At 35.0% G+C, this 127,891-nt stretch overlaps 4 protein-coding genes across 11 annotated transcripts; 2 read left to right on the top strand and 2 right to left on the bottom strand.

The window, feature by feature from the left end:
* Positions 1 to 4,319: 4,319 nt before the first annotated feature.
* On the bottom strand, positions 4,320 to 33,824 carry LOC106055294 (uncharacterized). 4 transcript variants are annotated; one of them, XM_056010039.1, is made up of 10 exons: positions 33,762 to 33,774; positions 24,644 to 24,770; positions 24,144 to 24,262; positions 22,425 to 22,603; positions 20,755 to 20,968; positions 16,818 to 17,111; positions 10,336 to 10,423; positions 9,578 to 9,620; positions 9,027 to 9,051; positions 4,320 to 6,433 (listed from the first exon to the last, which is right to left on the bottom strand). In XM_056010039.1, the coding sequence occupies exons 3-10, from the start codon at positions 24,256 to 24,258 to the stop codon at positions 6,372 to 6,374; spliced, it is 1,020 nt and encodes a 339-aa protein (XP_055866014.1). In that variant the 5' UTR covers positions 24,259 to 24,262; positions 24,644 to 24,770; positions 33,762 to 33,774; the 3' UTR covers positions 4,320 to 6,371. The 4 variants fall into 4 exon arrangements, with proteins under 4 accessions (XP_055866014.1, XP_055866016.1, XP_055866015.1 ...); XM_056010041.1 differs by lacking the exon at positions 24,144 to 24,262 and having other exon boundaries at positions 33,762 to 33,824; XM_056010040.1 differs by lacking the exon at positions 24,644 to 24,770 and having other exon boundaries at positions 33,762 to 33,816.
* Positions 33,825 to 48,861: 15,037 nt separating this feature from the next.
* Positions 48,862 to 74,616, top strand: LOC106058306 (uncharacterized). 3 transcript variants are annotated; one of them, XM_056010037.1, is made up of 13 exons: positions 48,862 to 49,580; positions 53,030 to 53,326; positions 57,229 to 57,350; positions 59,338 to 59,551; positions 60,091 to 60,276; positions 61,430 to 61,510; positions 64,468 to 64,548; positions 68,172 to 68,217; positions 68,418 to 68,446; positions 69,480 to 69,539; positions 69,643 to 69,747; positions 72,642 to 72,716; positions 73,836 to 74,616. In XM_056010037.1, exons 1-13 carry the CDS (start codon positions 49,511 to 49,513, stop codon positions 73,931 to 73,933), a joined length of 1,464 nt encoding a protein of 487 aa, XP_055866012.1. In that variant the 5' UTR covers positions 48,862 to 49,510; the 3' UTR covers positions 73,934 to 74,616. The 3 variants fall into 3 exon arrangements, with proteins under 3 accessions (XP_055866012.1, XP_055866011.1, XP_055866013.1); XM_056010036.1 differs by having other exon boundaries at positions 48,870 to 49,580; positions 72,594 to 72,716; XM_056010038.1 differs by lacking the exon at positions 48,862 to 49,580 and having other exon boundaries at positions 53,030 to 53,133; positions 72,594 to 72,716.
* Positions 74,617 to 91,253: 16,637 nt separating this feature from the next.
* Positions 91,254 to 95,652, top strand: LOC129922814 (uncharacterized). The gene is made up of 3 exons (XM_056010304.1): positions 91,254 to 91,458; positions 92,150 to 92,271; positions 95,416 to 95,652. Exons 1-3 carry the CDS (start codon positions 91,254 to 91,256, stop codon positions 95,650 to 95,652), a joined length of 564 nt encoding a protein of 187 aa, XP_055866279.1.
* A 7,520-nt stretch (positions 95,653 to 103,172) lies between these two features.
* On the bottom strand, positions 103,173 to 122,731 carry LOC106055295 (uncharacterized). Of its 3 annotated transcripts, none has more exons than XM_056010302.1 (11): positions 122,554 to 122,731; positions 120,943 to 120,994; positions 119,593 to 119,718; positions 117,239 to 117,417; positions 114,347 to 114,560; positions 113,935 to 114,228; positions 110,831 to 110,912; positions 110,642 to 110,662; positions 109,268 to 109,301; positions 106,377 to 106,410; positions 103,173 to 105,338 (listed from the first exon to the last, which is right to left on the bottom strand). In XM_056010302.1, exons 3-11 carry the CDS (start codon positions 119,693 to 119,695, stop codon positions 105,286 to 105,288), a joined length of 1,014 nt encoding a protein of 337 aa, XP_055866277.1. In that variant the 5' UTR covers positions 119,696 to 119,718; positions 120,943 to 120,994; positions 122,554 to 122,731; the 3' UTR covers positions 103,173 to 105,285. The 3 variants fall into 3 exon arrangements, with proteins under 3 accessions (XP_055866277.1, XP_055866275.1, XP_055866278.1); XM_056010300.1 differs by having other exon boundaries at positions 120,943 to 121,002; XM_056010303.1 differs by lacking the exon at positions 120,943 to 120,994.
* Positions 122,732 to 127,891: the final 5,160 nt, after the last annotated feature.

Here is a 127,891-nt window from a genome sequence, read left to right on the forward strand (position 1 = left end):
TGCTTTTGAAGAAACTGAGACAGACCATTCAATCCTCTTTCGCTCCAGATAAAATCCATTTTTGTCATCGTCGCTATGAGCACTATCGAGATAGATTTCCATCTGGAATGACGAAAACAATTCATATTTCCCTACCACATCATGATATTTTCTTCAACTATCCCATTCACGTAATAATAAACTTACATCCGTAACTCATTCTCGTGTGTTAATACATAATCTTCTTTTTTTTTCGCCAGGCATCTTTTCTTGTGGCCAATACGTCTTTGAGGTTCTGCACTAATCACCAGATCTGGCCACATTTAATAATGGCTTCAGCGATATCGTCCTGCATACACGTTAAGCGTATTTTTTATGTTTTTTTCTCTAAGTCCTCAGTCTCGAAATAATTTCTTTTATACAGTTAAGACTTGGGCCGAAAACTTTATGTAAGTGAGATAATGGAGACTGCATGGCAATTAACAAAAAATTGGCTACTTCAAATTTAGTAGAGGAGTTGAGGAGTTTTTATCTGTACTAGACAATGTCTCTAGAGTTTCTATAATTTGTGAAAATTATTCCTTTACCATCTTGAATGTTTCTCCTTGGCGATCCAATTGGTTGTTACCAATCGCTTTAAACCAGTTCCGGTTACGTTGGTGAGGACGTACTAGCAGTGTGCTGAAGTTGATAAAAAAAAGATGTGTAAAATTCGAAAAAAACGATACTGGGTTGATTTCAGCTTTAGCAGCTCGACTTCCTAACAAACAGAGAATGGTTTGAGCAGAAAATGAATTGAGATTATTTCAATTGAAAACTAACCATTTTTACCCGGACATTATTGTTTGTTTGTAAAATGTTTGACATGTTTCGGATGTTCCTTCAGAGTTGAAGATAGTTTACTTCCTAGTCCTAACCTCCCGATGGACGACAGGGGATGGGAGCGGGCAGGATTTGAACCCTCGACCGTCGATAAATCCGAACGACAGTCCAGCGCGCAAACCGCACGACCAGGCAGCATTCCAATGAATAATATCAATGGCAATGCAACCTTAACATTAGTGAAAATAAATCCAGTATTCAGATGTCAGGTGTACTGTCTAGATAATCAAACAAAATTACAATAAGCTTGTTTTCTATTGTTTTCTGGTTAGGTGCCCATGTTCTTTAAGGAGTGAATTGTGCTAGGAAAATAATTTCACAAACTCCTAGAAATTAGCTAGAATTTTGTCTTTGCAATTCTTCTTTAACTTGTTCGCGATGCCCACCGAGTGCCAATATACAATTTTTACTATTTGAATCCTTTGATCCCTACCGTAAAACATTTCTACGCTTTATGCGCGCAAACCGACATTTCAGACTTGAGCATTCCCAAAAATATTGTTTACATTACTGTATTACGGTAAACTAGATAGTGATGAAAAAAAAAGATGTAAAAAAAAAAGAGTTAAAAATAAAAATATTGATTTCACTCATTGCTTTTCAAAATGACAGAACTTTATAAGAATCATAGTAAAATAAAAATAATCTACGACATTTATCAATAGTTTCTAGAAAGGCCAATAGGCCTATTTAAAATCTCTAGATCTAGATGAAACCTGCTTACTGAGCAATATAGTAACAACATGTACCATGTGTACAAGAAGAAATCGGAAGTATAAATGTGAAGTACCTAGAGAGATTGAAACAAATGTAGTAAAAAAAAGATGCAAGCAGGTCTACAGCTTACATTGAAATAAAAAAATAACACACGAAATCAACAAAGTATATTCAGTGGTTAGCATTTCAAATGTAATATTTTGTGTTTGCTAATTTATGTGTTGTTTTTACTGAGAAGGTTTATCCTTAATTTGATGCCCCCTCATCATTCGGTGCGGCCCGGATCACCCGCATATGCCTAGCTACGCCTCTGACACGATCTTCTAATAAAAAAGTAATTCCCCTTTCAGATCTTGTGGTCTATAGGACAGACTGTGAAAAGGTCATCTTTAAAACTCAACCAACGCACCCCTTACGATCTTCTAACAACACAGAAAAATAAGTTAAAATTAATTACATAAGGATATACAAAATGAGATATTACAGTCACATGAAAAATCATTATATATATATATATTCAATACATAAAAATAAAAAAAATCTGTATAGAATGTATTTATATCACTGGTGTCACATTTTAAATCACATTGTAAATACAACGTTAACATGGCCAATTACAATGGACGTGATGCTATTGCAAATGAGAACACTTGTCAACTACAGTTCAGTTTTAAAATCAAGCAGCGCGATAACTTATTGTGTAAAAATAAATTTCCTCTTTCAGACCATGTGGCCTATAGGGCGTTTGATGTAGGCCTGTTTCTGTGGACTACGTCGAGGGTGTCATGTGGCCAGCAAAACGACCAACTGCCTTTACTTTCCCCGAACCATTGTCAAATATTAATTAGAGCTGGGTGGACTCAAGGGCGCTCTCGAGATATTAACGATTTTAAAAATACCAGTCTCTACGAAGATTCGAACTCGGGACCTCCCAGTTCTGAAGCTTCGCGCTTTACCACTCATCAAACGCGCCTTTTGTGTAAAATAACATTGATACTGAAAAAAAAAGCAATATAATATTTATATGGTAATGGAAACATTATATCACCCGGTAATATTATTTGGGGAGAAATAGTTTATTGACATATAAAACGTTATATATATATATATATATATATATATATATATATAATGTTTATATGTTCTTGTTAGTTGTTTTTACATCTTTAGGATGTGTTTAAAAAAAAATAAAAAGATTTTACACCCTAGCTAAAATTCCCGTTACAGCGACATGTATGATTCGAGCCCAAGATCATCGCAACGATTCTAGAGCGCATTTTAAGCAGCCCTCTGACCATGCTCCAATCCGTATTTTGGGGAAGGCTATATGCATATATGATATAACTATTACATCATGTTAAAATTGGAGGCAACATCAACGTTTAATACTTCATTCTTGTAGTAAAACATTGGACAGTATGTATGTAAAAAAAACAAATTCTATAACATATACGTATATATCCCAGATCATGTACAAAAGCCAAAGATCATTAATCTGCTATGTTAAAAAAAAAGGAAATATACATGTGACGTCACACAATAAAAATATCTAGTGTGAATTAAAAAAAAACAACAACAACAATAACTTTATTTTAAGTTAAATAAAAGAATGCGAGAAGCTAATCAGAAGAGATAAATAACTCCAGATACATATAATAACCTAAGAAAATACACAAAATAGTGTAATATACGATACTTGCTAAATGTAGGGGGCAAAAAAATATTCAAAATAAATAATCTTATGCTTATAAGTAGCTAAATAGGTTCATACATTAACGTTCTATTTTAAATCAGATTGTAAACATAGAGGGGGAAAAAAAGTACAAAAACGTCTACAGAAAAAATACCAGTGGAGAAAATGCTGAGAAGTGAACACCGTTTAGACATAAGATTCTGATTTCAGTTCTGTAAATATATCCTTACAACCATTTACTGAAATTTACATACTTAATTGTCAAACTAGCGTTACTAGACTTCATTAGACCATTAGCTTAATTAAGCTAACGCACATACACACAAAAACACATAATCTTAGCATATACTAACTCTCTTTTAATCTCTTTAACTGTCAACGACACACAAGCGAAATATAGTTGGCCATGTGTGTTTATAGTTTATACTAGTAATCTTATAATTACTTACAATGTTCAAACTAAATGAGATAAAGAGGAAAAAATGACGTGTTTACCTTTTCAAAATTGTATTTTTTTTATACTCTCAATGCTATATATATGGCAAATGTTTATATCACATAGATATTAAGGTTTGTCCAAAACATAATTAGGAATGTATTATTTCCCATGGCTACACATTTTGCCACCAAGAAAGTATCTAATGAAATGTTCTTTCATTTTTTCATAAGTGTTGTCAGACTACTTTCTTGAATATTGACTAGAATGTCGTGACTAGGATATATGCAAAACTGGAATATATATATATATATATATATATATATATATATATATATATATATATATATATATATATATATATATATATATATATATATATATATCATGGGCGTAGCCAGGATTTCTGTTCGGGGTGGGGGATTTGGGGGGGGGGGATTTTTTTTTTCTCCTTCCCCCTCCCCCCCTCCCCCCCCCCCCCCCCAGGAAAAAAATATATTTATTTCATCATTCTTTCGGAAGACGCTTATTGAATAGGTTCTTCCTGGAGTTAGTGGGAAAATTGTAGACTCCCCGCCATTGACAGCAAGGAGGTCAGGGGGAGCGCTAGGATCTCCTCCAGCGCAGGGCTGAGCCCCGCCGACAATCACTATTTCTGATATTGAAAGCCAACAAAATGAATATTCTGAGGTATACAGTGCATTTTCCTGCTGTAAAAAAGTTTTATTTAAAAAATCTAATATGCTCTTCTTACTAAAATCTGTCTTAGCCATCTTTGTTGAGCCACATTTAGTGTTTTTCAATTTCGCAAATGACTATACACTGCACTTTATTAATTGAGCCCCGCCACTGGTAGAAATGTGTAACCTCTCTTGAATACGCTCTTGGAATTAAGTGACTGTAGTTTCCTTTAGATTTTATATCGAAAAGTGAAGTTTTATCGTCAAAATCATCTGTTGGAGTTTTAAACTACAAAATCTCTAAAACTAATTTTTTTTTTAAATTCAAAACCCCGTTTTGCTACGGTCATAGAATTTAGTAACTGTAGTTTGCTTTAGAATAATATTGAAGCTAGAGGTTTTTTACCTCAAAACGCTCTGTAGGGGGATTTTAAACTCAAAACAATCTGGAGGAGTTCTAAACTTTAAAAAAAAGGCATCTGTAGAAGAGAGATTTAAACTCAAAACCCCCAATTGCCTTGGCTACGCTCAAATAATTTTAGTGTGTAATTTTTTATGTTGAAGAGGTAATTTTTAGCATCAAACCACTCTGAAGGGGGGTTTCAACTCAAAACTCATTTTTGCAATGCTCATAGTATTTTGAGTGCGTAATTTGCTTTTTTCTTACATTGAAGATGTATTTTTTATCTTCAAACCCCGCTTTCGGGGGGTTCAAACTCAAAACCCCTTTGGCTACGCTCATAGATCTCTGAGTGTGTAATTTTGTTTTTTAGATTGAAGAGGTATTTTTTATCTTTAAACTCCAATGGAGGGGAGTTTAAAATCAAAACCCCTTTGAATACACTCATAACATGTTGAGTGTATAATTTACTTTGTTTTTAATATTAAAGAGGGTTTTTTTTACCTTCAAACCCCGCTGAAGGGGGGTTTAAACTCAAAACTGAGTCAAAACCCATTTAGCTACGCTCATAACATTTTGAGTGCGTAATTAGCTTTTTTTTTATATTGAAGAGGGGGTTTATCCTAAATTTTGGAGAGGGTTTAAAAATCAAATCTTCATTAACTGTGCTCATGAAATTTGGGGGATTGTCGTTTGCATTTTTTGTTTTGTTTTGTGTTATAGAAGAGGGGAATTTAACTTCAAAAAAACCCTGGTAGGGGGTTTTAAACTCAAAACCTCTTTTGCTGTGCTAGGACAAGTGATAGTTTAGTATTAAAATATCACCTAAAGTAAAGAAAATCAAAGCAAAAAATCAGTCACTAAATTTCTATCACCCCCCCCCCCTTTCTTGCGGGGGGGGGGGATTTCATTTGTCGGGGGGTTTGAACCCCAAAAACCCTCTCCTGGCTACGTCCATGATATATATTTCGAAGAAGATCACATGTATACCATATATAGATCTAGAGTAACAAAAGTTCACATGTTTTTCACCATTTCACTTTCGTTACCTATTGCACATTTAGTACAATGTACATCAACAATACAGAATTATTTTGAGACATTTGCTGCACCCTAACATACAAGGGGTAGCAGTCATATTATGATTATGATATTAAGTTTAAAAAAAAAAAAGTAAAAACATTTAATTTAGGGAAGGTGATATTATTTAAAACACATGAAAATCAGATTACGCAATCCATTATAATTAAATTATTTTTTTCATTTTACACATTTAAACCTTAGTTATACGAACCTAACAACAATCACGGCCTAATGTTATTCTTTTCTTCTTTGGCTACGACTTAATTGTCGAAATACATGTGCGTAATTTTTTTCGACTTCTTGACACATAGGAATGATCAATGTTACCTTACTAAGTATTAAAGCACCATAAGACTTTTTAATGATTGCACTTGTCAACATACACATTAGAAAAAGCATTGGCTACGTCGTTGAGATAGAGCTTATATCAATGGGGTACACATGTTCTGTGTTCGCTGAAATATCTTTCTAAGACAGCAATGTTCCGTAGATTGTGTGACTTTATAAATTATCCGTTTGCGTAGCGGCAGTTTTTTTCAAATCTAGATCACTGAATTCTTGTCCTAAAAAACAGATTTAAAGAAAGCGATATATTGCTATATTAAAAAAAAGAAGAAAATTGTAAAGTAACCAGTTCTTAACCTTTTACTTGTTATCAGTGATGAGGAACCACCTCAGCATTATCGATTTTTCTGCATTCTGAACTGTTAAATGCATTTTCCCTTGTGTCAAATGCACACATTTTTTTTGACTGGGAAAGAGCTGCTGCCAAGGGTGGTTGCTGCATTGACATAAAGGTTTAGTCCAAATCTAAATGAAAGTGTGCGAGAGACAATTAAACAAATATAATAGCACGGACGTTTGTAAAGAACTCGACCTCTTAGGTGTATTTTCCTGTCATGTTAACTCTTGAAGTGGATCCACTTTCTCAAATTCAATCACGATATGACAGCAATTAAAAATAATCATTAGACTAACAAAGATTATATTAGGGAAAGAACCACACAATTACTGTCATATATCTCGATACTGGAAGATATATATATATATATATATATATATATATATATATATATATATATATATATATATATATATTCATTTCTTCTATAAAAAACAAAATTAACTAATTAACACTAATTACTTACCTAGTTAAGTAATTATTTTATTAATTAATATTGTTACGAATCTCACTATCCAGGCTCTCTGCAAACTGCACCATACACCACTAACTTAAAGAACTTGACAACTCAGGGCTCCAGAGTAACGTAACACTTTAATAGTTGAATAAATAACAGCCAATACTGTACAATTGGCAACACGTACACTGTACAAATATCTCTCCGATAACACCGTTCCGCCGTATCAACTCTTGCACTGGCCTCTCCGTCTCGTTCCGGGCTTGCACTGGGTTCAACAGTTCAGGACTGACTTCACACCCTAGGCTCGTTTTGTCGGACTCGATCGCAGACGAAGATCAAGACGCCAGTCGTCTCAACTGTACTTGACAGTACTCCGCACTGAACCGTCGTAATGCTCCGTACAGAACCACACCGCTGAAATGTGCTGTAGTCGAACGGACTGTAGTGAACCGGGCTTTGAACCCCTGCCGTGAACCCGCTTTCTGAACCGTCTTGACTGCGACACCTCCGCTCTTTATATAGGGTCCCTACTGGCCTTCTAGAACCGGACAGAACGTCGCTCGACCATTCTGGGACGCTCCTGAGCTCTGTTTACGACGCCGATCCTACTCGAACCTTCATGTTGTTAACTCGTCTCGGCCGATCGTCGTAACTCGTCACGGTTGACCGCTCGTCTAGCGCTGGCCTGGGCGATTTGCGTCGACTGACTACACTCACACCACTACCCCCATCTGTGCCACCACCAGGTTTATAACAATATATCTTCTAAGACAATAAATTGTACAAAGTTTCAACTTCATCCGAGAAAGGAAAGAGGGAGAAAAAACGTGTACAGGATTTGTACCTAACAGACAGACAGACAGACAGACAGACAGAGTGGATAAACAAACCCATCAACATATGTAGGAATGAAATCGAGGTTCATTTCAGCTAATGGATTTCTTGAATAAAATATTCTATACTGGCCAACAGCTCATTTAGAAAGTTTTGATCATGCGGTTATAGCTTATATTTCTAATTTGGACCTTTATTCTGAGATTATCTCTATATTTACGCCAGAAGATTACGTGTAACATTGTCTAGGCTACGAAGACCAAACCGTTATCACCATCTTCGCAATACCTGGTGCAGACTATTTAATTGTGTATGTAAAATGTTTACAGTAAAATGTTTATTGTTTTTGTAAATCGACTAAGATGCTGATAATCTGATTTTAAAAAAAGTAAAGTTCCCCTCTTAGACCTTTCATTCTTTGGAGCAGATGATGTAAAGGTTATCTTTTTCTGTGGCCTATGATTAACGAGGGTGTCATGTGGCAAGCACAACTTGTAACCGCCTTTACTTTCCCCTAACTAATGTCAGGTACCCCGTTAGAGCTGGGTGGACTCAAATGCACCCAATGATCCCGAAGTTAAAAGTCCTTTTCTTCACCGGGATCCGAACCCCGGGACCTAGGTTCGTAAGTCAATCGCTTTATCGCTCAGCCACCGCGCCTCCGATAATCTGATAACCATTGGATATATTGAAACGGTCTCAACTGTAAAACAGCCTCATGCATTACATAGAACCAGAGCATAAGCTTTGTGGAAGATATTTCGATCGTAAACTGAGGTGCCGAAATCTAAGGTCCGAAGCCACGTTTAATCTTTACAAAGGTGCTATCTGGCCCCTACAAACGTATGTCGAAAGTGTAAGAGACTCGATGGCATTGGATTTTTTGTGATGTGTCCCTTGGCACTCGTGTCCAAAATACACGTGGCCCTTGTCAAGCGTATGAAATGCATGCAGCTCAACCCAATGTCGAAAATGTAGCCTTCAGGGTCAAGACAGTTTGCACACCTGTTGAAATTACTCGAGTTCATTTAGACACATATTTGTGCAGATTAGACATTTACTATAAGGATTCAGTGTGTGTATCTTAACGTCTAGATACTGCCTCACTACCACAGCATTTAAAATAACTGAAAACATGTATAACATTCTCAACCCATTATGTTTTAATTGATTAGCCTACCTTCAGTAGTCTCTAACACCATACCCTAAGGGAAAAAAAAGAAAACAAGCTTTTAGAAATTGGGTTTCTATTCATATACATCTAAATAAAGAAAGCATATATTCTTAAAAGAATATATAAAAGCTTTTCTAGAATAGACACTTTTAACAAGCATATCATTATATCAATCTCCATTGTTATTGTGGATATTTCATTTTTACTTATTAAAGTTATATTTATAATTATTATCGTGTAATTTTCATTATTCAATATAAATAACCATCTAAAAGGTCTACCATTTAAAGGCATAAGTTATAACCTTCGGATACTGTAATAATAAATAACTGCATTCTAATATTCTAATATTACAAACTACTATAGCCTAGAAGAGATTACTGGTCATCTTCATAGATTTGTAGGCTATTTTGTACTCGTTTCTTCCTATGCTTATCATTCAATCTTAATAATCATCTAAAAGTTCTACAAATTTAAAGAAATAAGTTATAACAGGAATTACAATTCCACAAACATATTAAATGAAAAGTAGTCAAAAACAACAACAAGAAACTTACAGTTACTAAAATCTTTTCATGTTTGGACTTACAGTTTTGATATCTGCAATGTAAGAAATATTTTTTGAAATCATTAGTTTACTGTTTTCTATAAAATAAACATATACTTCTAGTAATTTTAAGTATTAAAATATTTATGTGATATTGGGTTTATTAGTTTTAAATACTATTTTATTCCTCCAAAAACTATTACTTTATTATAGTATTATTATAGTAATATAATAGTAAAACTATACAAAAATCTTAAATGTCATTTTAAAAAATCAGGATTTTTTTCAGCAGAATGTCCAATTAAGCTAAGATCAAAACAGTTTTAGAATAAAAAATGAACATTATGACTTTATAACATTATTGTTATAACTTTTCTAAAGCGCTACTTTCATGCTTATAGCATGCTCTCATTTGGGGACCGGTAGGGGGGAGGGGTATCTAGGAGTTGGTTTTCCGTGCTGCCCGTGTCGGGTGTCGAACCTCGAGCCCCCTTCTAGGTAGCCAAGCCAAGTTCAAGCGCACTTGGCCTTTCGACCACGCTTCCCACATTATAGGCTCGATTAGAGATTAAAATAAGAATAGTGAAAAGATAGTAATACTTCTATAGGTTATGACCAAAATAATTATGAATACTTTAGTATTATACTGCTCATAACTATATGCCAGTCACATATTTGCGCTTAATAAAACTCTTTTATTGACCAGTCTATTTTGTGTCTATGATTTCAATAGATAAATTAGTATAAAGAAAACATATACTTATTTACATAAAGACGATGGTGATTCCAATTAGTATTATAAGCGTGATGGTGAAAAGAACTAGAAAGGTTGTGGAGTTTGAATCCGACTCTTCACCTAAAATAAAAAAATAAAAATAATAATAATAATGGCTATTAATTTTTTTGATAAAAGTCACAAGGATAGATAAAAAACAATGCCATTCATAAGTCTTCGTCTCTAGAACTAAAAATAAAACGATAATAATTACATACTAAATGTAAAGCAAAACAAACAAAATAACAGTAAGAAAATATAACAGTAAATATAAGCGATTTCATAGCATCTGTTCTAAATCTTGCTTCAAACAAATTTGCATCATTTCCTGAAGCTCGAATAACATTCACGACGACTTTTTGATTGATGTTTATCAATTCATGGGAAATTACTTCTTCAATTTCGTTGAACGTTGAATAATTGTTATGGAGTGCAAAAATAAGATCTTTGATATAGCTCCAAAAGACTAACATCGTCAGGTCTTGGAATCTTGGCGCCATTCTTTTAGTCCCCAATGACAAGCAACGGCTGTAGAAAAGATCACGCCATTGTTGAGAAGGAATACCGAAATTTTGGGGGTACCGTCGTGTTGATACCAATATTGATTGTCATTTCTACTGAAGGACAGGAGCTTTTTGATTGAAAGCAGTGACATACTGCACTTTGTTCATGGCTGTACGGCTGATACTGAGTGTTTGTTCTTACATTTGTTTTATTTTAGTTATAGAGACTGAGGCCTATCAATCACTGATAATGAGCTAATCAGTCGTATGGCTTTAGTGACATTATGTTGTGTTTGCAAGTCTTTTTTTTTTTTGAGACCTTGCTGAAATGCGATCTGTAAAGCCGATTATGTATAGATCATCTATTTTTGTGGCCCACTTTTTACAAGGACAGCGTACCACCGCCTTAATATTTCTGCAAATAATGTCAGAGGCGTTTAGAGATCCCGAAATAAATAAAAACATTCCATTCTTAACCGGGATTGGAACCTATGACCCCCTTTTCGGAAGCTAAGCGCTTTACCACTCAGCCACAGCGCCTCCGTTTGCATGTTTCAAGCTATATTTTATTTATCATATTCGTTTTTCCATAACCCAAAATACACTTTGTTCTTTTAACGAATTCTTAACTATAAACAAAAAAAAGTGGGGGTAGAACCAGTGATTAGCTTCCGAGAAAGGGCCTCAGGCTCAAATCCCGGTAAAGACTAGAATTTTAAATTTCGAAATGTTTAGGACGTCCCTGAGCCTGCCCAAACTGTGATGAGTGCATACTATTACGACGTAGATTGAAAGATCTCAAAGTTTGTTTTTTTCAGTTTTCCTACTAACAGATCACTGTTTAAATAGAGATGTTAAAAAAGTATTATTAAAAGCGCGATTGCATTCTTCTTTTTCGTTGCCGTTTCATGTTGGAGTTGCTTCGAGTTGTTAGTCTTGCTAAAATATCTAAGCCTACGATTTCATCTGTAAACAACGGACCTCAATTAATTATTGATCGTAAAGGCAATGTAAATGTTGTAGTTATTTTTATACAAAAAATCAATGCTTTTCAATATTATATTTAAAGTAATATCTAAAAGTTAAGACAAATGTAGACTAAAAGTCATTAAATGTATGCTTCACAATTTTTATAATTTATTTAACTTTTTAGAAAATTAACAACCGCTCGTCTGGATAAGGCGTTTTGAATTAGAGCATTTTATAATAAATCTCTCCGACTACCAAATATATATATATATATATACCGGTATATAAACCAGTCACTTTTGTGTCTCTAGGACCTGGGTTCTCTATAAAAGGCATCTAAGGCGCATTAGATTTATAATGGACATACAATGAAAATCCTATTTAAAAACACCACTGTTGGATGCGGCTTAGCTTGGTCGGACACCGATCCATAAGGGGGATAACCGAATGCTCAAGGCGATCTTCTCTGGGATGATGTAACAAAGTTGCCCCAAGAAGAGCTGAAAACAATAATTAATAAGAAAGCCACTTGCAGCGGCTGACCTCTGAATGAGACAGATGGAAGAAAAGCCCTTGCCAAAATAAGGGGTAGATGCCAAAGAATATAAATTATATCTATCTATCTATCTTATCTATCTATCTATCTATCTATCTATCTATCTATCTATCTATCTATCTATCTATCTATCTATCTCTCTATATATATCTATCTAAATATCTCTATCTATCTATCTATCTATCTATCTATCTATCTATCTATCTATCCAACTATATATATCTATCCATATATCTATCTTTATATATATTTATCTATCTATACATCTATTTATTTATTTATCTATATATCTATCTGTACATAAATAAATACAAATATCTACATTTATATACAGATAGAAATTATTGCTTATTGCTATGCTGATATAAATATTGACATTTCATTTGGTTCACCGGTGCAGACGTTGCATAATTGTTTATGCGGTTTTTGCTAGACATTGTACAATGAACATAAGTTTTTTAACACAAGAAGTCTGTAAAAAAATATATTTGTTCTATCAATCGTGTTTACCTACTTTAAATACATAACAATAAGCTTTATCATGTTTAGCGAACTATTTTTCAGATCACCAGATTTCATTATGTTTAAAATCTGAAGTGTTTTTCCCTTAACATCTTGCTCTTTATCTATTTTTTGTAAAGGACAGAACAATAGCATTATACGTTCATATAATTATGATTTTTTTATTTATTAAAAAAATGTTTAAAATCAAATATTATTGAAATAAATTTAAAGACAGACTTGCATTTATTTTATTTTTTTTTGCAATTCCTTTTGCTACGACATCAATAACACACATTTGTAATGCTAATCACATGCAAAGATTAAATATCTGTTAGGTATAATGCAACAACACGCATATTTTATGAAATGTTTAAAGCAAAAATGCACGTCTAGTAAATAAAACAGTATAATACAAGATTATAAAGATCTAGAACTGGACGGACGGACTGTCAGAACACACAAAACTGATTGTGTCTTTTCCCCTATAGGGGGCCGTTAAAAAAAACAAATTTGATTAAACTATAAAATAAAAATGTCTTCAAATCAAAAGAAAATAAAGACGAATGATAAAGCGCCTGTCTTTTGTCATGGTGACATCAACTTCTGAAGCCTTAGTTCTTAGTTTTTGACCTAATTTAAGGAATAAAGAACTAAGAAAAAGCTGTCATAAGTTAAATAGTTATTACAGAAAAAAAAATGTATCTCCCAATCTTGTCGCCATCCACACCAGAAGTCCTTAATAACGTTACCACATTTTCAGTGTTTAAATAAGTCTTACATTTAAGTAAATATAGAAAGTGGTGCATAGATATAACAAGCTAGGCATATATTATCTATAAGCTATCATGCACACACGTATATATAAGTGTAGAACCTATAAAGTAAATGCTTCTAAAAAAATATTTCGATGTGTCAGAGCGATTAAACTATTAAGAAAGGAGTAAAAAAAATGTATGTAATATTGTTTCTTACAATGCCGTTGGATGCCCTTAGTTCTTGACTTCATCTAAAAAAATATAAAAAACTACAAAAAGGGTATCATAAAGTAAAGAACGTAGTAAAGAAAAAAAAAGAATATAGTATTTGTAACATATGTACATTTGCACACTAGCGCGTCAGTGAAACACCGTTTGTGTTTACGTAATAAATGGAGTTCCTAATATGTCTTCCTTAAGATATCATCGAAGCAATGAAGAGTATATTCGCATGCCATGGAATAATTAGAAGGTTAAGGTCAGATAGCGGGCCACAGTTCGCTTCAAGGGAGTTCCTGAACTTCTGTAAATCATACGGAATAGAGCATGAAATGTCGAGTCCTCATTTTCAGAGTTCTAATGGCGAGACTGAAAGAGCTATACAGACAGTGAAGAAACTTTGGAAGAAAAGCGAAGACAAATTTCTGTCGCTATTAGACTACAGAACTACTTCACTGACTAGACTATAGAACTACTCCACTGACTAGACTACAGAACTACTCCACTGAGTAATAATAATTTGTCGCCAGCACAATAACTCATAGGACGCGCAGAAATTAGTTACCTTTGATCGAGGAAATACGCGCACCTAAGACACCAGATCTCAAGGTGGTGAAGAAACACTTTAACTCCGAGAAACAGTCTCAGAAACATTATTATGATAAGAGAAAAGGAGTTAAGAGTCATAATTCACTACAAGACGGAACGGCAGTCAGAATGCAACTTAATTCTAAGTGGAAACCAGGAACAGTAGTTTCGAAACATTCTAAGCCTAGATCGTATAATGTCAAAAGTGGAAATAAGGTCTACAGAAGAAACAGAAAACACACCAGAAAGTCTTCTGAGAAAGTAAATAGATGTGATAATAATTATGACTTTCCAGATGACATCTCAGAACATCTAGAACCACAATATCTAGAGAGTCCAAGATTACAAACTACGCTAGATGTAGAGCCGCCACTACACACTGCTTCTTCTAACACCTCTAGACCACATGAACCTTACGTAACACGCTCAGGCAGAATAGTTAACAAACCCAAGAGACTTGATTTGTGATTAACAGAAATGACTTTTTAGTTAGTTATTCTGATAAATAGATTTTCTGAAGTAAAGAAGAGAGATGTAACATAATAGTATTATATGTACATTTGCACACTAGCGCGTCAGTGCAACACCGCTTGTGTTTACGTAATAAATGGAGTTTCTAATATGTCTTCCCTCTTAAACACTAGTTTGTTATTTGTGTAACACAAATATTATACAGTATTGCTTATATTCTTGGTAAAATTAAAGCTAAAAATACACTAATACATATTTTGCAGACCCAAACAAAGACGTCAATATTAAATTTAAATCAAATAGAAAATACACAGTGAACACATACACACAAATTAGATATAATTTTAATTAACAGAGAAATAAATAGAAGTACCAAAATCATGTAGCTTTCTAAATATATAACAAGAAATTCGATTATTTAAGTATAAATGACACATTCTCATATGCATGCAAGTATATACGTATGTATGCCCTCCATAGAAATAAAAAAAAACAACATTTACTAATCTTTACATAAATGTTCTTTAGATCATGGCTGAGACCGTATTGTATGTTTAATTCCCCTCACCCCCACAACCAGGGCCCAAAAGAATATACAAGAAAAAAATATATATATACATTTATCTCTATCAAAGAGTGAAACTGTATGACAAATCAGTTGTAATATCTTATCATTTAATTATGTGGGTTAAACTGGTAAACCTATATTCTTACTACACTTTTATTTTCGTGATAAAATAAAAATATGAAGGGAACATTCGGAAAGTTTGACATACATCTATATGCAATTTACTAGATCATTAATACCCAAACACAAAGGGTCGTATTCGGCTAGTTGCAAAAAATTAGTCAATACAGATCAATATAAAGACATTGGAATCAAGCTACTGTAAGTTTTTTTTGCTGGAGTGCGAATTTTTATTTTTTATTTTTGCTTTAACTTAATAACTATTGTTATATTATATCATTTGACAACTCAATAATAAAAAATATATATTGAATGTTGTCTAATGTTTCCGGGTTGCCATGGTAATGGCGGCCATCTTGAAAATAGCAAATCTAATTCTTTTCAGAATTGTAATTTTTTAACATTAGATAAAGAATGTTAAGCTAATTGAAAAATTATAGTAGGCCCCTAGTACAGCCTAAATGGTGGTACTTGAATATAGTCTTCAGCTTTGACATATGAATATCATAGCGGCGAAAGAACATTAGTATTATGGGATTGTTAACAATATTTAAAAAATGATTTAAGAGTTTATAAAATATAGAAATTCTATTCTATTTGCATTGAGTTCACATGGCCTGCAAACCTGGGCTAGGCAAGTCAATTCACCGTCCTTGCATGTTAGGACACGTTAGCTTATAGTACATAAATAAAAGGGTCCTTAAATTGAAACTATGCTGTCTAAATCTCATTATATACATGTAAATATAGATGAGCAAATATTTATATATTTATAACTTATTGAGGTGAATAGAGTTTAAATCCCTTTGTATTAATTTTGAGCATTGTTTTGCTAAACGCTTAGAGGTGCAGGAAGGGTAGTAAAATTTTCAAAATTATTTCACAAAAGATATCTTATTGCGCATGCTAATGAAGAGCCACATTATACAAAACCCAGGGGCGTAGCTAGGAATTTTACATCGTTTGGGGGCCCGGAGGGACTTGACCTCTTAGGGGGCGCCTGCTTTTGCTTAATATTTAATTTTCAATGTAAAAACACTAATTTGGGTGGATCTCCTTAAATGGGCACCCGGGCGGATTTTCTAATTATCCCCCTCCTTTCCCCACCTTAGCCACGCCACTGACAAAACCAATGATGAAATATATTTCTTGTATACATATTATTAGGTTTAAATAGCTGAATGTAATTTATGTAATCTAAATTAAAAAAAAAAAATCAAACCTTTTATAAAAGTACAATGGACATACTTTTCATTGAACCCGCATAAGCTAAAAGTGAAATCGACTTCTGAAGCAGATTCAAAACCAAGATTAGCAAGATTGAAAGTCCCTTCCTCATTGTCTGTCCATATAGTTGATGTGTTATTATTTGTGATTTTCAGTTGAGGACGAACCTTCTGGGTAGAAGCGATTTGATATGAAATTTTTATTTCAGAGTCATATACAATTTTAATGCAGAAATCTTTATTAACAGTTTTTTCGTTGATTTTGAGAACACTCGAAACGTTTGTAAGATCTGAAAGATACATATAAAATTTAAAATATTAATGAGAAATATTAAAATGTAGAATTTGTTTTTTAAGAATAGAAGAATATATATTGTATAGGGTAGAAGATGTAAGGTCATCTGTTTTTGTGGCCTACGGTTAATGACGATGTCATGTGGCCAGCTCAAAGACCAACCACCTTTACTTTTCCTAAAGTAATGTCAGGTAACTATTAGGGGTGGGTGACTCGAAGGTGCCCAAATATCCCAAAATTAAAAATCCTCAGGATTCGAACCACGACGTGAGACCTGAATTTTTATTTCGATAGACATTTGTAGTTTGATTAATTTTGATGGAAACATATTCTGTTTGTCAGCCATTTCAAACCTTGGCCACACGTATATCTGTTAATCCAGGTAGTCTTTTTAACTGAGATTGATCGACAATCTAATAGGTAATAGTTGTAAATCAAAAAACATTGGCTAAACGATTTTAATTAGGCAAAAGAAATATTGAAAATTTACCATCACTAACCCAAAAAGGCAGGAAAAAATATGACTAAGATCAAAAGAGGGAATTTAATATATGAACGTAAGTACATTAGACAAAAAGTTATACAATGCAAAAATATAATGGTATATTAACAAAAAAAATTGTTTTTTCATAAAATACATCATCAGTATCATCATCAATTTCCATTTGAGTGAGGGCTTGAGAGGCTTAAATTCTCTCTTGCAAAAGCCCTGGACAGAAACCCTGCTGTCTTGCGTAGTGCGTACACGTCACGATATAGGTCGAGCAAGTCTGGGGCAGTCAAACAGAATATGAGGCACGGTTTTCTCTTCTTCCCCGCAGCGGGGGCACCGTGAATCGGAATTTGACCATAGAAATATGAGCCAACAGGACAGTGGCCTGTCCTGCACTGTGCTATAATAGCTTGCTCAGGCCTGGACAGCCTCCACAACGAGGAAGTGCGGTCAGGGCGCCTCATGCGCTCCCAGACTCCACGGGCTTTTTGGGACTTGTCCCAGCACTGAAACCACTTTTCTATTTCTGTTTTTTGCATTATAGACAGAGCATGATGAAAACTTACAGCCTGCTCAGTACCCACTGCATTATTACAGGGGTGCCATAGCGTAGTTTTATGTTGTGTGAGGCCATGATGACAGTGTCAATATTGGGGGACCATGGTCAAGGGCTATGCAAAGCCTGTAGTACAGAATTTAAGTCAGTGACCACAACAATCTGTGTTGCCCTCAAATGTCCCTCGCCGAGTTGAGTCAATGACCTTTAAAGGCAGGTTAAACCTCCCAAATTGAAATATCAACAAATCTTTCACCATTAAAGTGTCTATATGTTTGGATGGATCATTTAATGATGAAAAAAATGTTTTAAAAAAACTTTAAAAAGTGAAATTTTTCACAAAATAGGATAAGAATATCAAAAAACTATTTAAAAAATACATGAACACACATGTATTTTGGTGGGAAGCGTGGTCGAGAGGCCAAGTGCGCTTGAACGTGGCTTGGCTACCTAGAAGGGGGCTCGAGGTTCGACACCCGACTCGGGCAGAGTTGTGTTTACTATATTTACTGAGCGCCTAAAGGGTGCACAGAAAACCAACTCCTAGATACCCCACAAATGAGATTGGACCAAAAGCTCTGAGCGTGCTTTAAGCATAAAAGTAGCGCTATATAAAAGCTATAATAATAATGTCAAGATATTTTAGTATATATGAAATATTTTCAAATGAAATTTGCACAGTGCATGTTAGCAGCATGTTATTACAATAACATTGAACAACAATTATTACAATCAGAGAAGAAAAAACTTTTATTTAAATGAATTATTTAGTGTGAGAACCATAAAACTGTGGGAACTGGTTGGGGATAGGGTAAGTATTGAGGCCATAACTTTAAAACTATTTCATAAATTGTAATTCTGGTAGAACGTTTTGATTCAAAATGTACATAGAACAAAACTGTTATATTTCTGCCTGAGTATTGGATTGTTTGTTGTTGTATTTTTTTGGGACCTTTTGGTGTGCCCTTTTCCGGGCCGTAACAAGTTTGTTGATTTCAGCTGTCCAAAAGTTCTTGATTTTTTATAAAGGTAAGTTCGAGGAATAAACTTTTAGCCATTTCCAGGATAGCTGACGGTATGCAAGGTCGACAGAGCTAGACTCTACATGAATTTTTTTAAGGGCATTGTCTACAGCTGTCTCATATCCTTTTCAATTAGCTTTAGTGTAGCACCACTTTCTTGGCTCTTTTGTGGTCTTGGTGTTGATTTTAGAAAATGCATAGATATTAATGAGCATTTTAACTAATATAATTTCAGTCAATTTCATATGATTATGATTGGACTTGTAAGGAGAATGCAATCATGCAGTGAAGCTCTTGAACTACCACAAGTAAATTTGCAGGTTAATCAAAAGAGTACTATAACCATCGATAATATAAAAGGATACTGTGAAACCACAATGTAACAAAAATGATTTTTATTTAAGTTTCTGTATTTCTTGTTTGTTTCCACGTTTTATTTTTATTATTATTATTTTTTTAATGTATTGTATTTTACAATATATTTATTTCAAAATTACGATAAAAAATTTTAATTTTTGATACTTTCAAATGGGCCTAGGATGTAATGTGGACTCAAATGCTACACGAAAAATTATTCTTCGAAACTTAATTTGAAGTCATAACAATGGCATGATAATTTGGATAATTATAACTACTACATCGATTATTTCAAATATTTTTAAAGTCAGTTAAATATAACTGTTAGATGGAAAATTGAAAACTGTTTGCTGCGGGTGACTAAAACTTCTATTACAAGTAAAATATAGAAAATATTTTTTTAACAGCAAAAGTTATAAGTGATTTTACATTATGTATTGTATATTAATGATGTACTTAATTTTAGTAGGTCAATAATATGTTGTTTTTTTTTTAGTCTAAATACTTTTATGGATCAATTTTATGGAGGGGGGTGATATCGGGGAGGTTTTCGTTTTGTCTTTCCTAAACCAATTTAAAATTAAAACACAATCTCTATCTGTCTTTATTTTCAACACATGCCGTTTTTAAATTTCAATTCTTAGATAATGCAGTGGGATTTAGCTGAGAAGCCAAAACTTCCCTCATACCCCCTCCTACCGACTGGTCCACAAAGGAGATTGGACCATAGCTTATTAAGCATGCTAAATATCTAATATATATATATATATATATATATATATATATATATATATATATATATATATATATATACAGAGAGAGAGAGAGAGAGGAAGCATTGCTCTCTAATATAACTAGTATTTTTTATTATTGTTAAAATGCATTTTAAAACTATATTTACTTTTCTTTTAAGTCTAAAAATAGCCGACATTTGAGATATAGTCAACAGCTGAACTATAGTGTTATACAGCAAAAAGCAAATTTCCTTTACTATCAATAATGTACTATCGAGTTATTATTTGATAGGTTTGCTTACAGAGGTAACACGCAGTACCGTGTGAGTTTCACTTTATTCCATGTTGTTACGTACTCTCCAATATAACTTTGAACCAATAAAAATAAAACCAGTGTCGCGTTATTTAATACAACGAGGTTTCACTATATTTCTCTCTTTATCTCTATCCCTCTGTTAAATAACCGAAAGTTTCACCTAATTTCGTAACAGGTGGCAGCATGGTTTCATTACTGTAAATCTCTTGGTGATTTGATAACAACATAACTGCTCTTACGGTCGCATTACTGTCTTGATGTTTTAATGTTATGTTGAAGATGACTTGGAAAATGTTAACTTCATCTGTGCCTACACAGTAGCAGGAATCCGTTTGGTCACTGTGACATTCATCCACAAAACGAATTACGCAATACTGAAATAAAAATACAGATATTACATTAGGTCTATTTTTGAATTGACTTACTTGACATAGCCCTTTTCACTCGTAGTGGAGCATAGGGTCGCAACAGTACTTTGCCATTGGTCTTTGTTCAGGGCAACTCCTTCCAGTTGGATTCTTGTCTCTATTGCAATTTTTTCCCTTCTTTAGTCACCAAGCCTTTCTCTTTTCCTGTGGGTTACAGTCCATGTACTCTTCGTTGTACTGTCAATGCAGTCGTAATTGCCTCTATTAGTGAATGCATCTGTCAGCATAGCGGAGAACATGATACTGAACAGTGTGGGTGCTGGGACACAACCTTGTTTTACCCCGTTTGATACTTCAAAAGGCTCTGATAGTTCTCTACTCCCCTGAACACGAGTCTTCATGCCATCATGAAATAGTGTTACCATGGTTATAATTTTTTGTGTAAATCAGTACATCAGTAAGATGGTGAAATATAGTATTTAAAATTTGATTTTTTCTTTTTGTTTGCAGATAAACTTAATTCTACCATCTGGTGAGGCATCAAAACGCCTTTTTCTGGATTTTTACTTTGACTTCGTTGCAACAAGATAAACAGAAATCTCAATTCTCACAAACATGTTGTAAGAGACAGAAGTAAAATAACATTAGCTTGTAGAAATAGTTAAGTTGTAAAATAACATTAGCTTGTAGAAATAGTTAAGTTGTAAAATAACATTAGCTAGTTGAAATAGTTAAGTTGTAAAATAACATTAGCTAGTTGAAATAGTTAAGTTGTAAAATAACATTAGCTAGTTGAAATAGTTAAGTTGTAAAATAACATTAGCTTGTAGAAATAGTTAAGTTGTAAAATAACATTTGCTTGTAGAAATAGTTATCTTCAGTCATACGCGACCAAAAATCATGTAATGGTAGATCTTTGTTTCTTTACAGTGAAGAGCAAATAAAATCCATTTCTTTACCGTATACTTAGACTAATTCATGTCTAGGTCTACTAGTAACTTGTTTCAATAGTTCATGGAACACCTATTCAAGCCTAGGCAAACATTAATGTTCCGCAGAACACAATTTGGAAAACACTGATGGAAACGTATGTTAAATTAAATACAATGCTAATCAAGTATGAAGGTTTACATAAGATTGTGTGTACAATATATTTACCTACACTTAATGATATTCTAAAATATTGACATATATATGATTTGTTATAATATAGTGATTTAGATACGATTCTGCTATTTCGACAAGAAGAAATAATAAACATAGTAATATAATCTACATTTTCTAAAATGTCGACTTACATATAATGATATAGCCTACTAAAATGTTGACCGACAAATGGGGCAGTTACACTGTTTACATGCTATTATTGTATTGATGTATAGATCTATACTTAATATAATAATAAAATGCTAACTAGTGAGTAGTCTTACAACATAAGATAATATTCTATTAATTGACTTACATATGAAGATGTTTCAGAATGTTCCTTTGTCACAAGCTCCAGTCCAACTGCTAAGACATTTTTATTGCTCATATTCACTCGGCCCGTCATCAAATAATTATCCAAACCATCAACATAACCAATCTCACATTTCGCTTTGTTTACTTCTGAATGATTTCCATACAGAAATATGTACTGCTCTAAAAGAAGAAATAGCACAGTTAGTGACACTATTGAATATAATGTAAGTATTTGTGTATGTATATATGTATCTATACGTCATTAGGATTACAGCAGTAGACTAAAACAATTTTCTCCGCAAACATTTACAAGTTTTAGAGAATCAATACTAATCATTAGGCCTAATAATACCTTTGCGCACCATCTTATTGCAGGCCCTAGTAGCTTTGTCACCTACACGGCTCTCCGCCATTAAAGTATAAAACAATTAATAAAACACACCAAAACATCAGCAAATTTAAAATTAAAACTCGAGCCTAGTTGATAAGTGGCCAAGCAACTCTTGTCACTCAGCCACACACCACACACTTTATGCCTTATGTCAAGAATGACAAATAAAATATTGCATTGTGACTTAGTAAACAATAGATGCCATCTATAAATCTGATAGGTTAGTTTTTCTTTTCAAAGCAAATAACTAACAAAACCCAGTTTAGATAGCTTGAAATAATTAATATAATCGTGCTGGGTAATATTTTATTTTCCTTATGAAGTATTACAGCGTGATCAATCTTCGAAGTCAACTGTCCCATACCAAAACAAAAGAAATGGTAAAAAAAAAAAAAAAAAAACATATGCTTTACGCCGTATTGAACATGATTTCCAGCTCGCGGTCAACATATTAGCGTACGCTGCCGCTTCTTTGGTTTTAAAATAAACCTTGGAAAAACGAAAGGCATGTTCAAGACGTCATCCAATAAAATCTACTCAGCCCAAAAGATCACCATTATTAGACACTCTCTGGGTACTAAACAGAAGCAACTAAGACTACTTCTTAAAGTCCAACAGCTAAGCTGGACAGTGCACGTATTCCGTACAAGGGACGATGGTATGCTCTTTTTTAGTGAACTGAAAAGTGGTTGGCGTGACAGTAATGTCCGAAGGAAACTCCTCTTTAGAATACTAACGCAACGTTTTTAAGTTTTTAAAAAAATGCGCCATTTTACTTTGTAACAAAGTGCATGCTTTACCATATAACTTAGAGATTTTGCATCATTTGATGTTTGTACTAAAGAAATATTAAATACACTAATTGCAATATTAAATGTCTGAACGTAACCATTTGAGAAGTTACGCTGTAAAACCAATAGTAGGCCAATAATTTTACGCTAAAGATGATATGTGAAACGTCATGATATGAGCTGCGGTTTTTCTATATTGTAGGGGCACCTAAGAGACTTTCTACTCTTATTGCCATTGTCATTTCGAATTATTATAACACAAAAGCAACTCTTTGGATTGATAGTCTTTACTCATTTTCGTTATTACACAAAATTTTTTTAATGAGTTCGGATAAATATCTTCTCCTCAACAAATCATTCAACCGAGCGATCTCGGTCACCTGGTGGTTTTATTTTAAAATAGCAATACAACATCAACTCCAGATCCCTGATATTTGGAGTTTAGGATTAACGCAATGTGGAAGTAATCTTGACATAGGGAACATGCTTTCATCAGCCTTATTATATTAAAACGTATAAAAAACAAATTACATCTTACCTCCGTCACATTTTTCACATGCACGGAATAATGTATAGATGACGAAATATATTGTTGGACATATTGAAAACCGCATTAACCCAGTTATATTCTTCTTCTTCATTGCTTGTTTCATAGTTCTAAAAAAAAATATATAAAAGTTTCTGTTTTCAAATAAACTCTTATGTCGGCCCATGTGGGTCGGTTTATTAGATATTAATTCAGATAAGCTGCGGAGCTTTAGCATTTTTAAGCATGGGTAATATTAGGATGTACTCAAAGTACAAAATAGCTATTTAGTTTTGATAGGGGAATAGTTGATGTCACAAGATAAGAAACATTTAGTCTAACAAAATTTTATAGGAAATCATCATGTCTGCATTTCAGAAGCTAGAAGCTATGAACGAAAAATAAAACTAACAACAAACCAATGAAAAAAATTCTTCCTGTTTTTAAATCAAAAGTTTTCATCAATGTATATATATATCAACAAACCAAAAAAATCGATTATTAATTTCTACCTAGCTGCCTGGTCGTCCGGTAAGCAGGTGAACTGTCGTTGGGACTAATCGACGGTGCTGGATTCATAGCCTTCCTGCTTGCCCGTCATATTGAGGGAGGTTTGGACTAGAAGGTTAAGTATCAACTCTGAAGGAACATGCAAAACATATAAAACATTGTACAAACTAACATTTTAAAGTTCAATGAATAATATCGTGTTTTAACTATAAGGCTTGTCTTCGAGTCCGAAGATTAGTGAGGAATACAGTATTTCCCGTGGCTGCGCAGCCCCAGCTGTGACCTACATATTTTGCCACTCCAGGGCAAGAATAACCATTGTCCGCAGGTGGTCGATTTAGATTTTCTTTTCGTCGTCTGCGTTTGTCCTCGGCAGCAGATTTTCTTTTGGTCTCAAATGTGCATCCCGCGGCCTTCGTGAGTGACCTCCAACTGTCTCGTTCTGAGAACGCATGCAGCCAGGTGCTCTCTTCTATGTCAGCCAAGGAAAGTTGACGCCTAAGCTGGTCTTTGAAGCGTTTCCGTGGGGCGCCTCTGTTGCGTCGACCACCCCTTTAGATAACCAAAATAAGACTGCCTTTGGCATACGTTCGTCTCCCATATGGGATACGTGCCCTGCCCAGCGTAGCTGTCGGACCATAAGACGTCATTATATACTGTCCATACCGGCTTTCGCAAGGACATCGCTGTTTTTAGTCCGGTCCATGATGTAGCGCAAGCATCTTTGGTGAAAGAGCTCGAGAAGTCTTAGTTGTTTTTTATACAGTGTCCATGTCTCAGAGTCATACAGAATGGTTGAGAAAACCACCGTATTGACTATAAGGAATTGATAACATACCAAATAAAAAGATTACCATCTTATATAAATTTTTGAAGAAGTTGCATGTGTCGATTTGGAAGATCATTGTCTGATAGCAATAGGAATACACAATGTGCATGTCATATTTGTTATACAATTGCATACATTTATCCTTTTTTTTAGCTTGATGATAAGAAGAATTATGATTTGTGACATGGACTAAACTATGAACATGCTAAAGGGTAAGCTCAATTATAAAAGAAGAATTACTTAGAACAGAAATCACTTCGACTATAAACACATTAAAACTAACTTTTTTTTTCTTCTTCTTCTTCTAGCCAGCTTTATTGCTGCTGAGCTGTGAGCTCTTTTGCAGACTGTGCCAAGGAAAAAAAGTGTGCTGTTTTCTTCAGTTGTTCAGCACTGCCTTACAGGGTGTTGGTTATGTTGGACTGTAGTGGAAGTAGGGTCTGCCTAAGGTGGATTAGGGAGGGGCATTCAAAGAGGATATGGTTTACGGTTTCAAAGGGGTGGGCGCAATATCTGCAAAGGGGTAGTTGTGTGGAGTTTATTTTGTTCAGGTGGTAATTTAATAGTGGTGTGTGTCCTGTTCTTAGTTGGAAGATTGTAGATTGTTCTTTGCGGGGGAGGAAGTTAATACTGTTCAGTTTGTTAGGCGTAGTCATTTCTCTGTACATGGCTATGCCTGTGTTTCCTGATGCCCATTGGTTGAGCCACTCCTCTTTGTGATTGTTGACTAACATTGACCTTAGGGTGAGGTAGTTAACAGGTCTATCTGGTTGTTCCATAGATGAACCTGCCTTTGATAGCTTATCTGCCTTTTCATTTCCCATGATGCCAATGTGTCCAGGGATCCACTGTAGTGTAATATTGATATTTAATTTTGATATCATCTGGTGGATTATCACAATGAGTGTTGTCAACTCTCTTGGGCTGTTTGAGGTGCTGCTTTTAAGTGATTGCAGAGTAGATTGGGAGTCTCTAAAGACAACAATATCTGATGGTGGTTGCACTCCTTCATATAATTTGTTTTCCACTGTCTGGAGTGCTATGGTAATTGCCTCAATTTCGGCTTGGAAGTTTGAGCAGTAATCACCACAGGGTGCGCTTATCTCAAAGTGTTTATTTTTAGGGAAGACCAGGAAGGCACCAAGACCAGCATTAATGGTAGCTTTGAAAGCCGATCCGTCTGTATAAATATGGATAGCTTTTTTTTTGATAGCTTTCGATTGTTACAAGCGTGCCTACTTTGAGCTCCAGTGGATTTGATTCTTTTGTTAAGGTGTTATTTAGTATATGTGTTTTGATGGTTGGTTGTTTGTACTTTAGTCTGGGTGTAATGTTTGAAAACCTGGTAATTTTTTCTCTGTTATTGGGTAGGTGGTGTTTTAGGGCTAGTTCGTCAGTAAGTTGGATCAGAGTCCTTTGCTTTTTTTGGTTGTTTTTCCTATTTCTCTGTGTTAGTAATTTATTAGGATGATCGTCCTCCAACCTTCTGTATCTCTCAATACCTTCTAATGCTGCTCTGTTGCGCCTTAACTTAAGAGGTTCAATATTGGAGTCTATTTCACAGGCTGCTGTGGGAGTAGTTCTCATACCTCCACTAATTAACCGCAAGGCTTGGTTTTGGATTATATCTAATGAGGATTGATATGTTTTGTTGGCAGCTACTTGTATGGAGAGACAGATATCCATTACAGATCTGACATATCCAGTGTATAACTGTCTTAAGGTTTTCTTTTCAGCTCTCCAGGATGTTCCTGCTAGGTGTTTTATTATGTTTAATCTTTGTGATGCCTTTTCTTTTAAATCTGCCATAAAGTGTTTTAGAGACAGTCTTTGGTCTAGTTTTACACCAAGATATGTTGGATTTTCTTCTTTATTTATTGGCTGAGAGTCTATTTTTAGGATGTAGTTTCTTTTTGCTGTTTTGTTGCTGTGGCTAAAGATTGAGTAAACTGACTTTTCTTTGTTTATTTCCATTTTCCATAATTTTGAATATGTGGAGATAGTTGTGAGGGCTCTATTTAGTTTGGATCTAGTCAGCACTGGATATTTCTCTGTAGTCCAAATTAAAAGGTCGTCTGCATAAAGTGCCTTATTGACCTAAATGAGGTCCGGGGGGGGTCATTCATGAAGATTAGAAAGAGAGTGCAGCTAAGGGCTGAACCACGTGGTAGTCCTTCTTCCAGACTTTTTTTTACTAGATATGGCACCTTCGAATCGGGTTTGGATGGTTCTGTTTTTTAAGAATGCCCTGATCCAGCTGTACATTTTTCCATGGATGCCCATTTTTTTCATCTTCAAAAATAGACCTTTTCTCCACACTCTATCATAGGCTTGCTGCAAATCTATAAAACTGCTGTAGTGTGCTTGTTTTCATGAAACCCTTCTACTGTGTCCTGGATAAAACGAAAGAGGTGGTCTTCTGTTCTACTTGCTTTCCTGAAGCCAGCTTGTGCATTGTGGATTGAGCAAGTACTTTCTAGCCACCAATAAAGTCAGTTGTTGATCATTTTTTCTGCCATTTTGCCAATGTTGGATGTTAGAGATATTGGTCTATAACTTTTTGGGTCTCCATGTGGTTTATTTTTCTTTAAAATGGGTATTATGTTTGTGGTTCTCCATTCCTGTGGTATGTCTCCAGTTTTCCATGTATGATTGATAAAGTTAAGTATACAGTTTTGAGCCTGTGGTCCTAGTCCCCGAATCATTTCATTTGTTATTTTATCGGGTCCAAGGGATTTTCTTGACTTGAGGCTTTTTAGGGCAGTATTAAGCTCATGTAGAGTGAAGGATGTGTCAAAGATCTGACAGTTGACTATTGGAGCTTTTTCTTCTTTCTTTAAGATATTACTGAAGGCCTGGTCCAGTTGTTTTCTTGGCTTTGACTTGTTAATGTTGGCAAAATATTTATTGAAGGTTTCAGCCTTTTTAAGGTTTTCTGTTATTATGTCGTCAGTGCCTTTTATAGGTTGGGGGTTTGTTATTTGTTTCTTTCCTGCTAGCCGGTGCAGAAGGGTCCAGGCCTTTCGACCATCCTTGTTTAGATCTAGTTGTTCGCATGTTGTGGTCCACTTTTTCTTTTTTTCTGTTTTAATTTTGTATCTTATAAGCCCTGTCAATTTGTTGTACGTTGTCTTGTTCTCTCTAGTAGGGTTTTTTTCTATAGTCTTCCTGGCCATGTTTCTTTCTTTTACTAATTTATCTAATTCAGGTGTCCAAAAAGGTTTGTATTTCTTAACTTGGCCTCGAGGGATGTATTATTTTGCTGCTTGTAAGATGTTGGAGACTATAGTTGTGTAGGTTGAATTGACGTCTGTCTCAATTATGCTTGATAGTCTTGTGTCTGTTTCTTGTGAAAAAGCTGCCCAGTTAGCTTTTTTATAGTTCCATCTAGTTGTTTTGTTGGATTGGTATCTACCTGGCATTCCAATATTGAGGAGTATAGGCCTGTGGTCACTACCTATGTCTTCAAGTACTGTTATTTTAGAAGAGTCGGTAATGTCTGTAGAGAAAAAGTTAGGCCAGGTCTGCTAGTTGTGTTGTGTGCTCTGTGGAGGAAAGTTGGAGGTGTAGTTTTGTTTTGCAGAAGTTGTAGGTTAGAGGCATTTGTTACATCCTCTACTTCTTTGCCACGCTTGTTGTAGTGTGGGTAGCCTAGGGAAGGTGTGTGTGCATTGAAGTCGCCAGCTATTATTGTCCTTGTGTAGTGTGGTAGTTGTATGTCTATTTCTGCTGTTGATGATGGTGGGCAATAGTAGTTTTTGATGGTGTACTTTGTTCCTCCTCTCCACAGAAGTATTTCCTGCGTGTCGATGTCTGTATTGTTCTGTATTTGTTTTACTGTGGCTTGTGTGTCGTTTCTTATGAGGGTCATAATTCCCTGGCATTTAGTGCAAAGGCATCTGTACTGTGTGTAGCCTGTGATGTTTTTTTTTTTTCTTGGGCAGTAGTGTTTCTTGTAATAGCGCTATGTGTATATCATGCTTCTTGAGTATGTGTTGGAGTTCTGTTGTCTTGTTTTGTAGGCCTAAGATGTTGAGTTGCAAAAGGTTTAGGTGTTTGCTGCTAGTCTGTTTTTTATTTCCAGTAGCTGACTTATCACAGGCAGTCCTGGAAGAAACTGCCATGCGCAGACCTTTTACGAGGCGACGTCTGAGCTCGTATGGATTTTTCGTTAAATTCCTTGGCATTTAGTGTAGGCTGGGTGTTTCCTCAGGCTTTTTTAAAATATGTAAATATATAGTCCCCGCATTTTAAGGGAGTTTTCGGTCTTGGCAATTTTCTCCAATACTGACATAAAAGCAAACATCTAGGTCTGAAGACTGTAACCGGAATATCCATGGGACAAGGTCGGGTTGGCCAATGGTCCATTCTCCGCCATCCATAGAGCTCTCCAAATGGAACTTTTCTGCAGTAGAAAGCTTAAAGTGGACTGTGCCCTGGGTATGCTCTGTGGAATCGTCACATCCTGGATCCAGGCCCCTTCACGATATCACATTCACCAGATTTAGAAAAAAAACACTTCATGATGGGTTTATGCCTAGTATTAGAATATAGTAAGACAAGGACCTCCGTCTGGTGTAGTGCAATCCAGACCTCTGTCAAAAAGCACCTAGAGGGGGGGGGGGAAGGTCCACTATTATTCACTCTTGGTCATTTCCAAGCCCCGATACCTGGTGCCTCCCTCAGGTGTCTGCCTATTTATGTGCTGAGTGCTATTCAGCACTGCACTTTCCTACTGAGATCTGCCTATTTGCTATTTCTTGTTCAGTGTCTACTCGACACTACTCAACTATTTGCTATTTGCTGTTCAGTGTCTACTCGACACTACTCAATTCTACTACTTGGCGCTATCGGCCTTGCCCGCCTATTCGACAGCCCACCTGTCAACTTATTAGGTGAGACGTCCCTATAGACTTAGATCTGTGTGAGACGTCATAGCTACGCCAAACCCTCTGCAACTCACTGGACAAATCCTGTCAACTACGCTGCCCACGGCAGATCAGCTCTGCCCGCAGTACGCTTGTGCCCACGGTAGCCGGCCACCCGCCCTACTGTGCCCACTACAGATACTAGAACTTGGGATTGAGACTCCACAAGAACTATATCACCGGCGTTCCTCTATCCACTAGAGCGCCACCTCCATCTGCAGAACCTCAAGCCAGGACACAGCCAGCTGCGACATCAACAGGAAAACCAGCTAAGTCAGAGGACAAAGTGACATACTCTCTTATTAAGTGCAAGAGTGATGATTAAATATATTAGTAATTAGAGATAGATGCAAACCCTCCCCCTTTTTTATTCTTATATGAAAATATTTATGTAAATAAATATTCTTCATTTTCAACTTTTGTATCTATCTTTCATTGCTTGTCTCGTTGCGTGTCTGCTCCCGATTCATATGCTGATAGGTTGGTGTGTGATAGCTTTAAAAATAATCATCCCCTAGACATTAAACACGCCAAACACACGTCACATTTCCCCACCTGTCACAGGGAGTTAAGCATGTAGATCTACTCTTAACACGTATTTTTTACTTGCTTACAGTATCTAGATCTAACCGCACAGACCTAGATCTATTTCAATATATTAAATAAATTGGTTTGTGTGATGTCACATAGCATAGCCTTAGCTCTTTGACTGCTGTGTTTTGTTTTCAAAAAAATGCTACTTTTTTAAAAAAAATAAGAAAATGTTCCAAACATGGCTAAAACAAAAATTTATTGTTTAAGTACCAATGATGCTATAGTAACAAATTTGGTATCAAAGTAAAGGTAAATGAATGGAGAATGTGAAAATGTAAACATCTTTCTATTTAAATATAAGATACAAATTATAATCTAAATAATATGACACTCAGAAAAAAAAATGGATGCCAACTTTAGAACTTTTGAGACCTAAATTTAGATTTTGTTCTTTGTATTACTGTTGAAACAGCATATTTAGACTATTTACAGCATTTTCAAAAAGAAATGTGATAAAACAGTCAATAAAAGATGATGAATCATTGATTATATTATTATTTTTACCTTGTTTTTTAGTCAGAAAAAAAGTGAAAATTATTGCGCTTTTCATTACTACCAATAACAATAGATACCAGTACTAAATCTATCAACCAAATGCACTCAAATATTATGTACATTTGAATCAATGGGATATAGATCTAGATTTGTCTTCTTTTTATTTGCATAGAACATCTTTCATTCTAATACTAGACCAGTGCAAGACATAGGCTAGCGAGAGATCAAAGCCTAAATCTCTAACTAGATGAAGGACAATAAAAATCCTAATTCATCTTACCTAAGATTTAGACATCAAATAGATCATTATTACTGTTCCTTTGTGATATTTTCAAAAAGAAATGTGATAAAATAGTCAATAAAAGATGATGAATCATTGATTATATTATTATTTTTACCTGGTTTTTTAGTCAGAAAAAAAAAGTGAAAATTATTGCGCTTTTCATTACTACCAATAACAATAGATACCAGCACTAAATCTATCAACCAAATGCACTCAAATATTATGTACATTTGAATCAATGGGATATAGATCTAGATTTGTCTTCTTTTTATTTGCATAGAACATCTTTCATTCTAATACTAGACCAGTGCAAGACATAGGCTAGCGAGAGATCAAAGCCTAAATCTCTAACTAGATGAAGGACAATAAAAATCCTAATTCATTTTACCTAAGATTTAGACATCGAATAGATCATTATTACTGTTCCTTTGTTATAAATTATGGATTTAGAATAGTTTTATATTTTACTTTTATTTAGTAGTAAACCTTTTGGAGTGCAACTTGAACCAGTATAGTGATGGTGATGATTTTTACCAAAAAACAATACTAAAAAAAATTGCTAGAAAATATACCAAGAAAAGGCCCAGCATGGTGGATGAATATTGGATTTAGATCTGCCATTTCTGTTGTTTTCATTTATCTAAGGGTTAGATCTATAGGAATCTACAAAGGTGTAAAGATAAAAGCATAGATCTAGTCAACCTTGATCTACATTCAAGACCTAGCCCTAGTATAAGGCTAAGGCCTAAGCCTAAGCATATAAGGCAATACTAGATCTAGGACTAGATCTAAATCTAAATGCTAATAATGTCCAAGTCTGCTTCATCCTATGCTAAATCTTGATCAAGATCTTCATTATTACAATTCATAGAAGTATAAATAAAACAATAATAAAGCTTCTTCAGTAGTAAACATTGTGGGTGTGTCTTGGACAAGCATAGCCATGATGTTGTAGATTTTTACAGATAAACAATACTAAAAAAAAAAAGAAAATGGGGAAAAAATGCCCACAGTACAGTGGATGATTATTTGATGTAGATCTACCATTTCCTTTCTTTTTATTTACCAGAAGCTTAGATCTAAAGATATATCTAGATCTAGAGTCCAAGTCTAGAGATAAAAGCTTAGATCTAGTCAATCTCGATCTACAGACTACACCTAGCCTACTGACAATAATAGATTTAGATCTAAATACTAATAATATAGATATAATCATATAAATACGCTAAATTTAGACCTACCTGAATCTAATCTAGATCAAATTCTTCATTATTACTATTTATTTGTGATAATTTTTAGAATAATTATAAAGTTTCTTCAGTAGTCAACATTGTGGGTGTGTCTTGGACTAGCGTAGTCATGGCGACGTTTTTTTACATTGTAAAAAAAGTAATAAATAAATGTCTAAATAAAGCCAAAAGCTTCTAATTTCTATGTAAACAAAGGATGAAGAACTCTTTTATAAATTAAAAATAGTTCCACTGTTGTTAGTTAAAATTTTTAATTTAAAAATGCAACGAAACAAAGGTAGGGTAAGAACGTCTATGGGATAGACGTTCCGTGCGTTTAGGGCAGACAGACCGTCTATGGGATAGACGCTCCGCACTCATTGAGTTAGATTCTTAGCCGTTCCGTAAATCTTGCCCTGCTCAACACAGAATTTGTTTATATCAATTATATCATGTCCTTGTTTCTAGATCATACCAATCTAAAACTAGAATGATGGACGAACCAACTAAAATCCCCGTACCATGGCCCTCTTTTTACCAGTACCACTGCACTAGCAACAGATGTTTAAAAAACACGTATACATTTCAATAGACAAAACGACCACTCCCAATATATTTCCGAAGGGTAAAATAAATAACGGATCTATTATAGCAGTTTCTAAATAAGGAATGTTTATAAATCTTTCGCGATAGCAACAAATACAGTCTAGATAACTCTAGCAGCACAAGCTCTTAGATCTACACACTAGATACTGTACTTACAGGTGGAATCCTGTTACAGCTGGCTCTTGAGTCGTGAAAAGCCAGTGTGTAGTTGGTTGAGTCCGTTTAATTGCAAGACCTAATTTGGCCTTCAAGGCTTGCGAATAAGCGGAGTAACATAATCGGATTTTCTAAATTTAATGCAATAAATTCAAGGAACACCACAACATTCTTTAGACAAGGGATATTTAGATCTGTGTTTCGAAATAGGGCAAAGCGATAATATATTATATGTGTCACGAGTCGAGTCTATTACCTATTTCGACCATTTTCTAGAAGCGAGTTCAAACCAGTGCAGGTGTCCAGCGTAAAAAAGTTAATTTTAGATATTCAATCAAAGAAAGAGGTTAAGGGAAAAAATAGCACATGTCAGCTTCTAGAAGGTCAAAGTTACTAAAAGAATTAACGGAGAAGGTTCCATGATTCTGGAACGTACGATCAAAGAAAGTATAAATTAGGGGAAAGTCAGTTAGATGGGGTCCTCGCAAAGTAGTAGTTCTTGTAGAGCGATGGTCCTCGCTCAGTCCTCGATTAGTAATAAGTTTTGTGATATTAGCGGGTCCATTAGTTTTATTAGTTGAAGTTGAAGTTATACTAAGTGAAGTTTCATGTATCTTTAAGTTTTATTTATAAAGTATCAAGTCAAGTTGTTATTGAATTGAGAAGTCATTTTATGTGAAAGTTGAAGAAGTATTGTTAAAGAAGTTTTAAGAAAATACAGAGATATGTTTCTTTCTTGATTTCATTGAATTGTCAAGTTTGATAATATAATTCCCGGCAAGTGTGTTTATCACAATATGTTATTTCAAAACTAGTATGTTTTGAAGAAACATCTGTAATTTAAAACATAAGACTAGATACACATGTTTATTGTTCTTCAATGTTTTAATGTCAGAATCTTTTGATTTTTAAATACCTCTATTCAAGTCAGATCCTAAGGGAGGAGACTGTGTGGTTAGAACCTGTGAGGACACTGATATACAAAAAATGGCTCAAACGATTTTCCTATAAATTTTATAGTTGATGTGTACTGTTGGGAAAAAAAATACTAATTCGTTGGCAATAACGGAAATCTCTAGTTTGACATTAATAATTTTTCAAAGAATAAGCCTTTAAATAAATATATTTCAAATTGTTTTTTTTACTAGGTCTAGATTTAGATCCAACATCGGTTATGAAAGGACTATCTCATTATTGAAGGACTATCGCGTTCGTGAACTTTTTTATGGCAGTGAGAGCTGGACACCTTACATGCGTCAATAACAAAGATTAAATAGCTTCCACCTACGCTGCCTGCGACGCATAATGTGCATCTCCTGAAGGGATCATGTCTCTAATCTGGACGTTTTGAAACTGGTCATTATGCACAGCATATATGCTCTTCTGACACAAAGAAGACTACTTGGCTCGGTAATGTCAGATGGAAAACTCCCTAAGGACACCCTTTAGACTGAGCTTGCGGAGGGGAGTCAGACCCATGAAAACATATGAGAAGAGATAGCCCAAGACCGGACAGCATGGAAACAGACTCTGCGTGCTGGTACTAACCTCACCGAGAGCAAAAGAAACAAAGCTGCCTTAGTAAAGAGAAAGAGAAATAAAGCTGCCCTATCAGCTAGCCCTAGGGCACGCACAGCGCCAAGGCTCCAGAAATGGCTTGATCTACCACTCCAGATTCTGCGCCGTCTCAAGACGAAACCAATGCCATTTACTCATGTGGGCACATCCTTTGTTTTACTTTGTTGATTTTAGTTATTATTATTATTAAATTGTGAATATTCCTATGTATTCAATGAGCTGTTAGTTAGGAGGGTATACTATAGGACATAGAGAAATTGTGAAAGAGGTTGACAGAACTTGTTTGAAACCGAAACATTCCAACAGATTAACGGATGGGTAAAGGTGACTATGAAGTAAAATATAAAGCTGGCCAAACTGATTTTATTGAATGGTTATCCAATTGATGTGATTGTTTTGTAAAGCGCAAATCTCTCATTCAAAGCCTGATCAAATATAACTTTTCCCTTTCGGTATTTCCAGGCCACGTACAGCGGTGTAGGTGTAAGTGTATAATTTGAATCAATACTTATTAATTTGTGTTTTTTAAATTGCATTCCAAAAATGGCATACTATTTAGATTTGTTTCTCTTTTTAAATAAAAAAAGTAAACATGTTTTTGGCAATGTAATAAATATAACAGAATTTACTTAATTTAGTAACACAATTAAAAAAAAAATTACAAAAGATCTAAAACCGTTTGCATAAATTTGTACAAAATATGGCAAGATACCATCTCCCTAACTAAATATTCTTTAGTGTTTATTACTATCAATAGTGAATAGTTGTAAAAATGGTGTATTTTTTAGAAAAAAAAATTGCTTGCATAGTTGATTTAAAAAAATTCGTTTTTAGAAAATAAAATAGCGGTTGCATCAAACATTACAAGGTCTAAAATATCACGATGTCTTATTTACAATATTTTTTCTAGTTTATGAGATCTAATTTAAACGGACGGACTGACGAACGGACATACAGACCACACATAACAAGTAGCGGCTATTTCATTTCGGGGGTCACTTAAAAGCAGAAATGTCTTCTCTTGATGAACTGATTCACGTAATTCATCATAATTAAAAGCATGCACGTCAAATGAACTCAATTAGATAAGTAGAAGCAACAGACCAATAATAATGTAGCATTCGAGGCACATTTAGCACACTCACATTTGCATTGGGAATAATAGTTTCAAAATTGTTATGGGCTAATCTAATCTGACTTTGACTATGTATCAATTATTACTTAACATTAGCCACAGAACATCATTAATTAAATATACTTGATAACAACATTCAGTTCTATAAAATGAGACTTTATTAATCATTGGGAAATCCTTCCGGCTTCCTAAAACGTCGCTATTTCTAACTACTATTTAAAACACAGCCTACTTCTAACATAACGCCATGTTGGATGTTGGTCTCTTGTTCGCATAGTCTACTACGTCATTAGTCTGTCTTACTACGTCATTACTTTTACCGTCGCTAAAACAATACATAATATAGTTGTCTAACAAAACTAACCTACTCTCTAATCAGGGCCGGTCTTAGGCCACTGTATGCGGTCGCAGTGGGCCCCGCGCTTTCATAGGCCCCGCGCTAATTTTAGGTGTAACTATAAAATTGCAAAGTATACGAACAATTTCTCGAAAAGTCCTGAATTTATAAAAACTCTTGAAAACTCATAAAACTCTCCTGAAATAAAAGTCAAAATTGTCATTTGTGGGTGTCAGTCATTGCGAAAAAAACGCCAAAACTACGCTCGATAAAAAAGGCATTGTCAGCTTTCATGTAATAAAATGTAATAATCGGGCGAATTTTCACCTTAACCGGAAGTTCCAATACTTTATTTACTTTTATAGTCACTGGCATATAAATATGCCATAGGTTGCAAGATTCGTAAAGTAAAGTTAATTTGATCGCAATTTTGTATTTATTAAAGAATTAATAGAATTTAAAGTCGAATTTGTTTTCTGAAACCAAATCTTAATTTTCATTTATTATCCTTATTCCCACCAAGACTAGGCCTCGCGCAATCAGTTTCGCATAGGGCCCCGAAATTGCTAGGACCGTCCCTGTCTCTAATCTAGTACATTACAAAATCATTTTGTCTCTATCAGATTATGGGTATGAAAAAACGTCAAAAGAACGGAAGAAATCTCTCAATTAACCTACTCAAAAAAAAAAAAAAAAACAAGCTGTCAACAATCTCGTGGGTGTCGTTTTGGTTTAATTACGAATGTTATCTGTGTATATTTAACACATTAGGAAATGGCACCCTTCTAATTTTCTTAACCTGAAAACCTACTGAGTAATTCGACATGACTTTAAGTTTCCTGTGTGACTCACAGGAAATCGTAAGGTATAACGACATACAACTTCTATTTCTATATCTTTTTAGCGGCCCCCGAAAGAGAAATAGAGGCTATTAGTTTTGTGTGATCTGTCCGTCCGTCCGCCTCGTTTAGATTTCAGAAACTAGAAAAGAAAATGAAAATTGGACATCATGATATTATAGATCATTCAATGTTCTGATGCAACGGCAATTTTTTTTTTCCGAAAGTGAATCTTTTATTTTTTTTTTTTAATTATCTAAGCAAGCAGATTAAAAAAAAATACACCTTTTTTTAAATTAAACACTTAAGGGGAGATACTTTTTTAAAAAGTCGCAAAGTTCTTCAGAAATAAATCAAACTTCATTTATAGTACAGAAAATTTAAATTGAAGATTACAAAGTAAAAAGTATCAGTAGATCATTATAAAATAGATTTTCCATTTATTAACTAACTCATGGTATGGAAAACTGATTCAACTGTTATTTTTAAAAAAGAATTTTGATACGAACCTTCGTTTTAGTTGTAAGTAAAAAAAAAAATAAAAAAAATTATAGCGCAGATTTAACATATTCTCATCCTCATTAAACACTTCACAACAATCTAAATTAGACTAATTAGAGACAAAAGTGTAGTTCTAGATTTAATTTTAAATGTATAAACAATTTCAACAAAATTTGCATCTATAAATTATTACTAAGCCTACTATGGGTAATAGTGCACTATGCTGTTCGCACTGAAAAAACAGGTTATTTGTCCGTTGTTTTTTTCCTAGCCTGTCCACTCCAATATATTAAAAATTGTTGGGGAGAGGTAAGTATCTGGGAGCAGTGGCGTTAATGCGGGGGGGGTGCGATGGTTGATGTCCGCACCGGGTGAGACCATTTTCATTGCAACAACCAAGTTGTAAAGATTATTGGCAAAAGCAGACACATCGGAAAATATAAAAATAATAAAATCTCTAGGTATATGAACAAACATGCCTAAACACATCTAGATGTTAGTTCAAGTTTAAATGACATAGCACAAACCTGTACAGGTGATGTTAAGTCTGTTTCTAATTTTAATTAATTATCATTGTACAATTTGCCTTACCAATTGAAAAACTGTCAAAAATAGTGGGATTTAATAATAGAATTGACAGTCATTTTACATTTGAGTATAAATCAATAACAGTAGGTAATCAGCTTACTGTATTGGTTGAAAAAAAAAAGAACTAACCGCACCAGGTGATACCGACACTGTCTATGAGGTTTCTATGCTGTTCTTAGGTGATAAGTTAACGCTACTCTACTTATTCCAGAAGACTTAGAAGAGTCGTATAAAAAAGGACGTGCTGTCCTGTTTTTTTTTTTGTGTGCTGACGTGTGAGGAGCCCAGCACCCGCAAATTTACCGCCCAGGCTTTCCCCCCAGCAATGGAGAGGTCACCCCATCTTTGACAGTAATGTCTATGAAAATACTAGCTGATTGGGGTAAGCTGGAACGCCAGGTACCACACTTGACGATATGAGGGGCTTTTTAGCATCATTGGATAGCTACTGCCTTAAGCCGAGCAGCCCACGGACAATAAAGTGCTATCCAGCCACAGCTTGCCGCACCACTGGATGCTTGGTGCCAAGAAAAAAAATGCAAGCTGCTCGCCCACACCTGCCAATACAATCAAAAGAAAACCCTCAACATTAATGCGTTTTAAAAGCTGGAACATACGGACAATGTGTTCTGGCTTTAATACTGACCCTGAACTCGTCACTGACATGCGTCAAACAGCTATCATCGACAGAGAACTCAGCAAACTAAACATTGATGTGTCCTGCCTGCAAGAAACCAGACTGGCAGACAGTGGATCTCTTACAGAATGCCATTATACATTCTACTGGCAAGGAAAACCAGAACAAAGCCCCCAGAATTCATGGCGTCTGCTTCGCAATAAGAAACAGTCTCGTCCCCTGCATTGCGATGTTTCCCATAGGAAATGAAAAATTAGCACACATGAAATTTGCATCACCGCAAGGCAAAGTTAATGTAATCTGTGCTTACTCGCCAACCTTTGCTGCACCGGAAGAGGAAAAAGACAGATTCTTTCAAGCACTGGAGGACGTAAATAAAAGTATTTCAAAGTTTGAGCACCGCTATTAAAACCGAGACTTTAATGCCCGTGCTGGTGATGTATTGATGCGTGGCCAAAATGAAAGGAACCTCATGGGGTTGGCAAAATTAAAATCAATGGCCAAAGGCTTCTCGAGTTCTGATCCTCTCGTAAACTGTGTGTGACAAATACATACTTCTCAGGCAAGGAACGTCACAAAGTCTCATGGCAGCACCCACGCTCAAAAAGGTGGCACCTGCTTGACCTCTGCATCACTCGAAGGATAGATCTTAAAAGCGTCATCCACACCCGCTCGTACCATAGTGCGGACTGCAACTCAGACCATTCACTAGTGCTAAGCAAGATTAAAATAGTTCTCAAGAAGGTTTATACGTCAAGTCAACCTGTAAGTAGGCGAATTAACGTCAACCATGTAGGTGACCCAGAGAAGTGTGCACTTTTTGGCGAGCTCCTGAACAATTCTATCCCCTCGATAAGTGATGGAAGAACAAGACATCTCTATTAGATGGGAGAAATTAATAAATGTAATCTACAAAAGTAGCACGAAAGGTGAAAATGAAACGGTGCCTGGTGATTACATATGCCCAACCTGCGACCGCAGCTGTGTATCAAGAATTGGCCTCTTTACTCACACAAGAATTTTAAAAAGGGAAATACAAATGTTTCAAGCTGTAAAATGCCACAGACTTTTTGTTACATAAAAAAACTTGCATTTCCCTATTAAATGTATGCCAAATAAAAGTTTTTCTGATTACAAACGGAAAAGTTATTAAAGTTAAAATTTAAAATTACGTAGGAAAATGAAAAATAATAGTGTTACGAATGAACAGTGACAGGTAGAGGTCACTATGTGTGACCCCGGCGAGATGACACAGCACCGAGTGTTATCTGGAATCTATGCATGTAAACAAAGACAGGATGGGACGTGCCTCATGTGTTGTTCCAGAGGACGAACAGATTTACGAAGGGGGGGCATTGTGACAAATGAACAGTGACAGTTAGAGGTCACTACGTGTGACCTCGGCGAGATGACACTGCAGCAGGCATACTCTGGAATCGACATGTATAAACAACAACAGGATGTGATGTTTCCTCCCATGTTGTTCCAGAGGGTACTAGCAGTGTTTTTGCAACAATAGACAAGCGATTAGGGACTCTTTATAAACCAGAGATGTTCATGTGAAAAGAGTCAGTACAGTCGTCGACACTGTTCTCTACTGTGCGAGACAGTAGAAGAGAGTGGACTTGAGCCGTTACAGTCGATACAGTCGATGTAAGACGTATACGCTACATGTTACAGTGACGAATTGTTATAGTTATAATTCAATAAAGTTATTTAAAGCTGGAAGTTGAGTCGTCAAGTTCTTTGCAGTGTTTCTTTTATTTGTGTGCCTAGTACGTTTAGCCAGAAAATCAGAAATATGTAACAATTGGTGTCAGAAGTGGGATATTTTCTGGCTGAAATGTCTTCGAGGAAACTACTTAACCAGCTGTTGGTCAAAGAATTAAGGCAAGAACTTCGTGAGAGAGGTCTGCAGCTCAATGGTAACAAAGAAACACTAACAGAACGCCTAAGACAGGCCCTTATTGAGGAAGATCAAGATCCAGATGAATACATATTAAACCCAGATATGACAGAGGTCCTGAGTAACATGCAGGGCCAGATGGACTTAATGAAGGAGAGCCTCAAGAAAATAAACGCCATGAATGAAAACGTAAATGAACTGATGAGCTCTATGAACGAGAAGATTGACCAGAGAGTCAACACTGTGGAAAAAGAAATGGAAGAGATAAGGACTCATGTCCAAGAACAACTGAGTAAGGAACGGGGTACTAGAACAAAAACATTAGTGCCCGAAATCTCTGGGAAGATAAAGCCGCCTGTGTTTGATGGATCCATCTCATGGACTGTTTACAAAAGACAGTTTGAGGCAGCGGCCAAGGTTAATAACTGGAACACTGAAGAAGAGAAAGCGACTGCTCTGGTGTTAGCTTTAAGAGGGAAGGCAGCAGAACTGCTTCAGTCAATAACAAATCAACAAGATTACGCTGCCATTGTTAAGGCTATGGAGCTCCGTTACGGAGACGAACATTTACAAGAAGTTTATAGAGTTCAGTTGAAAACCCGACAACAACGCTCCGGTGAAACCTTGCAAGAGCTAGAGGCGGACATAGAACGTCTTGCTCATTTGGCATATCCAACAGCAGCACAAGACTTTCTGGACGTCATTATCACTGATGCATTCATTGATGCTATTCGAGATCCAGAACTGAAGAAGGCAATAAGAATCAGTGGTAAGCGCAAATCCAGCGAAGCTCTGGTCTACGCCCTCTCCTATGAAGCCGCCAAAGACGCCTCTAAGAATATCCATCATGGGCGTATGCTGGAAGTCCAAGAAGAAGATCTTACACAACTTCTCAGAAGGGTAACTGAAGTGCTAGAAGAACGCAGACCAAATAAGAAGCAAGAAGGACAGAATAGAACCAGTGTACGTTGTTGGAATTGTGGAGAACCTGGCCATCTACAAAGGAACTGCACGAGAAGATTTCCCCGACAAACAGAGTATCAGCACAGACCGGAGACAGATGCAAGGTCAGGTGCTCATGTCTACCAGGGAAACTAACTTTCGCCGGTTTTATGGGGCAAAAATCGGCGATCAAGAACATGACAGCCCCTGCAACTATAATTCCAGTCGCTGTGTTAGGGAAGAATAAAAGTCTGTACATCAATGGTAGAATTGGATCTCGAAATTACCGTTTTCTTCTAGATACTGGTGCCTCACGTTCAGTCATTCGTCCAGACATTGTCAAAAAGAACGAAATCAAGAGAGTGAACTCTTACTCCTTGAAGACGGCCAGTGGAGAGATGATGCCTATACATGGACTGACAAATATAAACTTTGAGCTCGGGCATCAGTCATTTATACATGAATTTCTGATCGCTAACATTACGGATGACTGTATTATTGGGCTCGATTTTATGCAGAAATGTGAATTCTCTCTGAACATCGGAGGTGGTACTTTGAAATGTGGTGATGTTGAGATTCCCTTGCTCGGGGATGAAGATGAAGAGAATGGTCAAATAAGAAGAATCCTTTTAACAGAAGATACAAGTTTGCCAGCTCAGTCTGAAGCAATTATCTGGGGAAAGTTAGAGCATGGTCAAACTGCAACGATGACGGCGATAGTGGAAGGCATTGAAAATGACAACAGCGGAATGGCAGTAGGAAAAACATTGGTCCTTGTCGGAAAAGATCAAAAGGTGCCCGTCAGAATCATGAACCTCGGCCTACAGGAGAGACATCTAGAGAAAGACAGCCCCATCGCAATATGTAATACTCTTGACCTGATAAGAAACTGTAATAATGATATCACGATCGTTAATTCCACCAAACCTTTCAATCCACAAATTACCAAGCTCCTGACAGAAATGAAAGTGAATTTATCAGATGAGCAGTTCAGCAAAGCGGAACAGTTGATCATTGAGTTTGAAGATATTCTGCCATCTGATGAAACAGACTGCGGACGGACAAACATGGTACAACATCGAATAGACACTGGAAACACCAGACCGATTCGACAGCCACCACGTCGCTTGCCGCTAGCAAAGCAACAAGAAGCTATGGACATGATAGAGGGCATGACGCAGCAAGGAATCATTGAGCCCTCAAATAGTCCTTGGTGTTCGCCTATTGTCTTAGTAAAGAAGAAGGATGGATCTATGCGATTTTGTGTAGATTACAGAGCTCTGAATGAAGTCACACATAAAGATAGTTATCCACTTCCTAGAATCGACGATACTTTGGACACGCTTGCAGGGTCCCAGGTATTTTCTACTCTCGACCTAAAGAGTGGGTATTGGCAAGTTGAAATGCATCCCAATGATAGAGAGAAAACCGCCTTCTCTGCTGGCAATGGCCTCTGGCAATTTACTGTGATGCCATTCGGTCTCTGCAACGCACCAGCCACCTTTGAACGATTGATGGAGAGGGTTTTACGAGGACTTCATTGGACTACATGCCTTGTTTACCTTGATGACATTATTGTCATTGGCAAAACTTTTGAAGAGCACCTTGCAAATCTGAAGGAAGTATTTCAACGGATAAGAAGTGCGGGAATGAGACTCAGCCCAAAGAAGTGTTCCTTATTCAGGAAAAACGTTAAGTACCTTGGTCACATTGTGTCAAATGACGGAGTCAGCACTGACCCTGACAAAGTTGAGGCAGTGAAACGATGGCCTACGCCAAGTAATATCCATGAGCTGAGAAGTTTCTTGGGACTCTGTACATACTACCGACGTTTCGTGCCAAATTTCTCAAACATCTGTAAGGTCCTTCATCAACTGACAGAGCAAAAGAGGCCATTTATTTGGACATCTGAATGTCAAGAAGCTTTCGAGAGGCTGAAAAACACACTATCCTCATCACCAGTATTGGCCTACCCCATTCCAGGGAAGACATTCATACTCGACACAGATGCAAGCAACACTGGAATAGGCGCAGTCTTGTCCCAAAAGGTGGATGAAACTGAACGAGTCATCGCATACTTCAGTCGAAGCCTATCGAGAGCTGAAAGGAACTACTGTGTGACGAGACGTGAATTGCTGGCTGCTGTGGATGCAATAAAACATTTCCACAAGTACCTATACGGGCAGAAATTTATCTTAAGGTCAGATCACGCAGCTCTGCAATGGTTGCTTTCGTTTAAGAGCCCTGAAGGTCAGGTGGCAAGGTGGATCGAACGTCTTCAAACCTATGAATTTGAAACTAAGCACCGAAAAGGGCAAATTCACCAAAATGCTGATGCACTGTCTCGACGACCCTGCAAAACAGAATGTAAGCACTGCAAGAGGGCTGAAGAAAAGGAGGTAGCTGTCAATTGTCTTCGGCTCGGAGTAGATGTTTCCGGACCCTGGTGTGATAAAAGGATTCGAGAGGACCAAATGCAAGATGAAGATCTGGCTCCCATTCTTCTATGGAAAGAAGATGGACAACGGCCAGATTGGAAAGACATCTCTGAGAAGGGGGTAGCCACCAAGGCGTACTGGGCTCAGTGGGACTCGCTGACGTTAGTCAATGGTGTCATCAAAAGAGTTTGGGAATCTGCTGATGGAACATCCAATCGCCTTCAGCTGATGTTACCGAAGGTGAGAGTTGCTGAAGTACTGAAAGAGATGCATAATGGCGCTAGCGGATCTCATCTTGGTGTCAATAAGACTCTGGAAAAGGTTCGTCAGCGGTTCTACTGGTTCAGATATAGAGAGGATGTAGAGGAATGGTGTCGAAGGTGCGACATATGTGCGGCAGCAAAAGGCCCTCGACGCAAAACTAGGGGTCTTTTGCAACAGTATAATGTTGGTGTTCCATTCGAGAGGATCGCAATAGATGTAGCAGGCCCATTTCCTGAAACCAAGAAAGGAAACAAATACATTTTGGTAGTCATGGACTATTTCAGCAAATGGCCAGAAGCTTATGCCATACCAAATCAAGAAGCTATCACAGTGGCCGAAACACTCGTGGATAACTGGATCAGTCGCTTTGGTGTACCTAATGAGTTGCACTCTGACCAGGGCAGGAACTTCGAGTCCAAAGTTTTCCAGGAGATGTGCAAGACACTTGGCATCGAAAAGACTCACACGACAGCTCTCCATCCGCAATCTGATGGGATGGTGGAGCGATTCAACAGAACCCTAGAACAACATCTGTCTAAGGTTACTGATGACCGACAAGACGACTGGGACAGCCATATCCCCATGTTCCTCATGTCATACAGAGGATCCGTTCATAGCACCACAGGATATACCCCAGCGAAGATGTTATTTGGTCGTGAGCTTCGTCTACCATGTGACCTGTTATTTGGGATTCCGAGAGATACGCCAGTGTCTTCAACTGAATATGTCACCAATCTCCGAAGACGATTGGAGAATGCTCATGTATTGGCCCGCAGAAACATCAAGACCAACAGTGACCTGATGAAAACGAGGTATGACAAACGGGCCAATACGTCGGGGTTCCATGAGAATGATCTCGTGTGGCTCTATAACCCACAGAGACGAAAAGGCAGATCCCCGAAACTCCAAAGAGACTGGGAAGGTCCATACCGTGTCGTAAAAAGAATAAACGACGTGGTCTACCGGATACAGAAAAGTCCACGGTCCAAGCTGAAGGTTGTCCACGTTGACCGACTCCATCAGTACCGTGGTGAAATAGAATCTGTTCGGGACGAACAGATCTAAGAAGGGGGCAGTGTTACGAATGAACAGTGACAGGTAGAGGTCACTATGTGTGACCCCGGCGAGATGACACAGCACCGAGTGTTATCTGGAATCTATGCATGTAAACAAAGACAGGATGGGACGTGCCTCATGTGTTGTTCCAGAGGACGAACAGATTTACGAAGGGGGGGCATTGTGACAAATGAACAGTGACAGTTAGAGGTCACTACGTGTGACCTCGGCGAGATGACACTGCAGCAGGCATACTCTGGAATCGACATGTATAAACAACAACAGGATGTGATGTTTCCTCCCATGTTGTTCCAGAGGGTACTAGCAGTGTTTTTGCAACAATAGACAAGCGATTAGGGACTCTTTATAAACCAGAGATGTTCATGTGAAAAGAGTCAGTACAGTCGTCGACACTGTTCTCTACTGTGCGAGACAGTAGAAGAGAGTGGACTTGAGCCGTTACAGTCGATACAGTCGATGTAAGACGTATACGCTACATGTTACAGTGACGAATTGTTATAGTTATAATTCAATAAAGTTATTTAAAGCTGGAAGTTGAGTCGTCAAGTTCTTTGCAGTGTTTCTTTTATTTGTGTGCCTAGTACGTTTAGCCAGAAAATCAGAAATATGTAACAATACGGAGAGAAAGCGCTAACGATAGAAACAAGACTATAGCTTAACTCTTTCTCTCCTAATCGACGATACCATCATTGATTTGACCTCATTAAATTAAATTAATATTTATTTTTAAAACCTTTTCTTTGTGTTATATAGAAGGAGCATGCATTCCTCTTTAATCTTATACCAAATAAAACATTTTCTGATCTCAACAAACAAAGTTATTGACGCTTATATAATACGGTAGTGAAATACTAATGAGCAAAATGAAGAATTCTGTCTGAATGTGAAAAGATAATCACGGAGGGAAAGAGTTAATGATGCCTGATGAATTCGATTTGGGCCACCTCTGCGTTTGCGTGATAACACAAACTCTCTTTGTAATTTTTTTTTTATTTAGTATTTTCATTATTAGTGAAACCAAAAATAAGAACATATTTCCTAAAATTGTTTGTTCAAATTAACTGTAAATTATTTATATAAAAACTTTTAAAATGTAATTCTTAAGTATATCTTTTTTAATAAGGTTGAAAATCATGCCTGGTATTGCGGTTTTCGCGCTGGACTGTGGTTCAGATTTATCAATTGTCCCAAGTTCAAACCATGCCCGCTCCCATCCATTTAAAACATGTAAAACATTTTACAAACATCAATAAGCAATGACGAAAGCAAGAACAGAAGAATATAAAATGAACCCAAGCCTAACGCAGTTAATATATTCAATATGTTGTTTATTTTTCTCAAAAGGCAGCAATATATGTTTATAGTTTTAAGAATAAGGAGGAAACGCAAATGGTGATAAATGTATCGCATTTGTTTCAATACCTATCAAGAAATAGTCAGACTTAGATATTTTTTCCCTTGTAAGAGTTGACGCTGGACGTTAGGTCACTAGAACTTCTGTCGTGTTTTTAGAAAACACTAACCATTTAAATTAATAAAAAACATTGTTTTGCGAATAAGTGAGGTGAAAAAAAAACACTTTTTTACTTTATGTAAAGTGTAAAACCAAGTTTTTAAATATTTCACAAATAATCATCCGAAAGCAAATTCCTACCTCAGGGAAGTGTGAATGAACCACTACCCACTCCTTGACCTTTCCGTCCACCCAATAAAAAATAACCTTGTCAGGTATATTATTAAAATATTGATTGTGGTATCCGGTGTCGTTAAATTCCTATCTGTGACCAATATTTAGCCCCTTATTTGTGTTTTAAACATAGCTATACATCATAGGAATAAATGTATGCATTTGATTAAAGAACAAGTAAAAAACATTGTTAAATATTTTATTTAATATATCATAATTAAAAAAATAATATGTTTGTGTTTTATAAGAATTCTATTAAATTTATAATTGTTTGTCATTCCTTCTTTTTTTAATTATTATTCTGCAATATAAAGTCCTTAGCCCTGATCACTCACTGACTGATAAGCACTATTTTAAAAAATTCATTAAATTTAACCTGTTGTTGCTCAGAACAATGCCATTTTCACACGATCAAAATCGCAGCTGTTGTAGGCCTATAACAATTTTTGTGATTCATGATTCTTTCGTTGAATGTTTCACTCACTGTATCTGAGCTTTTTATTGTATATTATTTAACATCATTCACCAACAAATTCATTAGATTTAGATTTGTTTCCTGTTTGATAATAGTGGCACCTTTTAAAATGACTGTTTTTTTCCTTCCTATCACAATGATATAATCATATTTCTGCCTGTAGTAAATTGCCAAAATTGACATTATCTACTTTTTGAATTGTGATCAGCTTATGAGATTTTTTTTTCTAAATAAAGTTTTAGTGATACTTTTTGTTTGTAGAAAGTAAAGTAGCAATTATACATAAAACACTGAACCATATTCTTCAAATACAAAAACAGAATTTAATAAAATACTCTGAAAGACACAAAGATAAAGGCACATTCCTCGTCCCATATGCTAGGACAAATTTGTACAAATACTCCTTCTTCCCTAGTTCTATTAGAGCATGGAATGGATTTCCTGAGCTAGCCAGGAAAACCAGTGACTTGGCAGAGTTTAAGTCATTGGTTAATATGCATGACTAAATGCATGACGCGTAGGACGTAATCATCTTCTTTTTTGAAATAACGTCTGTATTATATAAGAAGATATAAGAATAGTTAGGCAATGATTTTAAAATGTCAATATAAATTTCCAAGTGATTAATAACATCATGCGGAAAGTAAACCTTTTAATAAAGACAATGTGTCTATTTCTGTAAAGTTTATCTTCATTCTCATAGCTGACAATAAAAAATTTAATTTTGTAAAAAGTTTTCATTAATAATAACTAAAGATCTTTTTTTTTTCTTTTTGTGTAAGAAGTCCTGGACCAGAAGTATTTTTATTTTTTTGAAGTACGTTAGGTTGACAATCTATTTCAAGTGTTTTTGAGTAGTGCTGATTACTATCATTATTGTCGGGAAAGAAATTTGAGAGAGAATAATTCATTTTCATACGATTAAAGTCTCTAAAAATAAATGGAGATGTAGGATAGGAAATCAATCCTTGTGCTTATATTTTTAAATTTAAGTATTCGCAATGAAAGCATTTCTACTTTAATTTTATGTTCATTTGTGATTCCTTGGATAACATATGTTCGAAACTTAAATGTTTTATATTGATTTAAAAGCTTCTTAGAAGCAATAAAAAAAAAGAATATATTTATTCTTTATGTCTGCTTTGTCGATTACAATGGCTCCACTTAGTCTCCAAATATATTTCCCATTTAAAATGCTAACTCGTTAGGTTGAGAATCACAATATGACTAATCTCATTTAAAACTATTTTTAAAGTAGCGTTCTTTTAAACGACAACGTTTTAACCAAAATAGATATTGTTTAGCGCTACGATAATGATTATTTAAAACTATTTCTGAAAATACCATGCTGAGTTATGTTTGGAAAATCTGTTTGCATATTTGGATTATTTATTCATCAGTTCAATATTGTTGTGGTAAGTTCGACTTAAAATTATAATGTATAAATTTCTTTGAAAAAATAAACAAAAAAAAACGCAAAATACTATTAATGTTGTAACAATTAAACTATTATTAAAAGCTAATAACTCGATTAATGTACAACTTTCAATTTCACATTATTAATTGAGATATAAATGTAATAATAATAATAACAACGGTAATATCTTCAATTCCAAAGATAAATGATGAGTGTAGTTTTTTTTTCCACATTGTCACGCAAACCAAGTTGCGATATACATGAGCTTTTTTTTTTTAAATATTATTATTCTAATTTTTTTTATCGTAGGTGATCTTCAAAGCCTAAATCTAAACATGTGGGGTATCTTCAAATGGTTTTATTTGCAATGTAGTAAGGGCCTGTCTAATTCATATTAGAATATTTTTTCAAGTAAAATATTATTGAAAAGGTCATTTTTTAATAGGATGAATAATGAACTGTCGCTGTCATTTTTTTGTTTAATTTAATTGCAAACCCCCCTGGTAGGGGGTTTTAGATAGATAGATAGATAGATAGATTGATAGATACATGCATACATACATACATACATACATACATACATACATACATACATACATACATACATACATACATACATACATACATACATACATATAAACATAGATGTAGATATAGATAGATAGACAGTCAGATAGATAGATAGATAGATAGATAGATAGATAGATAGATAGATAGATAGATAGATAGATAGATAGATAGATAGATAGATAGATAGATAGATAGATAGATAGCACTAGCGCTTCCCCAGACCCTAACCCTATGCATAGACGTGAGAAATAAAAAAGCAGTGTAGTCAAAGGGGTTTTGAGTTTAAACTCCCCTATAATGGAGTTTGAAGCTAAAAAAAAATACCTTTTCAATATAAAAAAAGCAAATTACACACTAAAATTATTTGAGCGTAGCCAAGCCAATTGTGGGTTTTGAGTTTAAACCCCTCTTCTACAGATGAATCCAGATTTTTTTGAGCTTATAATCCCCTTACAGAGCTTTTTGAGGTGGAAAACCTCTATCTTCATATATTATTCTAAAGCAAACTACAGTTACCATGGTTTTTTGAGTTTTAAACCCTCCAACAGATGATTTTTACGATAAAACTTCCCTTTTCGATATAAAATCTATAGAAAACTACAGTCACCTAATTTCAAGAGCGTATTTAAGAGAGTTTACACATTTTTACCAGGGGAGGGTCTAAGTCAGTAAGAATAGCACATTAGGTTTTTGAAATAAAACTTTTTAATAGCAGGAAAATGCACTGTAGATACCTCAGAATATGCATTTTGTTGGCTCCGAAAGAATGAGGGTCAGAATGTAATAAAGATTATGTACACACACACACACTTACATACATATAAAAAAAAATTTCGCTTGGGGGGGGGGGAGAAAAAAAAATCCCCAAACCCCCCCCTCCCCGAAAAAAATCCTGGCTACGCCCATGATATATATATATATACATTGGTTGCTGGTTATTGTCTATTTGAGTGGAGATGTTGCTAATCAATCTGTTTAATTGAGATGTTATGAAGTACATTAGTGAGTTTCTTAAATACAACTAACCAACAGAAAAGTATAAAATATAGAATATAGATCTCTAATAATGGCATACCGATTTACATGAAATTTAGTAAACAGTTTCCTTTTACCACCTAGCTAGCGAAGAACCGGATTTGAAATATTCGCTACCAGAGCATCGTAAATAGCGGGAAACCACAAGCTTTCTGTATTTTATTGTATTTTTCCATAAAGGCCACAGTCCATACTTAAAGCATTAAAAAGATATTACGAAAATAGGACTTCCTGTATTTTATTACCTTTTTCCCTTAGTAAACTTTTAAATTCCTCACATTACGTGAGTTTACCTTTAGATGCTGACTAAATAAAAACAACAACAACAACAACAAAAAAAACAACCTAAGGCATAAAAAAAGCTATAGTCATTTCGCTACATTCAAAAGTGGTAAAACAAACAAACAAACAAACAAAACTCGATATTTCTTTATTTAGAGAACACACTTAAAAGTGTAAGTGGGGAACGAGAATGTAACATTCAATTGTGGCTATCGGAGGATGCTTAAAAATTTCGAAGTTGTCATTATAATAACAATGGGTAGAAAATTGTCAAAGCGGTTGTCTGTTAAGGTGTCGCTTTTGTTTGTTTTACATGTTTCGCATGTTCCTTCAGAGGGGAAGATAGATTGTCTTCCTAGTCCTAATCTCCCGCAGGACGACGGGGGATGGGAGAGGGCAGGGTTTCGATAAACCCAAAACGACAGTCCAGCGCGTAAATCGCACGACCAGGCAGCCATTCTTTGTGACTAGGTGTGTGTGCGAAAGGGGGCACGGTCGAAATCTCTCTAAATAATTATCTTTGTAGCCAAAACAATTCTGTACACCAGGATAAAATCATGGAAAGATAACTCTTTTATTTCTGCTAGTCGTACTACAGTTACCCCACTTAACTTTCGAGGCGACAGAGGGCACAAATCAGAAAAAAAGGAGAGGAGGAGAACAAGTAATCTTTCTCTTTTTATACATTCTATATTTCACTATATGTAAGTGTGTAATTTTTACACATGTCAATATCTGGTGTCATTAAAATAGTTGCATGTTTTTTGTCTGTTGCTTTGTTTGCCCATTCGTATAGTATAGTCTTTACTTTCCTAACCATGGCCACCGCTTCACACATATTTTGAGGAGTCTACAGGTCATTCAATGTAGTCGAGATTCCTGCATCAGGTCACACTGTTTCTTTCTACCAGTTGAAAATTTCTGGAGAAATGCCATCGACGAAAATGTTGCTCTCGAACTTCGCAAGATGGCTATGTTTGTTTTGTTTGCGAACATTGGGATAACTATGGCGACGCCCTGTCCGTTGTTCTTACTCACGGAAGCACAGTCATACACTCTTATCAACAATACACTGCCACTCATTACGATTGACCGCTCGTCTAGTGCTTGCATGGAGAGATTTGTGTCAGCTGGCTACATACACAAAACTACCCTTATCAGCATCACCACCAGAATTATAACAATAGTATGCTAAGTGGTCGACTCTGCAAAACAAATGACTTGTCTAAAAAAATACGATATCACTATCACTTATCAGTAGGCAGGCGTTTATTCAATAATAAAATGTGTGGGTCTTGCCCCAAGTTGGGCGCCATTTGTTAAGACAAGAGACTCACAAGAAGTAAATCAACATCCGACTAATCTGTATATTAATTTAATCCCGTTTAAAAGAATATATTATCACTAGAATGTGTACATGTCCATACATTTTAAATTATTTACACTCATTAGAACTATTTGTCATTCACACCATTCTCCGCTACGATCTAAAGAAACAGTAATATTCTATCTTTAGTAAAGAATACTTTTTATAACGCATTTCATATTTTTCTTTTACAGAAATGTTGTTTTGTGATTCAGTCGAAGAGAAAGCAAATGCTATACTTCAATTTCCAGAAAATACGTCCCAAAACGATAGTTTTGTTTATAAAAATAATGAGAAAGTATGTATTTGTTATATGAAACAAAAGAAATGCGATTTATTTGACAAATATAAAAATAATACTATATGCAGCGTTGACAACACAAATCTAACAGTAACATTGAAAAATGTCATGAGATCTACAAACAATGATACCAGCCAATGTTGGGCAACCAGAAAGAATTCCAAACAACTTTGTTGTTTTCAGATAGTTAGTAAGTTTTTAAAGGAACTAAACTGTAAGAAAATTTCAGCAGTTGTACTAACTATATTATAATGTGTCGTGTCAATATATATATATATATATATATATATATATATATATATATAAGAGGATAATACTCTGGATATCAAGTAAGTACGCTTTTCAGACGTTGCGATTTATGGGGCAGGAGATGCAAATGTGATTTGTTTCTGTGTCCAACCTTGTAGAAGGTGTCATGTGGCCACCACAACAACCAACCACCTTTAAATCTCCCAAGTTATGTCCGGCACCCATTAGAATGGATTGGACTTAGAGGCGCACTAAAAGTCGCGAACTTTGAAAATCCCAGTCTTCAGTGAGATTCGAACCCATAAGTTGGAAAGCCAAGTGATGTTTCACTTAGACACCCAAATATGGGAAAAATCGTCTCCTGAGTCGTAAATTGGAAAAAAAAATATGTTTTGGTAATTGCATTGTTTCTTTCATTTTTTACATGCAATAATTTCACGTAGCCACGGGAAATACTACGTTCCTCATTAATCTTCGATACTACATTTCAGAAAGGATAGTTTAACATAATACTATCAAGTGAAAAGACAATGGAGCTCCATCGATTCTATGTTATTGTTATGATTCTTTCCTTAATTTATCAAGCCTTCTGTAAACACTGCTCATTACAACGCATCTTAATATAAAACAAGAATTAGAAAATAATGTGATCGTAAAATAACAATAAAAAAACACCCAAAACGACACAATTAGCAGGACAATAAACTGACTGCAAATGCTTTAATGTACATAACCTTACATGACAAAAGAACGGGTGATATGTTCATACTAGTACTTGTAGTACTGTCTTCTAAATTTAATTTTAAGTTAGCACGCTGACCTGTGTCGTTTGCCTAAGTTACGTGTGTCTGTAGGTAGCAGAAGCATTAACCCTTTTGCACCGTCATCTGCGTTACAGCATTTTTTTAAGAATCCGAAACTTATGAAAAGGCAACTTGTAACTTCTATAATTTGTATGCTATAGATGCTATTCGTGTACTTTGTGATTTGACATCTGTGTCAAATAGTTAGCAAATCTGGAATGTCCAGGTGTGCAATTTTTTATAGAAAATGTGTATTATGTAAAATATGTGTATGTCAAATATGCCTTTAATATGTAAGAGTTAAGGTAAACAATTAAAGTACTTGTAATCTATCAGGGAAGACAAGGTAAAGGAAGATGTCTGTAATGTGAAAATAGAAGTAAGATGTTCCTAGAAATTAGATTTTGTCGTCTAGGGGTCTGAGGGCTTTGCACTGGGATTTTGTGCCTCCTCATGTGGCTGGTGAGACCTATGTGAGCCCGGAATGTTGGGCTAAACACTGGGCAGGTTATTCCAGCTGGAGCTAGTCATTTGCCTTGCTTTTTTTTCTGACGCTTTTCTTCTGCCAGCGCTGTTCTCTTGTCCTCTGCAATGAATGCGCCAGTTTTGACAGCGCGACAATATAATGCTCTATCATGTGCTTCAGTCTCCCAAGTGGCAGGGCAGTGCTATAGGTTTTTAGAGATGCTTTTAGGGTGATCCAGAAGCGTTTTATTTTTTTCACCTTTTGAGCTCTTGCCGTTCTATAATTGAGCATAATGTAATTTTTAGGGATGTGGGAGACTTTCATGCTACAGATGTGGCATGCTCATCGCAGTTGAGCCTGCATCATAATTGTGTGAAAGCTTTGAAGGTCTTTAGTATGTGATATTATATTCTTGCCACTTAGGACTAACAATTTAGTATTTTTTTGAGCACATCATGTAAAAGTGCTACAGATATTATTTCATTCTGCATACTGTCAACATTTCTGAGGCAAATAGCGATGTGGGGATGATGGCAGCTCAAAAGACTCCAAGCATGTGCTTGTAGTAATGTGTTGTCTATTTCCAAGATTTGTAGACAGTCTACTTAAGATGCTCTGGCCTTGGCAATACGCAGGCCGATATTCATTTCGATATTTCGTTTCAGGAGAGTGTGCTGCCAAGGGAGGTAAATATGTTCACTTCCATTTTTTTCCTGTCCATTTAATGCTTGGATTCAAGTAGGCTTTACCTTGAGCAGGAAAAAAAAATTCTTTCTTTTTTTGTGTGTGGTTATAGTGAGATAAAAAGTCAGAAAATACTTTTGAGAAAATATTGACGATTGATTTCGGAGCATTCTTTTAGTGCACAATCGTCATGAAACAGCGGGTCCCTTATGAATTTCTAATTTATTTTGCTTGGAGACACTGTATGCTGAATAGGCGACCATCAAATCTTTGTATTATAGTTATTCCGTTGCTATCTTCATTACTATCTTCAGTATATTTAATATATGTACTATGTTTGTATATTATAATTACTTTCCATAGCAACGGAAAGGTCCATCCAGGATTTAATATTTGTGTATTTATTGTAGTAGCGACCATGGTGCAAAAAGGAATATTGCGCCTTGTATTCAATACTATAAATGGCCACACAGAGACCCAGAAAGAAAAAAAAAGGAATAAATAATGATGTTTCGAAATAGAATGTGAATTATTCAAATCTAAATATGACATAAATACTGTTATTTCAAATTTACTGAATATCTATTGATGCTAAATAATAGTTGATCAAGCCTTTACTGTTGGCATTATTAACATTTTGGAAGGTTTATTATTTGCTAAAATGTTATCAATTATTTCTTTTAAGGAAATAGTACCTTGTATTATGATTAGAGCTGGGTTTTTTTTTTTCGCTTTTAGGCACGGGCCAAAAAGTCCGCCACACCGTTCTATAAAAGGCCCAACAACAGAGACCCTAGGCTGGGGTGGCCGTCCCTGCATAGTGCGTGGCAGTTATAGTATAGTAATATGAGGCATATGGTATATGGTTGTCGCTGCACTAGGCTACTTATGGCGAGGGGACCTAGGACCGAGGTACGTGGTACGTTCCCCTTACTCGGTCCATGGATGCTACTACTGGGGTCCCTCACACTTGCGAAGAGCTCCCGCTCCAAGCCTTTTCTTTGCATTAAAGCCTTTCCAACGATCTACGGGATTATTGCGCCTTCGGGGGTACGTCTATGTCAAAGCATTCTCGTCACTCTCAAACACCAATTTATATATTTAATCGTTGCTACTACTGGGGTCCCTCACACAGGTGAAGAGCTCCCGCTCCAAGCCTTTTCTTTGCATTAAAGCCTTTCCAACGATCTACGGGATTATTGCGCCTTCGGGGGTACGTCTATGTCAAAGCATTCTCGTCTCTCTCAAACACCAATTTATATATTTAATCGTTAACACATACTTTTTTGTCGGACAGCAAAACGTAAATAATTCAACCCTCTACGGACGCAATATTTAAGGAATAGCAATAACTAATTATAAAATATGTAAAAATAGAATTCAAAATAAAAACAAATAATGATTTAGAATTAAGTCGTTGCTTAAATATAAATAAACCCTAAATTTAGATATGAGCACTTTATGGTAAAAATGGGTAATATATATAAATTAATAATTCATACATTAATAATGGATTTCCCTCAGAGTTGATCCGTGTATTCATTGACCGAAAAGCAGCAGAAATTTGAATTTAAAGTTTTACATCTCTTAGGTGGGTAATCAGTACAAACAATCGAGTATCTCCTGCTGGCTGCTGGTGTAGGTGTCAGTTTCTTGCCTTTGCTCCTTTTCATGTTAGTGATAACAGATCTATTTGGCCCAATAGCTGAGCCGCTATTGAAAGCAATGGGCTGGACTGGTGGTCTGAGGCTATTTGTGGCGCATGCCATTGGAAATATTTTATAAGTAGAGGTTGCGTATATTAAATACCACTTACGGAATAACAACCTTACTGAACTGTATATCTTTTTATATAACCAATTAAAATGTTTCTATTAAAAAACCAAACAGGTAAAGCTGAGAACATGACTTGCGTATCAAGATCAGAAGAGAACATTCACGTCTCATGTAGTGCCACTAAAGTTTTCCCTAAGGCCATTTGTATGTTTACTATTAGCAACAGTTCTACTCAGGTAATTGCATATTATATTAGGTGAAATGTATTGAAAATTATTATCGAATATATCGCATGTAATCCTTTATAAGATAAAACAAAATTGAATTTAAAATAGTATGCTCATTTTGTTTTTGTTTACAACAATAAAACCTCTAAGAACAAAGCATTAAGCCACAAACACGATTTACTTGAGCGAAACTGGATTTGTATTTGTAGGTTGGGAACCACCACTCACTACAAATGTTGTAGATTGAACATGTTACGTTAGCGCAGAAAAAAAGAGTGCATTGAGCATGCTTAAGCAGCTAGGAAGACCAGAGCGCTTTGAGCATGTTCTAGAGGAGTCACTCTTGACTGCACATTCAGTCTAATAGAACGGATAAGAATGTAAAAAAATAATAGTAAAAATAGTTCTAGATATCTGGTGAAATTAAAAGCTGCTATTAGGGCCAAGAATTGTGAGAATATCCTTAACTCGATGTTGTTGACAAATGCCAAGTGCTGAAACATAGATGAGGCAATTAAAAATTAAATGGCAGAATGTTAACATTTATTAAAATCTGCATACCTAGGTCGCCATAATCAAGTAGCGAAATTATAAAATCAGCAACTGATTCGTACTACAAATACTCACCACATGTGGTCTTCAAGTCAACCGATTACCTATTATACTGGGATAAACCAATTTTGACTGACTAAATAGTAAATTGAACCGACCATTGACATTGCCGTACCACTATTCCACAATACAATGACGACTGAAATCGAAATGCGAACAAAATATGAAAATCTAAGCTTAAAAAGAAGGAACTAAAATGTGTGTTTTGTCAGCCTACGCAAATCGCAAGACGAGCGGTCAACGGTTAGGACAGGCCAGTAACGTCGGATGTAGTTATCTGATGATGTGATCAACCAGAATGGTCGAGTGTTTTTCTGTCTGTTTCTGAAAGGCAAGCGGTTACCCTCTTAAAAGAGCAATAATGTGTCACATTCAAGACGATTAAATACAGCACAGTTTACTAGACTCGGCTTGGTTCAGTTCAGTGTGGTCCACAGATGTGGTTCTGTACGGCGCAATACGACGGTTCGGTACGGAGTACTGTCAATACACCTCACGAGTACAAAACGATGTCTTGATCTTGATCTGTGATGAGGTCCGACACAATGAGCCCAGTGTGTGAAGCCAGTCCTGAAGGGTGGAACCCAGTGTAAGTCCGGGATGTGGCGGAAAGGCCAGTGTAAGTGTTGATACGGCAGTCTGTATTATGTATTACCAATCGTATAATATAAGCTATGATTTATTGAACATTAAAGTATTGCGTTACTTTTAATTCCTGCATTGTCACGTTCTTTGAGTTGGTGGTGTCCGGTGGAATACTTTGTATAAAAAGGCTATACAGTGAGAATCTAAAAAATGAATTTTGTTATTATATCTAACGGCTGAATAATAAAGACTAACCTAGCAACACATTTAAAGATTCATTGCCCAGAATTCAACTGTGGACGCTTGTTTTCCACGTGAAGCAACCTAAGCACCAATCTAGAGTGTATTCCGTGCTTCACAACTATTCCATGTCACCATACAACTAAATAATGATGTGACAAGCATTCCTAAGAGAATCATTGTTACCTGTCAAAGAGCATTATTCTTTACAAATCCTCAGAAAAATTTAAGTGGGCATTTAAGAGGGCTACAATAAGTTTAGTTAACTTTTAACAAAGCTCAACCTGGTCTTGCGGTTTGCGCGCTGGTAGATCGTTCAGATTTATCCATGGTCCATGGTTCAAACCCTGCCCACTCCCATTCCTTGACGTCCTGTGGGAGGTTTGGACTAGGAAGTAAATTATCTTTAACTCTGAAGAAACATCCGAAACATGTAAAACATTTTACAAACATTTTACAACCCTGCCACCGTCAGAGATATAAATTTAATGCACGTTGATAATAATAGTAATAATAAAATTATTGGTTGCATGTTACATATTGTTTTTGTTTTTTTTAGATCTCTCATATGATTGAAAATGCGTCCAACTCAATGTTCTCGCCTGAAGATTCAACTAATGACATATTTTACTACAATGCTTCCTGTGAGATTTATCACAACATAACATTGGAAACAGTTGGCAACTACTCAATAATTGTGTCAATATATCCAAATATTGAAAATAATAGTAAATTAATTCATGAAACGAACAGAACTCTAAACATCTTATTTGGTAGGTTCAGTAGTACTGCCAATATAGGAAATAAAATAAAGGATCTTCATGCGATGCTTTAGTCGCACACGTAATAAGATACTAGAACTCGTCATTGTTATCCTGGCCGCTTCAGAAGATGGACGTTTCTTAGTGGGGATTGTGATATGAGACCACAATGTATCTATGTGTGGAGGGATTTTGTGTCACTCCATTGAATTATGTAAAAGCAAAAAAAAAAAAACAACAAAAAAAAAACAAAAAAAAAAACCACTAGTGGTTAGATAAGTTTGAGGTTGTGGGGGTTATAGAATTTCAATTGTGCTGACATATTGTGCCATAAAAACCAGTGGTTTGTTCTACATAAATACATAACAAATATTTCATTGGTATCAGCTAGTAATACTAGTATGCATGTAAATAAATAAATAACAATACAAATAAATAAAAATAGTTAAAAATAAATATAAAATATAAAAATAAAAAAATAATAATAAATGTATGTATATATATTGAATATATATAATTACTTAATTTCATTTGTTTTTTAAACATTTCAGAAAAACCATCTATTCAATTTTCAAATTGTCTAGCAAGCGTAGTGGCCCATGTTATCGTCAGCTGCTCATGTCAGATGAAAGGATTAGGCTCAGCAAGTGCAACTTACAATTGGTTCAACAACCATAGCAAAACTTTACTTACTAACGAATCTCTGCTAACATTCGTAGCTACTAAATATGACACAGGTAATTTTAACATTAACTGTACTTAGGCACTAGACAAAAGTTTAAAGAACTATTTAAAATCATCCTAATGATCTTCCCGTACAATAGAAACATCTTTCTAAAGTTTTCTTGGGAGGAGAAGGAAATGGTAGGTGGGTTCGTTGAATTTAGCGTTTTTTTTTTCTAGAGACATAACCTTACTAGTGTAATTTAATTTCTCAACCTATAATGCTCGCCTATCAATGGAATGAAAGCCTAAAGCTCACGCTAGTTTGTAAAGAATCTTGTAGTTATAAACTATATTTATAATTAGTCAATTAAAAAAGATATATCTTTGATGCTTTAAAAAACTCAACTTCGTTTAATATTTTCAATTATACTTCCGTTTACTCGTATGGAGCCATCAACAAAATGGATTCTAGATATTCTTTTAAATAAAGAGATTCTAGATTAAGCAGTCTTTCTTAGTCAAACAATCAAATTACTCGAGTGTACTATCTTTGTTTTGACTTCTTTTTTCCCTCGAGCGAAACGAAGGAAAATAATTCCGTTTATGAGTAGAGTTTTAAGAAACAATGTTGTACTAATAGTTTTTTTTTCTCATGCATAGACGTGCAACTGGAGGGCTTTATATATACAAAAAATGGAGACAAAAATGTTTTTGAGTACTTTTTTAGCATTTGTTAGCTCAGTGGTGTATTATGGTTCAGATAATTTTTTGGTGTTTTTTTTTTATATAAAGGCTATTAAAAAAGCACATTAGTGTGAGTTAAGCAAAATTTGAACTTTTTATTTTCAGGTTGTTTTCTTTCTCTAAATTTGCTCAGTTTCAAATATTTATATGATTTTATAACTAATTTAAAAAAAAAAAAAAAAAAAAAAAAAACAATTGGACTTATCTCCTTTTAGATTGAATAAAGTACACTCATATAAAGTGATCTCTCGGTTGTGTATGTGGGAGGAATGCTTTACCTACCTCTGACTAAAATGCATTTTATTTAAAAATAAGTATCATCTTTATTACTTTTTCTCGTAAATAATTGTTATGTTAAGTTTATTTTCATTTTATCTACATTTATTATTATTTACGATGATTTATTCCGCTTCATATTTTATTTCCAATTATTGTAATTTGTGTTTGTGCCTAGCATTTAATTCATTTTTATTTTCCCAGCTTTTCTGTGTGAAGCGAGAAGTGATACGTTGAATGTCACTATAACCAATGTTTACAACATTACAATAATAACAGAAATGGGTAAGTGCTAATAGTCGCTAGGACAAATGTTACTGATTCGGGCCTTCCATTCAAGCATAAAAAGCAACGGCTAGGTCTAAGAAAATATAACGATATTTCATGCCGTAATATACTATCCGTATTCCTTCGTGTTACCAATATTAATCTCTTTTTAGTTGTACCATGAATCAGTGCCGTCACCACGGTGCGGCTAACTGAAACCAGATGTTATAGAAGGCCTCAACACTGACTTGTGTCGTCACAGCCTGTGGGCAGTTTAGACCAATATCTCGTTGCCAGATCGTACAGACCTGATTAAATACTTTCATTGACTGATGCACATGCTACAAACCTTTAAAATAAGTGTTAATTATATTTAAAAATCCAATTGTTAATGACATTTATTCAATACGTATTTCATATTTTTAAATTCAAGTTTATTCAACTTCGAAACACAGCATCACTTGATCATGTGTCCTTTGTTAAACGCTTAGACGGAAACGATACAATATTATGCTGTTATCAAAATTTAATCACGATCTAGACCAGAATATATGTACATATGTCGTCCCTTTAATTAGCAATTGGTCTGAGGAGCGCTTAAAGCTCCAGCAGAGTACCTGGCGCCAAGAGCTTTTAAGCATTTCTGAGCTTCAGAAACTCATTCTAATTACGTCTAGCTTGTACTATTTCTGCTAGTAAGAAAATGAAAGGTCACATAGAATTATGAAAGGGTGGGAAATGTGACAGACATCCGACTTCATCCGAGGCAAATCACCAGTGTTTATAAAAAATTTTTACCGCTAGCATCCCTCAAAAGGTTAAGTTTTCATTTCATAAAAAACGTGTTTTATAGATAATTTTAAAATTTGATATATATATATATATATATAGCCAAAAAAGCTCTTTGTGTTAGTTAGGCATCAAGTTCCCTCTCCATCTAGCAAGGTAGTCTGGAGGAGAGCCGTTAACTCCTCTAAGTACTTTACTGATCATTGAGCTTTATTAATTCTTCCTCTTGTGTCTACAGATGAACTTTCTACCCTTAGTAAGAAGAGCCCATGTCCATGTTAAAATATAACGGACTAGGACGTTCTGATTATGAATAATACAATCCAAATAGTAACTTTTTTTTCTTTAAATGTAACTTAGCCACAGCAAGCCTTTCATCAACTCAGAGTACAGAAATACCAATAAGTACCTCGGCCAATTTTACATCAGGCAATATTTCTTTATTAATCAAACCTTATATTTATACTTATTTGTAATTTATATTTAAAGCGCTTGGCTCCAAACCGGGGTATCGGGTTCTAATCCTGGTGAAAACTGGGATTTTAAATTTCGTGATCCTTAAGCGCGCTAGCGGATCCAGGGGTGGGAAGGATGCGAAATGGACTATCGCCCCCCTGGTCTCACCCACTCGGCTAACCTCCGAATTTTAGTAGAGAAATCACACAATGTGTATACGAATTCTTTACTTATGTTAATAATATATGCTAATTATTAATATTTTAACTTATTTTTGGTTTGTGTCGCCCCCCCCCTCCTTGTATTTTGACCGCTTTGGTAGGGTGGGGTGGGGCGATTGCATCAATGCTTTAGATTTGGGGCTGTCCAATTTTTGTTGATGTAGAAATCACAGTTTGTTAACATAATTGGTTATACATGTATATCAGGGGTGGCCCACAGGAATGCTTTATGCATATACAGAAATCATTTGTGTCCACAGTACTTTATGCATATAAATGTTCAATTATATTAAAAACATAATTTTAAATATGTATATCAATTATGAAAACATTGATTCTTATGATGCAGAGGCTAAAGAAACATTGTTTCTACATGTCATTCTAAAAAGTTTAAAGTAAACGAATGATATTCTTTTTGGCAATATTTCTAAACATTCAGTCAAACAAAGTGAGGACATCATTTTCTCAACGCTAGGTTTAACAACGTACGAAGCCCGTGCTTTGAGAGACAAACATATACATTTTTAAAAATATAAATTAAAAAGAACAATGTCCCAATCAAAAATACTAAATGGGAAAGTTTTCACAAAACTGCTTTGAATATCTAACCTATTATTAACCCAATAATCTCAGTGATCAAACTCATCAAAGCTAGAAAACTAATCCACAGGCAGTGCCAAGAAGTATTTGAAGATTAGGAAAGAAAAAATTCCGATGTTCTGTACCAGAGTAGTATCCATTGATTTAGCATGTCAAGGTACTGAGAAGAATATTGGATCTCAAAGAAGATGTTATATTCCTTGTTGGACATCGACTGTGATTTTGTTACTAATATTTCTAATGAAGAGTGGAAGACAGACTTAATTTTTTTCATTGTACAAATTGGAAAGGGTTGTTTGCACCAGAAATGTATGTGCATGTTAAATCTTTCAAACAGAGCTTTCCATTTCTTCAAATGAAAACAGGTTTTGTCATATTCCTTTGTTGGAAGGTCAAACTATTTCTAGTGAAATGGTTGAAGAATCCAAGACCTATTAGGATTCCTTGATTGTGGGAATTGAAAGCAAATTTTAAGACGTCAAGAACTTGGAACCAGTTCACAATACCCTTAGCTCACTTATTTGTGCAAAAGCTGATTTAGTTTCAGAGGACATACCTCTAAACAAATTATGACGCAAACCAACGCATAGTCAACAATTATAATGCCTTGTCTTTTTTGTTAGAAGATCAAGAGAGCGTGTTTCATTTTACGTGGATAGACAGACCCAGTATTGACCTAGATGTTATATCTCACGAAACGTTGCGGAATCTTAAGAGACGATTTGATGTGAAGAGCTCCCCTTCCAATCATTTCTGCTGATAGAATTACTCTCAATTGTCAAAGGGATAACGCGCATGGACGGAGCTTTATGGACCTTTTCCAAAGTTGACGTATGAATATGATTTTGTGTTAATAATACATGTTTTTAAGTAACATAACATGATCATTTCTATTATTTTTTTAAATAGGAAACTATGTTTCAATAATTATAGTAATTATTGCTATCATCATCATATTCTTCAGCACTGTTTTGTTATCTCGATATGGAAGTAAGTCTTGGTTTTGTTTTCTTAGGAGTTAAAAATTTAAGGCATAATAATTCATAAAGATGTAAAATGTATTATTAAAATGAATTGAGTTGATTAAAAAACTAATTACCGAACGCCCTGATTTTAATTGCCACCTGATAACCTTTAGTCTGGCTATTATTCATAACTAGCTTGGCATTACCTGCGGCCTGCGGGTCTAAGTTTGTGTTTACTGATGTAGTGGATTGGATTTAGATGTATGTTAAAACTAGCTAATGATCCTTTCACGTTATTTCTCTTTCGCTACGAAAATAAAAATAGTTTTGCGAAAATGGGTTTACCCGAAGCTATTAACTATAACTATTAAAAACGAAAAGAACGATAGCTTTGTTAAATGAATGGGATTATAAAGTGAACAATTAAATCAAATAGTTTTTAGTACGTGATTCATGAATGAATATAGATCTAGGCCTATCTCAACCCGGCTTCGCAGCTTTCGTAAACGAATGCAGTCTATTAAAAATGCTTTAGAAAACCAAATTTGAATGTTAATTTGATCAAAATATAAAATGAATGGACTTTAATTAGTATGTTCATGTGTTAAAGTATAAAACTATCTGTGCGAAGAGAAGTTTTATCATCTTAGAGTTGAATTAGAGTTTTAGATCTAGGGATGTGATTATAAAGTAAACAATTAAACGAATTAATTTTTAGTAAGCGATTCATTACGGAATTGTCTAATGAAAGAATGTTCGTCAGGAAATTTGCAGTCACAGATATAACGAACTAATTAATGCAAAAATGCTTTTGAAAAACAAAATTGAAGGTTAATTTTATTATATAATGAAATCAATGGATCTTCTTTTGTATTTTCATGTGTCAAAGTAAAAAACTATCTGCGCAAAGTGTATTTCTTAAAATTAGGTCTAGGTCTAAATCCTTTTGATCTTTTCTCATGTCAACATTGTAGACAAGGCCTAGATCCATAAAATATTATAGCTGTAATAGAGTCGGACAACTTTATTTTTTTTTTAGGGTCTTAAGTTTGTTTTAGGGCTACAATACATACATTAAGGTCTAAGTTGGTACACAAGAAACATTCCTGCCGAGTTTTATCAAGATTGGTCAAGCGGTTTTGATGTCTATAAGTAACATACATACACCTCACATTCTACTTTATAATATAGACTAGACATATGTTACCCGCGACCCGCGGGTCTTTATTACTTTCGATATAGTCACTGAGAGTGTTTTGTAAACAATTAAACGAAATAATAATGTAATAAGTAAAGCGAATGTGTCAATGTAAAAATAGTGTAAATGAAACTATCAAATCAGAATAGCTAATAGTCTTAAATCCATTTGTTCAAATTAAAACATTTGCTTGTAGGCCTACATAAATTTGATTAAAATTTGATATGAATAGACTAAATTTTGTATGTTCATGTGTTACAGTATAAAGTAGATCTTGAGGTAGACATAGATCTAAATCTACACTAATCTAGAGTTAATAATTGGCTTTTATAGAGTTTATTCTGTGTTGCGCATTCTTGACCTTTTTTCATAAATGAATATAGGCCTATCTCAACACGGCTTCGCAGCTTCATTTAGCGAACAGGGAACGAATGTATTAAAAATGCTTTAGAAAAACAAATTTGAATGTAAATTTGATTAAAATATGAAATGAATGGACAATAATTAGTATGTTTATGTGTTAAAGCATAAAACTATCTTTGCGAAAAGAAGTTTTATCATCTTAGAGTTCAATAAGAGATTCAGGCCTAGGAATAGACTCAGTAGAGAAATGTTTTAATGTGTAACCATTTGGTAATGTCTAATGAAAGGATGTTCGCCAGACATTACCCGCGGCCTATGGGTCTAAGTTTGTGTTTACTAATCTAGTGGATTGGATTTAGATGTATGTTAAACTTAACTAATGATCCTTTCAAGTTTTTTCTCTTTCGCTACGAAAATAAAATTAGGTTTGCAAAAATGGGATTACCCGAAGCCGATACATTCATATCTATTAAAAACGAAAAGAGCGATAGCTTTGTTAAATGAATGGGATTATAAAGTGAACAATTAAACGAAATAATTTTTAGTTCGCGATTCATGAATGAATATAGATCTAGGCCTATCTCAACTCGGCTTTGCAACTCTCGTAAGCGAATGTAGCTTTAGAAAACAAAATTTGAATGTTTATTTGATCAAAATATGAAATGAATGGACTTTAATTAATATGTTTATGTGTTAAAGTATAAAACTATCTTTGCGAAGAGAAGTTTTATCATCTTAGAGTTGAATTAGAGTTTTTGATCTAGGGATGGGATTATAAAGTAAACAATTAAACGAATTAATATTTAGTACGCGATTCATTACGGTATTGTTATTGAAAGAATGTTCGTCAGGAAATCTGTAATCACAGATATAACGAACTAATTTATGTAAAAAATGCTTTTGAAACACAAAATTGAAGGTTAATTTTATTATATAATGAAATCAATGGATCTTCTTTTGTATTTTCATGTGTCAAAGTAAAAAACTATCTGCGCAAAGTGTATTTCTTAAAATTAGATCTAGGTCTAAATCCTTTCTATCTTTTCTCATGTCAACACTGTAGACATGCCCTAGATCCATAAAATACTATAGCTGTAATAGAGTCGGACAACTTTTTTTTTTTTTTTAGGGTCTTAAGTTTGTTTTAGGTCTACAATACATACACCACGGTCTAAGTTAGTACCCAAGGAACATTCCTGCCGAGTTTTATCAAGATTGGTCAAGCGGTTTTGATGTCTATAAGTAACATACATACATACATACATCTCACATTCTACTTTATAATATAGATATTAAGCATTATAGAACTACCTTGATATAATTCTTAACTGGCAAAGCAAACGAATTTATAGACATTTAAAAGCTAAGTACGAAAAGCTTCTTGCAAAACATCTAATCCATATCAAAGAATAGCAATAAAATAGTCCCCCCCAAAAAAAAAAAAAAAAGAAAAAAAAAAAAAAAAAAAACATAAATACTAAATATAAGCTTAGAGAATAACAAAATACTTTCATTTATATGTGACACTCTCAGGATGCCGGTCACACCAAAAAGAAAAAATAAATACTCAAGACATCCGACTGTACAACAGTGAACATCTTCTCTTTATAAACCAATCACAAAGCCACAAAAATATATTCAGGCACTTGACAATGTATGACACTTAAGTACAGACCGCGGGCCATAACCTGCCCAACACGAGGTTCTTTTCGACTTTAGAATCTCATGTGCATAATGCATAAAGTAGCCGCCGAGGATATTTCCAATGAACTGTGCGATAATGTGGCCCGTGAAACATAGGTTGAAATGTATATGGCTACCTGGGGTGCCGTGGTGAGAAAGGTTGTGCACCAAAATACTACATTAATGACAGAGATACTTCAACATTATTATTTTTTGTCAAGGGGAAGCAATCTACGAAATTAATAAATCCACGACCCTTCACATTGTATTTTATTATTTTTTATTGAATTACATATCGTTATCTCTGTAGATATCAACCTACATATTATATGTACTTCTCATTGCTCAACTTCATGTATAAAACGATTTCATTTGTTAAATCTCTTTTTTAATATTCATAACAGACTGTCGGTCAAGGAACCTTTCTACTTACTTTACGTTAACTGAGGAGTAAGTTAAAATTGCTATATTCGCAAATGCCAAAGTACAAGTGGGCAACAGCTTGTAGAAGATGCCCTAATGCTTTAAACTGTTACCGTTTTATTATATTAGCTAACATCCTAAGCGACTGATTTTACACATACAAACTAGCTGAATCACAGGCCATACATTTATATTTTTACTCATCGGAAACTATTTTTTTCTTTCAGAAAATTTTTGGAATTAATTTATGTCACAGGTAATTGTTTATGAAGTAACAACTTTTTTTTATTTAATGATATTTAAAATGATTAGTATATTTGTATACAATTTTTTTAATGAATTGTTAATACTTTTATTGTGTGATCACCAAGGCTGTTAACAGTTCATTTAGTAAACTTTTCAATGATTCCATGTAGACGAAAGCAATCTTCAAAATTCATCTATTGCATTTAAATAAATTTTTTCCAAAAGTCTTTGTAGTAAAATTATTTTTTTGTTTGGAAAGGAGTATCACATTATTTGAAAAGAAAATTGCTCTTGGGAATTTCCGAATGTTCAGCATTATTGATTCAAGAGTTTAATTATTAAATTAATTCATAGAAACATTGTGCTCATCGTATTCTATAAGGTATAAGAGCTTAGATCTATATCATTGGAATTATTCAATACATGCAAAACACAGTTGTTTTTTAAATTTAAAATTTGCTTTAAGTTTATTGATAACTTATCTAGGCTTTGATATATTTTCGCGTAAGTGTAATACAAAATACGTCTAGATTCTAGATCTAGAAGTAGATCGAGATCTAAACAAGATCTTAAGAGTTCTACACATAATAAAGGTACCAATAAATAAATGAGTTTTATTCAATTCCCGCTGGCTTTATTGGAAAGATTCACTCAATCAAGAAGCTGACGGTGTCAACAATACGCTTCCGATACCCAATTGGAGCCAATTTTCAAATTATTTTTTTTTTAATTTATTTTATCCTAAGTTGTTTATTGAATTTATTGTCTTTTTTTTAATTAAATTTTTTACTTTTTTTTCTTGTTTAAGTACGCATTCTAACTAACACAATACAAGGAGGAGAATAATAAAATATGTAACTGTATACACTTTATGATCAATATACTAAGTAAAGCTGGAACATATGTATTATGTTCTATATATATATCATTACAATAACATTAGGCCTACATAGGGGCCTACAAATATTTGACCTATAAGTTTTATTATTACTATAGTACCTATTTTTTATTTTCTTCATCATCTATTTTTTTTTATTTTGCAGAAGATTTTGATAATGAAGATGTTTACGTTTTGAAAACAAACGTGACCAAAAAGTTACCAGGTTATTACTTTTAGTTAAGTGCAATGATATGTAACAAAATATTTACAGTCCGTAATTCTTTAATGTTTAACGAACTTACTTTTTTCTTCTTTTATTACAAAAGGACCTAATGTATCATGCCTGTCCTTGTCGACTACTGAGATTGAGAAAGTAGTTTCATTAAAGCTTAGAAGAAACGAGGATACCTATACAAGAATTTCCTACACAGGTAGTAGTTTTTTGTTTTACAATGCCTATATATCAACTCACACTGTCAATGGTAAAAAGGTTTGTACACGTTACTTCTTCCACGCCCAACCTAGGATGAAAATGAAATTTTGCACAATTATTTCTTGTACATGACCACACAAGAACAATTTTGTTAAATGTAATTATTTAAGACTGAGACTAAAACTAAGACTGCTTTATTGATCCTTACGGAAATTTGTTGTGATTACAATGACTCTTTTCTAATATAAAGACAACACAACAGAAAAATACACATAAATACAACAGACACAACATAAAGAGTTCATTCAGCGACTACACACAGGTGTCTTGGTGCATTTCATGTTCCCTGATCAATGAGTGGCGATGATAGAGTCTGACCGAGTGAGGTACAAACGAGTTTTTGTACCGCTCCGTTCTTGTTTTGATTGACAGCAGTCGCCCACTTCGCGACGACCTGACGTAGTTCTGATGGAGCGGATGGCCGTTGTCTTCCAAGCCTTTTAAAATTTTTCCTGCGCACTTTAATAAACTATGTTTAGTTATATATTGTGTTTGGTATCCCGAACAAGAGAAAGAAATTTTACTTGATTCATGCGGTGGTATAAGATAAATTAGTCCCATTATTGTTTGTACAAAGAAAAGATAATAAACAACTACAATAGATATAAAAACTATTTTCATAAGCAGCTCCCTGGCACAGTGGTTGAGAAAGCTGAAGAGGTCTTTCTTTTTAAATAATTACATTTATAAAGTGATCACTCCCCCCCCCTCCCCACCTACCCTTTTCCAACTGATCCAGACAAGTGATAGGATCATCTGTGGCATTTTACGTCTCGAAAGACGATCTTTTCCCTTTGCAACTTCTTGTGTGACTAAAGAGGCCAATCCTTGATACACAGCTGCGATCGCAGGTTGGGCATATGTAATCACCAGGCGCCGTTGCATTTTCACCCTTCTTTCTGCTTCTGTAGTGTATGACATCTGCAATCCGAGACCCTTCCTTTATGCTCACTCTCCATGTGGATCTATCCAGTGCCACCTCTTCCCAGCTGCTAGTGTCGATTTTTACGTTATACGGATGTATTTAAGTCATTGGTTAATATGCATGACTAAATGCATGACGCGTAGGACTTAATCATCTTCTTTTTTGAAGTAATGTCTGTATTATATAAGATAAGAAGACAAACGTGATATGATCATAGCGTATTGAGAAAGATAAAAGCTTGTCATCCACTGCCAGGAGCTAACTGGAAAATCTGGAACAGTAGCATCAGTTTTTTTTTTAAAGTATAATTAAATCTGTATTCTTGGCTAGTGGTCTATGTACTCTTATATTTTTGTGAAAGTTGGACACTGAACGATAAGGCGCAAAGAAGAAATCAAGCGTCTGAGGGCAAATGCTACAGAAAAATGTATATCAAATGCCAGGAAAAGAAGACTTTTGAGATTGTACTTTTACAAGTAAACAGTGTGGCTTGCAAATCGGAACAACTCCCCAATACTGTGACGATAGGAAAGCTGAGCTGGTTTGGGCATATTGTAAGACGGAACTAACTATAAAAATAATTCTTTAATGTACAGTGGAGGAAGCCTCTCTCTTGATAACCTGCAAAAAAAAAAGTTGCTGACTTGGAAAAGTGAAGAGATTTGGTTACGCGTCACAGCACGATTACGACGAAAGTCAAAGGACAGATGAGATAAGATATCACTCAACCACACATGTCATATTTACCCACTTAAAAAAGTTGTTTTATTTAATTTGTCTGCCTTTCAGTCTGTCAAGTATTACTTATGTATTGCAATGAAATCAAAGTGCGTTTCAAAAACATATATTTTATCTATTTCTAACATTTTTTAAATGTAGTCCCATATAATTCTTTACTTTTGCAAGTAGGAACTTTTTCATGAACCAAATTCGAAGTCTTTGTACAAGTGTGCAGTAAACATATGGTGACTTTGTTGCATAGTGCTTTTCATCTGTTGATGTACTCAACAAGTAGAATGAAGAAACAGGAATAATCTTGGAAAGAAAGGAGATGCCATGGTTAAAGAAGAAATTATGACAAAATTAGGTTGGAGACTATTTGTAATGATAATGATACCACAATAAAGCTATGTAGGACATTTGGTTTTAAAGAAAATATTTTTAATTAGGTTTCTGAGTAAATATTTGAGAAGCTTTGTGGAAATCGCACCAACATGAAGTCGTTGCTGGAACATACAAAAAAACACAACACATTTTCATACTATACTTACTACTTGTCAAATAAATATGCAGTGCTGTGACCGAGTAGTAAAGCACTTGTCTAAAGCAATATGCTTCTTAACCAAAGGGTACTAAGCTACGTTTAATGGGCTTTAAAGACAGTTATTTTAAAATTCGAAATTTCACTATTTGTCATACTTAAAGAAGTAAAGACAGTTGAATGCATACGTCTCCTGTCTCGGAAAACAATGGATGCTCCCATATGAGTCACTGACTTTGGTTATGTCCTGAGGTGGGGCAGAATCTGGAGCGACAGAACAAGCCAATTCTGGCGCGGCAGAGTTTGCCACAGTTCGTGCATGTGTATGCATCTCTCCTAGGTTCTAGCCGACAGGGCAGCTATCTTTTTCTTTCTCTTTGTTGCCGTAGCTTCGTTTATGGTTGTAGACAGTTGTAGTATTGACCAAAAGACGCCTTCGTTAAGTGTCCTTTATAGAAAACTATAATCTGCCCCCATAGATTACAAAGTCTGAAAGAATCCGACGTAATAGTAAGACTTCCTTGATTACTTTTACTTACTGCTTAAATATTTGAATAATTATAGTTTATGGTAACATTTTTCTTTCATTAAACTAAAGAAGCAAGCCATTATCACACAATAGACAGATTGTCTACATTATCAACAGAAACGACTATAGACGGTAAAGAGTCAACATGTGGAAGGTTTCAGTTGAAAAGCCTAGCTTTTGATATTAAATCAGGTAGAGTAATAGGTGATAGCTAATACCATTTGTATTTGCAAAATCTTTATGTAAGTTACAGAATTTACGTAATTGCTCAATTTCTAGAAATGTATGAGGTAACAAGGATAGTTGAAAACTTTATCTTAATAGATACATTTTTGTAAAGTATAAATTAAAAAAAAAGATTTTTTAAAATAACTTTTTTGTAACATAACTCATTTAGTTCGTCTTGAAAATAAAGATAGCTTTTTTTAGACAACGTTATTTTAGACTACAGCTGTTTAGGTAATTTGAGTTTAGGAGGAAGTTTACTAGCAACATTTTATTTTAACTCTTTCTCTCGTTAATTAACGTATGAATATAGATTGAATTGAGTTTTTGTTTTAAAAACTATAATTTATGTTGTATAAAATGAGCAAGCATTGTCCTATACTACCAAAAGAAACGTTTTATGATTACAAACAAAAATGTTGTTCAAGTTTGATCGTAACAGGGTAGAATGCAGCAATGTGAAAAATGAATAATTCTGTAAGAATGTGGAAATATAATTGAGGAGATAAAGATTAAAATCAAAGTTTAAATTTATAGCGCCTATTACTCAACCAAAAAAACATTTTAGATAGTATTTCCAAATAGCAATAAGTTAATGTACATGGGAACAGTTTTCTTATTTTCAATTTTTATGTGTACATGAGTATTATAATGTAACTCAGTCTTGGTCTTACGCTATTTTTCATGATTATACCGAAACCAATTGTTCTAGAAGGCTTGAACACTTACCTGCAACGTAACAATATTTGCGCGTTCTACACCAATAGGTCGTTACCACGTCTTAATTAAAGACCTATGACGAGGTAACGAGCTATTGGTGTAAACTCCCCACATTCTGTAACGTTGCAGATCAGTGTTCAGGCCTTCTATAACTATTGATATCGATTACACACACAGGATAAATTGAAATTAAAATATATATAGTAAACATTTACTTTTTTTTTTCATAGTAAATTGATAATCAAAATTAATGTAATTTTTTTTTTTCAAATTTCATTTATTTCACATAACAAGCATATTTTTAATGGATTTTTAATCTCTTCTATGTGTAATGTACTAATTCTGTGTTTTCATATTTGTATACAGATTCCGCCCAGTCTAGTACTAACGTCTCAGAATCACAAGGTGTTTATAGTTTTGCTCAGGTTAAGCAAGAGATCAACGTTTATGAATGTATTACATAATTTTAAAGTCTGACCATCTGCGTGTCTTTGTTTAAACTATTGATATCACAATAAATGTGTGTTTTGTGCTTCAATTTCTTAGATAGAAAGAATGCTTTCAACTGCGTTTGAAAAGAAGACTAATACTTGTTAAAAAGTGAAACTATTCATTTTTGTTTTGAAAAAAGATAAATATGCACAGTAGATATATACACTAATAAATCTAACCTATCTCGAACAAGGGAAACAATTTTATTTAAATGATAAGGTGGTATAAATTGAATTAGTCTCCTTTATTGTTTTGTAGAAAAACAAGTTTATAAATAGCTATAAAACTATTTTCATGAGCAGCTCCCTGACACAATGGTTGCCGTATCGCCTTGAGGAGGCCATAGCCCTGGAGTGCGAGTTTGTTACTCACTTTTTTTTTATAAATACAAATAAAAAGCGATCACTAGGATACACACTTCTTTCTCCCCCTCTTCCACCTACCCCTTTTCAACTGGTCCACACAATTGATAGGATCATATCGTATTGAGAAAACTAAAAGCAATGAATTGCGTTAAAAACAAAACATTTGGTTTAGATAGGTCTAATCGCACAGATTTGTTATTGGTAGTCTAGATCTATTACAAATTTAAATACATGACTGTTCCGAACTAATAGATAGGCCTACAACAACACTTAATATTAGAGTTTAAAAGCTATAAATGTGTGTACTTTGCTTTTTTATCTTTTGCATTTCTCAAACCAAAACTGTCTTATTTTGTGGCAATAAGATAAATGAATAAAACAAATTAAAGACATACAACATCTATTTCATATTGATACGTGTAACGTCCTATATGATAAAATATGCCTTTATTGATGATACGAGAATAATACAGATGTACTTCTTTTTAAAAGTAATATAAAATCTGGTTTCAATAGTTTTAACTTTATTATGGCCTGACCATAAATAAATAAATAAAAAATAGAAGACACCAAACTGTGTGAGATGAGGACACAGAAAATGTGGTACACTACAGAAAGGAAGTGGAGATGGGTTGGTCACACCCTTAGAAAAGATACCAGCAACAGAGCTAGACAGGCCTTACAGTGGAACCCCCAGGGCATAAGACACAGAACAAGACCAAAAAGAACGTGGCGACGCAGTATACTACATGAAGCCGAGAGGACAGGAAAGAGCTGGGAAGCCTAAATAAAAAGCCAGCAAGAGACCGTGGAGAGTGGCGTGGTTTTTACTGAGACCCTATGTCCCACGTGGAGCACAAACTAAAGGTGATGAGGATAAATAAATAAAGTAAATAAATACGGTATCTGCTATTCACAATTATCTCTTTCTGTTTGATCTTATCTTATTTTACAGAATACAGACGTTACTTCAAAAAAAAAAAAAGATGATTACGTCCTAGGCGTGTTCGTAGGCTAATTTAGTCATGCATGTCTAGATGCATGACGCGTAGGACGTTATCCTGTTTTTTTGAGGTAACGTCTGTATTATATAAAATAAGTGGCATAGCATCCTCGCGCAAATGTCAGTCTCAAAGGAGCTATGACTTGTAGGGTCCCACTGGGGCCATTGGAAAAAATCCTTTATAATTACTAAAAAGAGGCCTACGTGTATTTATTGTTTTAATAAGACGTCGTCAATCAGAGATATGGCTGCAGTTATTGTTTCCGTTAAATTCCAAAACTGTGGCCGAAATTGGATTTTGTTTTTAGCTTTTCCATCGTTGAACTATTCTTAGGATTTGAAAGAAAGTCATAACAATGAGATTAATTTGTGTGTGTAATCACTGCAAATTAATTGACATATTTTGTATAATAATAATAATGGCAATGTCTTCGATTCCGAAGCTTGAGGATTAGTGCAGTGTTTCACATGAACCAGTTGCGACCTGCATATTTTCTTGATTTTTGTGCAAAGCAGTTGTCCGCTGGCGGTCTAAGTTTTATTTCTCCGTCTTTTGTGCTTGTCTTCAATATTGGTTGTCCCGCAGCTTTTTTGAGAGCTCTCCAACTTTCTCTCTGAGTCCATTTGCTGTCAGATACTTTTTCTCTTTGCCAGTGAGGGCGAAATAGCGCCTAAGTTTATCTTTATAGAGCTTACGGGGGTGCACCTGTGTAACGCCGTCCTCCTCTAAGCTCTCTAAAATAGATCGCCTTTGGAATGCGGTAGTCTGCCATGCGTGATAAGTGTTCATTGACAGCATTAAAATTAATAGATAAATGACAATTTGTTTAAATTTCTCACGCTTCTTTATAAGTGTTTTTCTTAGTGGAGGGGGGCGCTGGCGGATTTAAAAAAATAAAAAAAAATATGAAAACTGGCGGTTTGCCAAAAAAGGTTGAAGACCACTGCTCTAAAGGTAAGGATTTTTTAAAAAAAATATGCCCTTTTTATAAATGACAGCAAGGTGAATATGTAATACTATCGATTTGTGCCCATATTATATTGCAAACTAAAATTAATACAATACGTTCAATAAATATTTTTATTAGTTATTTAACTTCCATTAAGATTATTTCATTATAAAACTTCTAAGATATACTTATAATAAATTAAAAATAAAATCAATAATATGAGTGTAAAATACCACTGATTCATTGATGTATGTACGAGCTATTGTAACAAGAAATGTTATTAATTGTAGTATGAATTCGCATGAAATGTCCTACACGTTCTTTTTACCTCTTAGGTACTAGCTAAGAAACGTTTTTTTATAGATTCGCACCCAGTACGCCGCAACTCACGAAAAACAGCGTGTTTTTAATAAAGCCTTTATTTTTGTTTTTTGTTCGTATTTTCCCAAAAGCAACAGAAAATTATATATTAGAATATTGAAATTAGAAATCAACTTTATTTTAGATTATTCTTATCATAGACCGCCTCGAATATCTCTTTCTTATAAATTCAATACGTTTTATGTTAATAATAAGATCAGGATATCCTGTACAATATTAGAGCAGCTTCTTTTTCTTTATCGATTTCCACGGACACAAAGTATAAAGAAGCCCTTACGATCGACTTATCCGTAGGCACATCGCCATTTTCTTTTTTACAAAGTTATTTGTAAAATTTTTCATGTTTCGGATGTTCCATCAGAGATAAAGATAATCTACTTCCTAGTCCAAACCTCTCGCAGGACAACGGGGAATGACAGTGGGCAGGTTATGAACCTGGGTCTATCATGACGACCGAACTATAGTAAACCCCTTATTCCGCATGACCAAGCAGCCATACTTTACATCAAATCACTATGGCTGTGTGTCTGTCACAAATTTTGTACACGTTATTTCTTCAACTTTTTATTCTTGGATCAATTTGAGTTTGTTATCGTTGTCCCTAAAAAATCACGAATTAATGGAATGATTGACCAATTATTTTTTTTTTACAATGTCATAGTTAATTAACTTTTGTAAATACATATTTAAAAGACAGTAATGATTACGTGGGGATAAGCTATATGTACAAAATTAGGTCGTCGCCTTAAATTTGAAACTAACAAGAGATAACTATAAGCCCTTGACTAAGTCTGTGGCTAGCAAAATGACATAAAGGAAATGTAATGGATAAGTTCAAATTCAGAGCAAAGATTTTTTTAAAAATTGGATTCTAAAAAAAAAGAAAAATGAAAAACTTGTCCCGATTTCCCCTCTTTCGAAAGTGTTAATTATAATTTTAGCTTGTTAGCATGCTCAGAGCGCCGTGGTCAAATCTCATTTGTTGACCAAAGGGGGAGGGGGTATCTGGGAGAAGGTTTTCAGTGCTGCCTTTAGGCCTCAGTAAACACAACTCTGCCCGAGTCGGGTGTTAAACCTCGAAACCCCCCCCCCCTTTATAGGTAGCCAAGCCAGGTTCAAGCGTACTTAGCCTCTCGACAATGCTTCCCATAAAAATGATTAAAGCATACTACAATGAGCATGCTAAGAGCAAGAAATGGCTCTAAACAAAAAAAATTGTTAAAAATATTTACAGTTCCATATCATTATTATTGTTAGCGAGCATACTACACGACCAGGCAGCCATACTGTAAATAATGGATCATTGAAAGAGAATGACAGAGATAAATGGAGAAAGATGGTCAACAGATCATCTGTTGTGCGCTAATGGCCTTTCGGTCTGTAGTCCCGTATGCCCTTCCCTGAAATCGGGCCCTGTGTAGAAGTCAAATAAATGTAAAATAATTTGCTTGTACCTATGCGAACATTAAACATTATTATCTAATTAACATATACCCTCATTTTATTCAAAACTTATACTTTAAATTGCCAATCTGATATAAGAATTTGAATGCTTTCTTGTGCATTATGCATTTTTGAATTTAACAAAGAAACAAGGTTACAAAGACAATTTATATGGAAACACAAACTAAAAATGGGCCCCCGAAGTAGTCCGCCCTGGCAAGTAAAAAGGCGAGTTTCAATATTTTCAGAAAGAACATCAGAATGAAATTCTATCAAAGACAAAAGACAAATGACAAAGAAGAATGGAGAAAGAAGGTAGACTGATCTTGTGTTGTTTACAGGTAGTCCATAGCAGTTGTATAGCGATAATATGAAAAACAACTTCTTTAATTGTTGTTTTAAATTATGTCAAACTTATATGCATACTAAATAGATTTTTTCTCTTTAAAAACAGTACACATTTTTTTGTGTTAAATGTAGTAGTGACTTATTTCATTTTGCAATAGAAAAAAAAATCTAAAACCGTTTACATAAATGTTTTAAAAATATGATAAATAGTCATTTTTTTTCCTAAGCACCTCCGGTAATTGTTGTTATTAATAGTGAATATTTGTAAAAGTTGTTTGTTTTTATGAAAACAAAACTGCTTGCATATGTGATTTTAAAAAATTAGATTTTTCGCTTTCAGAAAAAAAAAGTAGCTGTTGCATAAGAACTGTGAATGGTCTAAAATATTATGATATCGGATTTTCAATATCTTTTCTAGTTTACGAGATCTAAACGGGATGGACGGACGGTTGGACGGACAGACATTCCAAACAAAACTAATAGCGTAGTTTCCCTTTCGGGGGTAGCTAATAAAGTACACAATTAGAGAATGTTGTCAGTCATTGGTTGGCTATAAGGATCAATTATGATATCCAGGCAATCTCTAAATGATATGTGATTCATATACTTGACTTTTCGAGTGATTGGTTAAGCATAGTTTAGATCTGAATTTCCGGCCATCTTCCTACTGCTGAAGGATTTAAAGTTATTTTGTTTCTTCAGATACTCATGTTGTTATTGTGTCTTTAGTGAATCTTTCAATAGCTATTAAAGTAAAGCTATTATACTTGACAAAATCAAGTTCTAGGTACTGTCGACGACTTGACTTTAAGTGCTTTTTTTTTTTCAGAAGCGTTTTCTAGATATGGTATTTATAAAGACTCTTATCGTTTTAAGGCAAATTTAATAACGTACATTGAGGACTGAGAGCCCATTATAATTTATTATAAAAGATTGCTTAAGAGTACATATATTTTTTTTCCTACCTGTTCTGTTATTTTTTTTGTTGAATTTGTTTATAGACCAGTAGAAGACACATTCATCAGAGATCTTTTTTATAATAGTTCCTATCTATCCTCTATATTCGTATTTGGTAGGGCATAAGCTTGCTTTAGTTACAACTAAAATGTCATTTTGTAGAATCGAGAATGCTGAAGTTAGTGAACATTCCGATATTTTATAAGCTAAAATTACTCTAATAGACTAGTTGACTCATTCGAAGTGTGTGTTTAAAGGACTAAGGCTTAACACTGCAATCATCCTTGTTCTTTGGAATCGAAGACATTGCCATTTTTTTTATCAGTTCTACAGAAAAGAGTGATTGTCATTATTTAAACCATTTGAACAATGGAGTATTTGTTCTTACAAAAATGTTTGTATATATGGATTTTTTTGTCATCACTTCAATATTGTTCTGGTAAGTGAGACAATGTTAATTAAATGTGGTTTACATTTTTAAAAAGTGAAACTAAAAAAAAATAAAAAAATCATTGTTTGAAACCAATAATGAATTATTTTAGCCTATTAAAACCAGTGTTTCCAAAACATTTAGCAATGACGTCACCCCCCCCCCCCATATACGCTTTCAAATGCTCTCAACTATAGGTTATTTGTATCACTGCACCACACGACCTTGACATCTCAGGGCTCCAAAATAACGTAACAATTTAATGTCCAATAAACCACAGCCAATACTGTACTATTGGCAACATGCAAAACTGACTGTACAATACTTCACCATTGATAACCGCACCGACGTATCAACATTGTTCTGCTGATTTACACTCTACTGGCCTCTCCACCTTATACTGGACTTATACTCGATTCTTGGGATGCGTGGTCAAGAGGTAAGTACGCTTGAGATTGGCTTGGCTTGGCTGCCTATAAAGAGGGCTCGAGGTTCGACATCCGGCTCGAGTAGAGTTGTGTTTATTGAGCGACTAAAGACATCATGGGAAAACCTCTCACAGATACTACCTCCGCCACTGGACCACAAATGATATTTGATCAAATCGTTCTAAGCAAGTTATAAGAATGAAATTAGCGATTTATAAACGCTATACTTTATTTATTTAATTTTTAGCGGCCCCCGAAAGGGGAAAAGGCGCTATTAGTTTTGTGCAAAATGTCTGTCCGTCTGTCCGTCCGTCCCGTTTAGATCTCGTAAACTAGAAAAGATATTCAAAATCACAATATTTTAGACCATTCAAAGTTCTGTTGCAACGGCTAATCTGTTTTTCTGAATACGAAAAATCTAATTTTTAAAATCAGTTATGCAAGCAGTTTTTCAAAGAGAAAAAGCTAATTAGTATGCATTATAAGTTAGACCTATATTAAAACGAATAGTAATCTTGTAAACATCATTTTTCTAAACTCTATTTCAATTTAAACTATAATTTTCAATTTTTTTGGGGGATTCGAATATGAGATTGGGCCTTTTCAAAACAATTAGATCAATTGTAAGACATCAGTGAGGCCAGGGAAAGCGCGGTAGCTGAGCGGTAAAGCGATTGGCTTCCGAACCGGGGGTCCCGGGTTCGAATCTTTGTGAAGACTGGGATTTTCAACTTTGGAATCTTTGGGCGCCTCTGAGTCCACTCAGCTCTAATGGGTACCTGACATTAGTTGTGGAAAAGTAAAGTCGGTTGGTCGTTGTGCTGGCTACATAACACCCTCGTTAACCGTAGGCCACAACAACAGATTAACTTTACATCATCTGCCCCTATAGACCACAAGGTCTGAAATAGGAAATAGTTAGGCCAGGTTCACATCTAACTTTACATTCACTTTCACCTATCCTTTGATCTGCTGGACCGTTGGGGCACTACACAAGATCTGTTAACCTTCTTTCTCCATTCTTATCTCTCATTTGTCTTTGATATAATTTCATTAAGATGTTCTTTCTGAAAATATTGAAGCCTGCCTGGGTGGACCACTTCGGGGGCCGATTTTGAGTTTGTGTTTCCACACAAACTGTCTTTTGTAACCTTGTTTTTTTCTGTTACGACAAGTTCCCACTGGACTCTCTTTTGTGATTTGTTTTTTACTTTAACTCTGTCGGAACATCGCTCGGTCCTTCTGGATGATCACATGACTATAATCGAAATGACAAGTGCTGCACAGTGGTGACAAGCAATTTTTGTAAGGCTATCTGGTCGTATGGTATGAGCTCGGAGCATGTTATCTAGATGGCCCTGTGTTTGATCCATATGGTCCGAAATCACAGTAACACTGACATTTTAGAGTGTGTAGTGTATCCATGTAATTACACAACAAATTAAATCCTAAATTTAATACATAAAAAAATAACTATTGTTGTTGTTTTTTTTACTAAAACAGCACATTTAAACACAGACATAAATAAACACTTCCAATATGTATCACCCTTTTTAAGGAAAGTATAAGCAAAAAGTCACACGTCAAATCCGCTGTATATAAAACGGTACCCCGTCAAAATAGCGCGGACAAATCAGCGCCGACAAAATAGCGCAAACAAAATAGCGCGGACAAAATAGCGCCGACAAAATAGCGCGAAATTTCCCGAGACAATAGCTCAAGACAAAATAACGCGGACTTATATATGATGTGTATAAAAGTACCAGATTATTAGTAATTAGATTATTAGTCATGGGTCACCATATAAAATAGCTCTGCAAAAAAGTCCGATCTATGTATCTATGAATCTATCTTTTTGTCTTTTTGAATGTGCGGAAAAAATATTATTATATAAATATTAAATGTTATAATTATTCTTGTATTTTAACGTTTATTAATATGTTTTACCAGTTAAAAGTTAGGCAATCTATCGCTAAGTACCGGCACTAATTTGTTTAGAAAAAAGAACTGTATATTGTTACATAGCTAGTTTAGTGAGTTGGGTTGTGCACTTAATTAGACAGACAGCGACCATACATTTTATAGTGACGACATAGACTTTGGGTTAGAGATTAGAATAGACTTAAAGAAATCAGTTACTGCTGGACTCTTGAGGGGTAAACCTCGTTAATAGGGACGGACTAGACTGTGGCCCTTTCTGTATTAAACGTTGTTGAATTTTCATCTTGAGTGAACTTAGTCATTTGAGTCTTTGTTCCTGTTTGGTACCTGTTCATTCTTGTGGCGGATGTCATAATAAAGAAACTCGCAGTTGTAATACACTTAACAACGTACGCACGCACCTAGTATGATTTAATATTGTTAGAAATACTTCAACTACATCTGAATTACACATGCATCCGTTAGACAATATATATATAGCTGAGAGCAGATGGCCTTTAAAGAAAACGTAGGGCTTAGACAAGGACTGCGGGACGCACTTTTGATTCCCAGAGTAGAGCTCTTGTAAAGGCCTGGCACTAAGGATGTATAGAACACTTAAATAAACCTATTTGGGCAACGGCTTTGTATGCAACATATGTGAGAAAATTACGTAGGTTGCAACTGAGTTCAAATAGCTATGTATCATCTATATATGTATATATATATATTGTTTAGGCACAGTAGGGATTAGACAAACCAATTTCTGATTTCCTTGAAACTATCATGTAGTCTAGAGAATGCCGATTTATGTTTCGCCATACCGGTTATTATTGTTATTTTTAAAAATTTAGTATGTATTGAAACAAAATATAATGTAAAACAACAATTAATAAGTAGTGTTTCATATACACATGAACTACAGTACGGCACAGTAAATGTAAAACTTGTCACTAAAGGGAACATTTTCTTTTTTAAGGAATAGTTTCATTTATTGAGACTTTAAATGAGAGGTTTGCTGTTAACAAAACAATTAGATCACTTAGATAATCCTTTAATAACATCAGTTAGGCCAGCTTTACATTTAACTTCAACTTTACATTCCCCTATCCTTTAATCTGTTGGAACAGTTCGGCTGCATGGCGCTCAAGTCGAATGGGGCTACCAGGGTCATCACTCGTCACCTAGAAAATGCCGTTGAACTTTTTTAGCACATGGGGCATGTAGAGCACACTGGTCATCAACTGCACCCCAAACCTGCTCCAGTTGTCTGGACTCTGCTTTGCCAATGGATTTAGCTGTCAAAGAACGATAGAGTGAGGATGATACAGCGCAAATCTCCCCCACATTAATACATTTTTATCGCGCAAGCCACTTTCTCATCTCCCATGTGCATTATTCAAAAAGGCCCTGCGGCGATAAGCAAGTGGCAAATGGGCAGGTGTGGATACATTGACAGCCATAGATACAAACATAGGCACACGTAGGCGGCCCAGACCATATGGTCGCTTGCCAGAGACTCAGACAGCACTTCAACACAGCCGTCTGAGCGTCTAAGCAGCCCTTTTAATGAATGCAATGCTTACCTCTTAAGCACGAGGAAGGGGCTAGAAAAGATACCCTAAAAATTGCCTGTCCTCCATGACCCTGGTCAGTCTCCCGCGACTTTCGGAGAGAAACAAATCAAACAGACAACTCAAGAAGACACTAATCCAAACACACGAACTCAAGCTCGGCGCATGGAATGTCGGGACTCTCTTTGACCCTGCTGAATCAAACCGTCATGAAAGTACGACTCTCGTGGTTGGAGAAGTAGCCAGATACAATGTAAAAATTGCTGCCCTGAGTGAAACGCGACTTGCGAGGACAGTTAAAAGAAGTTGGCGCAGGCTACAATTTGATCTGAATTGGCAAAAATAGTGAGGAAAAGCTGGTGTTGCCTTTGCGGTGAAGTCAACAAGTTAGCAGGATTACCAAAAGGCATGCATGACCGTCTAATGACCTTACACCTACCCTGACCTCAAGGCGACTTGCAACTCTAATAAGTGCCTATGCCCCAACTATGTCCAACCAAGACAACATCAACGAAAATTTCTACTCGGATCTGAACTCTGCAATAAACAAAACGCCAAAGACAAACTCATAATACTGGGCGACTTCAATGCCAGGGTAGGCTCTGACTGAAAGACCTGGAGTAATGTTCTGGGCAAACACGGAATAGGTCACTGCAATAGCAATGGTGCATTGTTATTAGCAATGTGCAGAGCCCACAAGCTGACTTTAACAAATACTATTTTCCAGCAGCCTCACAGAAATAAAGACATCATGGAAGCAGGAGATTGTTTTTATTAGTTTGTTGTTCATAGTTTCTGACATTTTTTTCTAAATAAACTAAACCTGCATTTTTACCTGCCAGAGCTGACCACTTCAAGAGCTAGCTTTTGTGTTGTTGTATTTGTAACCTTGTTTTTTTTTTTATATCGATTTTTATTTTGTCAGATTGAAGAAATAATTGTGCAAAATTTCGATTTTTATCTCAAATTGAGTGTAAATAACTAGTGCAAACCTAGAAGATAAACAGACATAGTGAATTGATATAATCATTTTAAATATTGTATTAAAATCATCTGTATAATACATATTTTTCCTCTGAAATTAGGGTAGATAATAAACTTTAAAGTAAACTTGTAATAAATTGATTTTAATTAAGTTTTTTTTTTTTTAAATGGTAATTACAATTTTACCCACATTTTTTTTATTTCACAGATGCGCAATTATGTCCACAATATGTCGAAGAAGGATCAACAGCTGTATTACACATTTCAGAACATGCTTCTACAATAATAAACATAAGTCATATTGCTGTTTATAATAATTTTATTTTATGTATTTGTAATATGAATGACACGATATGTGTTATGTATAAAAAGAATAGCATAATATGCAACATGCACTATGTCCAGGACAAAGTACTACTAACAGCAAAAAATGCTATGAGATCTACAAACAATGATAGCAATGTATGCTGGTCAGTCGGCTATTTCTCTTTTGACGACTTTACACAGACTCTACAGTGTTGTTTTCGAGTATATAGTAAGTTTGAAAAAAAAAGGTTATCTTAATATCTTATGACTTATTTTAGCGTTTAGCCTAGTATTCTCATATGGACACGGAAGCAGTGGTGTCAATAGGGTCAGCTCATTGTGCCCCCCCCCCCCAACCACCATCTCTTAATTCTAAATAAAAAAAATTCTCGTTAGCTAATTCCCAACAGTCATAGATTGTTTAAATAAATGTTAAATAATTGTCGCTTTTATTTTGAAAGTGTTTGTTTTTTTGTTTTTTTGGAAAATTCATCAGTAGTTGTTGACAACTTATCAATAGTTTATACATGTATAAATATATAAGATTATGAAAAATAGACAGTCTAACATTGACCTTCGTCTATATTAGACCTTATAGACGTTTTTTTCGGAAAATAGTGTATGTTATATTGTCATGGTTGTAAAGACGTCTGAATGAATTCAAACTTTAAAAAAATACATTGAAAAGAATAAAACTAAAAAAAAAAGGTTTATAAGCTTAACATTTTAAAGCGTACAAGAACGAATAAAATGCTCTTGAAAAAAAATATTCCCTATTCTGGATCTCAAAATTGCAAACTTATCAATAACTTTATCAAAGCCTATTAATACCTTCTAATATTATACATTCAATAGACCATATTGCTAAATATGAAAGTCGTGTTTGTTAGTACTTCAATTTTAAAGGCATCTTTAACATGAGACACGAAAGGTTATAATGGTAATACTGTCCAGTGTTTTGCTTATTGAAGATTAACTTTTGATGCTGATATTTATATTCGAAAAATCAGCCTATAAAGCTACTTGTTTTAAAATGAACATAAACACATCTATTTTGTATGCTGAAATTAAAAAACAAATAAATAGTAAATACGGTTTAAATATCTTTTTTTAAATCAGTGATATCTTCCAATTTTAGTTGAAGCTCAGCATAGATACTGATAAAAGCACTCAAGTATTGACATCTCTTACTTTTATTCAATATTAAGTCCGGTATCTTAAGATAGTTCTAACATTTTCTTCCTTTTTAAATTTTTAGAAGAACCCTCTGTAACATTTTTGCTGTCATGTTTAAAAAAAAAAAAGAAAAGAAAAAGAAGCACTTCTAGCTTGGTCAACACTTTAATAGCTCGCGCATTACTTTCAATAAACTTCCAAAACATTATTATTATACTATTCTAGCTTTTATATAGCGCTACTTTCATGATTTTTTTTTATAGCATGCTCAGAGCGCTTTGGTCCAATCTCATTTGTGGACCAGTGCGGGGCGGGGGGTGGAAGGGGTATCTAGGAGTTGGTTTTCCGTGATGCCTTTAGGCGCTCAGTAAACGCAACTCTGCCCGAGTCGGGTGTCGAACCTCGAGCCCCCTTCTAGGTAGCCAAGACAAGCCAAGTAATAATGTCTTCTATAATATGTAGCTCTACACCTATAATATTACCAACGCATTCATACAGGCTATATCTATTGCATTAGTTTTTATATCTAGATCTAAATATGATAATACATAGATTAATTAAGATCTATACGGTAATTATGGTAATAGCGAATAGCGTTGCACAAAGAAAAGAACCGGCATTTTTCTCAATGCTGATACTTGGTGTGCTATACTTAAAAGAACCTACCTGAAATATACTGTAAATAGTGCGCAAATTCTTATATTATTTGGTATACATAGGTTTGTGGTTTTATAGTAGATAACTTTAGTAACTTCTTTTATAGAGAAATGACAAAAAAATTGAGCTATTCGCGTCTGACACATAAATACTATTTACGTTCAGATTAAGATTAAAGTTTTTTGTAAAAAAGAATGTTGACAACAAAAACTGAGTTAATGGTCTTCTAGTCCATACAAAAAACAACAACTTTTAAGTTTGGAGTATAAGAAAATATAACTTTATTGACATTCCCCTGAGCTGGTCACATCATAAATTCAAGCTCATCCTTTTCAGGGCATTTTAAGATATCAGAATTAATAGTCCGAATTCAGTGTGTGGTAATTCAGGTGTAGTGTCAGACCAGATATCAAAGTGTCGTGAACTGATAAGTATAGAAGCTAACGAAGTTTGCTAAGCAATTATATTTTTAAACTCATTCTAAGTCTTCTTGGCATCGCTGCTTTTCATTCTTATAACTATTCTTTCTCTACTTGATCGATCACATTAACAATACAATTCTTTCATTCAATAAATACTCATTGTCAATATGGTAATGAAATGCCAAAAGCTGCTTTTGCTAGAAACAATGTGACATCAAGCAGCCTTTTCAAGATGTTCCTCCATTTTTGTCATATTTTTTTTTTAAAGTCAAGGATAGCAAGACTCTCTTAGTCATTTCTTTTGTATCGTAGTCCAACTGCCAATGTTTTTCATTTTTTAATGCCAAATGAATATTTTATAAATGTCTCGTGATTTTTTTTTTGGGACACTTAATGTCTGAATGATTTGGTTTTTAAAGGTTATTTGATAAACACTATCGGTCGGCTGCCTAACGTTAGGGTGCTTTTTAATAGCTTTGATGAAAACAATTTTTTAAATTAATGTCAAGTCCATATCGATGCATAGAAAATAAATACACGTACATGTAGGTAGGCGTACTTATAATTAAGTTTATTATATTTTCTATTTAGTCGTTCACCCCTGCAGCAGGGAATTTTATATCCATGCAGCTAAAACAGAACACTTTTTTTCATTGGCACAGTCTGCAAAAGAGCTCACAGCTCAGCAGCCATAATGCTTTCTAAAGAAGAAGACGAAGAATATCCATGCAGCTACTATATAGCTGAAACTACGGTTTAACGTTTTTCTGGAGATGCAAAGTATGGTTAACTTATTTGACATCTTATCTTATCTTATCTTATAAAACGAACGATCAAGTGTAACTCTGATATCAACAAAGCTTCAACCAGTCCTTACAAAAGTTAAAGGCAAAATAGTTACGGCTATCCATGAAGGATTATCGAGAATGAAAAATCACTCCTACTCCTTACATACAAGTGGCAAACTGCAATTACAATAAAAAAAAATCTCGTATAAAAATTTAGTACGTAAAATTTACAAATAAAAAGCGGAAATATTTTTTTTGCAAATGCATAACACAACATTGTGTATAATTTTCAACCCCATATGGCGACCCGATGCTATAAAAAGAGAAAGTTGTTTAAAGAGCAAATAATAAAACTGATCAACCTGTCAACCTGTCTTTGTTTAAGGTATGTTCTTTTTTAGGAATATTCTATTTACTTACTCTTGTCTGACTGTCTATCATGTAATGCTGGTGAGTGATACTGGTATGTAAGTCATTAAAACGTGTCTACAAATATAGGTGTATTTAATGCTAACTTTTTTTTTTTTCAATTCAAAATACAAACAGGTAAAGCTAAAAAACTGAATTGTGAATCAAGATCTGAAGAGAATGTCGATATATTGTGTACCGCAACGAACATTTTCCCCGAGGCAGTTTGTTCTTTTACAATACACCGCAATGCTCATCAGGTAATGAAACTGTGTCAGATGATGTAACTCTCACCTTCGTTAACTGTTTCTCTCCGTAATTATTTCCCTCGTTGCGATGGTATTTTTCGTTTTGCTCATTTGTATTTCACTATCCTGTTATGATTAAACTTCAATAACTTTTTTGTTTGTTATCAGAAAATACTATATTTGACATTGGGTTATAGGAGAATGCATGCTTCCTTTACACAACGCAAATTTAAAGTTTATAATCCAAAAACACACTTAGTTTAATGAGAGTCGATTCAACATTGGCATCGTCAATTAGCAATGAAAGAGTTAATTAAATATTTTAGATGTAATACCCGAGTAGATAAGTAAAAAATTAATTTGAAATTGAAACAAATTATTGTTACGTTACGTGTAACCACTTAGACAAGTTGGTGGAGTCGTGGCTGAGTGATAAAGCGCTCGACTTCCAAACCGTGGGGTCTTGGATTCGTAATTCGATAAAGACTGTTTTTTATTTATTTTTAGAACTCCCATGGATCCAACAATCGTAGTAACCAAGTAATAATGTACAAGTTTATTTTTAAAATATATATATCTTAAAAGTTTAAATTTAGAAACAAAAATAATATATCGTAAATACATAAATAAATTATAGCTTTTATATAGCGCTACTTTCATGCTTATAGCATGCTTAGAGCGCTATGGTCCAATCTCATTTGCGGACCATTAAAGAAAGGGGATATCTGGGAGAAGTTCTTCCGTGCTGCCTTTTGGCGCTCAGCAAACACAACTCTGCTCGAGTCGGGTGATGAACCTCGAGCCCCCTTCATAGGTAGCCAAGCCAAGCCAAGTTCAAGCGCACTTAGCCTCTCGACCACATAACTAAAGCCTTATACTCATAGGATAACAAAAGATGAAAAAAAAAAGAAGATCCAAAATAGTATGACAGTTATAGGTAATAGAAAATATAATGACTGTCCCCACTCAAAAAACGCTAGTGCTATGGAACAAGAAATATATTCTCTACTAGTCGACCGGCATCGCCGCTATTTTGAGGCCGGCCTTAGGCCACTGCAACCTATGCAACCGCAGTGGACCCAGCACTTTCAAAGGACCAGCACTTTAATAGGACCCGCTCTAATTCAAGGTGTAAAAATTATTAATTAAAATATTATTATTATTATAACATAAAACAGATTTCCCTCGCCCTACTGTCGAATTACAAGGAGCTCCTGAAAATCTCCCGAAATCGCAAAATATACGAAACAGTCCTTAAAATATACGGAATAATAAAGACAAAAATTGTCATTTTGGGATGTTATTCAATTTGAAAAACGTCAATCCTACTGGCAGTAAATAAAAACGGCATTATGTATTAGCCGTAACTGTGTAATCTGGTGAAAGAAGCTTCTCGCGCCTAAAACTAATGAAGAATTACTTGAGGTTAACAATTCTCAAAGATAATTGTAACATTTGGTAATTCTTGCTATTAAGCTTGATCTATGTAGGAAACAGAACAGAATTATCATGATATACTGTATGACTTTGCTACACGCAAGGCTCGTAAAGAAATTCTCTACGTAGTAAAAATTGAAAAAAATGCATAGACGAATTTATTTTGTAATACAAATTTCACTTATTATCCGCTTCCCTACCCAAACTTGGCCCCGCGAAATCCGTTTCGCATAGAGCCCCACAATGGTTAAGTCCGGCCCTACTATTTACACACACACACACACACACACATATATATATATATATATATATATATATGTGTGTGTGTGTGTGTGTACATAGTAGATTAGTCCAAACCTCCCGAAGGACAAAGGGGGATAGGAGCGGGCAGGGTTTGATAAATTTAAACGACAGTCAAGCGCGCAGCCAGTCATCCGTAATGTGAATACTACTCTTGTTTTCTTGTGGACTATCCCCAGAAATGAAACAGTGATCTTTCCTTTACTTCTCGTCCAAACACTTGAAAGAAGAGAATTATTTATAGAAGATTCTGAGATACACTCGAAACTATTTGAATAATAAGAGAATTAAACTGTCTAACTTATACTGGCGAGAAAAAACAGTGAGAAGCAGGAGATGGTTTTAACTCAGAAGTTCGAACTCGGGTTATCACAAGTTTAATTACATGGCTGATGCAAACTAGTTGATTACAATTACACAAAATATAAGCTTTTTTTTTTTTAAAGTTTTTTTTTTTTTTTTTTTTTTTAAAAAAAAAAAGCTTTTTAGAAAACAGAGAAGACTTGATTCAGAACTAATAATAGTATTTTAGTTTTATATACTAGGACCTGTCTTCGAGTACAAAGATGAAAGAGAGCACACATATACCTTTTTATTTTGCCACATCTAGAGGACTGTTACAATGATCCACCAGAGGTCGATTAGGTTCTTTTTCGCCGTCTACTTCAAACTAAATATAAGTTAAATGTACTAAAATTGTTTTAATTTGTTTTCGCTTAAACATAGCTAATGAAATATTTTTCCTCAATCAGGTGTTGAGTACAGTTATGCAAGCGTCCAACTCCATATACTGGCCTGCTGATTCATTACATGGCGTATTTTACTACAGTGCTACTTGTCAGTTCTATTATAACATTACATTGGAGACAGTTGGCAATTATACAGTACACGTGTCAATGTTTCCAAACATTAGCAATGAAGCACGGATCGATATAGCTCATGGAATAAATACAACTTTAAACATCAGATTCGGTAAGTACAGGAAATACAATATCTCATGTTATCACATACTAATTACTATGCAAATTACGCACAAAGAATGGTTTCTGTCCAGTGCCTAGCAATCAAAGATATTGACATTGTTTTTATGCTTACATCGTTTTAATTGTCTTTTAGCATATTTCATGCTAAAACGATGCTCGCGGCTCTGTTGTACTTTTATGGATCCCCACAAAGGGTATCTGAGAGAAGGTTTTCGCGTTGCCATTAAGACAAAACTGTGAGTTACTGGTACAAAACTAAAATGTATACGTTATTTTTAAATTAAGATCAAGGGAGAAACCCTTTTAACCTTTTCAACTTTGTGTGCGTGTTCAAAATGATATGGACCTCATTTACCAATCGTAAATAAACACACTTTTAGCCACATTATAAAAATACGTATCACGTGGCAGCCTTTATGGATTACATAATTTGTATAGAAGACATATAGAGTCACGTGGCTAAATGTTGTTTTTTCACGATATGTGAATGAGGTTCATGAAGAATGTACTTTCTTATGCAATCAATTATGTTTAAAAAAATCGATTCTGTCAAAATCAGTCTTAGGTATCCACGCTACTTTAAAACTTCACTACGACTGTAAAACGTGTTTAAAATATATGTGCATTTACTGTTTTCTTTTTCATATTTCTTTTTTAATAAAAAAAAATAAAACAAACAGGTAAAGTTGAAAACTTGACTTGTCAATCAAGATCTGAAGAGAATGTCGACATTTTGTGTACCACAACGAAAATATTCCCCGAGGCAGTTTGTTTGTTTACAATACACCGCAATGCTCATAAGGTAATGAAACAGTGTCCGATGTTGTAACTGTCACCTTCGTTTATTAAATATTTTTGATGTAATAATCGAGTTGATGAGTACACACATAAATTTGAAATTGAAACATATTATCGTTACGTTATTTTTAACCACTTAGACAAGATTGGGCAGTCGTGGCTTAGCTTTCAAACACTGGGCTTCCGAACCACGGGATCTCGGGTTCGAATGTCGATGAAGACTGGGTGTGGTGATTGTGTTTGTATGTAGTATTGTGGATGGCATGTGACAGAATCTTGGGTGTAAGAGGTAACGATTTCTAGGTTTATTTGTTATTTCTTTGGTCGATTGGTTGGGATGGAGCGACCTCCATGGAGAGCTAGTTATCGTTGACGTAGGCGTAGGCCTGGGTTTGGAGCCTGGTCGTATCGTATAGGTGTTCTAGAAGTCTGCTTTCATAATTATGCATATTTACTAGTTAACATTTGATGCGTTGTCCTACCACTCCAGTTATCCTGATTACTTTTATTAAAGTTATATTCTGTTGTTAATTCATCTCTTGCTTCTCTTTGAATGATTGAAAGAATTATGTTTATGTGTCATGTCTAACCCCAACCAGGAGTTCACAAGTACATGACTTTCGATGGGAAAGAAAAGCGAGTAGTCGTTGTGCTGGAATAATGACACTTTCTGACGATAATGCGTCAAATTTGGGTCTTTACCATCTCAATAAAATAAATCCCACACAACTCCCCCTTTGTAGACACTGTGCCCAGCCTTATGAAACTGTAAACCATATTTTTTTTATGCCCCTTCCTAATCCACCTTAGGTAGACCCCACTACCACTACAGCTCAACATAACCAACACCCTGAATGGCAGTGCTGAACAACTAAAGAAAACTGCATACTATTTTTCCTTGGCACAGTCTGCAAAAGAGCTGACAGCTCAGCAGCAAAAAGCTGGCTAGAAAAAGAAGAAGAAGGGTCTTTAGATCCAATTTCAGTTGTAACTCGGAAACTGGCATGATCAGTAATTATATTTTCGTAGGCTACTAATTATAGCCTCTGGGGATATAACTATAACTTTGTCATACTTAATAGAGTCGTAGTTGAACTAATAATGTAAAAGTTTTAATTTAGAAACAAAAATAACATATCGTAAATACATAACTAAGGCCTTTTACTCATAGGTCAACAAAAGAAGAAGAAAAAAAGAAGATGCAAAATAGTATGACAGTTATAGGTAATACAAAATATAATAACTGTACCTACTGAAAAGCACAAGTGCTATGAGGCGACTATAATACTTTTCATTTTGAAATACACTCGAATCTCTCTTAATCGTAAGATTTTGTCCAACTTATACAGGAGAGAAAAACATTGCGAAGCCTGTATAGGCTTTAGTTCGAATTTAGGTAGTTCCTTTTTAGCGGCTTCCGAAAGGGCTTAGACGCTATTAGTTTCTGTGTCGTCTGTCTGTCAGACCGTCCGTTCGTCCATCCCGTTTAGATGCCGTAAACTAGAAAATTTATTGAAAACCCGACATCAGGATATTTTATACCATTGAAACTTCTGATGCAACGGCTACGTTTTTCTTTTCTGAAAGCGAAAATTGTAATTTTTTAAAATTAACTATGCAAGCATTTTTACAACAATTCACTATTAATGTTCACAAACATGTGAAGCTTTTGAGTAAGGAAGATTACAATCAACCATATTTCAAACACATTTATGCAAATGGTTTCAGATGTTTTGTAATAATTTTTTTTTTTACATTTGTATTTCTATGTTAAGTATCTTCTGTCATACTAACTACTACATTTACAAAAAAAAAATGTTTTCTTTTATTTTAAAGAGAAAAAAATCTATTAGCACGCATACAAGTAAAATATTATTTAAAACAACAATTTACAAGTAGTTTTTCATATTATCACGTGAACTGTTGAGTGTTCCTATGGCTATGTAACACTGATCTAAAGTAAGGGAGGATTTTTCTTTTTAAATTATACGGAACAGTATTTTACTTCTTGAGGTTTTGAATACGAAATTGACCCTTACAGAACAATTGGATAATCATTACTGTTATGATATGTAGTTAGAGTAATTGTGTGTAATAATCTCGAGACTAAAAGAGTAGATAGAATTAGACAGGAAATACGACATGTTCAGGGACGCTAGGAAGGACGTAAGACAGAGACGCTTGGAGAGAAGACTCGACGACCATTTACCTTGTAAATAAACGTTTGAAAGGTTTGAAAAGCGTATCTTGGTTATTTCAAGAGCGTCTTTAAAGGCCGAGCAGCTGTTGGAACTCGCATGTAATGGCATAGTTCTGATTGGAGCATAGTAGTTACATAGCATTAGTTAGTCGAGGTTCACATTAAACTTCACTTTAACCTTCCCCTATCTCTTGTTCCGCAGGACCGTTGGGGCACCACACAAGACCTGTAAACTTTTTTCTCAATTCTTCTCTGTCATTTGCCTTTAATAATAAATTCATTCTGATATTTTTTTCTAAAAATATTGAAAATTGCCTTCGACCTGCCTGGGTGTACCACTTTGATTTTATACACCAGCTGTCTTTCTAACCTTTTAAGACTATCTATCTTTTACAAATTTAATTACATGACTGATCCAAATTAATTGATACAAAGACACACAATAAAAGCTTTCATTTTTCAAAAAATAATTTGTATATGTTTTCTTTTTTTTTTTTAAATCTTTTTTAGAAAACAAAGAAGACTTGCTTTGCAAATTATAATAATAATAATATTAATATAATAGTTTTATATACTAAGGCTTGTCTTCGAGTACACAAATTAATGAGAGCGGTTTTTTTAGGTGGTTATGCAGTCCCACTTTCGACCTACATATTTTGCCGTTCCCAGACACTACCATGATCCTCCAGTGGTCGATTTAGGTTCTCCTTTCACCGTCAACTTCAAATAAATTTTAAGTTAAACAAACTAACATTTCTTTTTACCTTTACCTATCCCTTAGTCTGTTAAACCGTTGGGGCAACAAGCAAGACTCGTCGACCGTCCTTCTCCATTCCTCCCTGTCTTTTGACTTGTTTAGAGCCTCTTTATTATTAACTAATATTAATATAAGACTTGTTGTGTTTTCTACGCTAAAACTTAGCTATTGATTTCTTTCTCTTCAATTAGGTGTTGAGTACAATTACGCATGCGTCCAACTCCAAATTCTGGCCTGATGTTTTGTTACATGACGTATTTTACTACAGTGCTACTTGCCAGTTTTGTTATAACGTTACAATGGAAACAGTTGGCAATTATACAGTACACGTGTCAATGTTTCCAAACATTAGAAATGAAGCAAGGAATGATATAGCTCATGGAAAAAGTAAAATTTTAAACATCACATTCGGTAAGTTTAGGAAATAAAATATTACATCATGTCACATCCTAAATACTGTGTAAATTACACTTAGCAGTCCTAAGGTTTCGAATCAGTCAAAAACGGTTATTACCAAGTGTCTAATACGTCGAAGGAACATGTATAATACAATCTAAAATAATAATACTAAATAAATACGACAGTTTAAGAAATTTTTGGATCACAGAATGAGTCATTGGTATTTTACAATATGTAATAGATTGAAGATAGACACTTTTCTGTATTGATACATCTGTTGAAAATAATTTTTTGTTTTGAAATTGAAATTTTGATTAATTGTAAATAATATATACAATAAACTGTTGTTAAATGAAAACGTTGTATTCAATGTACTATCTTTTAACACCAAGCCAATGAAGCTTCATTTTCACTTCTTGATGATGTAATGATGTTCTATTGCGTTATAACCTCAGAATATAAATGGTTTAAACAACTCAATGATCATGTATAAGGTCACGGTTTAAATCCTGGTGTATACTTTAGGGATCCTTGGGCTCTTTGAGTTCTAAAGGGTACCTGACATTAGTTTTGAAAAAGAGAAGGTGGTTGGTCGTTGTGATGACCAAATGACACCCTCGTTAACCGTGGGCCACTGATGTAATAGTTATTTCCTATAGATCGAAAGGTGTGAAAATGGAAGGTGACGTTACTTTACTATAAGATACTAATATTAAAATAGTGTGAATTAATTTTAATTAATTTCAACAAATTAGAAAGTCCGTCAATCCAATTTCCAAATTGCCTTAAAAACGTGGAACAAGACGTCACTGTGAAATGCTCATGTAAGATGAAAGGCTTAGGATCGAGTAACGCCACCTACAGTTGGTTCAACGCCAGCAGTAATGTATTACTCTCCAACACATCTCTCTTGACATTCTCAGCTACTAAATACGACTCAGGTAAAATTAAATTTGCATTTCTTTAATTTTTTTTTCTGCCTTTTTATTTTCTGCTAACACTAAAAATTTGAAGATACCAAAAAAAAAGTAAAATGAATTAATTAATAATAACGAATTTTCCAGCGTTGTTCTAATTAGTAAATAAAGTGCACATTGAGATACAAAATTTAGGAAAGATTGACATCGAGTTCGCCATATTTTTATAACAGAAGAATTGTATTAAGCTTTATAGTTTCGATTGTAGATAAGTTCACAATTTTCCTATTTATTATAACTGTTTTTTTTTTATTTATCTATTTTTAATTTCGACATTTCTTTGTCCTATTTAACGTTGAGAAAGATAGTTTTCAAGGAACCTCTTTTCTTATAGTGGTCTTTAATTGAAATTTAATTTAAAGTATTTTAAGGATCGTAACTCGTGTGGTAACTATGCTATCAGTACTCTCGTCGTGATGATCAAGAGTTCGTTCCTGCAAGCTGCATTCCAAAAGTCTGTACTAGGATGAAATTATCTTCAATATGACGAATTGTTTAAAGCTTATAAAATAAACAAAACCATTTTAATTTATAATTTTTAAAAATGTTTGCATTGCTATATCATATATTCAGTTAATTAGTACTTCGATAAGAGATAACCTTTTAATGACTTTAATTTCCCCAGCATTTCTTTGCAAAGCAATGATTTATGCGCTGACTCTCACTATGGACAAGTTATATCATGTACAAGTAATACAAATAATAAGTAAGTGTCTATAACAAACGTAAGTCATTTCCTATACTATACACAATATATTTCCGTGTGTTTTTGTCCATCTAGACATATGTGAGATGCGTGGTCTGGAGGCTAAGTACGCTTATCAAGTACGCTTGGCTTGGCTACCTATGAAATGTGGCTCGAGGTTCGACACCCGACTCGAGCGGAGTTGTGTTTTCTGAGCCCCTAAAGACAACACGGAAAAACTTCTCCCAGATACCCCCCTTTCCTTTACTGGTCCACAAATGAGATTGGACCATAGCGCCCTAGGCATACTATAAGCATGAAATTGGCGCTATATAAAAGCTATATTTTAAATTTTTAGACATGTGCTCTGTATATCTCGTGTAGGGTTATCTCCAGAGCTGTATATCTCGTGTAGGTCTCGTGTAGGGTTATCTCCAGAGGCACCCACATAGTTTATCCCGTACCTTTACCAAAGCCTGTCAACGACACTTTTATCTCTATTTAGATTATAATCAGAACTGAGTTTAAATATTTCGTTCATACGATTTCATTGTATCTGCAAAGCTTATTTATTGCACTTCTCCTTTGACTTTAGCAGGTTTAACAAAGCATTTATTTTAAAGGTACCATTCTAAGGGAATGTTCATTAAATGGTGCAACTTTATAAATAGTTTATAAAACCATGTCTCATATCAGGTTTACAAATCAGAAATTCGAAGAATTAATATAAAAAATACTTGCATATGCTAAACAAGCCGCTTTTCTGAAGTAGTACATTTCACTATTGAAATTGATTATGAAACTACTATGATATGCTTCAGTGATATCTAGTCTACTCCTAGCAGGTCATTTGCGGCATGTGACAAAATGCTATACGACCCTTTTTAAACCTGTGCCCACAGTTGACAATGAAGCCCCAGTGGATTGGTACTATTGTACTAAATACCTCTGTGCAGTGGCATATAACACATTCCGCAATAGTTTGGGAACGACTGATAGACACGAATAGTATCCAGAATCAGTTTTAAAACATTCTAATATGCTTTATTCTAAAAGCCGAAATATAAGTTACAAAAAAAAAAATCATCTTGGATATACATTTCTTGCTCATCATTATCAATATCTATCCCTTGATTTTCTTGCCTGTAACAGTTCACGTACCGAAACTCTCCACTTTTCCTGGCCAGCAGCTGTTTTTTAGCATGATATCAAGGGAGAAGCTGGTCCATTCATTTACATTGTCCAGCCAGCTTGTCTTTTGACAACGCTTTCTTTGAGCTCCCTCTCCTTTACTCTGAACAATTACTTTTTGATAGTGAGTCATGTCTCAAAGTATGACCAAACCAGCTCAGCTTTCGTCTCTACACATTATTGAGGAGTTTCTCCTTTTTTGTCATTCAGAGTGTTGACTTGCTTCTTGCTAATACCCTTACAGCATTGGTAGCATTGCAAAAGTAATCTAGAAAAAGTATAAAAATAAATACATTTTAGAAGCTAGATATAAAGACCTGGATCTTATTCAGTATCCTAGGGCATAAAAGTTATCTCTTTTTTTTTTAGCCAACTGCCAATTCTCTGATGTTGTCTTAACATCACCATTTTTCTTTCCTGTAATGTCCCATGAAAGAAGGTCTTTGAGAGCCATTAACGTGTGATGTGGCCATAGAGTTTGTTTTTTTTTTCCATTGGTTAGCAGGTCACACATACACAAACACACGTAAATAGAAACACTTTAAATTACTACATGACCTTACGAAGATGACCTATTCACTATTAATTTCACACACACGCACTGTTGAAGGGGAGACATCGAAGTAAATAGCTCACTTTGTGTGAAAGCAGTCTATTGGTCTAGCTCTATGTCCATGTCTTATTAATTCATGCAAATCGCCAATAACCAAAGCTGCTCAAATTTTAGGTCGAAAACTCCGCACATTTTTTTGGTGAATTTAAATGATTGCATTTTCACTTCTGTTTTCGCCAAACGGGTGAGTTAAAAACTTTCTTTGTAATTACTAATTACTGTTAGATAATGCATTTATATTCTTGAATATTTTTAGAGGTTTGTTTCTATATGAATTCCCATCGTGGTCCCATTTAAATTCTTTTAGCCTTCACTTTTTATCTTTATCAAGACCAGCTTTGGAACGAGAACATTTTAGTGTGTCATAACTCGGAGAGCTTTCACAAAGACTACGAGACAAACCTGCAAGACTCGAAGAAAAGCCATCATTGAAGACAGCCGCAGAAGAAAGATAGAAAAAAAAAGACCACTAGCGCACAACGGCTTTACCTGCATGATTTACGGTAAAATATGCAGGTCGCAACTGGGTTTGCTTGGTCATGTAGAACGCTCTACTGGTCCTTCAATCTTCAAAATCGAAGACATTGCCATTATTTTTATATTTCAATCTCTTGACTTATTTAATATGATGTAATATGCACTAGATCCTCTGAGAATAGTGCATCAACCTAACGATTAAATTGTTTTTCAGTAAGACCCTCAGTTAATCCACTGTCAATGTTACACCACAAATCTAATTATTTCTACTTGTGAGCTAATGAATAGCAAGGTCAGTTTGCTTTATAGTAGGGGGTCATTAATTTTCTAATTTATCGGTACTTGATGTGGCTTGTTTATGAACGCATAATTTATAACGGAGGGTATTTTGAGAACATATGGGAAATACTCGGCCCAGCGATTTAGGTTTTCTTCATTCTCTATCAATACTTTTGTCCCATCGGCACGGCCAGCTTTAGGCATAGGCAAACTATTCAGCCGTCTAGGGCCTCCAATCGGTGGCGGCATCGCAAAGAACTAAAAACATTGCAAAACTTGTAACAAATCTCAAATATAGCAGAGCTCTAAGGCTCTATGTCTAGCTCTATAATTCTCTACGTTGACTCATTGTTTATTGAGAAATGTCTAAATCTACTTGTTAGGCTACTCACGCTAAAAGACCCTTGTTTTTTTAATGAATTACGTAATTTGATTTTTTTCTGTGTTTATTTTTATTTTTCTATTTCAACTGGGGCCACCAAATTCACTAGGACTCCCATCAGCATTTATTAGTGGGGATTAGCCCGACATTATGGACCCAAAGACCTCTAATGTGGCATGGAAAAAGTTCTTCATGTCGTGTTAGACATTGACTTTCTGTAGTTTTTCCACTTTCTTGCTGAACATGTAATTTGGCGTGACTGGTTTATTACATTTTATCGAATGTATGTAAATGTATCTTTGATGGACTGTGAGTTTGGGTTGTCCACATACATTTTGTGGAGCTTGTGTTTTTATTCTAATAGTTCTCTGATCTTAGTACTGTTTTCATCCAACCAGTCCTGATGCTTTCTCTCCATGATACCGAGTATTCTTAGTGCTGTGCTATGGTTGACTCTTTGAAATATTTCCAGCTTTTGTCTACATGAGATTCAGCTAACCAAGTGGACTCTATCGCATCCCTAAGCAACTTTTCAGGCTGGCTAGTCTGGCCGTGTTTAGCCTTTTTGTAGGTTTATATTTCTGAGATATCGGATATTTGTATCCGACAGTTGACAGTTACGTTTTGTAATGATACTGCGCTGGTCTATTTTACACTCGCTACACAGCCAGATTAGCTGACACGTTTGTCCTGGCGGGCATGCATCCATAAAGATCGCTTTCTCTTTGGGAGACTAAATATTGTGTTTGATATATTGATATATAGATTGATAATAGACAGACAGACAGACAGACAGACAGATAGATAGATAGATAGATAGATAGATAGATAGATAGATAGATAGATAGATAGATAGATAGATAGATAGATAGATAGACACATTCATCACAAACCTATGACTATCCCAATTTTAAAGAAAAAAAATAATACTATTAAATAATATATAAACATGTCTTTATTACTTTATAGAAGAAATGTGTGTAAATAAACACTATCTATGGAACAAAGTGCACAACCAAGGATAATATGGACATAAGAACCACGGTGACTGGTCACGTATAGATAATACAATATATGAGTACATGCTTGAAAATCAAGGAGCATCATCATAGATCCTAATAATGGAGTTGATATGCTACAGAAGGATCCTAAGTATCACATTTAAGGCCGCATCAATAATTCAAAAGATTAGAGACAGGGTTACTGCAGCAATTGGAAGTAATTGGAACCCATCATGACCTGCTAACTATCGTAAAAAAAAAAACGCAAGATGAAAATATATGGCCATATTCATAGGTTTTCGGGGCTCGCAATAATCTTCCTTTAGGAAACAGAAACAGTACCAGTGAAAAGAAGAAGAAATAGCTGTAAGTTAGTTTTATTTTAATTGTTCTAAGATATTTGAGATAACTTTCGACACTGGATAATAATAAAAAGAGAAATACAAACATTTATCAAAAGCATTTTGCTATTTAATATAAATACTGCTAGCAAAAAATCTTAAAACAAATGTGACATCAGATAAATGAAACAATATAACTAACGTTTAAGATTTTAATAGTATGGATTAGATAATATTATTGTCTTAAAAAATAAATTACAAATAAAAAGCTATGTTGCCTTTTTTTAATCGGGTGTGTGTGTGTGTGTGTGTTGGCCAACAACTCTTATTGTGTAGTAAGTAGTAATTTAGTTCATTTATTTTTTTATTTAGTGGAAATTATTTATTTACGAAATGTACTTTTAATACTGTTTCAGCAAAGTTGTTAGATGGCATTTACATTTATAGAAAAAGAATGACATAAACTCTTGCCAGCATTAGAACATGTACAATCGTTATGTAGCCTATAGCTTTAAAAAAAAGTTATCTTCATAAAGTGGCACACCAATAGCAACCAACCAAACAGGTATTTCTAATAGAGATAAACATTATAACTTAACTTCCTTCAAAGATAAAAGGTTAAAAAACATTAACAGTTTCATTAACTATAAAAGTAAAAACATTAAGTGTCTCCTTTCAGACCTTGCGATATATGGGGCAGATGACGTTAAGGTCATCTGTTTCTATGACCAACAGTTAACGAGCAGGGTGTCATGTGGCCAGCACAACGACCAACCGCCTTTACTTTACCCAACTAAAGTCAGTTACCCATTAGAGCTAGGTGGACTCAGAGGCGCCCTAAAAAATCCCAAAATTCAAAATCCCAGTCTTTGCAAAGATCCGAACCCAGGACCTTAGGTACCACTTAGCCACTGCGCTCCCCCCCCCCCCCCGCATTAACTATAAGTTGTTTTTTTTTAAAGTTATATATATCACACGACAAATTTTCACAGGTCTGTAATACTAATATTTGCTTGAGTTGAGTAGAGAATCTAGTCAAAGTTGATTGTGTGCACTTTATAGGAGAATATGATAATTTAGCTTTAACATTGTTGAATGACAGACACATATTTAATTTTCAATAAATTTTTTTTTTTGATAGATAAATCATAATCACATTTATAAAAGCTCTTATAAAATATATTCTACAATCGATAATATATAAATTGAGAAAAGCAAATGGATCCCATATCAAATATGTGTAGGTTTATGAAAAGTTGAAATATTTAATAATAACAGTCACATAGTAAATCTGACACCAGGATGCTTGTATTGCAGTGTATTTAAAACAGCAAAACATTAAAAATAAAAAAATAAAATAAATACATCTGCTTATAGATCGTTTTGTTCAGGAAAGTAGCGTAACATTTTAAATATAACTTTAGAATGGTGAATAATATCAGCGGCACAATATAAATGATAGATAATTGCGTAACAACCATCACTTGAACCGAGGTTCATGACCTGGGCCTGCCATAAACATAGGCAAACTAGGCATCCGCCTGAGGCCTATTATTGGTGAGGGCCGCGCACAGGAATGTAATTTTTTTTTGAAAATAAATAGCAGTCTTATTGTTGGGGTACACTCTTTTCTAAGGCCTCATTCAGTCGCGAAGCGACTATGGATCATCTCGGTGATATGAATGCCTGGGCATTAGCTGTGGTCGGAACGATGCCGCCCACACATACAGTTTGGGGTCAGCGGCGTCGCAGGTTCTGCCAGAGTGTAGCACTGGGTGCTGCAAACTGCCTTAGGGTCGCCAGCTCCTGATTTTTTTCTCAGGGTTTTACTCCCGAAGCCTTTCCCATGATTGGGTATAGCTGCAAGGCAACAGAGGTTTGAATTCAGAGCTTTCCTTCTCCTAGGTGGGTAGCCAGCCATGGCTAACGAGCCCTTCCTGCCCGAAGCTTACTGGTTAAGGCAGGGGTTCTCAACCTGTGGGTCGCGACCCCTTGAGGGGTCGATTGACGATTTGTCAAGGGTCGCATAAGACCATCGAAAAAATGGATTATATTTAGTGTATTCTTCTATTGCTGTGTATGTTATGGGGGGGGGGGGTCGCGGCAGAGTGGGGGATAGTAAAAAGGGGTCGCCGAGATTAAAAGGTTGAGAACCGCTGGGTTAAGACGACGTTTACTCGCCTTTGCCCTTCTCACTAACTGTATGGGGTACACTAGGTTTTTATTAAACTGTGTATTAACACTTTTTTCGCTGTTAATTTTTTATTTTTATATTTTATTTGGAGCCAGCAAATTCACTAAGACCTCGAATTATTTAAGGCAGGCACTGCTATGACTATATAAATATTAAGTATTACATAAAAATCCATGTTTATTTAGTGCTAATAAATGTAGTATTTTAAAAGGTAACTAAATCGCCATGCGCTGGAACGCGTTTTTTTTTTCTTTTAAATCAACTGATTCATTATTGATATTAGATTTGTTTATAATAGGGCTCAGGAATGTGGAAAGCATCTTCATATGTTTGAATCTGGGTACAAGGTTACATTGCTAAGCCATTCATCAGGAACAGGAATGAAAATGAAGTTATTGCAACAAAGACAGAACATCTTGTCGGATAAAATGCACAGTATCACAAAAAAAAACAACACAACGCAGTTAATACTATTGTGTATAACAACATTAGCATTAATAAGAAAATCATCATTAAAAGTGTTGGAAAATTGTGTAGAATAATTTAAACTTCCACGAAAAAAAAAATATAATACAGTTTCAATTCATAAGCTGAATAAGATTCATATTGTTGTAAATTATAGAATGGATAATTTAGAAAAATAAAATTCTAGATGAATGGAGGTCATGCTCCAATAATTCAATTATCATCACCGGGTAAAAATACAAAGAAAAGTATTTCACTGGGAGATACAAATGTGTATATTTGTATATTTGTATATTTGTATATTTGTATATGAATATTTAAAAAAATATACATTTTATTTTCTTATTCTATTACTTAAATTGCAACATAAGTTTTTAAAGTATGTATAAATACAAATAAAAAGTCAAAATACTTGTAGTTATACTGTTACGCAAAAGAAATAGTCTTACGCTTGCTTTAAATAAGAATAATTAGCGTAACAAGTATCATTGAACATCAGACTTCAACTAATTAAGAATGGCAGATATTCTAGTTCACTTAATCGGGTTAAAAAATCCTTTTTAATATTTTGACTTTTTTTTCTATAAATATATTTGCACAACCGATTACTGACGTCATTATGTTTAAGTGTCAGACTAGAAAAGTAAACTAAAGCAAAACACATGTACACACACTTACATGTAATAACACACTGTATCTTATAATGTCTATTTTATCCTCTAATATTTCTCACTCTGTTAGGTCCTATTAGGTCTTTGCCATGCCATGATTTTTGTAGTATCATTAGCCAGTCTTGCAATAAAATCTATTGTTATATTATTAGTTGAAATAACTAGGTAAGAAAATACCTTAATTAACATAGAGAAAAATAAATCTGCTTCATTGCATATGATACTATTTAAATGATGACAGCTCATTGAATGCTCAAATGGCAATAGCAAAAGTGATGTTTTGTGTTTCCCCGTCGCCAATAAACTGTATCAAACTTGAATGATATACGTAATAGCACGCTTTAGTTTTGGTATCAGAGCGAAGTTCTCAATGTGTTCATCGGTTCTCACAAAGAATCCGTTTGCGTGTGGATGGTATTAACCTCTATCAGTGGACGAGCTGAAATATTTATTTGTTTTATATTTTTAGCAATACAAAATATGTAGAAGTTTTACTTTAATATCCACTTGTTAAACAAAAAGAAATTAACTAGCAATGTTCATAGTGTTAGCAAAATTTTACTAGTTACTGCAAAAGACCCCCCCCCCACCCCAAAACCAAAAAAAAAAAAAAAACATGCAATAGAAAAATAAATACTTTTTTAAAATAAAAGCTTATTTAAGGGGAAGAATCACTAATTACTGCCATGTATCTGGCGCACAGGTTGCCGAGGAAAAAAAAAACAACGCTGGCAGAAGAAAAACGCCAGAAAAGAAAAGCAAGACAAACGACACTAGCTCCAGCTGGAATAACCTGCCCAGTGGGCGGCCGAACATTCCGGGCTCACATAGGTCTCACCAGCAACATGAGGAGGCATAAAACCCCAGTGCAAAGCCCTCAGCCCAATGGGTGACAAAGTGGTCATCATCGAACCACTATCGACAAACTATATCTGAAAATTAACAGTGATTAGGTCCATTCTGTTATCTCACTAATGTATTCTCATATAATGTTGATACTGTTAACGATTTTTTTAATCTAAACATAAACCAATAAACTAAAATACTAAATTAGTAAATTAATTATTGGTAATTAAATAATTTTTTTTATATCGAATAAGGGAAATAACTTGTATACTATTGGTAGAAATATTTTGAAGGATGGAGTTCTTCAACTTTAGATAATTTTTTTTTTAAGGGATTGTTTATATTTTATTGTTTTTATCTTCAATTCTACAAGTTTCTGTCTAAGAGATATACAAAGGGAACTCACTGCTCTATTAGAAAAAAAAAGCCTTTTTAAGATATTTGAATACAATGACCATTTGTGTTTACGAGTTTTTGTTTTTTTTTAATTACAAAAGAAACCTACAAACAATAAACAAAAGGTAGGCTTTAAGATTGCTTTTAAAGCAAATATTTATAATAAATAAATAAATAGGCACATTCCAAACAAGATAACAGATTTGTTCTAAATGTATTCCTACGCCAAGCCTACCTGAATTGATCTCATCCGACACCATGATAATGTCCTAGAAATAAAGAAGAAGCACATTTTACGATCATAAAAATTGTAATAATAAGGCCTGCCTAAGAGTCTGAAGATTAATGGGGAGTGCGGTATTTCCCGTGGCTACGCAGCCCCAGCTGAGACATACATGCCACATCCAGGGCAAGCCTAACCACTGGTTAGCTATTAGGGATCACAAGAAACAATGATTCATTTTACGACTTCTTCCTACTTCTGTTCTGTAAACGTACTGTGATAGAGTACTCCTTATGTCGACTTGCTCTATACCTGGGTCTGTCCTCGAGTCGTTCTCCCAACTCTCTTAGCCTATATACATTAATCTATCATAGAACTGAACGACCTGCGGCTCTCTTGCATTCCTCTAGATCAGGAGACAATATTTATTGTGGAGTCGACCCTGATGTCCCAGCCAGCAATATGTTGGTAATAATTAGTTGTACAATGTTCACCTCAAATAAGATGACCATCTGGTCGTCAGCTACAGTTGGAAGATATAGAGTATTTTTTTGACCCCCTTGCATCTAAAATTTCCAAAGAATGTAATATATTTCTGATAGAGTTCAATATCAAGGTGTGGTAGTTTCTACAAGGAAGAACCTCTGTGTTCTGCAAACTGCCTAAATGTCAATGGTTCCTGATTCTTTCTCTGGGACAGCCAGGGTTGTCTCATGATTTTTTCTCTGGGACAGCCAGGGTTGTCTCATGATTTTTTCTCTGGGACAGCCATTGTTGTCTCCTGGTTTTTTCTCTGGGACAGCCAGGTTTGTCTCCTGATTCTTTCTCTGGGACAGCCAGGGTTGTCTCCTGATTCTTTCTCTGGGACAGCCAGGGTTGTCTCCTGATTCTTTCTCTGGGCAGCCAGGGTTGTCTCCTGATTTTTTCTCTGGGACAGCCAGGGTTGTCTCCTGATTCTTTCTCTGGGACAGCCAGGGTTGTCTCCTGATTTTTTCTCTGGGACAGCCAGGGTTGTCTCCTGATTCTTTCTCTGGGACAGCCAGGGTTGTCTCCTGATTCTTTCTCTGGGACAGCCAGGGTTGTCTCCTGATTCTTTCTCTGGGACAGCCAGGGTTGTCTCCTGATTCTTTCTCTGTGACAGCCAGGGTTGTCTCCTGATTTTTTCTCTGGGACAGCCAGGGTTGTCTCCTGATTCTTTCTCTAGGACAGCCAGGGTTGTCTCCTGATTCTTTCTCTAGGACAGCCAGGGTTGTCTCCTGATTTTTTCTCTGGGACAGCCAGGGTTGTCTCCTGATTCTTTCTCTAGGACAGCCAGGGTTGTCTCCTGATTCTTTCTCTAGGACAGCCAGGGTTGTCTCCTGATTCTTTCTCTGGGACAGCTAGGATTGTCTCCTGATTCTTTCTCTGGGACAGCCAGGGTTGTCTCCTGATTCTTTCTCTGTGACAGCCAGGGTTGTCTCCTGATTTTTTCTCTGGGACAGCCAGGGTTGTCTCCTGATTCTTTCTCTAGGACAGCCAGGGTTGTCTCCTGATTCTTTCTCTGGGACAGCCAGGGTTGTCTCCTGATTTTTTCTCTGGGACAGCCAGGGTTGTCTCCTGATTCTTTCTCTAGGACAGCCAGGGTTGTCTCCTGATTCTTTCTCTAGGACAGCCAGGGTTGTCTCCTGATTCTTTCTCTGGGACAGCTAGGATTGTCTCCTGATTCTTTCTCTGGGACAGCCAGGGTTGTCTCCTGATTTTTTCTCTGGGACAGCCAGGGTTGTCTCCTGATTCTTTCTCTGGGACAGCCAGGGTTGTCTCCTGATTTTTTCTCTGGGACAGCCAGGGTTGTCTCCTGATTCTTTCTCTGGGACAGCCAGGGTTGTCTCCTGATTCTTTCTCTGGGACAGCCAGGGTTGTCTCCTGATTCTTTCTCTGGGACAGCCAGGGTTGTCTCCTGATTCTTTCTCTGTGACAGCCAGGGTTGTCTCCTGATTTTTTCTCTGGGACAGCCAGGGTTGTCTCCTGATTCTTTCTCTAGGACAGCCAGGGTTGTCTCCTGATTCTTTCTCTGGGACAGCCAGGGTTGTCTCCTGATTTTTTCTCTGGGACAGCCAGGGTTGTCTCCTGATTCTTTCTCTAGGACAGCCAGGGTTGTCTCCTGATTCTTTCTCTAGGACAGCCAGGGTTGTCTCCTGATTCTTTCTCTGGGACAGCTAGGATTGTCTCCTGATTCTTTCTCTGGGACAGCCAGGGTTGTCTCCTGATTCTTTCTCTGTGACAGCCAGGGTTGTCTCCTGATTTTTTCTCTGGGACAGCCAGGGTTGTCTCCTGATTCTTTCTCTAGGACAGCCAGGGTTGTCTCCTGATTCTTTCTCTGGGACAGCCAGGGTTGTCTCCTGATTTTTTCTCTGGGACAGCCAGGGTTGTCTCCTGATTCTTTCTCTAGGACAGCCAGGGTTGTCTCCTGATTCTTTCTCTAGGACAGCCAGGGTTGTCTCCTGATTCTTTCTCTGGGACAGCTAGGATTGTCTCCTGATTCTTTCTCTGGGACAGCCAGGGTTGTCTCCTGATTCTTTCTCTGGGACAGCCAGGGCTGTCTCCTGAATCTTGGTTAGATCAGCTCAACTTTACAATAAGTTCCCCTTTCAGACCTTGTTGACCTATAGGGCAGATGATGTAAAGGTCATCTGTTTCTGTGGTCCAAGGTTAAGAAGAGTGTAATGTGGCCAGCACAACGACCTTTACTTTTCGCATTCTAAAGTGAGGTACCCATTATAGCTAGGTAGACTCAGAGGCGCCCAAAGATCCCGAAATTAAATATCCCAGTCTTTACCAGGATTCGAACCCTTGACACATGACTGTTCCGCCACCGCGCATCCCAATAAGAGATAATAACATTGTATAATGCCTATATGACTTACTTGAAATCTCTTTCTTTTAGTTTTAACTTTGCAGCTGTAACAAAAAAAAATAAGTTGGAATCCTAAGTTGGTATTTTTAAGTCATTACTGAGATAGGTATATTGATAGCTGATAATACAACTTTTAAGCGACACAGAATATAACAATATATTTTGAATTACCTAAAAGTTTATAATAAATGATTTTAATAAGTTTCGTAAAGGCACTTTGAATTAATGGAATAATAATCATATCAAACAAAATACATCACAATGTTTTAATAACTTAATATGCTAACGATTTGAAAGAGACAAAGTTATGTATAAAATTAATTTACATTTGATCTGGATAAAAATATTAAAACCTTTTAATGCTTAATTAATCAATGCGATTTTTATGTGAGCAAAATACATTATACAAATACATAGAAATATATAGACTGTCCAAAGAGACTCATTTCTATGCTCGTTTTAATATACATTCTAAGTACACGACTTTTAAGGATTATGTGAATTAACCGTTTCCTCTGAATAATTATTTTATTGTTAAGAATATTAATCACACCATTACCATATTAACATGACGTATGACAAATGTCAATATTCGTTCGTATTTCTTTTTCTATGAATTTCGGGAATATCATTAAACATTATGGCTGAGGTCTTAGTGGCACTTCTAGGTCAAAATATAATTGTGAAATTATCTTATTACGATACCATGCTTTCATAAGTGCTACAGAGATGACGCGGTAACAGAAAAATTAGAAAGTCTAGTAGAGGATTAACCTGACAAAACATGAATCAAGAAACAAAAATACTCCATTAGTCAGCTATTTATTGGTAATTAATTATTTTGTTGAATATCAAATAGGGGAAACATTTACATCATTCGTAGATTTAGTTTTAAGAAGGGGAACTCTTTAGATTTTTTATATTTTCCTTGCTTTGGAAATGGTTTAATTACACATGTTTAACTTATTATTGCAAAATGAAGCTGTATTTGTGATCTCTAAACTTCGTTCTAATACATGCATTTAACGAGTTTCAATCAAACCATACAATACCATTCATGACTCAAAGAAATTAAAGGACTAAACAATTACTTTAGCTAACTACAATGAAGTGCACTTCTTTTTTTAAATGCTGTCTCCTCTCAATATTTTTACATTAACGCAACTCATTTGAAAAAAAAAAACCCAGCTCACATTTCACAAAACTACAGAAAACGTATTTAGATGATTAGAAGACAAGTTCTATTTCTCTAAAACACTCGTAAACTATTAGAAAAAACCCCACTATCATTTGGTTTTCTATCAACCAGTTTATCAGAAGGTAAAGTTTTGAGATTTGATTTTAACATAACTATTTAACGAACACACGTAAATAAGAAACTTACAAGAAAATCAGTGTAGCGAGCCTGAAAGAAATATGGAAGATATTAATAATGATATTTAGAGAAAAAAATCTTTTAGCATAAAAGATATAAAATATAAAATATACATGTTTATAATAAAAGATTATAATTATTAAAAATTATTATATACACTTATATAATCAATTGAGATGTTCACAAACATGTATTTACAGTATGATTACGCTGAGAATGAAAAGGGCAAAAGAGGCAAATAGTATTTCAATAGTTGGACCGTTGCGACCATAATGTTCACCTAAAAATGAAAGGAAAAAAAATATTTTTTTGAACTAAAGATGATAATAAAATTTGTATACTGACATATTCTAAAACGCTGTTAAGAAACAATATATTTTAAAATTCATAATGTCGCCACGTCATATATATATATACATACATTTTTTTAGCAACTCTGTCTGTGTGTAAGATAATTGTACACACAATCACTGCCAGATCAATTTTCTGGTCAAGTTGAAACTTAATGAATATATAGCAGGCGCGGTGTCTGAGTGGTAAAACGCTTATCTTACGAACCGGGGAACAAGGTTCGAATCCTAATTAAGACTGGGATTTTTGATTTCAAGAGCCTTGGGCTGCTCTGAGTCCACTCAGCTCCAATCGGTACCTGGCATAAGTTGGAGAAAAGTAAAGGCGGAGGATCTTTGTGTTGACCACGTGACACCCTCGTAAACCGTGGGACACAGAAACAGATGACCTTTACATCAATTGCCCCATAGATCGCTAGGTCGGCAAGGGGAACTTTTTGCGAGGGCATGAGGCATTGGTTTTTGAAATAAGTGAGGTTGTACATTAACATAGCAGTGGAAAATAACTAAAAACCAAATATCCAATACAATACAAACAAGTGTCCATCTATTATGTTTGAAATACACATAATGATCTAGCATGACAAACAATTTTAACAAGTCAGAGCAGAACAAACAACTGATAAACTAAATGATATTTACAAAAGAACAAAGTAAACCATTTCAAGCTGAACTCCAAACGAAACTAGAAAAGAAAAAAAATTCAGTTGTACGTAAAGAAAACAAAACAAAGAAATAGCAAGTCTTTTTTTGACAAATCAGTAGCAGGGAAACGGTTACAGCCATTGGTGATAATAACTTCTGATCATGCATGCGTATCAAGGATCGGCCTTTTTAATTACTAGAGAAGTTGCGAAGGGAAGAATAGACATTGTCTGTCGGAACCTAATAGGCCACAGACAGATACTAAATGCATAAATATTTCAAACGTAAAAGAAACGACAACAGCAAATGAGGACAGTTACAAAACCTAAAGCGAAATAAAGATGGCAATTTGCGATGTCAAAATTTAATACTAGCAAAATTCTTACAAGAGTTATAAGTCTCCACAGCGTTGGAAGATTATTTATTAAACATCCAATGTTGTGGTTATTGTTAGAGAAACTAGAGACAAAAATAAAACTTAAGTTAGTATACTAAAGGAGCGGGATGACTAATTTGTAAAAGGTCCTGGTTACAAATCCTGGTGAAGATTGGAATTTTTAATTTCGTTATCTCTGGGTGCCTCTGACTCCACCCAGGTTAAATGGATCCTGGCATTAGTTAGGAAAAGCAAAGGCGGTTGGTCGTTGTGCTGGTCAAAAAAACACTCTCGTTAACCGCGGGCCACAGATGACCTTTTTTATCATCTGCCCTATAGATCGCATGGTCTAAAAGATGAACTTTACTTTTCAATGAAATATAAATGAAACGCATGCAGCTGTAACGTAATGACATAAAAAAGACAACATCGCCGAACGGACTATGTATGAAGAAGAGGGGTTACTCTCATACAACAATCATTTTCTAGCTATTCCTAGCTACGCCCCTGCTTAGCAACGATTCTAACCTAAATATGTCATTAGAGAATTTTTGAAAAAAACGTAATCAATACTTTAAATAAAACTATTTGGACAAATAAAATCAATGTACATAACCCAAGCATCAAAGTGAATCCGATTTAGTCACAATCCCCAGGTTGCATGATGCTGCTATGAAAAAAAAAAGTTAATAAATTTTATTAACTCATAATTGAATTAACGAATTCCTAGAATGCGTTACTACAGCGGTTCTTAACCTTTTAAGCTCGGCGACCCCTTTTTACTACCCCCCACTCTGCCGCGATCCCCCGCCATAACATACACAGCTATAGAAGAATACACTAAATACAATCCATATTTTCGAAGGGTCTTAGGCGACCCCTGACAAATCGTCAATCGACCCCTCAAGGGGTCGCGACCCACAGGTTGAGAACCCCTGCTTTACTAGGACGTATATTACTAATTGAATGTTTTCATTTTTTTTTTTATTATAGTCATCAATATTTCACTTAAAACCTTTTCATGATTATTAATGAAATAAAGAATTGCAAAATATGCATTATTCATAGCACACTGATATTTAAATGTCCACTTAACAAGTACAGTAAATTACTTCTTTCGATCTAAAGAGCAGATGATGTAAAACCTCTTTGCATTTCCAAACTAATATCAGTTTCCCCTTAAAGTTTGAAGGACTCAATGTCATCCTAAGAGTCCGAAATTAAAAATCCCTGGCTTAACCTAGATTCAAACCCGGGACATCTCGGCCTGTAAGCCAAGCATTAATACTTAACCTCCAAGACCTCAAATTACACTTAATTGAAGTGTTATCTATATCAAATACAATAACATTATGTAGCATGCAAAATTGTTTATGCGCTGGCGTTACCAAAAACCGCTAGGCAAAATATCAATGAGATGTGAATTCGAATTCCTACTCGATCTGAGTTGAGCTTGATGGATACCTTGGAACATACCTCAATTAAAGGCTGTAACATAAAGAATGTCCATTATGAAGGTTTTAATCAAATGTAATCAATTTCATCTTTTCTAGTTGTTGTTTGTTTTGTAGATCTTTCCTATTATCAATTTTTATTCTAATTTCTCTTTCATTTTTAGTCTTATAACATATAATATTTAATTATAATATATATATATATATATATATATATATATATATATATATATATATATATATATATATATATATATATGTGTGTGTGTGTCTGTGTGTGTGTGAATTAATTGCGACTAAAGACATGATTGAAACTTAAAGAAACCCAACTCTCGCATGGGGGATACTAAAGAGATTGGAGTGGAAATGAAGTGGATAAAATGAGGATAAAAAGACTAGCCCAAAACATTTTTGTAATACATATATATATATATATATATATATTGATATATATAACAGCAACTACTACAAACCAACCTTTTATGAACGTACAAAGCACTTTCTTTTCACTAAAGCCGCACAAGTTGAACGTGAAGTAGACATCTGAAGCAGCCTCTACACTTAGACCTGATAATGGAAAACTTCCTTCCTTAGTGTCCCTCCATAAATCTGTCTTGTTGTCACTTGTAATTCTCAGCTCAGTCCGAAGACTTTGGCTTGTAACGACATCATAGGAAATGTCTAGGGTCGAGACATGTACACTCTTTAGGCATTTCTCCGTATTGACTTTTTTCCCGTTGATATTGAGAACGTAGGAAACGTTGGTCAGATCTGAAAAATGAATTAAAATTAGAGAAAACTGTTTACAGAACAAGTTCCGCTAAATTTAACAAAAGCAGGATAGACCTTATCTGATCTTAATTTTAATAGCTGTATTTTAATGTTTTACCTAATTGGGTCACATTGGGTAGCTTGATGTCATTGCTGAAGATCTCTTGGCGATCAGATAACAACATAACAGCCCTTGCTTGGGCATTACGGTCTTGATAGGTTAATGTCATGTTGAAGACAATATTGAAAACGTTTCTCTGGTCTGTCGCCACACAGTAACATAAATCTGTTTTGTTACCGTTACATCCCTTCACAAAACGAATTAAGCAAAACTGAAAGTAAAGAGTTGGAATTAGGATTAATTTCAGTCATAAACCAAATACATTTATGCACAAAGACATAAACCTATAAGATTAAGACAGAAGATTGTTCCAAATAAATATTATGCAGTGTATGGGAATTCAAGTTTAAACCTGCTTCTTTCTGTTATGATATGCTTGTTTACCAATAAGAGTTAAGTGCGTGAAAGATAAAGATTCATTTGTTTTGTTTATTTGAAATTGTTTCGGATTTTTTTTTTGTTTTGTATAGAGACACAGAGGTGTGAAGAGAAAAACTTGCTCCTGGGGCAAGAAACCTCATTGGGCCTCACCCCCCAATCAATACTTGTAACACATATGCGAGTCCGCACAGCTGTTCAGCTTTTCAGACTGTCGTTAAATAACTGGATAACGCGTTAGTAAACCTTTTCAAAGTTTATTTACAGGGGAAAATGGTGGTCGCGACTTCTACTCTAAGCATCTCTATGGTCACTCCTTCTAGCGTCTCTAAACATGGCGTAGTTCCTGTCTCCTTCTATCTACTCTTTTGGTCACGAGTTTAATACAAACATTACTATAAATATTGTTAAGCGCTTCTGCGGTGTTGCATGCAAATAAACCAAATGGAGGTAACACCCAACGTAATACGTAATCCAACAACACCGGCGAAAGGCCGAATAATCAATAACAGTTAGTAGTGATATAATGAGGAAATAATTATGTCTAATTAATTGTAAAGACAGGGGTGATTCCCCTTACGAAGTTTTATATAAGTGCATGTAGACCGCTTTTAGTTACTACTTACTTCTGAGTTACCAGCTTGACCAATGGACTATATATTTTGTTGTATCAGTTATGGGTCTTGTGGTACTCGGGAGAAGTGTGCCCTGCTCTGGAGATATTTGGGGCTAAGTATATCTTTAGTCATTACAGTCTATCTATATATATAATTCTCTTCTTCCCTCAAGACTTAGGTCCAGAAACAAGAAGTAATGGAAAGATCACTCTCTTATTTATGCAGAGTCAAACCACGAAATAACAAGAGGAGGGGGGGGGGGGAGAACACGTGGGTAATCACACGTCGCTACGGATGGCTGCGCGGAACTGTCAAACCCTGCCCGCTCCCATCCCCCTTTGTCTTGTTGGAGGTTTGGAATAAAAAGTAAACTATCTTGAACACTGAAGGAACATCCGAAACATGTAAAACATTTTACAAACAAACATTTTACAAACTTTAAATAGCAGGGCCGGACTTAAGCATTGTAGGGCCCTATTCGAAACGGATTTCGCGTGGCCAAGCTTGGGTACGGTAACCGGACAATAAGGGAAATTTTAGAGTTTGTATTAGAAAATAAATTCGCCAATGCATTTTATTCATTCCTTACTGGGTACAGAGTTACTTTACGAGCCATACAGTATATCATAATAATTCTGTTTCCAACATAAATCACGCACAGTAGCAAGAATTACCAAATGTTTCAATCTATCTTTGAGAATTGTTGACCTCTAGTAATTCTTCACTAGTTTGAGGCGCGAAAAGCTTCTTTCAGCAGATTACACAATTACGGCTGATGCATAATGCTGAGCGTAAGATTGGTTTTCCATATTGAATAACACCCCAAAATGAAAATTGTGTGTATATATTTCCGTATATTTTAAAAACTTTTTCGTATATTTTGCGATTTCGGGAGATTTTCAGGAGCTCCTGGTAAATCGACAGGAGGGTGTGGGAAATCTGTTTTGGTTATAAAATGGTTTAATTTAATAATTTATACATCTTGACTTAGAGCGGGTCCTTTGAAAGTGCGGGGCCCACTGCGGTCGCATAGGTTGCAGTGGCCTAATGCCGGCTCTGCAAAATAGCGGCGTATGCTACGCCGCCGGTCGACTAGTTTCATATATTGTGATTGATTTGTAGATATAGCCCCAAATGTATAGTTTTACACTGATGTTCAGCATCCTGGGGTACTTCCGAACGTGACATATTTTTCTAGCCTTGTCTCTGAGGGATTCAACTCTGTATTGAATCATCAGATGGGATTTACCAAACGGATGTCTATAAGTGGGATTCTGTGTAGCTTGTAGACTCAAAGGTTTCCCTGAAGCTTATACTTCATCATGAAGCTTTTTCTTTTGGCTAAAAGTGGCTGTGTTGGCCTGAAGCCTGTAACCCCGGAGTGGCCGAAAGTGGTCGTGTTTTGACCTGAGGCCTGTGACCTTCATTTTTGTGTTTACACTGATGTGTGATTTCCCGGATTTGACAGTAGATTGTATATTTAGTTGTAACATTTGACTTGGGCAGTTCGTCATACTATTTTAGAATTTGTAACTTTTGTTTATGTTGTGTTGCGAAGGCCTTGGACTTCATGGCCATTTATTTACACATGCAGTTTTGTATATATGTTTATCTGAGACTTTAAGTCTTGTTTTGCATACATTAATTTCATTGTAAACCTGGAGGTTAAACTTAATAACCTAGAAAAAAATAGGGGCCAGGATGCCACTGGACGAACGTGCCAGCACACCTTTAACACTGATTTGTTGATCTAAAATACCTAAATTTAGCTATAAATCTAATTGAAATCTTTTAGCTATACCCGCTATTATTCTAACACTTTCAATACAGTGATCGTAAATTTATATGACGGTATTATAATCTGTAGACTTAAAAGTGATGTATGTAGACTTACATATGATGGTATTCCAAACTGTTTTGCAGCAACATTCTCAAGCCCAACTGCAAGGACATTTTTGTCAGTTATATTCACTTGGCCTTTCACCACATATTTCTCTAACCCATCAACATAACCAATGTTACATCTTGCTCTATTCTCTTCAGTATGGTTAGCAAATAGGAGTATGCACTCTTCTGTAAGAAAAAATTCCATATACATAGCTATTAATATTATAAAAAATGTAATGCAATAATTAACAAACATATTCATTAAAACCTCGACTGGAATGGATACACATCAATGTTAGGCTATATGGCCTTCCAGGTTGGCACCCTAAGAAGGGTCCTCCACATTTTAATAATATATAACATGTTAAGCTAAAGATCCAAATTGAATATTTTTTTTAAAGTAGAACAGTAATTAAAATGCAGTTACTCTAATTCTTTCGTAACAAATATGACATGTTTTAGACTTTTTAATATTATTAAGCGCATTATTTTTGAAGCTTGAAGTGGGCAGGGACCACAAAAATAATGCGCAACATACTTAAATCTAGATCTGCAGGTACTTTTTTTTTGTACTTTTGTCCCGTGTCAGCTTAAAGACATTTTGAAAGTGTTATATTGCACAATGGGGGCGCGGTAGTTGAGTGGTTAAGCACTTGGCTTCCAAACCTGGGGACCTGGATTCGAATCTCGGTGATGAATGGAATTTTGAATGTCGGGATTTTCAGCCCCTGATTCCACTCAACTCTAATGGGTACCTGACTTAAGTTGGGGAAAGTAAAGGCGGTTGGTCGTTGTCCTAGCCATATGACACCCTGCTCGTTAACCGTTAATCAAAGAAGCTGATGGCCTTAACATTATATGCCCTATAGAACATATGGTCTGAAAGGGGAATTTTTTTTTTTTAAAGTACACAATCCTTGATTACATGGATGTGTTTGTTGAGTGTTTGTTTATGTGTAAACAGAGTAAATGTCTACAAGTAAATGTCTCACTTGCCCAGACAGAGAGATTCTGAGGTACAAATACTGGAGAAGCGAGAAAAGCTGCAAGCAAGACAAAGTGCCTCCAACTTAATAGACGTCTAGCAGCTCTTTTGCCAATGTATGGAAACAAGCCACTAAGAATCTACCTGACATTGCATACAATTGAATTTTGTGAATGTTTGTGTTTTAGTGTGTGTGTGTGAGTGTGTGTATAAATCTGACAAAAATTAGTTTTGCTTCTTTTTGAAGTGCACTTTTCGAATGTAAATACATTCTATTTTATGAAATTATTCATATTAGCCTATTAAAATCCTTGCACAAAATTTGCACATTTCTATTTTAAGATCTCTAAAGTGTTCCTGCAAAATGACTTAAAGATATGATAAATTAAAATAAACAAAAAAAATTTGCTTTATTAATATTTTACTATATCTAAAGTATTTCTTGTTAAATTACTGAAAAATTTTTTCCGCGTTTTTTTTTTGTTTCGAGCTATTTTGTTCGAGCTGTTTTGTTTCGAGCTGTTTTGTTTCGAGCTGTTTTGTTTCGAGCTATTTTGTTCGAGCTGTTTTGTTTCGAGCTGTTTTGTTCGAGCTGTTTTGTTCGAGCTGTTTTGTTTCGAGCTGTTTTGTTTCGAGCTGTTTTGTTCGAGCTGTTTTGTTCGAGCTGTTTTGTCGGCACTGTTTTTTCGTGCCATTTTGTTGATTGTAGGAATTTCTATGACTATTTCTTTCATTTCAATAATTCTTCCAGAAGATCTCCCCTTTATCTTCATCAATTCCTTAGTCTTTGAAACTATCTGTTAACTATCATTCTCTACTCTACTCTTTTGCCTTGATGAGAATCTCACTAAGTGGCGGGCCAGTCCATTCTATTATGCATTCTTCCCATCGCTTTCTCTGTCTGCCTCGTCTTCTTTTTCCTGATACTGTTCCCTGAAAGAACTGTCTTTGCCTGCCCTGAGGAACTTGGGATAGAGTTTTAGTTTGCGTTTTGTGACAGTAGTTGCAGGTCATCGTGGGGTACAATCACTTTATTAATCCTGTTTCTATTATTTTTTTAGGTGTCAAGCAATCTTTGTGTGTGATATCAAGCATCTCAATTCCATTGCTATGATTTACCTCTCTAGCTATGCTGTCAGCGCCCAAGATTCGCAAGTTTATAAGAATCGGGCCATGACCAGGGAGCGCATCAGTCAGATTTTAGTGTCCAGGGATAACCCTTAGTCTTTACACATTGCTCTAGTTAGAAGCAAGCTGAAGTATACTATTGCCCCATTAAGATTTTCATATTCTCTTCAATAAGTAGCGACTTTTACCAAGTTACAATGTTACACGCAAGCACACACACATACATATATATATATATTCTCTCTTACCATTGCCACATCTCTCACACGCGTAGGATGTTATGCAGATAATGAGATATATCGTTGAATAAGTTGAAAGCCGAAAAAAATGTGCTAATTTCGCCTTTTCCATCTAAAGTTTGTCTTCAGTCTTGCCTGTAATGCATTAAAAATCCAATATTTTATTCATTAAACAAGCAAAATATAAGAATTTTTTTTAAAAAAAAAGCTTATCTAAACAGAAAGAATTCCACCCTAATAACTATATAAATATTGTACAAGTTATTTCTCTTATTCGATATCAAACAAAATAATTAATAAACAATAATTATTGATTAATGTTTTTTTAGGTACAATAAATAATTGGGTATCAAAATAATCTAAACAGAAAGAATTCCACCCTAATAACTACATAAATATTGTACAAGTTATTTCTCTTATTCGATATCAAACAAAATAATGAACAAACAATAATTATTGATTAATGTTTTTTTTAGGTACAACAAATAATTGGGTATCAAATTAATCGAGAATGCGTGAGGGAAAAATAGCGTTAACAATTATTTAAGGGGTCTAAACCCAATAATTAAACCATATCTGTGAATACTGAAGAATCAGTTTCCCTCGTAGGTATGACACCAGTGGACTATAAAGACACTAGTAATTTAATGACAAATTGGCTAAAAATTAATTGATTTAAGAGAGAGAGAGAGAGAGACAGGGTAATAAAGAGACAGAGAAAGGGAGAGAGGGAGACAGAGGAAGACAGAGATAAAGACAGAGAGACAGAAGGAGTCAGAGAGAGACAGGGAGAAAGACAGAGAGAGAGACAGATAGAGAGAGAGAAAGGGATAAAGAGACAGATAATGACAGAGAGACAGAGAGAAATACAGAGAGAGATAGAGAGAGAGAGAAAGGGATAAAGAGACAGAGATAAAGACAGAGAGACAGTGAGAAAGTGATAAATAGACAGAAAGAGAGATAAAGAGACACAGAGAAAGTGACAAACAGACAGAGAGACAGCGATTAAGACAGAGAGAGAGACAGACAGAGAGATATCGACATAGAGAGGCAGATAGAGACAAAGAGAAATACAGAGAGAGACTGACAGACAGAGAGAGAGACAGACCAAGAGACAGAGAAATAGAGAGAAAAAGAAAGAAACAATTGACGGGAGCTAATGAGCTAAAGTTACACTTTCGTTGGAATTATAGACATTGCCATTATTACTATTTCTTACTATTCTGCCTACAAGATACAATAGTTGTGTAGTTTATTTTTTTATTATTTTTTTTTTTTTTTTGCACCTTATAGTATTTACTTAAAATATCAAAATATCTATACTCTCCTAATGTAAGCAGTTCTGCTTTGAAAGGCTACCTGTAAACCTTTTGCTTAGAGATACATTGACATCTGCAACATTCTGGTAGCCCTATGCATCTTTAAAAAAAAAACAAATAGAGAATAGACAAAAACAAGAAAAAACTAATACTTAAACAACAAAAACAAAAAAAAAAGGCTTATATGAATGCGAAGCGTAATTGTAACAGTTAGTTTGGATCAGTCATGCAATCAAATTTGTAATAGATTTCTAGACAAACAACAATCTGGGTGTTTGTTTAGCACTATTTCATACTTTTAGCTTTCTCAATACGCTATGATCACATCACTTATCTGGATTAGGTGGGAAAATGGGAAAAAAGGGGGTGGGGAGAAAGAAGGAATATCTGGGTGGCTGATGCAACGGCTACTTTTGTTCTTTTTGAAAGCGAAAAAATAAATTTATAAAATTAACTATCCAGGTAGTTCTTTTTAACAATTTTTCACTATTTAAAGGTAAAAAACCGAGGAGACTATTTAGTAATGGTCCTTATGATACCGCATATTTTTAATACATTTTTGCAAAAGGTTTTAGATTTTTTGTCAAAAAAAAAAAAAAAAAGATGACTAAATGATATGTATTACTTAAGTATTTTCAGGCATGCTAGCAATATAAATACGTTTTTTTTTTCAAAGATAAACAATCTATTGAGCATGCATAGGCTTTAAGTTGGCAATAATTTTAAACAACAGCTAATTTGTTATTGCATGTCTCACATGCTTTCTATAGTTTGATTTAGTTTTTTAAAGGGGGATTTCAATTTCGACTCCTTCTTGGAATTCGGTGACAGTATTTTGCTTGAAGTTTTTAACCGAATTTCTTGTAGATAAACTATACCTATATTAATGGAGCCCAGTGACTTATTATGAAGGGGGTGAGAATCATATTCCACAAATTTCTTAATTGTAGGTTTGCTTTATTTTTTTATTTATCTGGGGTGGGGACAAACCTAATAAAGCGTAATGTAATGAACTTTAATGACTGTAGTTTTGCTTAAGTCATTTCTTAAAGCCATAGGTTTCCCTCGGGAAACTCCGTTCATGGAAATTGATACCTGCAGTTTTAGTATGGTTGGTTGTTAACTGTAACCCAAGCCCATAGGCTCTAAATCATGGAATTTGGTGTTTGTAGGTTTTCTTTCTTTTTTTTTTTTAATTGGTGAAGGATAACCTGCAAACCTCCCTTTGATTACGCTCATGGAATAGTTGACTTTATTTTTTGCTTTATTTTTTTTTCATTTAATTAAAATTAAAAAAGGATTTTCACCTCAAACCCCCATTTTGTGAAAGTAGATTTTTTAAAGTTTAAGAAATAAGACTAAAACAGTCTATGCCCATGATTATATCTCATTGTCTCAGCTCAGTCGGTTCAAATAACGAGACCTTGTCATGAAAGTAAGATCTGAGCCCAATGCACATCTCCGACATGGCAATATCGACCAACGACTACTAATGTTAACACATGACCCAGTTTAACAAAGAAGCAGAGACAACTTGAGACTCATGTAGGCTAAATAAAACAAAAGCAAGACTTCTACAATCGGATACTATAAATAGACAAATAGTTATAAAATTAGACTCATACACAAGCACTTAGAACTACACACTTACTGGCTCAATCCATACTTTCGTGAAATCAGTGCACACGTCATTCTTGAGTGTGTTATTACAATTGAGGTCAAAGCACACCTGTTGAGTAGGGCCGCCTTACAAACTGCTGAGGCCCAATTTAATGGATTCTATAAAGCCTATCTTCAATTTTTTTATTGCATTTATAACTATTTATTAAAATGATGTGTTAACATTTATTATACTACAATAACTACATGCATACGATTCAACTCAAAACATAACTTCACTAATGATGTGTTGTATATTTAAGCTATAATAAAATCTAAGCCATAATAACATTCAGTAACAAGAAACGTACAACACCCGTGAATATTTATTTATCAATGTAGACCTATGTAACATGAATTAGGCTAGATCTACTAGTGTCACAGTACTCTCATTGTTGGATGTGCTAGAATATGTCACATGTGCTCTTATTGAAGATTGTTGAGATGTGCTAATTCGCCAATGGTTCTAATTTTCTAGATCTTTTCTTAAGATGCCAGATGTTACAAGAAGTTACTGTCACGTATTTATTATGCCTATTGGTAAAGCAATTGGCTTCCGAACATGAGGTCCCGAGTTCAAATCCTGGTGAAGACTGGGATTTTAAATTTGGGTATCTTTGGAAGCCTCCGAGTCCACCCAGTTCTAATGGGCACCTGAAATTGGTTGGGGAAACGTAAAGACGGTTTGTCGTTGTGCTGGCCAAAACACGCCCTAATTAACCATTAACCACAGAAGCAGATAATCTTTACACCATCGCTCAATAGATCGTAAGGTCTGAAAGTGGACATTTTTTTAAATTATGTCTAAAATATGTAGACGTATATAAAGTATGATATACCAGATTTACAACTCAAACACGCATGCAACCAAACTTTCACACAAATATATCAACAAACACACTACCACTAACATAAAAATTAATTAGCCATTGTCCTGGAATACATCCAAAAGTTATCTCCAACTGTTGAACACAGTACAATAGTAGCAAAGTAGGTCAAGGTTTAGCTTGAAAAAAAAACCACTACATGAAGCGTTGGGTGCGGGGGGAGGGAGAGGTTGAGATTTTCTTTTTTTCTTTTCTTCACATACACACACACACACACACATTTATATTATTTTTTTTTTTAGGGCGCCAGTATTGGTGTTACCATTGCAAGTAATGGTGTTACCATCGCCAGTAATTGTGTTATCATTGCCAGTAATGGTGTTATCATTAGCAGTGTTTGCGTTTTATTTGTCAGTTCAGAAGTATCATCGGCATTGCTTGATTGCTATTACCAGTTTTGGTGTTTCATAGCAATTTTTCAAGTATTATTAACAATCAAGGGCCTGTTTCAGCTGCTAGGGGGTCAGTTGATGTCCTTATGTTATTGTCAGTATCGTAAAAATTTGAAACCTTACATTTTACTTATCAATAACAAAAATATTAACGTTTTAATATTAAATTAACGAACTGACAATGTTAACAATCACCAACTGGATACATTATCATTCTTTTTTATCATTTATATATATGTATATAATAATAATAATAATAAAAATAAAAATAATAAGCGTCTATGGAAATTGTCCAAAATAACAATATACCCCATTGTTATCACTGGCGGATCCAGAACTTTGGAGTGGGGGGGGCGATTTTTTTCCAAACCCTAACCCTAACTCCCAGTAAACCCTAACCCTATGCATAAACGTGCGTACAGCATATATATATATATATATATATATATATATATATATATATATATATATATATATATATATATATATATATATATTCGACATATGAGAATAAAATAAGACTATTTATCAATCTTCGGCGAAATAAAAACAGAAAAAAAAACAGTCTTTCTCTTGCAAGCTTGGGGGTCTGGGAGAGCGCTGTAAGCTTCTTAAGTGGGGTTCGGCAAAAGCGTTTTCTTGCATTTTTCTCTGCAGAAACGCATTCTTCTGACATCTACAGCTCATTATTTATCAGTGGGGTTCGGGGCGAGGCCCCGACGCCAAAAGCGTTTTCTTGCATTTTTCACAGCTGAAACGCATTCTTCTGACATCTACAGCTTATTATTTATCAGTGGGGTTCGGGGCCAAGCCCCGACGCCAAAAGCGTTTTCTTGCATTTTTCACGGCTAAAACGCATTCTCCTGACATCTACAGCTCATTACTTATTAGTGTTGTTCGGGGCGAAGCCTCGACGCTAAAAGCGTTTTCTGGCATTCTTCACTGCATTCTCCTTACCTATAGCTCATTATTCATTCTATTATAAAGTGCCTTTTGAATAATGAGAAAAATATTCTAATATGAATTTATAGTCCCTTAATACATTGCAAATACAACCGATTTGTTCTTTGAAAGATAAGATACCCCACAGATTTAGATTAAGGTTTTGAAGATCGCCGCCGGAAAAAAAAAATCGATTAATAATATTCAATAAAATTTTAGCATACATTGTGAGTTATAGTCCTAAATTTATTTAACTAGAAAAATATGAGATAGAGTAAAGGTTGCAAAAAGTCGACTAGGAAAAGATTATCTGGCTTTTGAACTCATCTCAACCGTGACTGTTATATTGAAAAATTTCGTTTGAATTATAACTTTTCCAAAGCAAAGTCTTTCTTAAAATAGTTATGATAAATTCATGTCAAATTACACAAACTCTGTCTGGAAAGGGCAAGGGCGGTAAAATGAAAACGATTAATTCTCGCTCCTTTTTATAATTTCTGCTATTGATTGCATTTTGCATTAAAGAATAGGGGTTGGGCGACTCGATATAAGAATTTACTTTATAGCATATATAAATTATATTAGTGACAGATTTTTGTAATTTTGTATTGATTTGTCCGATGGGGGGAAGGGGATTGCATGTATCGCACTTCCACCTGTTTATATTATATAGATATTCGACTAATTTTGTTCACATACTATGATTTCTCCATAAACATAGGACCGACACCCCCCACTCAAAGGGTTTAGATGGGAAGGGTGGTGGAGGTATTCGCTCTTCCCCTTCCAATCGGCCAACAGGTGAACGAAATTATATAAAGACCGGTTAAAATACCAATAACAAGTTTTAATCATATAGATATTTAATTGATTCTGTTAGCAAGCTGTGATTTCTACAGGTAAATAGGACCGCCCCCTCACTCGAAAGTTTATGGTGGGGGGGGGGGGCGGATTGATGCCATCGCCCCCCTCCCGACCCTACCAAAATCGGCCAAAATACTAGAAGGTGGGGCGAAATAATCTAAAAATAGGTTGAAATATAAATAATTAGTATATATTATTAACATAAGTAATAAATTCGCATACGGGGGGGGGGCCGAGGGGGGGGCGATCGCCCCTACCGCCCCCCCCCCATGGATCCGCCAGTGATTGTTATATCAACCGAGGGGATAATAACAACTGACCTCACAGACACCTTCAAGGCCCTTAACATTCCTAGGAACATCTTCGTTGCCTGTCAGAGGGCGGTACTGCTGAAGACCTGTCACATCACCAGAAAATTCCTCAGTGGAAACTGTTAAAGGGACTACTATGAATTTTCTTTCTCTTTAGCGAAACTCGACCCTTGCAGCGCCAGAGAATGAATACTGGTTCATTTCTAACATAATAATAATAATAACGAAAATATGGGAACCTGGCTTAGAGATTAAGCGTTTATGGAAATTATCTAAAGTAACAATATACCCCTTTGTCATTGACCTCATAGATACCTTCAAGGCCCTTGTCATTCCTAGGAACACTCTTGTTGCCTGTCAGAGGGTGGTACTTCTGCAGACCTGCCACATCACCAGAAAATTCCTCGGTGGAAACTGATAAAAGGACTACGATGAATTTTGTTTCCCTTTAACGAAACTCGACCCTGGCAGTGCCAGAGAATGAATACTCGCTCTTTTTAAATAATAATAATAATTATAATAATAATAATAATAATAATAATCTTTATTGTCCGTATGGTCCGTATTTGTTTTACAATTTGTGCATTACACCAAGCAAAAAACATTATAACTAAAAGAAACCAAAGTGTACATTTACACCAGACTCACTCATAATGAGTCATAATTTACATGTGACAAAGTTTATATCAGATAGTTTCTATTTAATGATTTGATTGCCAGGGGAACAAAAGAGTGTTTGTGTCTGTTTGTCTTTGCCATCGTTGTCTTGTATCTCTAATGGTAAAATCACAAAATCCTGACACAAAGGGTGATTCTTTATTTCGAGGATCTTGTTAGGTTTTTTTTATAGATGTTTGTCTCAAACCTCTGCCCAAATGGGGTTTGTTTTTTGCCAATGCTAGAGTGCACCGTATAAACAAAACATTTAAATAATAACATTAAAATGATTATAAGGACTTTAGCAATAGTAAACGAATTTTATGTTTTAACTACAGTCTAATATTAATTAAGAGATTTTATGTTTAAAATTGGACTTTATACAATGGTTATGGTTGGTCATGGTTGGTCATGGTTGGTGTCTTGTATCTTCTCTGTGATGCTAAAATCGTGACCCGATTTTTTTTTTTTTGTATTTAATTTTGAAGAGTTTAGTTTTTCTTTTGCTTTGACACTTTATCTATTTTCATTTTCTCTTACTAGAGACATTTATAAGCTTTGCAAATTGCGGTTGTATTGTGCTATTTTCTGTGACTTCAACTTCACTCCCAGCTATAACCAACCTTTTAAGTCAAATCTAACATAGCCCTTTTTAGAGTAATTGGGGCTTACTTAAAGTAAAGTTAATAAAAACGCCCAACACAGACCCTGTGATTTTTTACTTCGAAAGCTTTTAATACACACAAGTGAAAAAGTATTGTATGTTGAAGGTATCCTGATGTGTAGAGAGTGAACAAAAAAATAACTTATAGTTCCTTTATCTGCCACGTTCAGACCACAAAGTAAAAACTAAAAGTCTTTCCTGTCATCGTATCCGTTAACACTTTACTCATTGATATTTATCTTAAAACAATCACACTTTTTTTTTTCATGAGAACGAAATTGGAAATTCGACTTAAGTAAAGTATTTTAAATTTTTAAATAATAGCTCTTTTTTTTATTTTTTTATGAAGTTAATTAATTTTAAAAAATATGATAAAATGATGTCAAGGCGCACTAATAGACCTGCATTGTAAACAGAAATATCTATAATATAAAGCAGAAATTAAGGCGTATGTATGTATGCATGTATATATGTCGCCAAGAGAAATAAAAAAAAATGTTGATAAAACTTGACATAAAATAGAAAAGTAACATATGTAAAATAGCTCTAAAACAATCTAAAGACCCCCAAATATAAAAAAAAAATTGCCTAACTATGAAAGTATTACTATTTC

This window comes from Biomphalaria glabrata, chromosome 14 (genome assembly GCF_947242115.1).
Source record: "Biomphalaria glabrata chromosome 14, xgBioGlab47.1, whole genome shotgun sequence".
Classification (NCBI taxonomy): Eukaryota; Metazoa; Mollusca; class Gastropoda; family Planorbidae; genus Biomphalaria; species Biomphalaria glabrata.

What these genes read in the sequence shown, in the direction of transcription:
- LOC106055294 (XM_056010040.1), bottom strand. Translation starts at nt 24,258, where the DNA reads ATGAAACAAGCAATGAAGAAGAAGAATATAACTGGGTTAATGCGGTTT. An exon ending in ATGTGAAAAATGTGACGGAG is followed by an intron (nt 22,604 to 24,143) that starts GTAAGATGTAAT and finishes TTCTTCTTTTAG; the next exon opens with AGCAGTACATATTTCTGTAT. An exon ending in GCCACCTGTTACGAAATTAG is followed by an intron (nt 17,112 to 20,754) that starts GTGAAACTTTCG and finishes TGTATCTTTCAG; the next exon opens with ATCTTACAAACGTTTCGAGT.
- LOC106058306 (XM_056010036.1), top strand. Translation starts at nt 49,511, where the DNA reads ATGCTGAGTTATGTTTGGAAAATCTGTTTGCATATTTGGATTATTTAT. An exon ending in TACTTTACGTTAACTGAGGA is followed by an intron (nt 68,218 to 68,417) that starts GTAAGTTAAAAT and finishes TTTTTCTTTCAG; the next exon opens with AAAATTTTTGGAATTAATTT. An exon ending in TACAAGAATTTCCTACACAG is followed by an intron (nt 69,748 to 72,593) that starts GTAGTAGTTTTT and finishes ATTAAACTAAAG; the next exon opens with AAGCAAGCCATTATCACACA.
- LOC129922814 (XM_056010304.1), top strand. Translation starts at nt 91,254, where the DNA reads ATGCAAGCGTCCAACTCCATATACTGGCCTGCTGATTCATTACATGGC. An exon ending in AACTTTAAACATCAGATTCG is followed by an intron (nt 91,459 to 92,149) that starts GTAAGTACAGGA and finishes TAAAACAAACAG; the next exon opens with GTAAAGTTGAAAACTTGACT. An exon ending in TACACCGCAATGCTCATAAG is followed by an intron (nt 92,272 to 95,415) that starts GTAATGAAACAG and finishes CTCTTCAATTAG; the next exon opens with GTGTTGAGTACAATTACGCA.
- LOC106055295 (XM_056010303.1), bottom strand. Translation starts at nt 119,695, where the DNA reads ATGGAAAAGGCGAAATTAGCACATTTTTTTCGGCTTTCAACTTATTCA. An exon ending in ACCCAATGTGACCCAATTAG is followed by an intron (nt 114,229 to 114,346) that starts GTAAAACATTAA and finishes TTCATTTTTCAG; the next exon opens with ATCTGACCAACGTTTCCTAC. An exon ending in GCTTTGTACGTTCATAAAAG is followed by an intron (nt 110,913 to 113,934) that starts GTTGGTTTGTAG and finishes TTTCATTTTTAG; the next exon opens with GTGAACATTATGGTCGCAAC.